Source organism: Pelophylax lessonae (genome assembly GCF_965119305.1).
Source record: "Pelophylax lessonae genome assembly, chromosome: 8".
In the NCBI taxonomy this organism is placed as follows: domain Eukaryota; kingdom Metazoa; phylum Chordata; class Amphibia; order Anura; family Ranidae; genus Pelophylax; species Pelophylax lessonae.
Window position 1 is genome coordinate 219885882 of NC_138775.1, and position 121896 is coordinate 220007777.

The 121896-nt window shown below is 45.7% G+C and overlaps 1 protein-coding gene across 1 annotated transcript; it reads right to left on the reverse strand.

Moving 5' to 3' along the window:
* Positions 1-15289: 15289 nt before the first annotated feature.
* Positions 15290-120321, reverse strand: LOC309562232 (uncharacterized protein; the record flags this gene model as incomplete). The annotated part of the gene is made up of 5 exons (XM_082266355.1): positions 15290-16181; positions 17836-18322; positions 106617-107405; positions 109331-109366; positions 119877-120321. The coding sequence occupies 5 exons, from the start codon at positions 120319-120321 to the stop codon at positions 15314-15316; spliced, it is 2625 nt and encodes an 874-aa protein (XP_082122481.1). The 3' UTR covers positions 15290-15313.
* Between the last annotated feature and the right edge of the window lie 1575 nt (positions 120322-121896).

Below are 121896 nucleotides of genomic sequence, written 5' to 3' on the forward strand. Positions count from 1 at the left end.
TAAACAAGGAATTCCGTTTACCACGGAAAGACTTATGCTTGTGAGACTGGGGTAAGAGAGTACTCTTGCCCCCCCGTAACTCCTTTAATCAGAGTATCCAAAGCCTCGCCAAAAAGGCGAGATCCCGTGTAGGGAAAATCCGCCAGCGTCTTGCGAGAAGATTGGTCGACAGACCAGCTTTTCAGCCATATCAGACGACGGTTCAGTATCGCCACGCTGGACAGGCGCGCAGCCAAGGGAGCTAAATTCAAGTCCGCATCACACAAGTACATGACACCTTGATGGATTTGATCCACCATAGCCAACGTGGTAGGCGGAGCCGAATCAGCCACCAGGGTGCGCCTGAGCACCTTCGTCCAATCTGCAACAGCCTGGGCCGCCATAATGGAGGCAAAAATCGGCTTCAGCATAGAACCAGCAACCATATAGGCATGACGGGCAAGAGACTCCAGCCCCCTGTCCGTGGGGTCCCGGAAAACCAGGGTATCCTCAGAAGGAACCGCAGTAGCCTTGTTCAAAATGGCCACCGCGTGATCCACCTGAGGCGCCACACACCAACGCTCGTCGGTGGAGGGCGCAAACGGATAAAGCAGTTTAAACTTATTCGGCACCGTAAAGGGCTTCTTTAAATTGCGCCACTGCTCATTAACAGTATGATGAAATTCTGCAGGGCAGGGAAAAACCTGCGCTGATTTGAGGGTTCTTTGCGTTCCAAAGGAGGACACCCTAGCAGGAGGAGTAGGCTCATCCTCCAGGTGCAGTGTCTCCTTGATAGAGGTAATCAGCTCATCCATGAGTGCAAGCTCTTCAGGCGAGCCAGGGGGAGAAACATCAACCCCCTCCACCTCCGCCTCCCCCTCAGACCCCATAAGGTCCAGAGATGAGCGAGACCCTGAGAAGGGCACGCCAGCCACAGCAGCCACATCGCCCTCTGAATCAGAGGAAATGGATAACCTGGCCCTTTTTGCGGATCGATCAGCCATCAGCATCTGCACCTGAGAAACCAAGGATGCCACTACAGTGGCCAGATCAGCCCCCTTGGGGGGTGCAGCAGCCCCCTGGGCCCCCACCAGGGCGGGGGGAAACTTGCTATCCTGAGAATCCATGCCCACAGCAATGAAAGGAAAAAAGGTACTGTCCCTTTAACACCACGGCGAGCTCAGCCCACCGCACACTACTGCATGCACCGATCCCGCAGGGATAGAGGACACTGAGCAAGGAATGACAGGACAAAGAAGGAAAAAACCTGGAGAGAGCACAAACAGGCTGCTGCCACCGATCGCTGTCCCAGAGAAAGAGGAAGTGATGCAATACCGGCTGACTGATATAGCCTATGAGGCTCCGCAAACATGGCCGCTCGGCTGAGGGGAGAAGGCTACAAGAAAATGGCGCCGACATGTGCTCGGACGAGTGCGGCCCGCCAAAATGGCGGCGATTGTCGCCAAACACAGCGCTGTACAGGGACAGGGCCGATCACAGCATTTTTGCAAAAAAATGGCGGACCGCAGCAGCGGTCGCCGCTCAATCATGTCTGCACCCGAATCTGCCCATATAAAACTCACAGCAGAGCGGGAGGGCCCCCCCCTTGCAGCCCACAAAAAGGCATGCTAACCCATACAGGGATCTGACAGGGAGCACTTTACACAGACATGGGGGTACACACAGCCACAGACTGACACCCACACAGATGGTCCCCACACAGAAGTGCTTACCGTACCGGATGGCGTGGGGAGCAGTCTCCAGCGACAAACCGCCATCATGGTGACAGGGAGTGCCGCAGCCAGGACGCCTGTGTACTGCAGCACGAAACCGCATAATGGCGTCCAGTGAGGTAGCATCCCTGCAGCGAACAGGGATGGGTTGTTCAATGTGCCAGGGCAAACCTAAGCTGAACGCTCGATGGCAGGCTGGGGATCCATCTGGCACTCAGCCCTGAGATCCAGGGCGGCCAGTCCGAGACCCAGCTCCGCATGAATATCTTCATCCGAAGAACCCTAAACTAAAGCTGACAAAATAACAGCTAGTGAAAGAAAAGAAAAATACTTTGAAATAAACACAAAAAAAGGGTAGAAGGCTGAGACTGAGCCCCAGCACAGGAAAGCCTGCTACTCCTAAGCTAGGCAAGATCAAACTGAGTTGGGAATGCTGGTGCAGGGAGGTATTGACTGAGGGGACAGCCCCTAGGGGTGTGTCTATGCTAAAAACTTTTGTTATTAACAATTCTTGTTGCCTAGCTACTCCTGCGGAGCAAAGGTCAATACCCATTGGTGAAGACTTGTGAGTGTGCTGCGACTGTCGGAAGATGTAAGAGAAAGGCCTGGTTTATTTCTTTTATGTACATAATATAACTGGATACTAACATTTATAGGTAAAGTTGATCCAGAGAATATCTGATTGCCTCCCGGGAGATCAGTAAGGAATTTTTTCCCCTGCTGGAGCAAATTGGATCATGCTTTGCTAGGGTTCTATATATATATATATATATATATATATATATATATATATATATATATATATATTGTACAGGACGCCAAGGTTGGGTCCTGGACAGTCACTATATGCCTCCTGTATTTGGGTTATGGTCCCTTTAAGGGAAGTTTGTAAATGTTCAGGGGGTCACCCAGGACGGGTGAGAAATTCCTGGGGATAGTAAAAATCAGGAGGACTGACTCGTAGTTCTCTCTGTATTGTACAGAGAGAGATTTGGGACCCGGAATTTGGGGGGCTCTGTAGTGATATTCGGGTGGGAAAGATCCCCCACCCCTGACTAAAAGGGATTCCAGCGCACACAGGGTTAAGACCCAGGAGAAGCAGATCTTAAGAGACAGGAAGCAGCAATAGGTGAGTGGTGAGGAGGAGTAGTTGGTGGTTGCACCTGTTTGGGGAGAGCTGTAAGGGCTCTTTCACACGGGCGTTCCTTTTTTTTTGCCCGATCAGGTCCTTTTTTTTTTTTTTGTAACGGACACGGATGACACTTGTGTCATCCGGTCCGTATGTCCGTTTTTCATCCCATCCGTTTGCGGATGAAAAACTGACTTAATGCATGTCTATGTAAATACGGATGTCTGCGGATGACACCACTGACATCCGTTTTTGCCTCCGTTCCGTTTTTTGAAAGGAAGAAAAAATAGGGTTCTCCTCCGTTCAAAAAAACTGAACTGAACTGAACTGATGAAAAACGGATGTCAGCGGATGATCATCCACTGACATCCGTATTTACATAGAGATACATTATGTCAGTTTTTCATCCGCAAACGGATGGGATGAAAAACGGACATACGGAACGCCCGTGTGAAAGAGCCCTTAAGCCCCGTACACACACGCAGATCGTCGTCATACAAATGTTCGTCTTTTCTCCCCGGGATGTCGGTGTCTGTTGAAAAGTGCAAAGACAGCACAAGGACAGCACAAGAATTTTGTCCGCAGACTTCAGCTGACTGCAGAAGTGATGTCATGTAATGGTTAACTTTCCCTGTGTTTTTTATTTTCTGAGCATGCCCAGTCTTGCAAATCTGCGGTCTGTCGGCTGATTTCTGTACTGACAGGCGAACAATCGTCCGTTCTGGTGTCTGCAGACAAAAATTTTCATGTTTGCAAGAAAGACTCTTGTCCGCGGATTGTGTGCAGACATCTGTCGGAGGCACCATACTAACACGCATACAATCGGCAGATCTTTCGTCCGCCGACGTTTGTATGAAGACGATCTGCGTGTGTGTACGGGGCTTTAGTGTGCTGGAGTCTGCCAAAAGCTGCTGAGAGGTCTGTTAAGGACTGTTACAAACCTTGGGGTGAAGACCCATCTACAAAACCGTATGAGCCTTTTTCCTTACTTTGTTCCTTGGTGCTGAAGAAAAGTGGACTTTATTTTGTGTTTGATTTGTGCGCTGCTGGAAGCCATGTTTGAGTTTTGCTGAAATAAAGCCTTTTTGTTTATATTTTAAACGGTTGTGCACTCAATCCGGTGGCGCTAGAACCCCCAAATATTACAATATATATATATATATACATATATATATATACATACATACATAGCGCCAGAGGCGTAACTACAACCTTCAGGGCCCCGGTGCAAGAAACCATGAAGGGCCCCCCCCCCCCCGACCTCTGGTCCCAGGCCTTTACCTCAGGGCCCTTTACTCCCGTCGTGGGGCACTTCATTACAGCACTACAACGACCCCCTTCCTGCCATCTTGCCTCCCCTCACGTTTGTAGAATGCCAGGGTCCAGTCGCAAAAGCAACCTTTGTGGCCCTGGTAGTTTCGCCCCCACTGTGTATCACCTGTATTTAGATACTGCTATAAATGTTATAGATTTTACTGACATATAAGATCTGCACTCCCAGCTTCCAAAAGGCTTTTAAACATGATGGTACTGATTGGCTCAGTTCAGTGTGCGGACCCTGAGCTGATCACCAATGACAGGAGAACCAGCATACCCATTGCCAACCTCAGGAATATGAGCTGCAGTGGTGCAGGAGGAGAGCTCTGACAGCAAGTTGCTCATGCTGGGGACACTGATGGATGAACAGACTGACAGCACTGGGCTAGCAGCAGTTGGGAGCGGTGGAACCAAGCCAGGCGGTGGATATCAGTACCAGCAGGGCTGGCGCAGGGATTTTTGTCTACACAGGTAAAGGTGCATTTTGGTGCCCCCCCCCCCCCCCCACCACCCTTCTCCTCTCCACAATGCACCCCCCCCCCCACTTTCTACAGTCACGCTGGGACCTCAGCAAAAATCCTCTCCCCATTTCTGGCACAGATCTTCTCCCCCAGGTCCTCCCTTCCAGCAAAAAAACCCTCCCCCATAAGTACTTTCCCCAGTTCTGTCACAAACCCCACTATCCTAATCTCCTCTCCTAGTACAAACACCCCCCCCCCCCCCCCAAAAAAAAAAAAAAAAATCCTTTCCCCTTCTAATACAGATCCATACTTCCCAACTGTCCTGGTTTGGTGGGACCCTCCTGAGATACAAATGAAATCCTGTGTATCCAGACTAAGGGTCTGTTCATACCAGAATGCCATGAGGGAAACCCACATCTTGTGTGTGTTTCCCACACTGTATTCAGAATGCAGTGCTGTAATGATCCGCCGGGGGTGTGTCAACTTAATGACTCCCCAAATGTCGGTCGCAAATGCAGTGTTTGCCTGCACCAGATTGTATGATCAGAAGTATCATGCGATCCAGTTGCAGTGCATTTTGTAAAGTAGAGCATGCACAGCTCTTAATGAAGATGGGCACAATTTCAGCCCATTCAAATGCAAGGGCTGAAATTGCACAGCACTGGGAAGGCATGTGAATCACTCAGCAACACAGTGCGTTCCTTTGTGATTTGTGGTGTGAGCCAGCCTTGAGTCCTGGAGCCCAGTGCTGAAAAAAGTTCCAGCTCTCGGCTCCACTAACTTGCCTGACAGGGGGGTACTAGTGTGGGCACCTGGGGCTATCGCCCTGAATCTCTAGCGAGGTGCCTGGGATCTCAGACACCATGATTGTCTCCTCAATAGCAGCCAGCATCTCAGCATCTCTTTGAAGAGGGACAAGTTGTCAAAAAAGGAATGCTCACAGTGTTTTTTTTGGGGGGGGGGGGGGTGCTGTATGTGCTAGGGGGCACTTTGAAGGGGAGAGAACTGGTGCTGAATGGGAGGGGGGGGGTCGAATTTTATATTTAACCCCCCTTCTTGCACAAATCCTCTCCCCCAGCACATACAGCATCCTCTTATCCCCCCCAAATCACTGTGAGCATTCTTCTTTGACTTGTCGGCCTTCCCCTGCAAGTGTCATGTTGTACATTTCAGATTCAAAACAAACCTCAGATCAGCACGTCCTGTTGATGCTGTCCATTCTCTTCCCCCTCCTGTCTGTCTATAGGAAGACATCCGAGCCGAGGAGGGGGAGGAGCTTCAGTCCGTGTGTGCAGTGTGAGGCAGGAGGGGGAGAAAGGGAGAGGTGCAGCTGCCCTACAAAGTAATCGCAGTGTTTGGGACCTGAAACCCCCCGCACAAGCTGTGAGCAAGTCACTGTAGCCAAGTGAGTACCAGCAGTGTTGGAGCTCACCCTCCTTGCAGCTGCTACATCGGACGCTGGACAGGAAGTCTTTCCTGCTGTCTCCGGGTCCCCTTACAGTGGTGGAAGACCAGGGCCCAGTCGCAAGTGCGACTGCTGCGACCCTGGTAGTTCCGCCACTGCACAGCCCTCAAAATTTCCACTCGCCTGCTCGCATTTGGCGAGTGGAATTTATTTGAGGGCGACTGTTTCAGCTTGGCTCAGGTGGTGGCGGATCCGCTCAGCTTGGCTAGAGTGGGGGGTGGGTCTGCTCGGCTTTAGACAAGCCGCACGAGCCGCCTCCCCAGTCATCTCTATGGAGCACTCTGTGAGCCGCGCTGCACGCTGGGAAGTGTAGTTTCCACCACAGCTGGTGGCGGATCCGCTCGGCTTGGCTAGAGTGGGGGGCGGGTCTGCTCGGTCTAAGACAAGCTGCATCAGTCATCTCTATGGAGCGCTCTGTGAGCCGCGCTGCACGCTGGGAAGTGTAGTTTCCAGCACAGCCCCATGGATTCTCTTCTCACCGACATTCCAGACTTGAGGCAGCAGAGAAGATGTGCGTCCTAGGGCAGCAAGGAGGAGGAAGAAGAGTCAGCAGCGAGAGAGACTTCGGGTAACAGCCTACATGCAATGCAACATGTATAGAATTAGAAAACAACAATGTGTGCAGCGCTAAAACCCCTCATACAGACAAAAAGGATTTTCTTTTTTTCGGAAAATGCAAAATGTCCCAATAGTTATGCGCAAATTTTGACTATAGCACACATGTGGATCTAAATTTTATTGTAAACAAATAAAGTGACCGTGCATGTGTGACAATAGCGGAAAAAAACATGAAATACTGTATGTAAACATAAAAAAAGTTATAAGTATGGCTCTTTTGGAACCTGGCACTGGGATGTTTTAAGCCATTTGTGGAGTATACGTTGGCACCCCTCAACCCGCATATTTACTTAACAAGGCAGTAATGATATGTACAGTGCCTATAGTAGCCAATGGTATTATATCCTTATTTTATTTATCACAGTCAATTCAATGAAATATACTTTATATTATTAATGTTAAAGTTGTTGTTAAGATTTATTTTTGTAACCTAATTCTGCATACAACATTTAGCAGTGTCACTTATGGGTGGAACAATAGGCGGGGCAGGGTACGGTTGTAAGGTTGGGTGGGGCAACTGGTGACGAGTAACTCTTTAAGGCCTGGCTAGTAGCTTAGGACTTGAAATTTTGAGCCCTGTGTATATATATATATATATATATATATATATATTTATACAAAAAGTTTTGGATGATGTGCAGCGGGGTACCATGGCCAACCGTTATCATATATATATATATAACGGAATTTTTGTAAAATCTTACCTGTAAAATTCCTTTCTCTGAGTCCTCCGACAGTCGCCGCCTCTTCATATTCGTCACATATGGGGTATTAGACTTTGCTCCGAAGGAGTAGCTAGGCAACAGAATATGTTAACAATAAAGCTTTAACATATCCCACCCTCAAGGGGTGGTCCCCTCAGTCAATACCCTCCTACTTCCTGCAACCATATCTCAGTTTTAGTGGAATAGCAGTAGAGTATACATTCAAACCCCAAAAGAGGGGCGGGGGCGGCGACTGTCGGAGGACTCAGAGAAAGGAATTTTACAGGTAAGATTTTACAAAAATTCCGTTTTCTCTTACGTCCTCCGACAGTCGCCGCCTCTTCATATTCGTCACATATGGGGACGTCCCAAAGCAGTGCAAACATGAGGGGTGGGAAACGCATCCGCGCCGAAAGGCAACGCAGTCTCCACATCAAAGAAAGGAACCTTACCAAAGGAAGGAAACCAGCTGGGCAACAGCAAAAATAAGTGCTCAACAGGAGCAACAACCCAGGAAAAGACAAAAAACCAGGGGATACAAAACTTATCCCAACAGCCAGGAGTCCCCAACAAGGGACCCTAGGGAACAGCCGCACTAAGAACCTTGCGGCCAAAGGAAGCATCCGCCGATGCCTGAACATCTACTTTGTAGAATTTTGTGAAAGTGTGTACGGTCGACCAAGTCGCCGCCTTACACACCTGGGCTACAGAAGCCCCATGACGACAGGCCCAAGACGTACTCAGAGATCTAGTAGAGTGCGCCTTCACAGGCACAGGGGGAACCTTCCCCTGCAAGGCATAGGCCTGTTCAATGGTCTGCCTGATCCATTTGGCAATGGTAGAGGCGGAAGCCGCCATGCCCTTCCGAGGACCCTCTGGAAGAACAAACAAGGAGTCCGTTTTTCGAAAAGACTCAGTCGATTTAAGGTAAACCCTAATCGCCCGAACAACATCCAGAGAATGTAGTCTCACCTCCTTTGGATGTTTAGGCTTCGTGCACAACGAAGGCAAAACAATATCCTCGTTAAGATGGAATTCCGAAACTCGTTTCGGCAGAAAAGAAGGATTAGGTCGCAAGACCACCTTATCCAAATGAACAACCAGGTACGGAGACTTGCAGGACAAAGCCGCCAGTTCCGACACTCTGCGAGCCGAAGTGATCGCCACCAAAAAGGCGACCTTTTTGGACAACATAGACAACGATATCTCCCTGATCTGTTCAAAAGGAGCACGTTGTAACACAGACAGGACTAGATTCAAGTCCCAAGGGGGCAAAGGATCCCTCCTAGGAGGAACCAGATGCCGCACACCCTGAATAAAAGTGCCAACCAAGGAGTTGGAAGCCACGGGACGTTGAAACAGAACGGCCAGCGCAGACACCTGACCCTTTATCGTAGCCAGCGCCAAACGCTGATCGACACCCGTCTGAAGGAAAGACAGCACACGGGAAACCGAGTACGTGCGGGGTGAAAACCCCCTGGACTCACACCAGGCAAAATAGGCCTTCCAAGTACGGTAATAAACCTTTCCCGAGGAAGACTTCCTCGCGTTGATCAAGGTATGAACAACCTCTGGAGAGAGACCCTTCTCCTTCAGGACCTCGGTCTCAACAGCCAGGCCGTCAAAGCCAGCGACTGTAAAGCAGGATGGTAAATCGGTCCTTGAGACAGTAGATCGTCCCGAAGAGGCAGACGCCAGGGGGCGTCGACCGCCAGATTCACGAGGTCTGCGTACCAGGACCGGCGAGGCCAGTCCGGTGCCACAAGAATCACCGTGCTGCGTTCCGAGTGTAACCTGCGAAGGAACCGGGACAGCAACTGAATCGGTGGAAACGCGTACATCAGCCTGTACTGATGCCACGGGGCCACTAACGCGTCCGACGCGTCTGCCCGAGGGTCGCGCGTCCTTGCCACGAACCTCTTCACCTTGTAGTTGAGGCGAGACGCGAACAGGTCCACATCTGGAAGACCCCACTTCGCGCACAACATCTGGAAGACAGCCGGGTGGAGAGACCATTCCCCCTGATCCAGGGTCTGGCGACTCAGATAGTCCGCCTGCCAGTTCTCCACTCCCGGAATGTGAACCGCCGTTATCGCCGGGACATGAGTCTCGGCCCAAGACAGAATGTCGGCCACTTCTCGAGCCGCTCGGGCACTCCTGGTGCCCCCTTGGTGGTTGATGTAGGCCACCGCCGTGGCATTGTCCGTCTGCACCCGAACCGGGCAGCCCTGCAGCCGGTCCGTCCAGCGATGAAGACAGAGCCTTATCGCACGCAATTCCAGAATGTTGATCGGGAGGGAAGACTCCCCCTCCGACCAGGTCCCCTGGGCGGACAGAACGCCCAGAACACCACCCCAGCCCGACAGGCTGGCATCCGTGGTGATTATCGTCCACGAGATCGGACGAAACGACTTGCCCCCGGACACCAACGGGGACTGGAGCCACCACAGAAGGTTTTCCCTGGTGCGATGACTCAACGAGATCTGAAGATCCAGAGATTGAGGTCGCCCGTCCCACTTGGACAAGATCTCCGCCTGGAGACCCCGCGTGTGAAACTGCGCGAAAGGAATCGCCTCGAAAGCCGAGACCATCAATCCCAGACATCTCATACACGTCCGCAGAGACGAGTTCGGAACGTCCCTGAGGGACCTGACTTCCTCCTGAAGAGTCCCGAGTTTGTCCTCCGGCAGGAAGACCTTCGCCTGCACCGAGTCCAGTATCATTCCCAGATAGGGAAGACGAACCGACGGACTCAGTGTCGACTTTGGAACATTTATCGTCCAACCGAACTCCTGCAGAGTTTGCATCGTGACAGACAGGTCCTTCTCCAGACCCTGACTGGTCGCAGACCGAATCAGAATGTCGTCCAGATACCCCAGGACAGAAATGCCCTGGGCTCTCAATAATGCCAGAACCGGTGCAAGCACCTTGGTGAAGACCCGCGGAGCCGAGGCGAGCCCAAAGGGCAACGCCACGAACTGGTAATGATCCTCCGCAATGGCAAATCGAAGGTATCTCTGATGACCCTCGAATATGGGGATGTGAAGATACGCATCCTTCAAATCGATGGAGGCCATGAATTCCCCCGGAACCAGGGCAGCCACCACCGAGCGCAGGGATTCCATGCGGAACTTGCGAACCCGCACAGAGCGGTTCAGAGCTTTCAAGTCCAGAATAGGACGAACCTTGCCCTCCTTTCTGGGCACGGTGAACAGATTGGAATAAAACCCCCGAAATCTGTCCCGATGAGGCACAGGAACCACCACTCCCTGAGCCCTCAGGTCCCGCACCGCCAGGTGCAGATCCCGCAGGCGCTCTGGAGACAGTTGTAGATTTGAGGGAAAAAATCTGCTCTCTGGCCGAGAGAGAAACTCGATCTTGTAACCAGATCGAACGATTTCCAGAACCCATCTGTCCCGCACACGGGCCAACCAGGGCTGAAGAAAACCGAGCAAGCGTCCCCCCACCCCAAAACTGGGTGAGGGCGCCCCTTCAGGCCGAACTGTTATGGGCCGCAGGTCCGGATTGGCCGGACTTCTGTTTCCCAGACCAGGGTTTCTTCTGAGAGCCCTGGCCCTTGAACGGTTTGCCCTTGTAGTGCGGCCGAAAGGCACGAAAGGACCCCTGAGGGGGCCGAAAATGAGCATGCTTCTTCCCAGAAGCCCCCTTAGCCTTGGGGAAATGGGGCAAGAGAGTGCTCTTACCCCCGGTAATCCCCTTAATCAACACATCCAGGGACTCCCCAAAAAGGCGAGACCCATCATAAGGCAGATTGGCTAAGGTTTTACGTGAAGATTGGTCCACCGACCAACATTTCAACCAAACCAGGCGGCGAGACAACACCGCCACGCTGTGCACACGCGCGGCCAACGGAATCAGGTCCAGGTCCGCATCACACAGATACATGACACCCTGGTGGATCTGATCCACCATATCCAGGGTCGCCGCCGAGGCCGAATCGGCCACTAGGACGCGCCTAAGCATCTGCGTCCAACTTGCGATCGCCTGGGCCGCCATGAGAGAAGCAAACAGAGCCTTAAGCATAGAACCCGTAACAGAATAAGTATGACGGGCAAGAGACTCCAGTCTCCTATCCGTGGCATCACGGAAAACAGGGGATCCCTCTGCAGGGATCGCAGTGGCTTTGTTCAAAACCGCAATAGCATGATCCACTGGCGGAGGCACACACCACCGTTCATCAGTGGCAGGCGAGAAAGGATAACGCAGCTTAAATTTACTTGGTACCGCAAAAGGCTTGCGCAAATCGCGCCATTGGTCTTTAACAGCGCGCTGAAAATCAGCATTGCAGGGAAAAACCTGCGGCGTCCTGCGTTTTCTCTGCGTCCCATAAGCCGCCAAGGCAGCTGGGGGACACACCTCGTCCTGCAAACGTAGCGTCTGCTTAATGGAAGCAATCAACTCATCCATGATTGCAAGCTCTTCAGGCGAGCCAGGGGGAGAATTATCAACCCCCTCAACTTCAGCCTCCACCTCAGACCCCACTAGATCAAGAGAGGAGCGGGACCCCGATAGGGGGGTCCCCGCCAGAACAGCCCCATCACCTTCACCCTCAGAATCAGAGGACAGAGCAACTCTGGGCCGTTTAGTAGATTGAGCAGCCACCAGCATTTGCACCTGTGCAGCAAGGCCAGCCACAATCGTGGCCAAATCCCCCCCTGGGGGGGAAACAGCGGTCCCCTGGCTTTCCACCAATACTGTGGGAAACTTGCCCTCCTGAGAATCCATTGCCCCTGTATGCCAGACAACCAAGGGTTAACTGCCCCCTTACAGCAAGCGCGGCAAGCGCAGCCCACCGCACCACACTCAGGCACAATGAGACCCCCACAGGGAATATACAGACTGAATACAGGCAATGGAACACAGGAATAGAAGGATAAAACCTGAGGAGACTCCGCTGCTGCTGCTGCCTCGATCGGTGCTTCCAGGAGAGAGGAAGTGATGCTGCCAGGGCGCTCTATGTAAGCCTATGGAGGCTACAAGAAAATGGCCGCTGTGCATGTAAACCATGCGGCCGGAGCGGGCGCCGGTAAAATGGCGCCGTTTGGCGCCGAAATCGCCGCTCCACAGTGCATAAAATCACACACAATATTATCCCATTATATGGATACATGTTAGATCGCCGCAGCGATCGCTGTATATGCCCCAACATGCCATTAAAAACATGCCCCACAGCACACAGCTCCTCACACTGCCCAGCCTGACATACTCAGTGTCATACAGCTCCCCCCCCCCTTGCAGCCCACAGCATGCAGCCGAGATATAGGGAGACAAGCAGTGTGATTAAAGGCAGGTTACACAGTCCCAGACTGAGACCCCCCCCAGACAGACAGGTCCCCACATAGATACACTTACCTCACATGGCGTGGGGAACCCGCACAGGCGAACAAGCCGCTGCACATGAGGCAGGGAGAGTCGCAATCCAAGACGCACACAATGGCGGTTCAGAAACCGCACAGCGTCCGGTGAGGTAGCCACCTCACCAATCATCCCTGCACCGAACAGGGATGGGTCGTTCACCGTGCCAGGAGCGTTACCTGGCTGAACGCTCGATGGCAGACTGGGAAGCCACTGACCCACGACCTGCGACCAGGGGGATCAGCCCGAGACCCAGTCCGCATGATCCTCTTCGTCCGAAGAACTAACTAATGCTGACAAAAATAACAGCTAAGTAAAGGTAGAGAGAAAACTCAAACAAAATATCAAAAAGAAGAAAGAGTCTGGGACAAAAAGTCCCAGCACAGAGAGAGCCAGCCACTCCTGACAAGCTAGACATTAAAACTGGGATATGGTTGCAGGAAGTAGGAGGGTATTGACTGAGGGGACCACCCCTTGAGGGTGGGATATGTTAAAGCTTTATTGTTAACATATTCTGTTGCCTAGCTACTCCTTCGGAGCAAAGTCTAATACCCCATATGTGACGAATATGAAGAGGCGGCGACTGTCGGAGGACGTAAGAGAAATATATATTTATTTATTTATCTCTTTTATAGGTTATACTAGATGGACTTGTGTCTTTTTTTTTCAACCCAACTAACTATGTAACTAAGTGATCAGATTGAAATAGTGTTCAAATTTAAAATGCTTAACCACTTAAGCCCCGGAAGATTTTACCCCCTTCCTGACCAGGGGGTATTTTGCGATTCGGCACTGCGTGACTTTAATGGACAATTGCGCAGTCGTGCGACGCTGTACCTAAACGAATTTGACGTCCTTTTTTTCCCCACAAACAGAGCTTTCTTTTGGTAATTGATCACCTGTGCGATTTTTTAATCATGCGCTATAAACAAAAAAAGAGCGTCAATTTTGCAAAAATAACAATATTTTTCACATTTTTTTATATGAAATTCCCCCCAAAAAAAAATGTAAAAATCAAAATTTTTTTACATTTTCGGCCAATTTGTTTTATGCTACATATGTTTGGTAAAAAAAAAAAAAAATTACAAAAAGCGTATTTTGATTGGTTTGCGCAAAAGTTATCGCGTTTACTAACAAAAGGGAAAGATGTCATTTTTTTTTTTTTTAACGCGTAATGGCGGCGATCCGCGATTTTTTTTTGCGGGACTGCGACATTGGGGCGGACAGATCGGACCCTTGACTGACATTTTTGACACTTTTGGGGTTACCAATGACATTACTACAGTAATCAGTGCTATACATATGCACTGTTACTGTAAAATGACACTGGTAGTGAAGGGGTTAACTTTTTTTGAGAGGGAGGGGTGGTGTGTGTCCGTAGGGGCGTGATTCTAACTGTGATTGGCTGTGGCTTGAGGTGTAGGAACAATGATCAACAGTCCTACATAGTAGAACCGTATGATCACTGTTCCTACACAGGGGAGAATGACAGGCGGCTTGTTTACATCAGCCGCCTGCCTTTCTCCCGCTGTCACGGACGATCGTGAGTGAGCGGAGGACATCGGGTCCGCCGCGCACACGCACGTGGGGGGGGGGGGGTCCGTGACCGCGCAGGAGCGCACCTGCTCCCCAGAGCCTCACAGGGTAGTGACGTACCGGTGCGTCACTTTGCCTGTGAGGGGCTGACCACCGCAGTATATGTACTTGCGGCGGTCGGCAAGTGGTTAAGATACAAACTGTTTACAACAATGTCATTTATTTTGTAGCTTTTGGTCTGTCTCCTATATTATTAGGGATCTTCTTAAGTCTCGGTTCACACCTGTGCGATGCGGGAAGGCTGCGAATTCGCAGCCTGTTCCTGCATCGCATCCGCACATCTGGCAGTTCACACTGCCATATGCGATACGCAGGGGGTGTCAATTAAATGTTAACAAAACCCCCAGTTTGATCGCATATCGCAGTGCGATCTGACAGTTCACACAGGATCGGATCGCACAAGTGTGAATCACTGTGCGATCTGATCCTGATGCGGCTGAAAAAAAAGGGTCATGTGCGAGTTCGGTGTGGATACAGTGCGAATTCAGCCATACAAAGTGTATGGCTGAATTCGCATCCGCACATCCGATCGCATGTAATGAAGGAGCAGTGCACTCCGAAAGTAAGTAAAATTGACAGAATTATTTTTTCAAAAAAATATATTATATAAATGTTCTGGGCAATAAATGAAGTAGAAACTATAAAACTTTAATAGTGCGTGATTTGAATGCCACATTTACAGTACATCCTAATTCCACTTTTATTAGGAGTTGAACTGGTCAATTCAAAGCTAATTTTTTGGTTTGAAAAGGATAGGTTTCAGCAGATGGGCTTTCATTTTAGGTGACAGTCTTTTAAAAAAATTAAGGCACAATTTTATTAAAAAGAATATCCCATTTTATGAGAATAAGGCAAGTTAAATCAGTAATAGGCTTGCAGATCGGATTGGTGCAACATTGCATATGGTCTTCAGCAGTCTTTTATCCTAATCTCATTCATTCATGATCAAAAGGGCAGTTGCCAGCTTCTATTGTTTTTACTGGAAGTACAGGAAGAACAAGGTGAGATATACGGCTCCACACCCCACTCAGCTTATCACCATCCATCTCCTGATGTGATCTCATGGTGCCAGGGCGAATGAACTGCTGCCATAGGAAGTCCCGGACTTTTTCTTCCAACTCCGGAAGAGCAATGTTTGGCTCAAGTGATGAATCCTTCAGTAATACAGTAAACACAAGTGCCACGTTCTTGTATGCAGCATTTTCGTGATCACAGTACTTGAAAAGGATGAGCAAGGAGCCAGGAGGCAAGGTTTCTAAATTATTTAGTACTGCTGCACGATGTTTAGATTCAAATCCTGAGCTTAGTTGTTCATCTATATGGAGTTTGGCGGTACTGTCATCATATTGGGCTTGAGATGGACCATGGATCACCAACCAACTGGAATTGAGAGTAACAGCATAGGTTTGTGCTAGACCACTACCTAAACATAATAAAGTGCGCTTGGCATCTTGGGCTGCAGTAAGGATGATCATAGCAGGTTCCTCAGGATGAGATTTGTTGAGATGATTTGTCAGCAATTTTCCACTTCTTAACCACAAGTTGCGATTCTGTTCAGGAAAATTATTTTTGAGACTTTCAAACTTATCCTGAAAAATTTGAAGTGCTGGTCTGGAGTCTAAAGTCTGTGTTCCGTTGAATGGATTGGTACACACATAAAAAACAATAGCAATAAGAACGAAAACAACTGCACCACCTGCAATAGAAATAAAGACACCATGACACCAGTGCTGCTGATCATCAGACTTCTTCAGTGAAATGTGGGCAACAAATTTTGGACAACACAATTCCCAATAATAAAGGCTGGATGGAGAGAATTATATTTTAAAACGTGCAGACTAGTGTCCCAGTTCATTACAAAGTAATGAAATAGGAGTGGTCATCTTTCGAAACTGAACATTTTACATAGAAAGACAAGAGTAAATGTCTTAAACATAAAACCTACAGCTGTCACATAATGCCAGAAAAGTTGTATTTAATGTCCATTATGTAGAGCAGAGTTAGGCCCCTTTAACAGGGGCAGACCTGACTGCGGATGTAAACAGACTTTTGTCCATTTACACCCGGCTACCTCCAACCTGGCAAAAACAAACGGAAGGGGAATCTGTTCCCCCATCTGTCTGCCGGATCTAATGGTAGTCTGTTGTAAACAGACAGCCGGTCCATTTACATCCAACTGTTGATAGAAGAGAGGGGGCTGTGTAATGGCATGAACATGTCACCTGCCTGCTTAGCGGGGCATACTAGCACATTATGCCTTTGCCTTGCAGGTAAGTAAAAAAAAGTGCAGCGGTTTACAACCGCTTTAACAAGCCACAGGCTGGTGACTCAGCAGTGACAACGCTGATAGCTATTTCCCTGCAACATTACTTGATCCCACTGTAGTGGAAGCAGCACAGCCTACATGAGAGTTGCAGCTCTGCTCTGAATTTAAAAGTAGTGCAGCACTGTTGCTACACCATCTAAGGAAGGTGCATTAGGTGGACCTTAATGGCAGCTTCAACAGGTATTTGAGGGACTTTTTTTTTTTAGTGGAATTAAGGTAGAACTTCAAAGTGAAAATTCACTTATAATTAAGTTTTTTCTATTTTTGAGTCTATAGGTATACTTTGATATCATTTTACTGTATCATTAGCAACTATTACTAGTAACATAGCTGAATTTAAAATATAAACTGAACCATCTCAGTGGCGTACCTAGTGCATTTGGCACCCAGGGCAGATCCTATATCTGGCAGCCCCCCCAAACTTTAAAATGTAAAAAACACCCACCAAAATTTGGACTGGAGAACATTAGGGGGGACTGGAGGGGTCCGGAAACCATTGTAGGGGGTTGGAGAGCGTGGGGGTGGAGAGCACGGAGTGGAGGGGGGCAGAGAGCACTGGGGGAGCCAAGGATCGCTGGGGAACAAGAGAGCACGGGGGGGGTGGACAGGAGATCACTGGGGGGACTGAAAAGCACTGGGGGGCTGAAGAGCACTGGGAGGGCGAGAGAGGGGGGCTGGACAGGGGGGACTGAAGAGCCCTGGGGGGGCTGGAGAGCACTGGGAGGCCTGGACAGCACTGGGGGGGGGCAGCAAAAGAAAAAAGAAGTTGGATAGCGGTGGGGCAGCTGCATATAGAGGAATTGATCTTTCCATATTCCTCCTGCAACCGCCGAATGCCTGCAGGAGGGAGAGGAGGAGAATCAGGCATTCGGCGGCTGCAGGGGGAATATGGAAAGATCAGTTCCTCTATATGCAGCCGCCCCACCGCTCCTCCTATCCAGTCAGTCACACACATGAGGCTGCTCAATCCTCGGGCACTCACCTTCTTCCCGCCCCCGCCAGCAGCGCAGCACAGACCAAGGACGGAGGGAGCAGCTGCCTTCACATAAGGAGATGAGCGGCACAAGTAGCGGCCTGACACCCCCCCCCCGCACCCCCCCGTTGGTACACCACTGCATCATATACTTTTACCTCGTGTCCACAGCTTCTCCACCAACACCGACAACGCACTCCTCTCCACCCCCCCTGGCAAGGCACCCTCCTCCGGAGGCGCACTCGTCTCCGCCTCCTTCTCCAGAGGCGCACTCGTCTCCGCCTCCTTCTCCAGAGGCGCACTCGTCTCCGCCTCCTTCTCCAGAGGCGCACTCGTCTCCGCCTCCTTCTCCAGAGGCGCACTCGTCTCCGCCTCCTTCTCCAGAGGCGCACTCGTCTCCGCCTCCTTCTCCAGAGGCGCACTCGTCTCCGCCTCCTTCTCCAGAGGCGCACTCGTCTCCGCCTCCTTCTCCAGAGGCGCACTCGTCTCCGCCTCCTTCTCCAGAGGCGCACTCGTCTCCGCCTCCTTCTCCAGAGGCGCACTCGTCTCCGCCTCCTTCTCCAGAGGCGCACTCGTCTCCGCCTCCTTCTCCAGAGGCGCACTCGTCTCCGCCTCCTTCTCCAGAGGCGCACTCGTCTCCGCCTCCTTCTCCAGAGGCGCACTCGTCAGGTCAGACATACTGAAAGGTTAATGTATCACAGCTGAGAATCCTATGTGGTTTTGTTTCTTAACTGAGTTAGTAGCTTCACTAGATGTTTGATTCGATCTTAGTGATTATTCCTAATGTTACCCGCATTTAAAGTTATATTTTTTTCAAAAATGTTTGATTATATTACTGAAAGGCACTTCATGGAGGTTGTGTTTATTCTACAAGTTCCAAGAACAACCTAAAGGTTTAGGTTCTGTATGGTTTCTCCGAACTGGGTGACCTTTGCAGGTAAAATCTCTCGTACACCGATGTATATCTGTTAGGGAAAACAATGAGAACTTCATTTGAGGCAATGTAGTGCTAAGAATTAATGATGTGCAATAACTGCATATTGTACACTGACTACCATGAGATTACAACTGTTTGCAACTCTCTGACACAATGAGGTTGATTTACTGAAACTGGAGAGTGCAAAATCTGGTGCAGCCCAGCACAGAAACCAATCAGCTTCCAAGTTTTCTTCTGACGTTAGAAGCTGCTTGGTTACCATGTACAGCTGCACCAGATTTTGCACTCTCCAATTTTAGTAAATCAACCCCAATGTTTTTTTTGTTTTTTTTTTTAAGAATTTTAAGTTAAATTCTAAAATAAACAAAATGTAAAATCAAAGTGATAAATGACTAATAGCTGAATAAAATGTAAGGCTATCCAACTATTTGAGATGATTGTTGCCTGAAGCATGATAATCTAATGCCTAAAGGGCCAGAAAGACACCCCCCAGCTGTACACTCTTAAGCTGGGTACACAAAGGCCAAATGTCGGGGAAAAAAAGCAGCCAACCGACTCCCGATAAGCGCTTTTAACCAATGGCAGGAAGCACTGAAAGGAATGTTCTGGTGGGGAAACTGTCCTCCTGTCAGAACACAATAGCTCAGTGGGGGAGATCGCTGCACTAACTTTGCATAGTTAGTATAGAGGCTCAGACCGGAGCGGACAGTTTTTGTTCGTCCAACCTGCTGGGTTGAAGGGAAGAAACACAAATAGTGTATACCAGGCTTAGCTGGTTTAGCAGGAACCTGACAATTTTTAATCTCTGTGTGGCCCTCCCTGTTCAACAGAAATCAGTCATTAAACTGGCCTCTAAATTCATCAAAATACGGCGCTAAATCTTAAAATAATAGAATTTTTGTAAGAACTTACCGTAAAATTATTTTCTCTGAGTCCTCTGACAGTCGCAGCCCTTCCATATGTTCTTCACTATTGGGTAATGGCACCCTCTGCAGGAGCAGGCTAGGTAGTGAAAACTTGATATAAAAGAGTTAAACAAAGATACACCTATAGGGGGCTGTCCCTCTCGACATTACCCTCAGCCATTCAGTGCTGCTAATCTGTTTCATAGCAAGCAGTACAGGAAGACAACCAACCCCAAAATAGAGGGACGGGGACTGCGAATGTCAGAGGACTCAGAGAAAAGAATTTTACAGTATGATCTTACAAAAATTCTATTTTCTCTTATGTCCTCTGACAGTCGCAGCCCTTCTGTATGCTCTTCACTATTGAGATGTCCCAAAGCAGTGCAGGTGCGAGGGGTGGGAAAAAACGCAACCAACAGCACGGTAACGTGTCAACAAGGCCAGAGAAAACTGAGCCAACAGGGAAACAGAAGCTCAACAGGAGCCAACCCAGAACAAATTTCACCCCAGGAAGAGACAAAAAAAACAATTCCCTTCAACAAACTGCCGCGCTCAAAAAACGTTGCGGCCAAAAGGAAGCATCCGAGGATGCCATTACATCAGGCTTGTAGAATTTTGTGAAAATGTGCACAGACAACCAGGTCGCCGCTTTGCACACCTGAGCCACAGAAGCCTGATGGCTAAAAGCCCAAGAGGCACTCATAGCTCTAGTAGAATGTGCCCTCAAAAGGGAAAGGAGGCACCTGACCCTTTAGTGAATAGGCCTGATACATTTGGAAATGGTTGCAGTGGACGCAGCCAAACCCTTCTGAGGTCCATGGGGGAAGGACAAAACAGGGAATCAGACTTCCTAAAAGACTCCGTGGCAGACAGGTAAACCCTGATCGCCCCAACCACATCCAAAGAATGCCAGGCAAATTCCTTGGAATGCTCGGGCTTCGCATAATGCGAAGGCAACGCAACAATTTTGTTGAGGTGGAAATCCGACACCACCGTAGGAAGAAAAGACTGATTAGGTCGCAGGATCACTTTATCCCTATGAACATCCAGATAAGGCAAACAGCAAGACAGAGCCGCCATTTTAGACACTCTGCGAGCAGAGGTGACAGCCACCAGAAAGGCCACTTTCTGGGACAATACAGGCAGAGCTATTTCTCTGATGTTCTCAAAGGAAGTCGGTTGCAAAAGGGACAAGACCACATTCAGGTCCCACAGAGGCAACGGAGCCCTCCGCGGGGGAGCCAGATGACGCACCCCTTGAATAAAGGTGAGAATCAGGGAATTTGTCGCCAAGGGACGCTGGAAGAAAATGGCTAAGTCTGACAACTGACCTTTGATTGTGCCCAGCACCAAACGCAGTTCCACACCTTCATGCAGGAAGGCCAAAAACCCTCGCCACCAAAAAGGAGCGAGGATGAAACCCTTGCAACTCACACCAGGCAACATACGCCTTCCAGGCACGATGGTAAATCTTCTTGGATGTAGCCTTCCGAGCCCTCAGCAAGGTAAGAATGACAGCATCAGAGTGACCTCTGTCTCTCAACACCTGGCTTTCAACAGCCACACCGATAAAGCCAGAGACCATAAAGCAGGATGGAAGTTCGACCCTTGAGACAGCAGGTCTTCTCTCAGAGGCAGTCGCCAGGGAGGCTCGGCGACCATCTGTACGAGGTCCGCGTACCAAGACCGACGAGGCCAGTCTGGAGCTACCAGAATTACCTGCACCCGTTCCAACACCAACCTGCGGAGGAACCTGGACAACAGGTGAATCGGAGGGAAGGCATAAATCAGCCAATACCGGTGACAGGGCAACACCAACGCGTCCGTGGCATCTGCCAGAGGATCTTGGGCCCTGGCCGCGAACCTTCCCACCTTCTTGTCGAGACGGGATGCGAACAGATCAATGTCCGGAGTCCCCCACCGGGCACACAGGAGGCGAAACACCTCCGGATGCAGGGACCATTCCCCCTGATCCAAGGACTGATGACTAAAGATAGTCCGCTTGCCAGTTCTCCACTCCAGGAATGTGAACAGCAGAGATAGATGTAACGTGCGCCTCGGCCCAAGACAGGATCTCGGCCACTTCCTTGGCCGCCCAGGCACTCTTGATGCCCCCTTGGTGAATGATGTAAGCCACAGCCGTGGCATTGTCCGTTTGAACACGAACCGGGCGAACTTGCAACCGAGTCGTCCAATGGGGAAGGCAGCGTTTGATCTCCCTGAACTCCAGGACACTTATTGCTAAGGAGGATTCCTCCGCCGACCACATACCTTGTGCACACAGAGTGTTCAGCACTCCACCCAAGCCCATCAGGCTGGCATCTGTGGTGATCACCATCCACAACAGAGGCAGAAAGGTTCAGAGCTGGTGACAGGAGCCACCACGAAGGCTCCGACCTCAGGAGACGGCGTAAACATATCCTCCTGTCCAGAGACTGAGGATCCTTGTTCAACTTGGCCGGAATCTCTGCTTGCGAGAAAACGGAATTGCTTCAAAAGCCAAAACCTTCAGCCCCAGGGACCTCACGCAGGCACAGAGGGAGGAGGAGAGATTGTTGTTCCTGAGGGACCTGATCTTGCCCTGTAAAGCCTGAAGTTTGACCTCCGGGAGAAACACTTTTGCCTGAATAGAGTCCAAGACCATGCCCAGCCAACTCAGGGAGACTGACGGGATCAGAGCTGACTTCTGGAAATTGATGGTCCACCCGAACTCCTGGAGCGTCTGAACCGTGTCAGATCACTCGCCAGAGTGGCACACAAGCTCGCCCTCAACAGGAGGTCATCCAGATAACCCGAGGACCGCAATCCCCACAATCCCCCTCTTGCGCGGCAGAGCCAGCACCTGGGCCAAAACCAATGGGAGCCGAAGCTAGACCAAAGGGTAATGTCACAAACTGAAAGTGGGCCTCCGCCACACCGAAGAGGAGATACAGCTGCGACTCAAAGACGCTACCACCGACCGGATGGATTCCATCAGGAAATTCTGCACCCGCACAAGGCGGTTCAGAGACTTGAGGTCCAGAATCGGACGCACTGTGCCCTCTTTTCTGGGCACCTTGAACAGATTGGAATAGAGCCCGCAAAACCTGTCCCGCTGAGGAACCGGTATAACAACTCCTTGAGCAAGAAGATCTTGCACAGCCCCCTTGAGATCTCATAAACGATCAGGAGACAGACGGAGATTTGATGGAAAGAACCTGTCTGTGGGGCGAATTGAAATTCGATCTTCTACCCTGAACGAATCAGTTTGCGAACCCACCTGTCCCAAATTTGGGACAACCAGGGTTCCCGAAAGCAACGCAGATGTCCACTCACCCCTGAAAATGGGTGAGGGCGTCCCTTCAGGGGGAGGAAGACTGGGCCGCAGCAACGGACTGTCTAGCCTTAGGCTTACCAGACCCGGGCGTCTTGTTTCCGCCGGAGGCCTTGAAGGTTGTACCTTTGGCCTGCACCCCTGAGGCACGAAAAGGCCCCCAATGAGCCATGAAGGAGGGACCCCGCCGCGCACGGGGTGATTTACCCTTTGCGGCTTGGGGCAGGAAGGTACTTATACGCCCTGTGAGACCCTTGACAATCTCATCCAAGGGGTCCCAAAGAAGTCATTCCCCCAAGGGACATCAGACACAGTCTTTATGGAAGCATGGTCAGCTGACCAGCTCTTCAACCAAAACCATGCGGCAGAGTGCGACCCCTACCACTGATAACCTTGCGACCAGAGGAGCCTCGTCCAGGGCCCCATCACACAGCAACACCATGACTTGGGCCATTTGGTCCACCAGGGCCATAAGAGTCCGAGGGACCGACTCCGCCACCAAGTTGCGTTTAAGCACCTTGACCCACTCCGTAACAGTCTGTGAAACCAGCACAGAAGCGAACACAGGCTTGAGGAGGGAGCCCCGCCACCAAATAAATATGGCGGGAAAGAGACTCCACACGCCTATCCATAGGGTCTTTAAACACCGGGGAGCCCACCACGGGCACCACCGGGGAGCCCACCACGGGCACCACTGTGGATTTATTCAACCTGGAAACAGTGGTCCACCCTAGGTGACACCGCTCAGCGATTGTTAACGGGCGCAAAAGGATAGCGGCGTTGAAAAACGCTTAGGCACCGACAGCGTGTGCTTAACGCAGCTCCACTGTTCGTTCTCAATGTTGTGAAACCCCTTGGGACAGGGGAAAACCTGACCCGACTTCTGGGCTGTGCGGGACCCGAAGGAAACCCGCTGACCTGACTGGGTGGGCTCATCATCAATATTCACAGTTTCCCTGAAGGAGCGAATAAGTGGTGCAACTAAAAGCGCGTTTCCACGCTGCGGCGGAGGACGACTCCTCCACTCCCCCTTCTAAGTGCGCGGACTGGAACCCCTCAGGGGGGCACTGTCCGTGGCAACCAGCTCGGGCTCTGAATCAGACGACTGAGAGGGCATCGGCTGGTACTGAACAGTACACTGTGACATCATTTGGGACGCCAAAGTAGCATTGGCTGCAGGTAAAGGTGCTGAGGACAAGTGCTCCACATGTTCTGGAAGCGCAAAACAGATCAACGAGGAAATAGTTAACCTCGGACTCCATTTTGGCAGTACTACAAAAAAACGGGACACTGGCCCTTTAAATTGGCGAGTTCGCGATCCTGCACCGCCGGCGGAGTTCCCTTTATATTGTTAGATTACCTGAGGGAGCAGTGTTTTTTAGGAAAAAAACACCCAAAAAGCATTAAAAAACCCCTGATTGATAGAGACATATGAAAACAAAACCGCCCACCCCTGCAGCAACGGAAAATGGATGGAGGAAGTGACATCATCCACTAGAGGCCTAAAAGCGTCCTAAGCCTCACAAAAATGGATGCCTAATAGAAGTCAATGGGGAAAAGTCACAGGGAAAATGTCCGCCGCCCTTACAGAGCGACTGCCCACATCCAAGATGGCACCGGTTAGCAATAAATGGCTGCTGCCCTTACTGCGAGTCAGCCCAGCATGCACTCACCCAAAATGGCGGCCGAAAAACCGGCGGTGAATAGTTAGGAACCCAGGACCCTGGCCACCGCGGGAATCCACATGGAAGCCCCCCACCCACGCAGCGTTTGCCGCGAAAGCGCCTCCAGAGAGAACAGGGAGGCAGGGACCGTCCAGGGAGGACACCACAGAGACCGCATGCTCTGACATCCCCAAAAGGAGTGGGCCCACATAACCCCCCAAGATGACTGTTCCAGGGACACGGAGGGGGTAGCATCACTCACCGCACCATGGGCCGCGGGCTCCGCTCCGATACGGGTCACCTCCCAACCTGAGTGGGGGTGTTGTCAGCCCAAATGGGGACAATGCAACACAGGGCGTTCCAGGCTTGATGCTTCCCGGCGAAGAAAATCTCTCCGCCGGCTCGTCCCCATCCGTCGGGGCACAGTCGTGGCGAGGCCTGGGTGGACCACAACCTGCGCACGCTCGTAGACCCGGCTGGGACACCATAAGGATAGATTATCAAGTGCGAGGCCCAGCCCGGCTGTTGCTTGTAGTTCTCCAGTAGGATCCCCCTGACTAGCTACCGTAGCGATAGTGAGTGAGAAAATAAAAAGAAAACCTTTTCCAAAGAAAAATAAAAAACAAACAAGGAGTCCCAGCAGGGAACCTAGTCCTATTCCTAAGCTAGGCAGCAAGAAACTGATTAGCAGCACTGAATGGCTAAGGGTAATGTCGAGAGGGACAGCCCCCTAAAGGTGTGTCTTTAACTCTTTTTTATCAAGTTTTCAATACCTAGCCTGCTCCTGCAGTGGGCGCCATTACCCAATAGTGAAGAACATATGGAAGGCTGCGACTGTCAGAGGACGTAAGAGAAAATTAAATATATGTGAGTAATCCACTAATAAATGTGAAAAACAATATACAAATATACAGACAACTTTTTCAATGCCTGTGTTAAAAAAAAGAATTGAGCAATTGTGAAATAAAACTTGTTAAAAAGTCTCAAAAGAATGTGAGAAAACCATATGAGGTCAAAATAAAATCAGTTCACAGTCCATATGATCCCACAAGTGTCCCCACATTTCAACTTGAGCCACTTACCAGATGCTGTGCACCATCGGGATACAAATGGTCAAGTACACTTATTAATATCCTTTGATCATGATTCTTCGAATTTATACCACGTTCCCAGCAGAATTTCTCCACTGACCTTCTGGAACATTGTCACAAGTCATCAGCTCTGACGTCAGTGCCGATGACGTGTGACAATGTGCTGAAAGCAGATCTATAAAATCAGCGGAGAAATCCCGGGTTATTTTTTGCACATCCTTCTACACAGGAAGTTGGAATGTGGGGACACTTGTGGAATCATATGGACTGTGAAAGGATTTCATTTAGACCTCATGATTTTCTCACATTCTTTTGGGAATTTTTAACAAGTTTTATTTTACAACTGCTCACTTCTTTTATTATTATTAACACAGGCATTGAAAGCTCTTTTAATATGTATCTATTGTTTTCACATTTATTAGTGGATTACTTACATAAATTGATTTTAAGATTTCAAGACGTTTTTTGATGAATTTGTATGTTTTGCTATTGGTGTCATGATAGCACAAGTGGCAGCTTCATCTCACAGGTTTAAAGAGAAAGTAAACTCAGCTATAAAAATCTAACTTTTACAATGTATTAAAAAGGACATGCAATATAAATACATTACACATAAAATATTTACATCATAACCATCTAAAAATACCTTTATTTCAAAGTTAAACCTTTTTCTTCTTCCTGGTCTAGGCTGCGCCATGTCATCTCCTGGTTTATGCTCCCCCTGTGGCCGTCATTTCCGCCCTTACTGCATTCCTTTGCAAACTCTGTGTAATACTGTATTGTGAGGCTGCCGTTTTTTTCACTCACTCACTCCCCCTCCCCTTGTGTTCTCTCACTTGTTCACTCCCCCTCCCCTGTCAGATAAGGAAGCAGAAAGCAGAAAGGCACACAGCTAATCGCGAGACTTAACTATGCCGTTTTGAGACATACAGGGAGGGCCAGGCGTGCCGTGGATTGAAAAACACACTGGGCATGCGCCAAAGACATCATCACATATTACAGGAAGGATTACAGGAAGATTATAGAAGTAAGACATTTTATAATGGCACCTATTGATTGCTTTCTTTAGGCAGATTATAATGAGCTGAAGTGAAAATGGGGAGTTTACAACCTCTTTAAATACTTCAGCACAGAGTTTCTATGCAATTTATTTTGATTTAGACTGAACTCCGTCGAACTGGAAAACTTTTGTTGATCAACGTCTGCAGCCACTGATCAGTGTATTCTGATAGCAGTGGGAGCCAAAGGACTAAATGTGAATGTTCACCAGAACCAAGCAAGCATTTTTACTGTGACTGACAGTATGATAGAGTTTTCCAGACAGTGGTCAGATTACGTCTGTATAAAAAACCTCCCCCAAATGAAAAATGCATTAAAGAGTATTTAAGGTCAAAATGTAAAATCATATTAATTTCCACATTGTATTGCATTTATTTTTAGCCTATCCTATTCAGCACTTGACCTCTGGAAGGTTTGGCCCACTTCCTGACCAGGCCAATTTTTTGCTATTCAGCATTGTGCTACTATAGAAAGTTGCAAACTGCCCCATGCAGATAAAGTGCGCTGGATCTCGCATCGGATACAAGATCCAGCTCTTCTAGGCAGGGGGTGTGCGCCTGCAGGCCCAGCTGTGCTGTGATGCATTACAGCACAAGCCAATCAGCGGGTACTGGCCAACGATTTATGATTGTAAACACCACAGAGCTCTGTCATAACAGTGACGATGTGCCGGTTTTTGTTTCCATGCAGGGAATAAAAACTGGCACAACCAACAGCACACAGTAAACCACTTTACACATTGTTAGGCACACAGCTAATTTTTGATTGCCCCTAGATGTTAACCCCTTCCCAGCCAGTTTCATTATTAGTACAGTGTATATTATTAGCACTGATCATATCTCTCTCTCTCTCTCTCATATTTTTGTACATTTTTTTGATATCTTTTCATGTGACAACACTGAAGAAATTACACTTTGCTACAATGTAAAGTAGTGAGTGTACAGCTTGTATAACAGTGTAGTTTTGCTGTACCCTCAAAATACCCCAACACACAGCCATTAATGTCTAAACTGCTGGCAACAAAAGTGAGTACACTCCTAATTGGAAATGTCCAAATTGTCAATATTTTGTGTGACCACCATTATTTTCAGATCCTCAGAGAGTTCTTTGCCATGAGGTGCCATGTTGAACTTCCAGTGACCAGTATGAGAGAGTGATAACACCAAATTTAACACCCCAGCTCCCCATTCACACCTGAAACATTGTAACGCTAATGAGTCACATGACACCGGGGAGGGAGAATGGCTAATTGGGTCCAATTTGGACATTTTCACTTAGGGGTGTACTCACTTTTGTTGCCAGCGGTTTAGACAATAATGGCTGTGTGTTGAGTTATTTTGAGGGGACCGCAAATTTACACTGTTATACAAGCTGTACACTCACTACTTTACATTGTAGCAAAGTGTCATTTCTTCAGTGTTGTCACATAAATAGATACAATAAACTACAAAAATGTGAGAGGTGTACTCACTTTTGTGAGATACTGTGTGTGTATAATGTAGAATACATATTATATATATATATATATATATATATATATATATATATATATATATATATATATATATATATAGCATAGTTTGTAGGACGCTATAACTTTCAAGCAAACCAATCATTATACACTTATTGGGATTTTTGTTTTACCAAAGACAAATAGCAGAATACATTTCTGCCAAAATGTATGAAGAAATCTGATTTTTTTTTTTTTTTTACTGGATATGTTTGATAGCAGAAAAACTGTTTTGTTTTTTTCTGTTTTTAAAAATTTAGGTCTTTTTTTGTTTTTATATTACAAAAAATAAAAAACCCAGTGATTATCAAATACCACCAAAAAAAAAGCTCTATTTCTGTGGATAAAAGCTTAAGTGGTCTACTGGCAATTGCGTAGTCATGCAACACTGTACTCAGATGAAATTTATAAAATTTTTTTCACATAAATAGAGATTTCTTTTGATTACACACTGGATTTTTTATTTTTTGCTATATAAATGAAAAAAAAAAAAAAGACCGAAAGAAGTTTGAAAAACAAACATTCTAATGTAGTAATCTCATTTCCGGAGGCCCTTAAAATGCCAGGACAGTACAAATAACCCCCAAATTACCCCTATTTGGAAAGCAGACAGTCTGAAGTATTTAGTAAGAGGCATATTGAGTTTTTTGAAGTTGTAGTTTTGTCACAATTTTTTGGAAAATTAAGAAATGAAAAAAAATTTGTATTTTAAATTTTCACTTTTTCTTTTTTTTTTAGTTTACATACGGTCACCAGAGCAGTAGTGTCATCGCATAACTGATGTGGCAGTGATCGGAATACGGACTGGTGACAGCAAATAAAAAAAAAATGGATTTTTGTAAAATCTTACCGTAAAATCCTTTTCTCTGTCGCTCATTGACAGACGTAGTCCTCGTTGATTAATAACAACTCGGGTTATACTGCCCTCTACAGGAGTAGGACTAGACAGGAAAGAAAACGTTCTGGCCACACCCTAGGGGCAGTCCCAGAGGGTATATCCTCTCACTTCCTGCTACAGCAAATCAGTTATGTCACAAAGCAGTGTTTAGAGAATTTAACCCAACCCAACTCAAAACAGAGGGGCGGGTACTACGTCTGTCTGTGATTTTACGGTAAGATTTTACAAAAATCCATTTTTCTCTGTCGCTCATTGACAGATGTAGTCCTCAATACCACAAATGAGGGTTGGGATGACAGAAATCAAAATCCAGAAGGCCCAACCGGAGCCAACCAGAAGCATCAAGGACTCATTGAGCAAAAAGATGAGACCTAAGTGAAACACCCAACAAACCCTTGAGGTAGACCAACAGTCTCCTCAGATTGCGGCCTGCAGAACCTTGTGGCCAAAAGAGGCATCTGACGATGCCATCACATCAACTTTATAAAATGTTGTAAAGGTATAAACCGACGATCAAGTCTTCGCCTTGAAAACCTGGATTGCTGACGCCTGATGTACCACCGTCTGACTGATCCATCTAGATATGGTCGCGGCAGACACAGGCAACCCCCTTCAAGGGCTATCCGTGATCACAAAAAGTGAGTCCGTCTTACGAAAACAAGTTCGTAGTAGTCAAGTGTATCCTTCTGAACCCCATCCAAGGAGTGTAATGCAAACTCCCAAGGATGGCTGGGCTTAGGACACGGGGAAGGTAACACAATATTTTTATTTAGATGAAAACTCTGAAAACCACTTAGGAAGGAAGGATGGATTTGGAAGAAGAACCACCTTATCCCTATGAACCACCAGATATGGGGAACGTCAAGATAATGCGGCCAGTTCTGACACCCTGTGTGCAGAAGTAATGGCCACCAAGAAGGACACCTTCTGGGAAAATGTAAGCAAGGGAATCTCCCTAATATCTTCAAGAGATGTTTCTGAAGAACTGACCACACTAAATTAAGATCCCAGGCGGTAAGGGTGCGCGCACTGGCGGAGCCAGATGTTGCACCCCCTGGATGAAATTCCGCACCAAGGAATGATTAGCCAAAGGTTTCTGAAAGCAGATTGCTAACGCTGAAACCTGACCCTTGATAGTGCTCAAGGACTGTTTCTGCTCAACCCCTTGTTGCAGACAGACCAAGATTTGGGTCACCGAATAGGTATGTGGGGGAAATCCAAAAGATTCACACCACGCAATATAAGACTTCCATGTGCTGGAAGTCGCTTTCCTTGCTTTAACTAGAGGTAGGAATAACTGAAGCTGACACTCCCTTGTCCTTCAGTACCTGGGTCTCAATGGCCAGGCCATTAAGCCAGCGATTGTAAAGCAAGATGGAAGATCGGTCCCTGAGACCGCAAATCCTCCCTGAGAGGAAGCCTCCAAGAAGCGTCCGCGACTAGCCTCACCAAGTCGGCGTACCAGGCTCGACGAGGCCAGTCCGGAATTTCCAGAATAACTGGAATTCCCTCCACCTCTATCCTGCGAAGAAGTTCCCGCAGTAACTTGAGAGGATGGAAGGCATACAGTATCTGATACTGCCCCCACGGGGCGATCAGCGTCTCTGCTGCGTCCGCTAGAGGATCGCGGGTGCGAGCTACAAACCTCCGCACAATCCTGTTGAGCCAAGGTGCCAACAGATCCACATCCGGGGTGCCCCAATGAAGGGACAGCTAGTGAAAAACCTCTGGATGAAGAGGCCATACCCCTTGATCCAGAATCTGACGGCTGAAATAATCTGCCTGCCGATTTCCCACCCCCGGAGTGAACACTGCGGGGAGATCCGGAACAAACCGTTCCATCCAACGAAAGCTGCTAATCGTTTCGATGGCCACCAGGACACTCTAAGTGCCCCTTTCTTGACATAAGTCACGACCGTGGCATTGTGCGATTGGATCCGAATCGGGCTGCTCTAGAGCTGCTCGGTCCAGTAAATCAGACAAAATCTGATCGCTCTCAGTTCCGATACCCTATTGGTAACCTGGATACTATCGGAAGGAATGACTTCCCCTGGTTGAGCATCGGAGGCTCCCTGGTCCGCTCGCTCAACCGGATCCGATTGTCCAGGAAATCGGAATTCTGATTCCATAAGAAAAGAATCTCCTTCAGGAGAATTCGGGTATGAGACTGGGTATACGGTACTGCCTCTAAGAAGGCCACCATCTGTCCCAGCCCATTGACGGACAGCAACATCCGAATCGTTGACTGAACCTTCTGGAGTTTCTCCGCAAGGAGAAACTCTCTTGCCCAGGATGTATCCAACCTTAGGCCCAGATAGTTCAGTCTCCTGGTGGGAACCAGGGATGATCTTTGGGAAAGCGAAGAAAAACGCTGATGTCCTGCGATGATGGGGATATAAAGATAGGCATCCTAAATCTCTATGGACGCCAGGAATCCCCCTGATGCAGGGAGGCCACCACTGTTCGGATGGACTCTATTTTTCCCCTAGTCCAGAAATTGGACGCACCTTGCCCTCTTTCCTGGGCATTGTGAACAGGTTCGAATAGAACCCCTGAAACCGTTAAATGTTAGAAGGGAAGAATCGCACCGGTGGAAGTGATCGAAACTCGATCCTGTATCCTGACCGTATGACCTCGCGAACCCCCTTAGTCTGGGGTTCTGGCAAGCCATGGATCCGGAAACCGGTGAAGACCTCCCCCCACCCCAGAGATGGGTAGGGGCGCATCAGGCTGTATTTTTCAGGCTTGGCTGAGCCGGACTTTTTGTTTAGCCGACCAGCTCCCTTTGAAACCCCTCTAAAGGGGCTTTGGAGGGTTTCGCCTTATCGCCCACCCTCGCGGAACGAACAACTCCTTATGAGCAGAAAGGGAAGGTACTCGTTGGTTACGAGGTCCTCTTTAACCTAACAGTCTGTGGCAAGACAGCAGGTGGTACCGTCTATCCTTTAAAGAGGGATTCCTCAAACGGATAGCGCCTAGCCATGCGTTAGGAAATAACAGGGGTTCGTTTCAAAACGACCCCATTTGGGTAAAGGAAAATCCTTCGCCCTTTTGTTAGGCTAACAAGTACCAAAAAGGAATTTCAGTCTCAGCTACCTCTGCCGGTGTAACCTCAAGACTAAAGGTTTCCCGGACGGACACAACTAGTGAATCCACCATTCTTGTGCTATGGCGGAGGCAGAAACGTTCTCCTCACTGCTGCGGAGATATTACCTGAGACAACAGCCCCATAAGAGGGACCTGCAGCTGCATTGACCAGCTCCGAATCCGTATCTGAAGTATCAGATAAACAATAGGGGTAGGCGGGGGTTGCTTCTTGACCCCCGTCCCTGACAGGCCACCTCCACCCGGGATACCAAAGACTCCAAAACTGCCGATAATGCATTAAAAACAAGTGGGGTACTGGAGGGTCCTGCGGCCACCTTGAGGGGATACCTATGCGGCAGGGTCAATGATTATACAAGACACTTGCCAGCGACAAAAAATGACAAAGTAAAATTTTTTTTTTTTTTTTTTTGTGTCCCCCAGTCGCAACAGCGCCCCTCAGTGTTACCTGCCTTTTTGGACCCCACAGAGAGAGAGAGAGAGAGACCCCAAGGCTCATCCCTGATGCACAGAAGTTTTCATCAGCTTGCTCAGTGCTGTCCTGTTACAGACAGGAAGTCTTTGGCCCTATTTCCTGGGTAAAGGAGGCGGCTCCGCCCCTTAACACGCCTACCGGCGCCTCCCCCTGGCTCCACGAGGTGTTTGGTCACCTCAAACATGGCCGCCCCCATGCTGGAGACACGAGGCTACGCCAATATGGCGGCCTCGTGTGATCTGCAAGAAAATGGCGGCGGCCTGTTAGGATAGCGGCGGCTTAGCAGCGGCCTGCGGGATGCTGTATTCGGCCTAGCGGCCTGCGGGAGTGCATCGGCCCCCCAAACTTCACCCTGGATGGTGATCAGCCTGGCCGGCGGTACCGGACTCTGGCGGGCCGCATGCGGTCCGTGCCTGCCCTTGCTGGAGGAATGCGATCTGGACTGCAGTTATACATGCATAGACATCGCCCTGTGAACACCTCTGACAGGTAGGATACCTTATGCTACCACAGTAATATTCTAGTACTGCCACTGACTTCAGTCATCTTTACAGTTTTGAAATGACATTAGATTGTCAACTCCCAAACCAAGCCTCCTGGTTTCTTGTTCACAAAAATCACACTCAAATAGGGGGATCTGTGACATGTTATAGGATAGAGGGGAGACCCATCCTTACCATTTCAGAGAGGGGCCCGCGTTCACCACAAAACCCGTCAGGGGGAAAAGGGGGAACATACTACTCACCATACCGGAACCAGGCGGGCGCCAACTCCTGACAGTACCCCTCTCCACCGGGGTGGGAGGGCTGTCGACCAATACGGACGCCGTGACTCGTGGTCATTGGCGTTTAAGCGAGACGTTTAACTCGCAGGGTCAGTCCCCGTCCAGTGGGACTATGTCGCGGCCGACCCAGCGCGGAGCTATGGCCTGCACGCGCTGGTAGGCTGAACTGGGGTGACCACTGGATCTCAACATCCAGCCCGTCGCCCAGTTCCAGCTTTCTTGCTTGAAGATCTCACAGGAACACTGGAGAAAAAAGCTGTCTAAAAAATATTTCTAAGAAAAAAATCCTGCCAGGACCGAAGATCCTAGCAAGGTATCTAGGTCCTTCCTCCTAACTAGACAGAAAAAAACTGATTTGCTGTAGCAGGAAGTGAGAGGATATACCCTCTGGGACTGCCCCTAGGGTGTGGCCAGAACGTTTTCTTTCCTGTCTAGTCCTACTCCTGTAGAGGGCAGTATAACCCGAGTTGTTATTAATCAACGAGGACTACGTCTGTCAATGAGCGACAGAGAAAAATGTATTAACAATTGTTTAAACATTTTGTTTTTTTAGTGACACTGTACTACTCTGGGGGGTGATCAGGGATTTTTTTCTCTTTTAAAAAGTTGCCACTTTAGCTTAGTACATGTGTCATGCACATTTATTTTTCTGTGGTAAAAAGAGCTGCGCTCTCACACAAACATAAATTGTGATAAATTAAACTAAATTGAACATCATAAATGTTCTAGTCGTTTTGCTGAAGACGCAGACGATCATTAACATGAGCTCAAGGTTTCCAGCTAATCACCCACTCACCGCCACCGTGGCACTGCCGCGGGCACTGCCCCTGTCACCAGAGAACAGACCACACGTGAAGAAAGAACACCATCTGAGGGAGGATCACGTTTCTCTTGAGCCCAGTGGATGGTCATGACCACCAGCTCTGCCTGCTTTGGGTGGGAATGTCCCATTTGATGTGAACTGCTATCTGTTTGCCCCTTCTAAGGATAAAGGCCCTGGCTGGGTATTACTCAGAAGCAATTTGAATTTTATAAGCTGGCATTGTAAGTGGTGGAGGTTACACTTTGTGTTGCGGTGTGAGATATGAGATATCATCACGAGGAGGATCATCTTGAAGTGATACACACCCCTTCCATTTCCTGCTTGCATGGGTGGGGTGACATCTATCCATGATATTTATTAAGGACATCACCCTTTTCAATTGTTTCCATCATTGGGACTTACCTTTGTTACGTCTTTTTTCCATATTGGTGTACACAATTTAGGTTTGAGTTTATTGCCTCCTTATTCACTAATTTGTGCTCACATACCAAGGACTGTTTTTTTTACTACTAAGCATTTATGATGTTCAGTTTAATTTAGTTTATCACAATTTATGTTTGTGTGAGAGTGCAGCTCTTTTTATAACCGATTTCCTTACTGTGTATGTCTCACAGCAGAGTTGCTGCTTAAAGAGATTTTTGGAGTTTATTTTGCAGTTTTTTTTCCTTTTTAGACTTTATTTTTCTATAGGTAAATCCAGAGCATACAATGGATTTCAGATCTCTGGAAAGGATGAGGGGAGAGGAAGGTTGGATAAATGCGAGGATCTCCCATCATCCATTCACAGACTATAGGTTTTTGACTATATCCAGAGGCAGGCAGGCAGGACGTAGCATACTTTACATTAGTAGGAAGTTATGTGATTGGTGCCGAATGCCGCCTCCCCCAACTGGAAACAGGGGTCCATCAACAAAGGTGAACGCACATCCTAAAAAATTGGAAGGAGGAAGATTTCATTACGGTTGGAAACTACATGGTGGTGTGAACATTTAAGATGTTACACAAGCTATTGTGATTAAAGATGGACTGGTTGCATTTTTTGGTGCACTAATATGATTATATTTACAGCATTATATTTACTGTGTGATTTGGCTGACTCTCCTCCCGATTCTTCCCTGTGATCCCCATGCAGTGATGGGCACTGATAAGGCTGCACTGTTGGCCACTGATGGGGCTACACTAATGAGGCAGAACTGATGGGCACTAATAGGCTGCATTTATGAGCACTGATGGGGCTGCACTGATGGGCACGGATATGCTTTATGTTAATATTGGTAAAGTTGTTGTTGTTAATATTTATTTTTTTAACTTAATTCTGCATAAAACATTTAACAGGGTTATTTCATGAGATAATTTATAAGGCCGTGTTTAGGGGTAGAATTTGGGGGCAGGCGAGGTAGGAGTTGGTGAGCAACTGGTGGCGAGTAAAGCCCCGTACACACGTACCAATTGTCGGCCGCAAATATTCGGCCGCCGAACGATCGGGCGATTGTTCGCCAGTCAGTACAGAATTCAGCCGACAATCAGCAGATTTGCAAGACTGGGCATGCTCAGAGAAAAAAAACAAGACAAGGAAAGTTAACCATCACATGACATCACTTCTGCAGTCGGCTGTTGTTGGCAGACAAAATTCGTGTGCAGTCTTTTGCACTTTTCAGCGGACAGGACAGCCCTGGACAAAAGACGGCCGATCGTTCGGCCGACGATCGGTACGTGTGTACAGGGCTTTACTCTTAAGGCCTGGCTAGTAGCTCAGGACTTGATATTTTGAGCCCTGATATTTATATATGTGAAAGTATATCAGTGTTTTTTCTTTTTTAACTATAAAAAAGGATTGATATTTTGTTTATATTGTATAGGTTAGATGGATATATAGGGCTGGGTAGGGCTGGGCGATATGGCTGAAAACTGTATCACGATATCAGTGTTTCATATCGGTCGATATCGATATATATTGATATTTTTTATTACCCATTTAAAATAAGGACCCTAGGGTGAGAATGCAGGGTGACTGGCATGGTGCAGGAGAATGCAGGGTGACTGGCATGGTGCAGGAGAATGCAGGGTGACTGGCATGGTGCAGGAGAATGCAGGGTGACTGGCATGGTGCAGGAGAATGCAGGGTGACTGGCATGGTGCAGGAGAATGCAGGGTGACTGGCATGGTGCAGGAGAATGCAGGGTGACTGGCATGGTGCAGGAGAATGCAGGGTGGCGGGCATGGTGCAGGAGAATGCAGGGTGACTGGCATGGTGCAGGAGAATGCAGGGTGACTGGCATGGTGCAGGAGAATGCAGGGTGACTGGCATGGTGCAGGAGAATGCAGGGTGACTGGCATGGTGCAGGAGAATGCAGGGTGACTGGCATGGTGCAGGAGAATGCAGGGTGACTGGCATGGTGCAGGAGAATGCAGGGTGACTGGCATGGTGCAGGAGAATGCAGGGTGACTGGCATGGTACAAGAGGATCCGGGGTTGTGGGCATACTACAGGAGATGCAGTGCTGTAGGCATGGTACAGGTAGACCATGCCCGCAGCACTGCATCCCTTGTAGTATGCCCGCAGCCCTGCATAACGGCAGGTAGTGAAGCTGTTTCACTTACCTGTTCCAGAGGCGCCTTCGTTTTAAAAATGGCGCTGCCCGGCGCCGATACGTCATCGCGCACGCGCCATCACCGCTCGTGTCATTTCGGCTATTCCCGGCCTCTCCCGAGCGGCGGCGGCGCGTGCGCAATGACGTGTTGGCGCCGGGCGGCGCCATTTTTAAAAGTTTAAACCCGTCGGAGCGGACTTTGATTTATCGTGCAAGTTTCCTTATTGCTATCGAGGACGGGACTATCGCGATACCTATCGGTATCGTTTTATCGCCCAGCCCTAGGGCTGGGTGCTTTTTTTTTTTTATATCTACCATGCCAAAAGTGGGGATTGTTTTGATTAATTATATAAATAAGAAGAACGATTGTGTATTTGGGTGTGCACTGATAACAGTACATATAGAGAGACTTAGAGCGCTGCACTATATATTGCTTGAGTTTTATTTCTTGGGTGTGTGAATCACATTTGTTGCAGCTGGCTCCTGTGTGAGGAAGGGGTCTGTAATAGCTGTGCAAACTGTTTTTTTTCTTTTCATCATACACAGTGCTAAGGACACTTTTGCCACCCCTAGGAGATGGGACAGGGTGACTGAGCACAAGCAGGGAGATGGGCAAGTCTCATTCTTTATATCAGAAAACAACAAGTATTTTTTTTTTCTCCCCCACCAGCCTAATAGGGTGGCAAAAGAACCGGGAGAAGGCAAGTATAGTTTGCTTGTGGGGAAGCCATTAACTTGGACCTGGTTGCTTTGCCCTACATGGATAAAGCAGATGTTCACCTTAAAAAAAGCATGTAAAATCAGTAAACCACACAAATTTTTCAGCAAACCAAAATATGATTGGTTGCTGTAGGTTACTGCACCTTACAATTCAGATTTGCTCTTTTGAACTAAAACAAGTAAAGCCAATCTAATCTAAACTAGAACAGACATCACATTGCACTGTGCAGCTATGTGCTCTGGATGTCAGTGATGACCAGACTTTGCTCCCCTTATCTCCAACAGGTAGCACAGTCTGAGGGTCATAGTCTTTTAAAGGCTAAAGGACGTACGCACGATACGAAAATCTGAAGGGAAATTTCGTCCGACGAGCGATCTGCCGATTTTCGGATCGTTAGTATGGTGCTTTCGACAGACGATTACGAATTTTTGAACGACAAAAACTGGATGTGCAGGCTATAAAATGTTTATGGTACATCAACACAACGTCCAATTTTCATTTAATTAGTACAGTTTTCGTCCGAAAAAAATCGTAAGAGCAAGACTAGGCATGCTCAGAAACAAAAGAACACATACAAAACAATTCAACACATGACATCACTTCTGACGTAGAATTCTGTCGTACGGGAAAATTCGTATGAAAATAACCTCTTCACTTTTGACATGAGACTAGCATGCCACAAAAAAACAGACGACAGATCGTTCGATAATCTGATTGTGTGTAAGGGGCTCCAGCTGTGTGTCCATATCTCTGAACAGGCTGTCTGTTATAGAGCCCTGCACGGGACTGTTTTATTAAACCCGCACCCGCCCACACCCGCTGAATGCATGACCAGGATCGCCCGCACCCGCAATGTTTGCGTTCCACTCCCGCCCGCATCTGCAATGTTTGCGTTCCACTCCCGCCCGCATCTGCAATGTTTGTGTTCCACTCCCGCCCGCATCTGCAATGTTTGTGTTCCACTCCCGCCCGCATCTGCAATGTTTGTGTTCCACTCCTGCGGTTTTGCCCTATACTCGCTGTATAAGACTACCCCCTCTTCTGAGGCAACACCATTTCATAACATTAGTGGAGCCATCACGTCCCTATTAAATATTTTAGCCCGCTGGATGTGCCCTAATATTTATTGTAGCTTCTGCTACATACAGAACTTCTCTATTATTAATAGTGTAGCCCGCTGCATGTGTATACAGTAAGCTTTGGCTACTTACAGAACGTCCCTGTGCTGTAATACTCTCTGTACCACGCTGAGCCATTCACAGCAAGCTTTGTATTCTATTATTGCATACAAAGCCTGCTCGGATTGGCAAAGGTTGTATAAGCCCGCCTCTCTGTCTCAGCCAATCCGAGCAGGCTTTGTATGCATTAATAAAATACACCGCTTGCCATGATTGGCTCAGCACAGTACATAGAGTATTACAGCACAGGGACATACTGTAAGTTGCCAAAAGGTACCATATACACATCCAGCAGGCTAATATTTTTAATAGGGATGTTCCGTAACTAGCTGAAGCTACAGTACCTGGCATATAAGACGACCCCCGATTTTTGGGGTATCTTTTTTATTATACGCCGGAAAATACGTTACACCAAATTGCACCGTTCCGCGCGGGTACCCGCAAAATTTTTAGACCTCCCACTCCCGCCGTAGAGGTAAAACCGCCCTCTCCCGCAAGATTTGCATTGGGTCCCGCGGGAGCCCAAACCCAATGCAGCCCTCTAATCTGTTACAAAGCTAGAGGAAGCCTGAATGAATTACAAGCGTTCTGATCAGCGTGCTTGCAATTCAATTAATAAAAGTCCGACTGCTGCGGTGACAGACAGGACTTGTAGTTTTTTTATTCACAGATCTCTGTGATTAAATGTCATGGCTGTGTGGGTGAACCCCTGCCGCTGCCAGGGCGGGGTATTCTTAACCACTTCCCACCCAGACTATTGTCAAATGACAGCTGGATGGGACCTTTGAAGTTCCAAGTAAACGTCACGCGATGTCCTCCCGGAACAGGCCGCACTGCGGCATGATCCATCACCGGCTGTGTCCTCCGGACTGCTCTGGTGACCATATGTTAAAAAAAAAAAAATAAAATTGTGGAAAAAAAAAAAAAAGGACAAAACCATTACATTTAATTTAATTTTTCAAAAAAAAAAAAAAAAAAATACAACTTCAAAAAAATGAATATGCCTCTTACTAAATACCTAGGACTACTTTGACAGCAGAAGGGGTCATTTGGGGGTATTTGTACTGTCCTGGTGTTTTCGGGCCTAAAGAAATTAGAAAGGGTGTCTGTACATCAGGATTGATCAATTTACATATATATTTATACCATAGTTTGTGGACTCCAACTTTCCTACAGACTAATAAGGCTCCATGTACACGGGACGCTGGAAATGGTCGTTTAGGAGCAGTTGGGCGTTTTTTTCAGAAGCCCCTGAACCCATCTACATTTTATCTTATCTGTCCATGTACACAGGGTCGTTTACAGTCATTTGCAGGCAGTTGCGTTCAGGGACTGTTTTTAGTACGCAATTATTTGCGTTCGAACGTGTGTTTCCCGGCGTTTCAAACGCACAAACGCGTCCGAACGCGATGACCCGCGTTTAGCGTTCGCGTTTTTCCATTTTAAAGGGGAATCATTTTTTTGACCTCTAGGAACGGTTCTAAGCGCAAAAGCCCGCTAAACGCGGGTACAAACGCGACCGAACGGACGTTTCAAACGCCCTAAAAATTCCAGCATTCAAAGGGACTTTTAACAACGTCCCGTGTACATGGAGCCTAAATAATAAACACTGATTTGGGTTTTCTTTTCAACAAAGAAATGTAGAATACAGTTTGTCCTAAATTTATGAGGAAAGAGGATTTTGAAAATTTGATAACAGAAATAAAGAAAAACAAGAAAAACACTTTTTTTTCCAAAATGTTCAGTCATTTTTAGCATATTTAGCAAAAAATAAAAAACCTGGTGATGATTAAATACCACCAAAAGAAAGCTCTATTTCTATGAAAAAAATAATTTCATATGGGTACAGCGTTGCATGACCGCGCAATTGTCATTCAAAGTGCGACAGCACTGAAAGATGAAAATTGCCCAGGACAGGAAAGGGGTGAGGTGATGTCCTCCCTATCACATCTGAGCAGCCCAGGTGACTATAGAGACTCACACATGTGGGTGTATACACAGTGGTAAATGACAGCACACTCCCTCCCTCCTCTTACATGCCCACTAACCAGCTAAACACAGTGGGAGCGTGGTATTCCATGTAGATTAATGGAGGCTTCACCTCCCTCCTATTCTAAGGCACAGGCTGAAGGGGCGTGACACAGCCTGTGACTGGCAGAAATCTGCCCACCCAGTGTTAATGCCAAAAAATTGGATTTTTGTCTTATTGTAAAATCCCCTTTCTCTGATGTTCATTGATGTACACAGCTCCAGAATCTTCCTAAACATTGGGTTATGTTGCCCCCTACAGGAGTAGGACACTAGGCAGGAAAAAACATTACCACGCCTATGGGGCAGTCCCAGGGGATATACTCCCCCCTCCCTGCTATAGGCACTCCGTTTTGTTTCAAGCAGTGTCAGAAGAAATATAACCTAACTCAATAAAGGGGTGGGTGCTGTGTCCGTCAATGAACATCAGAGAAAAGGATTTTATAGTAAAGACAAAAATCCAATTTTCTCTTTCCTTCATTGACCGATACAGCTCCAGAATCTTCATGACCATTGGGACATCCCAAAGCAGTGTCAAACATGAGGGGTTGAAAAAAAACACAGCAGAAAAAAATTCCCAAAGGCTAACTGTAGCCAACCAGGTAACATGGAGCTCACCTGAAAATCATACACCCTCAAAGAGGGCTAGTCCTCTCAAACAGCAGCCTGCAAAACCTTGCAGCCAAAAGCAGCATCTGCAGATGGCAGCACATCTACTTTGTAAAATTTGGGGAAATTGTGCATAAGCGACCAAGTGCCTGCCTAGCAACACTGCATCACTGATGCCTAATGGCCGAAAGCCCAGGAGGTACTAAGCGCTCATGTAGAATGCGCTTTAACAGGGAAAGGAGGAACCTGACTCTTGAATGAATAGGCCTTCACCACGGTCTGTCTGATCCATCTGGAAATGGTCATGGCAGACACGGCCAACCCCTTACAAGGTCCATCAGTAAGGACAAAGAGGGAGTCTGATTTCCTAAAAGACTTGGTTGCCGCCAGGTACACCCTGATCGCCCAAACCACATCCAGAGAATGCAAGGAAATCTCCTTAGGCTTAGGACAAAGGAAAGACAAACACAATGTCTTCATTCAGATGTAAACCAGAGACAACCTTAGGAAGGAACGACTGACAATGGCGAAGCACCACTTTATCTCTATGAACCACCAAGTAAGGCGAACGACAAGACAAAGCAGCCCGCTCCAGCACCCTGCATGCAGAAGTAATAGCCACCAAGAAGGCTACCTTCTGAGACAATGTAAACCGAGGAATCTCACAAATATTTTTGAAAGGCAGTTCCTGAAGAACCAATAGTACCAAGTTGAGATCCCACGGGGGCAACGAGGACCGCACTGGAGGAGCCAAGTGGTGAACCCCCTGAAAAAAGGTGCGAACCAAAGAATGTGTAGCCAAAGGACGTTGAAAGAAAAATCGCCAAGGCTAAAACCTGGCCCTTGATGGTACCCAAGGCCAGGGCGCTGTTTAACACCACTTTGGAGGAACGCCGAAATTTGAGCCAACGGAAAGGAACAGGGAGAAACCCCCAGAGACTCACACCAAGCAATGTACAACTTCCAGACGCAATGGTAAATCTTCCTAGGAGGTAGATTTTCTAGCTTTTAACAGCGTGGGGTTCACTGAGTCAGACAACCCCCTACCCTTCAGTATGGCTTGGCTGTTGAAAGCCTGGTACTGAAGGATAGGGGGTTGTCCGACTCCGTGATCCCCATGCCGTTAAAAGCTAGAAAATCTACCTCTAGGAAGAAGATTTACCATTGCGTCTGGAAGTCGTACATTGCTTGTTGTGAGTCTAAAGCCAGTGACTGTAAAGCAGGATGGAAGATCGGCCCTTGAGCCAATAGGCCTTCTCTGAGAGGGAGTCTCCCAGGGACATTGGCGACCAGCCGTACTACATCCACGTACCAAGACCGACGAGGCCAGTCTGGGGCCACTAGGATGACCAGAATTCCTTCTGCCTCGATCCTTCGCAGAAGCCTCAGCAGAAATTTCAGAGGGGGAAAAGGTATATATCAGACGATACTAGCCCCAAGGAGCCACCAGTGTGTCTGTAGCAGAGCATCCCAAAACCTCGCCACAAATTTCTGCACCTTCCTGTTGAGACGAGAGGCCAACAGGTCCACCTTGGGAGTTTCCCCTGGAGACACAGCTGATGAAACACCTCTGGATGAAGCGACCATTTCCCCTTGTCCAATGTCTGTCGACTGATGTAATCCGCTTGCCAATTTTCCATCCCTGGAATATGCACAGCAGAGAGGGCTGGAGCAAAACGTTCCACCCACCTTAGAATGCTGGCTACTTCCCGAGCCGCTAAGACATTTTTTGTGCCCCCTTGGTAATTGACATATGCCACAGCCGTGGCATTATCCGATTGAACCTGTACCAGGCACTCCTGAAGATGAACTGTCCAATGGGCCAGACAAAGTCTGATCGCCTTAAGTTCCAGTATATTGATCGGTAGTCTGGACTCCTCCAGGGTCCAAACCCCCTGAGCACAATCCGTGCCCAAGACACCTCTCCACCCGGACAGGCTGGCATCCATGGTGACCACCGTCCAGTACAGAGTAAAGAAGGATTTTCCCTGTTGAAGCGCAGGAGAGCGAAGCCGCCAAATCAGGGACCCTCTCGAACCCCAGCTCAAGAGAATCCGATTGTCTAGAGACTGAAATTCTTGTCCCACTTGACAAGAATCTCTCTTTGCAGAGGTCTCGCAGGGAATTGTGCAAACGGAACCGCTTCAAAAAAGGTAAACACCATCAGACCCAGCACCCACATGCAAGTTCTGAGAGATGACTGACTGCTGGACAACAGAAGTCGAATTGCATCCTGCAGCTTCTGGAGCTTGTCCAGCGGAAGAAACAGCCTGGCTGAGGCCTAGCTCAGGGTCAGACCCAGATAGTTCAACCTGGTGGACAGGACCAGAGAAGACTTCTGGAAATTCAATGTCCAACCAAACTCCTGCAGAGTCCGCACAGTGATTTCCAGGCTGTCCTTTAGAGCAGTTGGAGACTCTGCTCACAGAAGATGATCGTCCAGGTACCCCAGTACCGCAATCCCCCTCTGTCGCAACAATACTAACACTGGGGCCAACACTTTCATGAATGCTCGAGGAGCTGAGGCGAGACCAAAAGGGTAATGCCACAAACTGATAATGCTACTCGCCCACGGCAAAGCGGAGGAAGCGCTGATGCCCGACATATATTGGGATATGGCGTTAAGTGTCCTTGATATCGATAGAGGCCAGAAGATCCCCTTGATGAAGGGATGCACCTATTGTACGAATAGGCTCCATCCGGAACTTCTGACACATCCGCAGCTGCATCCTCCATTTTAAAGTTTCCCGCAACGATACAATCAATGCATGCGCGGCTGTAGTAGAAGAGGAATCATTCTCACTATCAGAGCACTCAGGGTGCGTGGACACAGACCCGGTAGGGCAACTCACGGCCATGGTGGACAGATCAGACTCAGGATCCGAGGAGACAGGTGAAGGCGGTGGACGCTTTTTGCTGGTCCGTTTATGCAGGACCATATCAACCTTAGACCCTTGGGATTCCAGGGCCGCCGCAATTGCAGACAGGGTGGACTGGGACCCAGAAGGGCGCGCCACCTCTGAGAGGGGATCAGGTGGTAAAATGTGCTCCAAGGATTACATGGTTAACCAGGGAAACCACACAGGCAAAAAATGAGAAAACACTGATTAAGTAACCCCCCGCCACCGCGCTAGTGGCACCACAGCTCCCAGCACAACCAGCCGCTAAGATAGCAGAGAGAGGGAGAGCCGCAAAGCACCCACAGGAACTCACCACCCCCAGTCAGGCAAAGAGCAGAGCACTAGATGCTGCACACCATGAGGTGATCAGAGAGAAAGAAAAAGTCCAGAAGTCAGCACTAGAGGTCCACTGCCGCAATCACCGCCCATAAAGCTCCAAAAACATGGCCGCCGCTCTATTTAATAGGAAACCACAAGAAAATGGCGCCAGACTACACAAACACGGTCGCTGATATACACAGCCAGTCATCAACAACAAAATGGCGGCTCCACGTGACGCTCCCACGCAGCTCCCTGGACCCACAGGGGACATTTTGACAGAAAAGGGGGTCCCTGGCAGAAGCGCCTACAGCTAACGGCATTCCGCCCCCCCTCCCCTGACCCCCATCGCCCTCTTGACACCTCCAAAATAAACCTGAACAGGTATGGCCGGCCCCTGGAGGGGGGGGGGAAGGAGGGGGAGCTAGGTGTGGGTAGATTGGAGGTGGTCCACAGGGCACCCGGACATATGGGGGGGGGGCGCTGTGTGGGAAGGAGGGGAACCTAGGGGTCCGACCGTCCCAGAGAGGGGCCCACGTCCACCCCAAAAGGCCATCAGGGAATGGGAGGGACACTACTTACCATACCATGGAACTGGGTGGGCATCGCTCCAGGGAGACCACCGCAGGCCAGGAGACACGCTGCGATTCAGGCCGGGACCAGGTCGTATGCGCCCTTGTATGCGTCCAGTGGGGCTATGTCGTGGCTGACCTAGCACGGAGCCGAGACCTGCACGTGCTCACTGGCCAGACTGGGGAGACCATAAGGATCTAGAATATCCATTTTGTCGCCCAGTCCAGCAGTTGATTGTAGTTCTCACAGGAACAGAAAATAATAAAAGAGTAAAAAAAGTTCAGTTGAAAAAAATGCTAGAACCAGAGATCCCAGCAAGGAATTAGGTCCTTACTCCTGACTAGGCAGAAAAAAAAACTGAGTGCCTAATGTCCTACTCCTGTAGGGGGCAGCATAACCCAATGGTCAAGAAGATTCTGGAGCGGTGTCCCTCAATGAACGAAAAAGAAACTATTACAGATTCGATTTCAAATATTTATTCTTATGACAATTTAAAACAGTTTATTGATAGAATTTATTTTTACTCTGTATGCCACAGGCTGTTTTTTATTTTGAACATGTGACCAGCAGCAGAGGGCTAGAAGCTCCTCCTGCTTGTTTCCTTGCAGACAGGCTATGAAAGATCTGGGTCATGTGACAGCTGTATATCAATTAGGACAGAGTCTGACAAATTTACTTTAAATCTAGGAGCCAGCTGAAAAGGTTTGGAGACAGGTTTTTTTTTTTCCCCCTTTTCCTTTGAGATGCATGTCCAAGAGTCTTTTAAAAGTAGCCATACTCCCCGCAGCTACCACCAATTGTGGAAGAGAGTTCATCATTCTCACCGGCCTTACAGTGAAGAGCCTCTTACGCCTCTCCTCTAATCTCATTGTGTGGCCACGTGTCTTCTTGCACTCCTTGGGACTAAACTGTTTTCTACCTATGGTAGGATCGCCATTGAGGTATTTGTAAATCGCTATCATGTCCCCTCTCAGGCTTCTCCTCTCCAAAGAGAATAAATTAAGCGCTTGTAATCGCTTCTCATAATTAAGGTCCTCCAATCCCCTTATTCGTTTAGTAAAAAGCAGGGTTGGGACTTTAAATGAGTGACATGATGCGGCTTGCAGGAAACAATATTTATTGAAGGATACATATCAATGACAATGATAACATGTTGAATATGTTATAACACAGATCAAGTAAATGGCTAATGTGTAGCCCATTTCCAGTATAACCAAAATAACCACATAGCAATTGACCAGGGAGAATACAATATAGTAGTAATAACATCAGTGAACTGTGTGGTTCAACAGTATACTGGTAATTATTAAAAACATAACATCTTTGGACTTGACGCCTTTCGTGGACTAGACATTGTCCACTTCTTCAGAAGTCAATGTATGATCTATAAAAAATATGTATGTATGAGAAAAAGGCTAATGAGGATAATTGGGGACTGGAAAGGGGGGGGGGGGGGAGGAGGAGGGAAAAGAGGTAATGACCTCAAATACCTAGAACTTACATTGTAGAATGGGTGGTCGCTGGCATGGAGAGCAAGGCATGGTCTCGGGTGTCTCCCACGGGAGCTGAGGGCACCCAGAGCCGGCAAACATGGCTGAACACGCCACACATATGGAAAATGTGGGCTGGAGTACATGGAGTGAAGGATAGTACACATGGCAGCAGGGCAGAAATTGTCTCTAGAGATAAAAAAAGTGTTGTAGGATTACAAAAAATTATATATATAAAAAATATACCAAGAGTAAAAGTATCGTGCTGCTGCCCAAGTGAAAATATGAAAAAAGACTGGTCCTTGATGAGTGTAGCACCAGGTGAGGTAAGTAAAGATGAAATCAGGTGCAGAATGGGAATTGAGGGACAAAGAGCCCAGAAATGAAAAGTGATAGACAGAAGGATAAAAAGTAGTAAGACCCAATGATGAATTCACATTCTGCACCTGATTTCATCTTTTTATGTAATCCCACAACACTTTTTTATCGTTAGAGACAATTTCTGCCCTGCTGCCATGTGTACTATCCTTCACTCCATGTACTCCAGCCCACATTTTCCATATGTGTGGCGTGTTCAGCCATGTTTGCTGACTCTGGGTGCCCTCAGCTCCCGTGGGAGACACCCGAGACCATGCCTTGCTCTCCATGCCAGCGACCACCCATTCTACAATGTAAGTTCTAGGTATTTGAGGTCATTACCTCTTTTCCCTCCTCTCCCCCCCTTTCCAGTCCCCAATTATCCTCATTAGCCTTTTTCTAATACATACATATTTTTTATAGATCATACATCGACTTCTGAAGAAGTGGACAATGTCTAGTCCACGAAACGCGTCAAGTCCAAAGATGTTACGTTTTTAATAATTACCAGTATACTGTTGAACCACACAGTTCACTTATGTTATTACTACTATATTGTATTCTCCCTGGTCAATTGCTATGTGGTTATTTTGGTTATACTGGAAATGGGCTACACATTAGCCATTTACTTGATCTGTGTTATAACATATTCAACATGTTATCATTGTCATTGATATGTATCCTTCAATAAATATTGTTTCCTGCAAGCCGCATCATGTCACTCATTTAAAGCCCCAACCCTGCTTTTTGCTTTCAATTTTCATTTTACACAGGGCTCGACAATCCCCGGGCGCCAGGTCACATTTGCGACTAGAATTAGCGACCTGGCGCCTGGGGTGCCCTGCAGAAGGTGTCCAGTGATTTTTGCACGGACTTCCGCGCCATCCGAAAATTGAGGCCCCGGCTTTTCGGCCTACTTGAGATTAGAGAGGCTTCCAATGGGGAACTGGCACCCTCTTGTGGTGGCCGGGAGTAATGACTGTTGTAATGACTGTTTCCACTGCCTGTTTGTTCTTAATGCAATTACCATCTCCCTGTCCAGTTAGTTACCTTTGACAGGTAGTGTGGTTATTATTAATTTAATTTATTTTTTAAATGTAAAAAAAAAAAAAATATATATTTTTTTATTTTTAATTATTAAAAAAATAAAAAAATTCATTTTTTCCCCTATAAAAAAAAAAATTATATATATATATATATATATATATATATATATATATATATATATATATATATATATATATATATAAATAAAATCTTTTTTTTTTATCCTCATCGCCATGCCACAGCCGAAGGCCCCTTTCACACGGGCTGTCTGATCAGGTCAGCCTGTCAGTTTTTCAGGCAGACCTGATCGGACCCTTCATTCTCCTCTATTGAGCAGTAATCTACCGCCATCTGATCCGGTCCGCCAAAAGCAGACGGATGGTGGTTCTACTTTCTATCCAGTTAGTATAAGTTAGTACCAATTTAGTATACGTTTTATTAAATAAAGCTTGGTTGTTAGTTTAAAAAAAAAAAAACTGGCTCCTAACTTTTTTAGCTGGCTCCTAGATTTCAGGAAAATTTGTCAAGCCCTGATTTTACATGAATTAGGGATGGAGACGCACGACAATCCCATCGTGCGCCTCATCTAAAGTCCCAAACCTTCCCCCCTTTTTGCGACTTGATATTAGGGATGGAGTGACATGATTTAGGCAAACAGGCTTATTTTGGTTATACTGGAAATGGGCTACACATTAGCCATTTACTTGATTGTTATAACATATTCAACATGTTATCATTGTCATTGATATGTATCCTTCAATAAATATTGTTTCCTGCAAGCCGCATCATGTCACTCATTTAAAGTCCCAACCCTGCTTTTTCCTTTCAATTTTTATTTTACATGAATTAGGGATGGAGACGCACAACAATCCCATCGTGCGCCTCATCTAAAGTCCCAAACCTTCCCCCCTTTTTTCGACTTATTAGTTTAGTTGCCCTTCTTTGGACTTTCCAGTTCCAGCACATCCTTTCTGAGGATTGGCGACCAGAACTGGACAGAATACTCCAGGTGTGGCCGGACCAGGGTTTTATAAAGTGGCAGGATTATAGCTTTATCTCAGGAGTATATCCCCTTCCTTATGCATGCTAATATTCTGCCGGCTTTGACAGCTGCAGCCTGACATTGCATGCTATTACTTAAGCCCCGTACACACGATCAGAAGCCCCGTACACACGATCAGATTATCGAACGATCTGTCGTCCGTTTTTTGTGGCATGCTAGTCTGATGTGGAAAGTGAAGAGGTTATTTTCATACGAATTTTCTCATACGACAGTATGATGGTGTTCACCATCACTGGAATTTAAGGACAGATGGGTGAGGGGTTGAATTGCTTCATTTTTGTCAGCAAGGTCAATTGTTCCCTTTGCCATGAGGTTTCTGAGCAGGAAGCCCACTCCTAATATGGTCATCCCAGGAAGTTCTGAGGAGCCGGACTGTCTGGGGGTGGCTCCCCATTCAACTATGGTCAGGTGGGCTAATGCTAATGACCGCACCTGTTGTCTGCTAAGGGAGGTATTGACACAGAGTAATGTGTATTCAGGGCTCATTAGACAACCATTGTTCTGTGTCTGACTATTGTGTACATTGATTGCCCCCAGGGGCTTCTGTCTCCTTGCATTGGTCAAAGTTATCTGACCAATCACTACTGACTCATTTTCAAGCCCTCATTTGCATTGGTCAAAGCTATCTGACCAATCCCTGTTGACTCATTTCAAGCCCTCATTTGCATGGATATTCCACTTTCTGTATAAAGTGTGCTGTGTTCTTCCAATAAATGGTCTTCCTGTTTGAACTTACATACAGCTTGCCTGGTGTTTTGTTCTAGTGGATTCCGAACGGCACATAGCTGTAGTTCAGATCCCGGATCCTTGGTTGACCGAACCATCAGACATTGCGATCGGCAAGCTGACTTACTAGAAACAAAGGAGTGTCGGGAGAGCGGACAGAGCGAGCAAGGGTCTCGTCACAGACAGAATTCTACTTCAGAAGTGATGTCATGTGCTGGATTGTTTTGTATGTGTTCTTTCGTCTCTGAGCCTAGTCTTGCTCTTAAGATTTTTTTCCATCTAAATCGGACGTTGTTTTGACGGACGACAAAAATTTTATAGCCTGCACATCAGGATTTTGTCGGCCGAAAAGTCGGAGTCGGCTGTCGAAAGCACCATACTAACAATCCGAAAATCAGCAGATCGGTCGTCAGATGAAATTTCCCTTCAGATTTTCTTATCGTGTGTACGGGCCTTTAGTCTATCTTCCACTAGAACCCCCAAATCCTTCTCCATTCTGGATTCCCCCAGAGGTCCCCCCCCCCCGAGCATAACTTGCATTTATGTTTTTTGCCCCCAAGTGTAATACCTTACACTTCTCTACATTAAATCTCATTTGCCACATAGTTGCCCACTCTGTTATTTTGTTCAGGTCATTCTGTAAGATTTCTATATCTTGATGAGAAGTTATTGCCCTGCATATCTTTGTGTCATCCGCGAAAACTGAGATTAAGCTACTGATTCCGTCCTCTGTTATTGATGAATACATTACACAAAATTGGTCCCAGGACTGAGCCATGGGGGACCCCACTTACCACTCCAGACCAGTCTGAGTACGCATTATTTATCTCCACCCTTTGGACATGCCCATGTAACCAGTTTTCTATCCAAGGGTCCGTACTGCAGCATTTGCGGTGATATATTGCCTCCTCACTGCCTGTCAATAGTCTCTGAAAAGAAATCTGTGTGTGGATTGCTTTTCAGAAGAGCAGCAGTCTTTTTTTAATCAGAGACTCAGAGCAGCAAAGGGGCATTAGTGCAATTTTTAGGGGAGAGGTGGTGTTTAAACTCACTCACCAATTTTCCAGCCCCTAGTGAGCATGCATGTCTCCAATTTGTCACCGGTCCTGCACACCTTAACATACACACAGAAAGTGCGTGCGTGCGTGTGTGTGCATCAGTGGGTGGAGTATAGATGGGGCTTATGGAGCAAGCTCAGCAGAGATTGGATAGAACATAAAGAAGCAGGATAAAATCATTGGCCTCTTCAGAAAACTGCACTGTTCACTCCGAATAGAGACGTGTAGTTAAATGGACAAAAAATAAAAAATAAAAAAATATCCGTCAGTCTTAAATATAGTAAGCAGTAGGGAAGCACCGAAATGAAAATTCTGGGGCGAAACAGAAACCGAAAATTCAGGATGCCCTTGGCCGAAAACCTAAACTGAAAATTACTTTTCTCCCAAATGTTTTTATCAAGCAGACGTGTGTCTGTGCATACTGATAAGGTGTTTTGCCAGCAGTGGGTTTGAAGTTTTTATGAAGACTTTGTTATTAGGTACATTTTGTAGGACGGTGGCTGTTTGAATTTGGTTTTAGATGCCAAATGCATATCCCTGTATGAGGGAGAGAGGAGAGACCTGTAGCCCTATCCTCCCTATTAAAGCAGAATGCGGTCAGTTTTCCCCACATTAAAGTGAAGTGATGATAGATGTAGACCCCTCCTCACCCAGAACACAGCTCCTCTCTGTACACTTAGCCTGTGGAGAGGAGTGTCAGTATTATCTATAAATACACTCTGTGGGATGGAGGAGACACTGTACACGGCACGTAAAGGGCGTGGCCCACCACCCAATTCCACCCTCCCAGACCGTACTGTCCTGTCACTGACACAGGAGACCGCACTGTCCCTCTCTTCTCTGCAGATCAATATCTGATCTCGTCATGGAATATCTGTGCAGAGTATTGATGGGAGGGGGAGGGGAAACAGATCTGTGTGTAAAAGCCGTGCCCAGTGCTGGCATATATATCCAGTGACCGTGCTCCCCGTATACACACTGACTTTCATATGGTGGTCACCGCTTCTCTCACCTCTACATTCTGATCTGTATGTACTGCATGTCCTGACTTCCTCCCCTGTATATGAAGGGAGGAGGTGGGTGGAGCCATTCTGGAATAGGTGCGGCGGAGGATGACGAGGAAGATCCTCCTCCGCTGTGCATGCTGGGTTCTCTCCCTTTGGGACGTCACTAGTTGCTAGATGCCAGTCGGCTGGCCATCCTAGCAACCAGTGTAGCTCAGACAAAAGCGGCCGACGCCCGGCGGAGGAACAAAGCGGAGCGGTCAGCGGAGATAACTGCCTCACAGGAAAGTGAAGGGCACACTTCATTAAAGCTATTAGTGGCCATTCATTTTCTGCATCTTTGACCGCTTTTCAGCCGAAATGGGATAGGCCCATTTTCGGCCGGAAATTTTGGTTGCCAAAATTTCGGTGCATCACTAGTCAGCAGGATGGACAATAAAATCCAGACTGACCTATAATCAGAAATTACACTTTTCTTCATGCCAGAAGGCAGCATTAGTGTTTTTTATTTATTTTTTTAATTAAAATAATTACAGTGCCATAATCCACAAATTCCACATACCGAAATAGAAGGGACAATGTAAACTATTCAGTGTGTGTTTGGTATCACTTTAACTCTGCAATCTGTAAAGAGATGATTGGAGATCACTATCTGCTCAACAGGTTCCTCTCTGCTCAAAAGGGTTAGTTCAACTTTTCGGAAACAATGAAACCCCACACTCCCCCCCCCCCCTCCCCACTCTCTCCAGTCTGCGCTGTACTTGCGTCCGTGGGTGATAAGCTGTTGGTGCCCACGCAGCCAATGTAGTGGTCTGGGGATCTGAAATGCATGCTTTCTTCCCCTTCTTTCTGCAGGGCTTCCGAGACAGAGCAGAGCAGTTCGGATTGGTCATGTGCCAGAAGCACATAGTCCCAGAAGCCCTACCAAAAGAAGGGGAAGAGGAGCGGGAAGTTCAAATTCCTGGACTGCTACACTGGTTGCATAGGCACTTACAGCTCATCACCAACAGAAGTAAGTACAGCAGGGACGGTGGGAGCAGAGCGAGGGTTTAGAGCAGCCTTTCTCAACCTTTTCAGCATAGACGAACCCTTGAAATAAATTTATGGTCTCGGGGAACCCCTGTAAAATATTAAAAATCTACAACTCATGACACATTAGTATGACAGTCAGTGGGAAGAATGCTCCTTACTCTTGTCATCACTAGGAAGCATTACCCCCTTACAGATAGCTAAAAAGAACAATGGTGTCATTGGGGACTTATAGGAGAGGCAGAAATTGTCCATTGCTCATGGAACCCCTAGCAACCTCAGGAGGAACCCTGTTGGAGAAACCCTGGTATAGAGTGTTAGTTCAGCTTTTCATCTTTTCTGAAGAGGTGAACTTATACTTTAACGCAGCAAGAAGAACTCAGAGATTGGACAGGAAACAATCAAGTAGCTGACAGGTTACATGATTGGCCTATCCTCCTGGAATAAAGGAGTTGGAAAGTCAGAGTTTTTTTTTATCTTAATGCATTAAGATAAAAAGTCTTCTGTGTACAGAAGCCACCCTCACCGCCCCCCCCCCCAATACTTACCTGAGCCCTATCTCTGTCCAGCAAAAACCATGAGTCCCTCAGCCGTCTGGGACTCTGCCTCCTGATTGGCTGAGACACAGCCGTGGCGCCATTGGCTCCCGCGGCTGTCAAAGTCAGTTAGCCAATCAGGAGAGAGAGGAAGCAGGGCCAAATTGTCTGAATGGACACATGGAGCTGCAGCTCGCCTCTGATGCTCCCACAGCAGGGGAGGGAAGGGAGGGAGAGGCTAGGAGCTGCAAAGAGGGACCAGAGAAGAGGAGGATCCGGGCTGCTCTGTGCAAACTGCACAGAGGAAGTATAACATGTTTTTTTTTTTTTTTTTTAAACAAAGACTTTACAATCACTTTAAGGTTTCTATTTTTACTCTACACTTATTAACTGCTATTGCACACTTCCCAATCCAGTGGAGTAATGCACAATCGAAAAGTACATCACTGTGTTTTATAAATGTGTACAATCTGACTGCGTCTCTGCAGGAAAAGGTCACCAATATTAGTAGGTAGCTAGTTCCATATCACTAAGTAGCATATGACTATTATATCAGGAAAGGGGGTTAAAGTTTATAGGTTGCTGTCAAACTGGTACGATGAGCCACACTATGTGAATCATCATACTGCTGGCCCTTTGACCTTTTTAAAACATACACAGGCAGCCCAGCAAAGTCCCATGTGTGGCCTGTTCTGAAAGATTGGGACATTATGCACCTAAATTAAGTTTAGGGGAGAATTGCAGACAAAAAGGAAAACACAAATCCTGCCTGGGAAATGATATAGCTCATGGTGTCAGCACATCAAAACAGGTGTAAACCCGTCCCATATACAATGCTGTGATGAAGTCCCGGTTTACATTTGTGCGATGCGGGAACGCTGCGAATATACAGCGTGTTCCCGCATCGCATCCGCACCCCTGGCAGTTCACACTGCCATATGCGATACGCTGGGGGTGTCAATTACAAGTTAAGGACACCCCCAGATCAGATCGCATATCGCAGTGCGATCTGAATGTTTGCACAGAATCGGACCGCATTAGTGTGAACCACCATGCGATCCGATTCTGCTGCGGACCAAAAAAAGGGTCCTGTGCGTGTTTCAGTGCGATTGCGGTACGAATTCAGCCATACAAACTGCATGGCTGAATTTGCACCGCACAGAGATCGCATGTAATTTTAGGAGCAGTGCGCTCCGAATTACATGCAATCTCTGATCGCACAAATGTGAACTGGCACTAAAGCAGTATTAAACTCAAAAGCAAACAACATTTTGCAGATTACCAATTCTTAAATGTGATGGGTGCAATCGTTTTTTTTCTTTGTTTTTCATCTGGTGATCCAGCCAGTATGTGTTATTTTTTCAACAGAACAAGCACTCCAGCAGAATGTATCAGTTACAGATATGAGACAAACCATTTACCACTAACAAAGGTGCTTACATTGATCATTTTTAGTTAAGGAAAACCTTTATTAGGAAAGGAAAAACACTGTTTGCTGTAACTGCTTATAAAAAGTGTTAGCTGGAGTTTGGTTTCAATTTGTTATTGTATTTAAATCTGCTATTACATTTTACACTTCCCTAGCCCCCGACTGACAATGCTGTTGTCCAAAAGGTGCCCCCTGTGCTCCATTATCCAGAATGGAGGAACTCGAATACAGGAAGATTGTTACTGGTCAGATCATTAGGTGAAAACAGAGGAGGGAAAAGCCCAGGAGATGAAAACTGATTGAGCCACAACACCTAATGGTTGGTAAGCTGCAATATATTACATTCTGATTTTTGGGTTTAGCCCTCATTCACAGTGAATGCGGCTCTGAAGTTGTGAAATCGCACAATTTCAAAGCCGCATGTCAGTGCAACTTCAGGTGCAACATGGAAGACATCTGTGCACAGACAGGTGGAGACATCTTCATGCACAGATGTCCATCTAAGTTTCACACAAAATCGCCAAAAGTATTGCAGAACTACTTTTTCTAATCTATGGGGCACAGCAAAGTCTCTATCGTTGTGCTGCCACTAAAAGAGACATGCCCTGCATCAAGTTGGCAGAAAGCTCCACTGTGGACATCCACAGTTCTGGTTTAAAGCGGTATTTAGCCAATGTGAACAAGGGCTAAATACCGCTTTAAACCAGAACTGTGGATGTCCACAGTGGAGCTTTCTGCCAACGTGATGCAGGGCATGTCTCTTTAAGTGGCAGCACAACGATAGCCAATGGGAAGATCAGGAGTTCAAAAGATTTAGTCCTTTACATCCAATAACACTGATGCATTGTAAAACGCATGTTATGGAAGAGAAGGATTTTAGTTACACTTTAACATCATAGGCTCATGAGGCCATACATTGTAAATTGCAAGACACATCTGTATACTTCTACTATTCTGTATAATAGTCTGCTCCAGTCCGGTCACATAATCCCACAGCTCTGGTTCCACTACGATAGGGAGCACTAAACAACGGCTGGGAACTGACAGGCTACCAAAGTCCAGTCATTGTCGGAACTCCCTTCACTCCCCTGCAGCCAGTCACTGGCACAGGGAAGCCAGAACAGCAGGGTCACATGACCAGACTTGGCTGAAAAAAATGCAAGTATACATATGAAGTGGGCAGGGGACATTTTTTAGAGTAGTTATGGTGAGGCAGAAATTCCACTTTAATCTTAAATCTACCTCTGCCATGTATTCTGAACACAGATCTTTACTTCCATGTATGCGATTTGTTCACTTGCTTGATTTCTTTTAACATTATCCTATGTTGTATACGCCATCAATATAGGTACTGAAAGAGGTTGTAAACCCATACAACTTTTTTTTTTTGCAACCTGTAAGAGAAACACATAATGAGCTAGTATGCATCGCATACTAGCTCATTATGAAATACTTACCTTAGAACGAGCCCCCGACATGCCGCCCACTCACCTGTATGACGGGCGACATGTCCAGTCGCCCGTCTTCCAGGATCACGGCATCCGACCATCTGATTGGCCGGAGCCGCGGTGACGTTACTCCCGCGCACGCGAGCCGACAGTCACGGCACGGGGCTCTGAAGAAACGGCACGAGCGGCCGTTCCTTCAGAGCGCATGCACCAGTGACGTCACTGGCTGCATGTAAGGTAAATATCTCCTAAACGGTACATGTTTAGGAGATATTTACAGTACCTATAGGTAAGCCTTATCATAGGCTTACCTATAGGTAGGTACAACTTGCAGAGGAGGGTTTACTTCCTCTTGAAGCTATGGGGAACTTGCACTCAGGATCACTATGAATATACTAGATTTTCAATAACAAGAATTTTATGTTATTACCACAGTCTGATTTACCTTAGCGCCTCAGAACCACTTTCTGTTTTAAGCATGCATATGATAGGTCTGCCTAACACACCAAAAAAGGGCATGCATAATTATATCTAAGGCAGTGCATGACGACTCAAAGTATTGCATTACCATGGTAAGTATTAACTCACAGTATTGCATTACCATGGTAAGTATTAACTCACAGTATTGCATTACCATGGTAAGTATTAACTCACAGTATTGCATTACCATGGTCAGTATTAATTCCCAGTATTGGATTACCATGTATTAGATCAGGGCTGTCAAACTCAACCTTATTGTGGGCAACATCAGCATTATGGTTGCCCTCAAAGAACCGGTTGTATCTGTAAGTGTAGATCTACTCTACTTTATCATATTAAATGATTGCCTCTGCACTTGACTACTGGTTTTAGTGATAACTTAAGCTGCAACGGGCAGATACAGACGAGCACGGAGCCCACTCACACTTCTGTAGCAGATGATTTAAGTCTGAAAAGAAGGGTCGTACACCGCTGGTATAAGCCACAAGAATGTGTATTGGAGCCGGCTCAGACACAATATGGTTCTGCCATAGGGTTCTGTCTAAGCAGTCTCCAAAAAAAAGTTTCTTGTGGATGATACCAGAGGTGTGCAACCCTCCCTTCAACTGTCATAGAATTGGAATATTCTCTTCATAATTATGCCCAGATGACCCCACTCCCCCCCCCCCCAATCAGATGTCAAGAGTCCTCCACCATCCCTTACATCACAGTGTACCCCCCCCCCCCCCCCTTGTGCTGCTGCCAGGAACAAAAACAAAATTAATGTCCTTTTTTCTCCCCACAAATAGAGCTTTCTCTTGGTGGTATTTGATTACCTCTGCGGTTTTTATTTTTTGCGCTAAACAAAAAAAGACAGACATTTTTGAAAAAAAAAATATTACATAAATATATATATATATATATATATATATTTTTTTTTTTTTTTTTTTTTACTTTCTTTCTGCTATAAAACATATCCAATAAAAAAAAAAAAAATCTAATTTATTCATCAATTTAGGCCAATATGTATTCTGCTACATATTTTTGGTAAAAGAAAATCCCACTAAGCATATATTGATTGGTTTGCGCAAAAGTAGGAATGCACTGAAATAAAAATTCTGGGCCGAAACAGAAACCGAAAATTCAGGATGCCCTTGGCCGAAAACCGAAAGTGAAAATGACTTTATTCCCCGAAATGATTTTAAAATACTAGTAGGCGAGGTTAATTACCAATGGAATTTGTATTATGCAGCATGAGGGGGTTAATGTATTGCCACTGCTGGTCACTGATGCATTAGTGACCGACCAGTGGCAGTTAATTAACCCCTTTGTGCTGCATTAGTGGCACCAGTATCAGTGTTAATTAACACTGGTTGCACTGACACTGGTGCCACTAATGCAGCACAAAGGGGTTAATTAACTGCCACCGGTCTCCCCCTCTCTCTCCCGATTGGCTTACTAAGTTTGTGTGACAGCCGGGGGAGACAATGACGCCACGGCTGTGTCTCAGCCAATCAGGAGGCCAAGGGACACTGCTGGACAGAGATCGGGTTCAGGTATTAGGGGTGCTGGGGAGGCTGCTACACACACAAGGTTTTTTTATCCTAACGCATGAAGATAAAAAAGCTTCTGACTTTAGAACTCACTCAAACTCAAAAAAAAAAAAACTTCCCCCTGCAAGTCAATGGCATAATGTGCAAGTGTGCATCACATACTAGCACATTATGACAGACTTATCTTATAATGAAGCCCTCTAGCAGTATGCTGTCACTGCTGCTTCCACCTTCACCCTTGCATCTTGAATCTGGGTTTGCAGGCTGGGGCCGCTTGAATGACTGAGCCGCAATGTCATCACTCTCACGCATACGCAGGAGAGCCGCGATCATGGCACTGTGCTATGAATGGATGCAGAGCGCATGCACCGGTGAGGTCACCAGCTGCAGAAATAATGAATTTGGGTCTTTTTACACGGCGCACCGTCCGTTCTACTCAACAGGGGATCGATCCGCCGATCCCCACTGAGCAGGCGGAAGACAGCTCCATCTCCACTCTGTGTGTGGAGACGGAGCTGTCAGATTCCCGCTGTCCTCTATGGGGAGATCAGATAAGAACGGACCGTCTATCCGTTCTCATCCGATCCCATCCGTCCGGATTTCACGGACAGGATCGGATAGCAGCGTAGATGTCTCCACTTACACCCGCTGCCCCATAGGAATGCACGGAGCATCCGATCAGGTCCGCCTGAAAAACTGACAGGCGGATCGGATCGCCCGTGTGAAAGGGGCCTATCTCCTAAATGCTGCATGTTAGGAGAGATTCCTTGTACCTACAGGTAAAGCCTCATTATATGCAAGATCACGTCATCAGCGTTTATTCCTGCTTTCAGAGGTTACATGCATTGGATGCACCACCCTGGTGGGACGGCCCTTAGTACATAATGTGAGCCTGTACTCACCCCCAAATTCACAATCATGTGTGAGGGGAAATGTTACATATAAAATCAGGATCCTTGCTGGAACATGACAGTGACCCCTCCTTATGTACTAAGCTCAGGGACCAGGCTCCTCCATTAGTAAACATTTCCCCTTTCTTGTCTCCTTCAACAGCTTTAGAAAAGGACAGAAGTTGATAAACGAAACTGAAAGCTCCTTCTCCTATCACCCCCAACTAGAACTCACCCTGTGCCTGGCCTCAGGACAATTCTCCCTCTATGTCTGTCACCACTGCAATAATAATAATAACCTCCAATATCTCCACCACCAAGACAGAACATGAAGCTGGGAAACTCACCTCAGCTGTTAGAGAAGAAAGCTCTGCTCCTCCAACTGTCACAGCTCAGCTCATTCAGATTTCTCCTTTCACTGTGCAACACAATAATCCTCCCCCCGGAAATCTGACCCAATACGGAACGTTCTGCAGAGAATGCAGGGCGGCGGCTCCAGCAGGAAGAACACTGCCCCCTGCAGGTGACTATTCTGAGCCTCTCTACAGCGTCACTCCAACCATTGAGAACACTTTGCATTTGATTCATATTTAATCGCTTGCCTACAAGGCACTTTCACCCCCTTCTTGCCCGGGTCAATTTTGCTGTCGCACTTTGAATGACAATTGCGCGGTTATGCAACACTGTACCCAAATTACATTTTTATAATTTTTTTCACACAAATAGAGCTTTCTTTTGGTGGTATTTAATCACTACTTGGTTCTTCATTTTTTGCTAAACAAACAAAAAAAACGTCACGTCAGGTCAGTGAAACATGATGCGAACGTGACTATGTGAACAACACTGGGCACTACAATGCACACAATTTTGACTGGTGTTTAACCGCTTGCCGACCGCCGCACGACTATTTTCTGCGGCGGTCAGCCTCTCACAGGCAGAGTGACATAGTACTACGTCGCTAGCCTGTGAGGGTCTAGGGAGCGACCCCCACGGACCCCCCCCCCCCCCCCGCGTGTGTGACCGGCGGACGATCGGTGGACGTCACTCGAGAGCGTCGGTGGAGAGGGAGAAAGGCAGGCGGCTAATGTAAACAAGCCGCCTGTCATTCTCCCCGATGTATGAATGATGATCATACGGTTCTACTATGTAGAACCGTTGATCACTGTTCATACATCTCAAGCCACAGCCAATCACAGTTAGAATCACGCCCCTAGGGACACACATAGCCCCTCCCTCTCAAAAAAAGTTAACCCCTTCACTGCCAGTGTAATTTTACAGTAACAGTGCATATGTATAGCACTGATTACTGTAGAAATGTCACTGGTAACCCCAACCCAAAAGTGTCAAAAATGTCAGTCAAGGGTCCGATCTGTCCGCCGCAATGTTGCAGTACCGCAAAAAAAAAAAAAAAAAAATCGCAGATCGCCGCCATTACGCGTTAAATAAAAAACAACAAAAATGACAAAAATCTTTCCCTTTGTTAGTAAACGCGATAGCTTTTGCGCAAACCAATCAAAATATGCTTTTTGCGATTTTATTTACCAAACATATGTAGCATAAAACAAATTGGCCTAAAATGTTAAAAAAATTTTGATTTTTACATTTTTTTGGGGGGGAATTTCATATAAAAAAAATGTGAAAAATATTGTTATTTTTGCAAAATTGACGCTCTTTTTTTGTTTATAGTGCGTGATCAAAAAATCGCACAGGTGATCAAATACCACCAAAAGAAAGCTCTGTTTGTGGGAAAAAAAGGACATCAAATTTGTTTGGGTACAGCGTCGCACGACCGCGCAATTGTCCAAACCAACGGACAAGTAGAGCGGGTCAATCAAATCTTGGGCGACTACCTTCGCCACTTCGTTTCCTCCCATCAAGACGATTGGGTCGACCTCCTCCCGTGGGCGGAGTTCTCCTATAACCACAAAGACTCTTCCGCCACCAACAAGTCTCCCTTCTTCGTGGTTTACGGTCGTCATCCTCTGCCTCCTCTGCCGTTATCCTCCTCCTCCGGTGTACCTGCAGTGGATGACCTGGTGCAAGACTTTTCTGCCATCTGGCGTGAGACGCGCCTTTCCCTCTTACAGGCCTCATCCCGCATGAAAATCCAAGCGGACAAGAAACGTCGATCTCCTCCTGTCCTGGTTCCTGGGGACAGAGTTTGGCTCTCCTCCAAGTACGTCCGCTTCAGGGTTCCTAGTTACAAGCTTGGTCCTCGTTATTTGGGACCCTACAAGGTCAAGAAGAGGATCAATCCTGTGTGTTACCAACTCCATCTCCCTCCCTCCCTTAAAATTCCCAACTGTTTTCATGTCTCCCTCCTCAAGCCTGCGGTCTTTAATTGCTTTTCCCCCAAGAATCTTCCTCCCACGCCTGTATCCGGTACCTCGGATGTCTTCTCCGTTCAGGAGATATTGGCCTCTAAATTGGTCAGGGGGAGAAGATATTTTTTGGTGGACTGGGAGGGCTGCGGTCCTGAAGAGAGATCCTGGGAGCCAGAGGAGAATATCTTGGACGGTAACCTCATCCTCAGGTTTCTGGGTACCAAAAAGAGGGGGAGACCAAAGGGGGGGGGGTACTGTAACGCTGAGCGCTCCGGTCCCTGCTTCTGGACCGGAGCGCTCGCAGCGTTCGTTCCAGATCCACTCACCTGTGCCCGCTCTGGCTCCCTCCTCCGCTCCCCGCTCACATGGTTCCCGGAGCGTGCGCCCCTGCACCATAGGGCGCTCACGCGCAGGTCGTTTGAAATTTAAGGGGCCTGTGCACCAGTAATTGGTGCCTGGTCCAAACCTCCCTTCCTGTTTCCTGTGACCTGTTTCCTGTTTCCTGTTTCCTGTGACCTGTGACCCGTTTCCTGTGACCCGTTTCCTGTGACCTGTTTCCTGTGACATGTTTCCTGTTTCCTATATAAGTGACCTGCCCCTTCCAGCCATTGCCGGATCTTTGTTGCCTTGTTGCCTTAGTGAAAGCGTTATTTGTGTAATCCTTTGCCTTTTGCCGAACCCTTTGCTAACGACTATCGCCTCTGAACCTGTGCTGCCTGCCCTGACCTTTGCTACGTCTGACTACGCCTCTGCCTGTCCCTTTTGTACTACGCCTATATCAGCAGTCGGTGAGGTTGAGCCGCTACCACAGGACACGACCTGGTAGTTACCGCCGCAGCAAGCCCATCCCGCCTTGCGGCGGGCTCTGGTGAAAACCAGTAACTACTTAGAACCGATCCTCCGGTACGGTCCACGCCAATCCCTCACTGACACAGCGGATCCACTCCCTGCATCGCTCCTGCTACCAGTCCGGACCCTGACAATGCCCCTCCCGCCTCCGCGGAGGAACTTAGATTCAGTCCCAGTCACCTCCTGAGTGAGGCCTGACTCCCATGCAACATATAGCTGCTTGGGCCGGTCCTCAATCTTTTCTGCCTGGAGCAGCAGATAACCACACTGCCCACACTGGGCCCACGCTTGCACTCTTAACGTGACAGTGGCACACTGAGGACATACCGCTCCTAGGAATTCCTGGCCGCCTCCCGTGCACAGCGTGAGTCCGCCGTCCAGCACCATCCGGATACTGGTGTCCCAGACTAGGGACGGATCAGGCTGGTGGATCTGCTCCCGGTTCTGCCTGACAGAGTCTTCACCCATGGGGCAGTGATAGCGGGTACACTCTGCGGCTCTCTCACAAACGCCATGCTCCTCTCTCCTACACGTGTCTCCCGCACAGCCACACCTGAAGGAGGGGATATTAATAGGGTCCCCCTGGTCACGCCTCATTGGCTGGATGTTCCCGACGTCTCCACCCTTTTTCCATATTGGGCGATGACTCCTCCTGCTAGGCAGGTCTGCATGCGGCGCGCTTTCCCACACGGTGCTGTAACTCTTCTACTTTAGCCCACAGGGAAATAGCTGCTAAGCGGATCATGTCACTTGCCAGACATGCATCCTCTCTTCTCAATTGCTCTAGGGCCACAACTCCCCCTTCCTTCGCTGAAGCCAGCTGTCCCTCGTTGCTTGGCAAGAGTAATATCCCGCTGTCGGTCGCATGGTTGATAGTTCTCTTCCTAGCCATACACGTGCAATTTTCATCTTCCATACTGTCTCCGAGGCTAGCCCCACTGCCCCTCTCGGCATGGCCGACTTCGATCCTCACAGTATCGGTGCAATTACTATACAGAATAAATGTCCAGCTGTCGAATGCACGGTCAACATCATTCCACATAGTATGCACATACACCCGGCCCCTGGAACCTCTCTTCCCGTGCCCTCGGACTCCATCTTCACCGTCCCCACTGGGACCACCGGCGCCCTCTTCTCCGTCCCCACTGGGACCCCTGACGCCATCTTCACCGTCCCCACTGGGACCTCTTCCTGTTAAGCAGCTGCAGCATTAATGCACTTTTACACTTTTTCCCCCTGCTCTCCATGTTCTGACAGCCATATCATTTCATAGTTCATATCAAAGGTTCTCATCAGATTAAAAGCTTTACTGGAGCATTTGCGTTGCCACAAGCAACCTTCCATATGTACTTCTAGCTTCATCCCACTCTTCCTGCCTCCCGCAGATCCGGCCTCACACTTGATACTTGAACAATCGTTCTGGGCACACAAATGGACTTTTCCGACTTTTTCTTCTGCCGTTGCCAAGGGCAACCGGCCCAGTAACCAATGGCAAAATCCCGGACGAGCCCCCAAATGTAGCAGAATTTCCAGGCATTAGGCCTGATGTGGGTCTGCCATTGTTACCGGTAACACTTCCAACACATTTAAGTTGAAAACCCAAGTGTGAGAGCTGAGACAATGACCATTCCGGCATCTTTGATTTGTTTTTTTTATTTTGTGATGGGGATAGGAGAAGGGAATGAGTGGGATACTCCTCTGGCTCAACTAGGTTTAACTGGGACACTTTGTGGAAAAATGCCCTTTAGCGCTGTCCTGACACCATCTGAATGCCGACCAACGCTTCCTGGCGCTTAAATATACTGTTTTGCTGAACTGTGCTGAAACTTCGACTTTAACTCCTTGGTTAACTCAGAAGATCCAGGACTGTAGTAGCTCTTGACTCTTGGCATTCTGTCTAGCTCAAAAATCCTACGAATGGCTTCCTCCACCACTCCACTGACTGAGGTAGCTCCTTGTTGCTGCTTGTGCTGCTGCAACCCTTAACACTGTACACTTGACTCTTCAGGGCCCAACCCCTGGCGCCCCCTCTACACTTTCAGGGTCCTCTCACTAGGCATCCCCTTGACACTAGCTGGCTCCTGGATCCATGAGACCTTCACCGAAGTGGTCCACTCTACACTAGGCAGACCCTCAGGGGCAATTCACAGTACTCACGAACTTGGCATGCTTTCCTGGAACTGAACCCCTCTATCTCCACTGGTCTTTGGCACACCGGATCCTCTCTGCAGCTCAGCTCTCTCTCTCTTGACTCTCAGGCAGCCACTCGAGACACCGGATCCTTCTGACAGGAGGAGAGACAGCCGTACCCTTCCTCCTGGGACTCAGCTTCATGCTGCGTCATGCATTCCCCTCAGACTTATACCCCCTCCCAGAATCCTGTGCGGCAGAGTCTGCCTTTCTGGGGTAGATACAGGCCTGAATGTGCCACTGATTGGGTTTCCTCCACTGCCCAATGAGAACCCTTCTCATGGAGTCAATGGGGAGACTCCCCAGCCTCAATAGCAACACCTGGGAGACTTGACAGCCCAGCTGAAAATCATGGCCCTGCTGTTAGGCAGTCAAGGCCCACTATACTTTGCCTAGCACCTGCCTTGTAGGGTGCTACATCAGGAATTGCTTAGCTATGAAAAATATGTTATATAGTAAGCAATTGCTGTAACAATAGCACTGACTATAGGACCCTGGGGAAAAATGAATAGAGAAATGCTGCATGCATTCCACATTGTGCCAAACTTTAAAGTGGTTGTAAAGGCACAAGGTTTTTTTTACCATTGGCTCCCGCTGCTGTCCATTACAGCCAGTGAGCCAATCAGGAGACAGAGAGGGTGGGGTCTGAAAGGTAATATCCCTTGGTAGGTATACTTCTGCTGGCCAGCCTTCCTTCAACCTGTAAGGAATTTACGAGCACTCAAAAATAAGACCTCAAGACAGGTATGGTCTTTTAGTCTGTATTCGCCTGGATTCAGGTCAGGACAACTTATTTACAGTTCATAAAGGGGATGTGACATTAATTTCCCAGACCAACTAAAAATATACATATAATAATTAAGCGCAATGGACATAACCTATACACAGGGCTTTTTTCAGCTGGAACTTGGTGGAGCTAAGTTCCACCACCTTTGGCTCAAGCTCTCGGCTCCCCGCTCACCACTATCACTTGTAAACACAAAAGCCTGGTCTCTGTGTTTACAAGTGACAGCTTGTCTCCCAACAGCTCCCATAGATCTGATCTCCTGAGCAGATCCTACTGAGTGCAGAAAGAGGACAAGGGAGATGCAGGTGCCCGGGGTGCAGTGTGGTCATGGGCGGGAGGAGAGCATTGCATGGTAAACTGACCCTCTGATCTCCTTTTTTCCCTGGTGCCATTATGCAGACACCCCCGCTGGGGATGATCCCCCTGCAAATGAGAGAGGTGGAGCCACCTACAGTGTGTGTGTCATAGGTGTGCACAGCCTATTGCATTAGGGTGTGCACCCCAAAGTTTCAATACACATGCATGTGTATTCCTACATCTATATAGCCCCAGTACATTACTCTCCCTGCTGGCACAGTGAAATAGAAGTGCATGGGCACTTCTTCTATGGCAGAGCAAGTCAGAGGGAGATCTTTCCCATCTCCTCACTGGCAAACAGAGCGATAATGCTAATGTGCCCTAGGTGATTAAGGTGTGCCCAGGCACACCTGGCACACCCTGTGTGCACGCCTATGGTGTGTGTGTGTGGGGGGGGGGGGATACTAGAGCTGGCTGGGTGCTTTAGCTTTATAGGGCAACAATAGTAGGACATGTGCAAGATGGTGGAGTTTTTAAGGAGGGGGGGGGAGAAGATGGAGCAGTGGGGGGGGGGGGGGGGAATTGTGTGTTGAGGTTGGCGCTAAAGAGGGGTGAAATTGAGATGTGGATGGGGAATGCAGAGGTAAGCGCTGTGGAAGGAGGCTGAACTCTGCACTGTGTGTGTAACAACCCTGAACTCTGCACTCATGGTTGAGTTCCTACACCTATTCTCTGAGAAAAAAAAAAGCCCTGCATATACATAGTAGAAAACAGCTGTATACATAACAGGAAAGCAAACTCAGGAAATAGCAAAATACTGTGCGACCAAAAAATATTCTCACAACTCAGAAACAATGGGAGGACATTTACACCCTCAATAGCAAACAATGTCTAAGTTACAAAGAGAGAGATTTTCAGTAAAATTAAAAAGTTAAAGCATAACTCCAATCATTCAATTAAGTATGACTATATAACATTTAAATAACACATAATTCCAACAGAGCCGTGCCACGGCTGAAAGTGTGAATGGACTGCTTGCTATGGAGGCAGCCTGCAGGAGGGAGTGGCCAGGAGCAGTGGGCGGGGGACCCGAGGAGGATCTGGGCTGCTCTGTGCAAAATCATTGCACAGAGCAGGTAAGTATGTGTGTTTTTTAAATAAAAAAAAATAAACCTTTAAGATCGCTTTAATTAAATGAAATTAATTTCTTTCACTATATATACAGTGGGTAAAATAAGTATTGAACATACCACAATTTTTTTACGTATATTGATCCTAAAGGTGCTATTGCTTTCAAATTTTCACCACATGTCAGTAAGAATCCATGCAATCCATACATACAAAGAGTGCAGAAATTAAGTTATGTGTAATAAAATGGAATGACACAGAAAAAGTATTAAACAAGCGAACTGAAATGTAACACTTTGTATGACATCCTTTGTTGGTAATGACAGCTTCAAGACTCCTCCTGTATGGAGAAACTAGTCGCACGCATTACTCCGGTGTGATTTTGGCCCATTCTTCCACACAAACAGTCTTCAAATCTTTAAGGTTCCATGGGCCTCTTCTATGAACTCTGGGCTTTAGTTCTTTCCATAGATTTTCTGTTGGATTCAAGTCAGGTGATTGGCTGGGCTATTCTAGCAGCTTTATTTTCTTTCTTTGAAACCAATTGAGAGTTTCCTTGGTTTTGTACTTGAGATCATGGTCTTGCTGAAATGTCCACCCTCGTTTCATCTTCATCATCCTGGTAGTTGGCATAGGAAAAGTGTTCTGCATAGATCACAGAAAAAAGTTGGTTATACAGTATGGAGGGTGGATAATACACAAGGTCAGGGCCGCTGATAGAAATCATGGGGCCCCGTACAGCCTACCTGATGGGGCCCCTTAAGCCCCACCCCTGGCCCCTCCCTAGACCCCACCTCTGGCCCCTCCCTAGACCCCGCCTTGAAACAAAGTGCAGTTTTGTCTTCAAGTGATATTTATCTTCCTCCAGCCAGTTATAGGTTTGATTATCCAAAAGGAATACTGATTTCAGCTTCTGGGTTTAGTGTTAAGTGCCGGTTTACATAAATGCAATGCGGGAACCCTGTGAATCCACTGCGGGTTCCCGCATCGCATTTAAATCGCAAGCAGTTCACACTACCATATGCAAATCGTTGGGGGTGTCAATACAAAGTTAACACCCCCAGATCAGTTCGCATATCGCAGTGCAAACTGTCAGTTCGGACATGAATCACATAGGTGTGAACCACCATGCGATCCAATTCTGCTGCGGACCAAAAATGGGTCCTGTGTGAAATGTGTCCGAATGCAATGCGACTTCAGCCATACAATCTGTATGGTTGAATTTGCATCGCAGAGACATGGCATATACAGGTCCCTCTCAAAAAATTAGCATATTGTGATAAAGTTCATTATTTTCTGTAATGTACTGATAAACATTAGACTTTCATTCATTTTAGATTCATTACACACAACTGAAGTAGTGCAAGCCTTTTATTGTTTTAATATTGATGATTTTGGCATACAGCTCATGAAAAACCAAAATTCCTATCTCAAAAAATTAGCATATCATGAAAAGGTTCTCTAAACGAGCTATTAACCTAATCAGCTGAATCAACGAATTAACTCTAAACACCTGCAAAAGATTCCTGAGGCTTTTAAAAACTCCCAGCCTGGTTCATTACTCAAAACCGCAATCATGGGTAAGACTGCCGACCTGACTGCTGTCCAGAAGGCTATCATTGACACCCTCAAGCAAGAGGGTAAGACACAGAAAGAAATTTCTGAATAAGCTGTTCCCAGAGTGCTGTATCAAGGCACCTCATTGGGAAGTCTGTGGGAAGGAAAAAGTGTGGCAGAAAACGCTGCACAACGAGAAGAGGTGACCGGACCCTGAGGAAGATTGTGGAGAAGGACCGATTCCAGACCTTGGGGGACCTGCGGAGGCAGTGGACTGAGTCTGGAGTAGAAACATCTAGAGCCACCGTGTACAGGCGTGTGCAGGAAATGGGCTACAGGTGCCGCATTCCCCAGGTCAAGCCACTTTTGAACCAGAAACAGCGGCAGAAGCGCCTGACCTGGGCTACAGAGAAGCAGCACTGGACTGTTGCTCAGTGGTCCAAAGTACTTTTTTCGGATGAAAGCAAATTTTGCATGTCATTCGGAAATCAAGGTGCCAGAGTCTGGAGGAAGACTGGGGAGAGGGAAATGCCAAAATGCCTGAAGTCCAGTGTCAAGTACCCACAGTCAGTGATGGTCTGGGGTCAGGGCCAGATTAATGTAGGGGCTATTGGAGCTGCAGCTCCAGGCCCCTACCTTTATATAGGCCCCGGGTTGGCCATATTCACTGTTACTGCTCTTCTGTCACTTGTAAACACAGAAGTCTGGCTTCTATGCTCGCTTCCCCAGGCAGCTCCCTCAGAACCTCCCCACACAGCACGAAGGCCGGACAAGGAGGGACAGTTGCCGATGCATGGATGTGTTTATGGGCTTCAGAGACAGCATCCCATGTGGAATTAGGCATGCATGGCTGCACCCTTCCTCCTCTGGGTGCATGCCAAGGCACGACCCTTAAGGCCCTTCAAAATCCTCAGCACCAAGCCCATGATGCTCTTAATCTGGCCCTGCCTGGGGTGCCATGTCAGCTGCTGGTGTTGGTCCACTGTGTTTTATCAAGGGCAGGGTCAATGCAGCTAGCTATCAGGAGATTTTGGAGCACTTCATGCTTCCATCTGCTAAAAAGCTTTATGGAGATGAAGATTTAATTTTTCAGCATGACCTGGCACCTGCTCACAGTGCCAAAACCACTGGTAAATGGTTTACTGACCATGGTATTACTGTGCTCAATTGGCCTGCCAACTCTCCTGACCTGAACCCCATAGAGAATCTGTGGGATGTTGTGAAGAGAAAGTTGAGAGACGCAAGACCCAACACTCTGGATGAGCTTTTATTGGTCGGATGAAATATGCTAATTTTTTGAGATAGGAATTTTGTTTTTTCATGCCAAAATCATCAATATTAAAACAATAAAAGGCTTGCACTACTTCAGTTGTGTGTAATGAATCTAAAATATATGAAAGTCTAATGTTTATCAGTACATTACAGAAAATAATCAACTTTATCACAATATGCTAATTTTTTGAGAGGGACCTGTGTATATATATATAGATATATATATATATTCTATCTCTCTCTGCTGTATCTCTATCATTTCAGTCTCTCTCCCTCTCTATCTATCTTTATTTTGTATTATATAATCTTTATCTCTCTGTCTCTTTCTTTATCTTTCTCTCTTCTTCTCTTTCTTTCTCTCTCTCTTTCTGCCTACCTCTCTGCTTCTTTCTCCATTTCTCTTTTTCTCTCTCCCTCTCCATCTTTATCTTATATTATATAATATTTATCTATCTGTCTGCCTCTCCATCTGTAATTCTCTCTATATCTCGTTTTCTCCATCTCTTTCAGTCTCTTTCCCCTTTCATCACTCTTTCTCTATTTTTCTCCCCCTCTCTTTCTCTGTCAGTCTCTCTCTCCATCTCTTTCTCTGTCTCTCTCCCATCTATATATCTCTCTCTTCTCCTCTCAGTCTCTCTCTCCATCTCTGTCTCTCCATCTCTCTCCCATCTATATATCTCTCTATTCTCCTCTCAGTCTCTCTCTCTTTCTCTGTCTCTCCATCTCTCTCCCATCTACATATCTCTCTATTCTCCTCTCAGTCTCTCTCTCTCTCTACCATCTATATATCTCTCTCTCCCCCCTCTCTCTCTCTCTCTCCCCATCTCTCTCTCTCTCTTTCTCTGTCTCTCCATCTCTCTCCCATCTATATATCTCTCTATTCTCCTCTCAGTCTCTCTCTCTTTCTCTGTCTCCACATCTCTCTCCCTCTCCCCCCCCCCCTCTCTCCCCATCTCTCTCTCTCTTTCTATGTCTCTCCATCACTCTCCCATCTATATCTCTCTCTCTTCTCCTCTGAGTCTGTCTCTCCCCATCTCCCTCTCTCTGTCTGGGATCAGAGTTTTTAGATAAAGTGAAAGCAGAGATTTTTAGGGCAGTGTCACAATGCTTCCCACCTCTGGCAGAGAGAATCCTCTGTTCATTACGTATTGAACTCCTGTAACTTTCCCTTGTAATAGAAGTGACAGGATGCCTTCAATGACACACACTGCTATGGTTATTGATCATTTTATTTCCAACCTGAAAAAAAAAGCTTTTCTGTTCTCAGATAGCTTGATTAACCACTTGCCTACTGTGCACTTAAACCCCCTTCCCATCCAGACCAATTTTTAGCTTTCAGTGCTCTCACACTTTGAATGACAATTGCGCGGTCATGCAACACTGAACCCATATAAATTTTTCGTCCTTTTTTTCATAGAAATAGAGCTTTCTTTTGATGGTATTTATTCACCGCTGGGCTTTTTATTTTGTGCGCTATAAATGAAAAAAGACCGCAAATTTAAAAAAAAAAACGTTTTTTTTTTTAGTTTGTTATAAAATTTTGCAAATTAGTAATTTTTCTTCATAAATTTTGGCCAAAATTTATACTTCTACATATCTTTGGTAAAAATAACCCAAATAAGTGTATATTATTTGGTCTGCGTGAAAGTTAGAGAGTCTACAAGTTATGGTGCTAATCATTGAAAATTGATCACACCTAATGTACTGACAGCCTATCTCATTTCTTGAGACCCTAACAAGCCAGGAAAGTACAAATGACCCCCAAATGACCCCTTTTTGGAAAGTAGACATTCCAAGGTATTTAATAAGAGGCATGGTGAGTTTTTTGAAGTTGTCATTTTTTCCCACAATTCTTTGCAAAATAAATTTTTTTTTTTTTTTTTTTTACAAAATTGTCATATTCAACAGGTTATTTCTCTCACATGGCATATGCATACTTACAACTACACCCCAAAACACATTCTGCTACTCCTCCTGAGTATGGCGATACCACATGTGTGAGACTTTTTTACAGCCAGGCCACATACAGAGGTCCAACATTGAAGTAGCACCTCCAGGCGTTCTCGGAGCATAAAATACACTTTTCATTTCTCAACCACCTATTACACTTTTGAAGGCCCTGGAGCACCAGCACAATGAAAAAGCCCACTAAATGACCCCATTTTGGAAAGCAAACACCCCAACGTATAATCTATGAGGCATAATGAGTCTTTTGAACATGTCATTTTTTTCCAGAATCTTTCGGAAAATGTGGAAAAAAAATGAAAACGCATTTTTTTTATACAAAGTTGTCAATTTATAAAGATATTTCCAACACATAGCATGTACATAGCAAAAATGACCCCCCAAAATACATTCTGCTACTCCTCCCGAGTATGGCGATACCACATGTGTGAGACTTTTTTACAGCCAGGCCACATACAGAGGTCCAACATTGAAGTAGCACCTCCAGGCGTTCTCGGAGCATAAAATACACTTTTCATTTCTCAACCACCTATTACACTTTTGAAGGCCCTGGAGCACCAGCACAATGGAAAAGCCCACATGTGTGAGACTTTTACGCAGTCAGGTCACATACAGAGGCCCAACATGCAAAGACACATAGCATGCACATACCATGAATTACCATGAATTACACCCCAAAATACATTCTGCTGAGCAAAAGGGTAAACAAAAGCTTACCTGTAGTTTTAGAAGCGCAGTTGTCCACAGGAGTTGAGTCCAGGCAGCAGGCAGGGACTTGGTCAGCAACAGTGCATGCAATTCTCCAGGCAAGGATACCAGTCCAGTGTCAGTGCATGCGGCAGGCAGAGGCATGATGGTAGTAAGTCCTCTAGTAGGGCCTCTGTCGGGATAGAATGGGGACAGGGGTAGAGGCTTCTCCCACCCAAATCGCTTTGAAGCCTCCGGGATCCAGACCCTAAAAATTGTTTTCTTCATCCAGAAAAACAATTCTGGTCCCCTCACATATGCGAGACCCCTGTGGTATGAATCCCACTACTTCAAGAGGCAGGCAAAAATCGTGGTCAAACAGTCCAGGGTCAGTTCCAGAGCAGGCAGAGGTAGGTACAAAATCAGCAGGCAAAGGCGTGGTCAAATAACAGTCCAGGGTCAGTTCCAGATCAGGCAGAGGTATGAACAGAATCAGCAGGCAGAAGCATGGTCAAAAAACAGGCCAGGGTCAGTTCCGGAGCAGGCAGACATAGGTACAAAATCAGCAGGCAAAGGAGTCGTTGAATAACAGGTCAGGGTCATTTCAGGAGCATACAGTGGCATAAGGGGTGAAGGCGGAGGACTACGTTTACCATACTAATAATTTAGACAAGTATGGTAACGGCGGAAACAGTCTTCTACACAGAGGCCTGGTTGGGAAGGACACTGGGGACAATAATAACGGGTGTCTTTTCTAATTCCTGCCTTGGTACACACCCTACATTTTTTCTGCCGTCTTTTGTCTGTTTGTGTGGGAGGGACTTTACTGGGAAAATGGCGTTCGGAAAGTCTACTGATTACGTCAGATCGAATGTTTTCTGGTGGGCCGTTTGGAAATATAAGGGTTGTGAATATTTCCTCCAGGTAATAAAGGAAGGGTTGGGGGCTTTCGGTGGACTTGCGGCATAATATATATGAATTGTATGTGGCCAAATGAAAAATATAAATTGCTACTTTTTTGTACCAATGATATGTACGTCTTGTGGGTAGATAGGGTTCCATCATTTGGTCGTTGAAATCCACTCCCCTTATGAATAAGTTGTACTCATGTACACACGTTGGCTTTCGGATTGGGCCATTCCTTCTTTGGGATTCCACATAGTTGTCATTGTGGATTGAAGACAACATGTACACGTCTCTTCTGTCCCTCCACTTCACAGCCAGAACTTCCTCATTTCTCAGACTCGCCGTCTCCCCTCTTCTCAGCTTGGTGTTAACGAGCTTTTGAGGGAAGCCTTTCCGTTTTTTTCGGACCGTGCCACATGCAGGAGTCTTCTTTCTGTGAAGGTTTCGGAACAGGGGCAAACTGGTGTAGAAGTTATCTACATAAAGGTGGTAGCCTTTTTCCAGAAGAGGGTAAATGAGGTCCCAAACTACTTTCCCGCTTTATCCCAAGTAGTCCGGACATTCAGGGGGATGCAGCTGGGTGTCCTTCCCTTCGTACACCCTGAAGGCATATGTGTACCCTGTGGCTCGGTCACATAGTTTGTACAGCTTCACCCCATAGCGGGCCCGTTTGCTGGGAATAAATTGTTTGATGCCCAGCCTGCCGGTAAATTTAACCAGGGACTCATCCACACATACATGTTGGTCTGGGGTAAATAATTGAGGGAATATTTCTGAAAAATAATTTAGAAGTGGCCGAATTTTGAATAGCTTGTCAAATGCTGGGGAATTTCGGGGAGGGCACTGGGTATTGTCATTAAAATGGAGGAACCTCATGATCATCAAATACCTGGCCCTGGGCATTACTGCAGAGTAGATGGGTATATGGTAGATAGGTTTGGTTGACCAATATGCTTGCAATTCATTTTTTTTATTGAGTCCCATGTTGAAGGTGAGGCCTAAAAAGATCTTGAACTCCTCCACCGTTAGGTCTCTCCACTCAAAGGGACGGGAATAAAATGACGTGGGGTTGCTCCGAATGAATTGTTGTGCATACAGGTTGCACTGGGCCACAATGGACGTCAGCAGGTCCTCCGTAAAAATTAAACGGAAGTAGTCTATTGGGGCAAAGTTCTCCATGTTGACCTGGACTCCTGGCTGGGCAGTGAAAGGGGGGGTGATGGCTTCTCCTGAGTTGGGAGGAAGCCACAGGGGGTTCTGAAGGGCATAGGGAAGGCTGGCATTGGTCCTAACCCTTTGGGGGCGAGGTGACACCCCACTTGAGCTTGGCCTTTCTTGCCGAGGCACTGTGGTGCTGGTGGATGGCACTGCGGAACTGGTGGATGGCACTGCCTCCTCCTCACCAGAACACCTTCGTTTGGCAGGCGCGCAGTATTCTTCCTCGTCGGAGTCGGTCTGCGTCCCGCTGCTAATGACCGGCTCGTAATTTACTTCGGAGTCAGACTCTGACTCCGAAGAAGATTCCGAAGCAGAAAGCTCCCTATTGATATCCATGTCCACACTGAGGATATTGAAGGCCTCCTCGGCTGAAAAAATTTTTTTTGCCATAGTTGGTGACACTGATGGGCACGGTGAGACTGATGGGCACACTGATGGGCTCTGTGGGCACACTGATGAGCACACTTATGAGCGCACTGATGGGCACACTGATGAGCGCTGTGGGCACACTGAGCACTGGGCACACTGATGAGCACTGGGCGGGCACTGATGAGCACTGGGCGGGCACTGATGGGCACACTGGTGGGCACTGGGCACACTGGTGGGCACACTGATATACATTGGGCACACTGGTGGGCACTGGGCACACTGATGATCACTGGGCACACTGATGGGCACTGGTGGGCCCTGTTGATCACTGTTGGGCACTGTGGGCAACTCACGATCTCTCCTCTCCTCACACTGCTGTCTGTGTGTGAGGAGGGAGAGCTGGCAATGAGAGATGATCTCATATGTTTACATGTGAGATCATCTCCCATTGGATGCCTCGATCGAGTGACGAATGGCCGCTGTGATTGGCCATTCGTCACGATCTGTGATTGGCTGTGTCCAAGGGACACGGCCAACACAGCTTTTGCCCAATGCGCGCTCGCGGGAGCGCGCGGGGGGCGTGTTACTGGGAGGCCGTTTAAAGACGGCCTCCCGAAAATTCAAGTCCGCGCTGCAGCCGTATATAGGCTATAGCGTGGACGGCAGCAGGTTAAAAAGCACAATTTTCAAAGCATAACTTTTTTTTTCTATTTACTATAGAAATCTTTAGGCTGACTTGGGAAATAATACCAGTGAGGCAAGCATATTTAGCTACATCAAGACAATCCTGCAAACGTTTACAAAGTCATACACAAAGAAACAATCTGGATTTTCTGGGCTTTCCTTGAATTTTTAGCCCTGCCTTATGCCCCGAACACACGTGCAGATTATCTGAAGACTTTTGTCTTCAGATTTACCTTTTCTATGTAGTGCAAGGGCCTGCCTGATTGCATACAAATTGAAAGTGTTTAGGTTTGACCTCATATTATATGGTTTTGGTAAGTCTACAGACAAAAGTCTTCAGATAATCTGCACGTGTGTACGGGGCATGACTTTGTGTGAAATAAATGTGTCTTCAGTGTTCAGACACACCTGAATGTTCTGCTGTGTTAGGCACTGGGACTGTCTGGCCTCTTCTTCTCCTCACTAACTTACCTCTTCTGCTCAGTTCCTTACTGCAGTGCTGTTGCCTGCTTCCTGGAGAGAAATGTCAGCTGCCTGTGGCTGAGTTGCTTCCTCTCTGCCTCCTCACAGACACAGCTTCCAGGCCGAGTGGGGAGCAGAGCTGAGCGCCATAAGCAGGGGAAGAGAGATCACTCCGCCAGGGCAGGGGAAGGCAATAAGCAGGCTGCAGGCAGGAATCCTATGCAGAGCGGGTACTGAATTGACATGCGCCCGAAACAGAAGTAGTCCCTCCCACACCTACCAGCACATTAATTGCAGAGGGGCCAAGAAAAAGGAAAAATGCTAGTTAAGTAAGTAGGAGAGGGGATGCTGTTAATTCAAAAAGGCTTTTTTTTTTTTTTTATTCCGCACTGTGTTTTTGATTTTAGATTGCCCAGGCCCCCCTGCAGAGCTGAGGACTCCGGGCCCCGTATCACAGGGCCGGTTGTACTGGCTTATCAGCGGCCCTGCACAAGGTAACACATAAATGATGTGATAATAGGTCAATTTATTATTATTGTGTGAAATACACACTATGCAGTACAGGTTATGATGATTCAACGATAAACAGAAAACAAGACAGACAAACATGTAACAAAAATGCAAAAACTGGCCGGTGCACAAAATGTAGTCACTTATCAGGATGAAAAATTGGGGCTACATCTCCCTAGTATGTCTCGAGACGATTGCAGTGATTGTCCTGAGCTTAATTGGTTATACTCTACCTGACTGGAAAAAACGGGAATGTTTACCTCATATGGATATTTTACGGGTATGCTGTTTTCCCCTATAGATTCTATCTCTGATGTCATGCACTTTCTGGGATTGCTGTTTACTGATACCGTTGACTATATCTTGAAGTATTTTTTCCTACTTGTTTTGTTCTTTTGTATGACTTATATAAATAAAGAATTTGAAAAAAGAAAAATTGGGGCTATGGGAAGTTCACATGGAGTTTCTCAGAGTTTTTAGCTTGTTCCTCTCACATAAATATGTGTGTCCTGGTAAGTTCCTTGTGGAAGCTCAGGTGCGTTAGGGGGAGCGGTGTCGCTCAATGTATGGTGCAGAGGTACTGATCCGGTAAGGTAGGGGTTAACTGGAGAGGAGCTGGATCCGGATGGGGGATATGCTGGAGGGATGGTTAATCCTATTGCATATTCCTCTGCATTGCAAACCAGGGCTGAGCTGAATTAGCGCTTGAAGTGTCCTGGTATGTGGGGAATGCCTAGAGGGAGTATGCGTGGATCGCGGTGACTGGTAGATGGCAGCAGATTTTTATCAAGAATGTCTTGGTTCATTTTTCCATTCATCCTTCCTTCGAGGACATGAGGTTTGCAGTACCGTATGTAGAAAAATAGCCCAGCACCACGATGTTCCCACCTCCAAACATTACTGTTGGCATGAGGGTGTTTTTGGGTTGATGCTCAGGGCCATTTGACCTCCAAAAATGGTGTGAATTATGACATCCAAAGAGTTCAATTTTGGTCTCATCTGACCACACTATATTCTCCCAGTATTTCACAGGCTTGCCTAAATGTTGTGTTGCGAACTTTAAAGGAGCTTCAACATGCTTTTTACTTCAGCAATAGAGTCTTGTGTGGTGACCGTGCATACAAGCCATGGCGGTTGAATGCATTACTTATTGTTTTCTTTGAAACAATTGTAATTGCTAATTCAAGGTTTTTCTGAAGCTATCCACAAGTGGTTCTTGGCTCTTGGACAACTTTTCTGATAATTCTTTTCACTCCTCTGTCAGAAATCTTGCGAGGAGCACCGGACCGTGGCCGGTATATGGTGAAATGATGTTCTTTCCACTTCCAGATTATGGCCTCAATAGTGCTCACTGGAACATTCAGAGGTTTAGAAATCCTTCTGTAACCAATGCCATCAGGATGTTTTGCAGCAATAAGGTTGCAAAGGTCTTGAGAGAGCTCTTTGCTTTTACCCATCATGAGATGTTTCTTTTGTGACATCTTGGTAATGAGACACCTTTTATAGGCCATAAGTTGAGACTGAACTAGCTGATATTAATTTGCACTGACAAGGGGGAAGGATTGCTTTATAATTACTTAAAGATTTCAGCTGGTGTCCTGGCTTTCAATGCCTTTTTGCACCTCCCTTTCTTCATGTGTTGAATACTTTATCCCTGTGCCATTCCATTTTATTACACATAACTTAATTTCTGAACTTATTTGTTTTGGTTTCTTTGTTTGCATGTGTTACTGACATGTGGGGAAACATTTGTGGCAACAGCATATTTAAAAATTGTGACATGTTTAATACTTATTTTACCTGCTGTATATGCATTTCTTTACAAATAATAAAGACAGTATGGTAACACATTGTATGAGCCTGCCTTAAAGAAGAACCTAATTAAAATTGTTGGGGACAACTGGCAACCAGTTTATGTTTACCAGTCAGGGCATGTTTCATGCAGCATTATGTACAATTCAGTGATCACTGATCAGGAGAATATCAAATACAGCAACATATGTACAACGTAGACGTCAGGAGTATATAATGGACTGCCTTTTACATTCCCATCAGTGGGATTATTATTCCTCTTAGGGCCTGTTCAAACCTGAACGTTTTTCAGCTTGAAAAATGCTCAGCTCTAAAACTCCAAAACGCACAACATGCAAAATTCTGTTAATTTCCCTGGCCCCTGTTCACGTATGAGCATTCTGTCACCTGAAGCAAAACGCCTGAAGCTCAAAAAAGGACACAAGCTTCTTTTTGGCTCCGTTCACATCTATGCATCCCGGCCACGGGCGGAGTCGCCGCTATTTTGCCCCCAATCCCAAATTCAAACTTCTTTTGGGCAACAGGCGTGCCGCGATTCTGTTTGCATGATTTTACCGCAATTGGTTGGGACAACTGCAGGAAAATCCCGCCATGATCGGGGGGGCCATTGGAAGCAACGGAGATTGCAAGCACGTCCTATGATTTGCAGCGATTCGGGATCGCAGGCAGAATTGCGGCAATTCTACCCATTATCCGGGATGCCTAGATGTGAACAGAGCCTTATTTTTTCAGGTGTGAATCTACCAAAAGGTACAGTATTCAGATCCCAGTGACACCATTATAGTGCTCCACTTTTTGCTATAAAAGAATATCTCAGCCAGAGCAGCAGGAGCAATAACAAAAAATCCACTTTGCGAAAGGAAGTCTTTTGAGTACGGAGGTTGTTGCATAACAGGAAGCTCAGATTGACTCTTTAGTAAGGAACGAATCCCTTCAGAATCAGAATACAATGTGGCTTCAGTTTAGGGCAGTCAACCCAGAGCCTTGTCCTGGTGCTGCTGTAATCTTTTACCTAGGGCTCACTATAATTCCTCCTCCTCTAATGCTGGAAACACTGAAAAAACATCAACCCCTTGGGAACGCTGAACAAGGCCCAGCCTGGCCGATGCAGATTACAACCCCACAATAGGAATCACAATCCTCACTGGTACCTGTCCCATCACTTTGCTTGCACTACAATTTACATATCACTGCACATGCTTGAGAGAGAGCAAGAATTCTAGGACAACAATTCGCAAGTAACGCACACTGATTACTTGTAGGGATTTTTTAAAGTGTTGCCTTCAGAAAATATAGGAAACGGAGGTTCATTGTTTTGCAGGAGCACAGAAATGTAAAGTGGTTGTAATCTCTTACATATACACACATATATATATAGATATATATATATAGATATATATATACACATACACCCAGTGAAGTGACTTTGCTCCAGTGATGCACAGATGAAACAAATCCTCCTACATAAGTTGTGCCTGTTTACCTGCAGTCTTCTCTTCCCTACATCACATCAAAGTCCAGAATTTATAAAGCTTGTTTGAGCTTTCAGAAAGTAGGGGGAAGGGAGCTGAAATTACACACTGCAGAGCACACTGAGGACAGCTCAATCCAAATGGATTGGAGGGAAGGGAAGGGAAGGGATGGGACGGGATGGGACGGGATGGGACTTCCCCCCCCCCTTCACACAGCAACAGAGCTGAGGCTGTCAATTACAGGCTGTATGCTGAAGGTCCCCTGTCACCTGGGAAAACAGGCAGCAAAGGACACTTAGTGCTCTGGACTGAGGCAAGTACACGCTATAGAAGTATAGTCTTTGTTTATATTTCACATCTGAGGTTTACAACCACTTTACAGCTTGACATTCTGGGTATCTATTCACTCAGCACAACACAGTCTTCTATATTTTACCAAAAATTTGGTAATATATTGCTTTTGTGTGCCAAAAATTGGTTTAGAGTATTTTTTTTTTTTACTGAAGCTGTGCTTGATAAGCGTTATACAAATACTGTATTGCATAAGAATTTGGAACAAAATAAACCGCATAGAAAAAGTTTCTCTACTGACCCCTAAATCTTAGGGAGGATCAGCAATTCCCTGATTTTATTATTATGCAATTCATCCTAGACCTGTAATGTTGTGGTCTACCCAATATTCATATAATAAATGGACAGAGATTGAAAAGCTATGGTTAGCTCCAATTCACTGTAACTCTAATATGAGGACCTTCAGCTACATTGTGAGGTCTAGATCCTCTTTATACAATGAGATTTACCCAAGGAATTTCAGGAACACTTACAGTGCCTTGCGAAAGTATTCGGCACCCTTAAACTTTGCGACTTTTTGCCACATTTCAGGCTTCAAACATAAATATATAAAACTGTAATTTTTTGTGAAGCATCAACAACAGAAGAGACAAGGACTCACTGCTCAAGGTGGTGTAATCACCTGTTTTTTAATTGATGATTGGATTTTTGTGTGTGTATATATTGAGATGTTATATCCATTTTTCTTTGTAATGATTAAGCACACAGTCATTGTGTGAAACGCGTCTACCTTGTCACGATTGTCATATTTGGATGTCCAGTCAATAAATCTGGATTTTGACTCAACCTGGAGTGCTGCCAATTCCTTTTCTTTTATCAAGAATCAACAACAAGTGGGACACAATCATGAAGTGGAACAAAATTTATTGGATATTTCAAACTTTGTTAACAAATAAAAAACTGAAAAATTGGGCGTGCAAAATTATTCAGCCCCTTTACTTTCAGTGCAGCAAACTCTCTCCAGAAGTTCAGTGAGGATCTCTGAATGATCCAATGTTGACCTAAATGACTAATGATGATAAATAGAATCCACCTGTGTGTAATCAAGTCTCCGTATAAATGCACCTGCACTGTGATAGACTCAGAGCTCCGTTTAAAGCGCAGAGAGCATCATGAAGAACAAGGAACACACCAGGCAGGTCCGAGATACTGTTGTGGAGAAGTTTAAAGCCGGATTTGGATACAAAAAGATTTCCCAAGCTTTAAACATCCCAAGGAGCACTGTGCAAGCGATAATATTGAAATGGAAGGAGTATCAGACCACTGCAAATCTACGAAGACCTGGCTGTCCCTCTAAAATTTCAGCTGACTGATCAGAGATGCAGCCAAGAGGCCCATGATCACTATGGATGAACTGCAGAGCTCTACAGCTGAGGTGGGAGACTCTGTCCATAGGACAACAACCAGTCGTATACTGCACAAATCTGGCCTTTATGGAAGAGTGGCAAGAAGAAAGCCATTTCTTAAAGATATCCATAAAAAGTGTCATTTAAAGTTTGGCACAAGCCACCTGGGAGACACACCAAACATGTGGAAGAAGGTGCTCTGGTCAGATGAAACCAAAATCGAACTTTTTGGCAACAATGCAAAACGTTATGTTTGGCGTAAAAGCAACACAGCTCATCACCCTGAACACACCATCCCCTCTGTCAAACATGGTGGTGGCAGCATCATGGTTTGGGCCTGCTTTTCTTCAGCAGGGACAGGGAAGATGGTTAAAATTGATGGGAAAATGGATGGAGCCAAATACAGGACCATTCTGGAAGAAAACCTGATGGAGTCTGCAAAAGACCTGAGACTAGGACGGAGATTTGTCTTCCAATAAGACAATGATCCAAAACATAAAGCAAAATCTACAATGGAATGGTTCACAAATAAACATATCCAGGTGTTAGAATGGCCAAGTCAAAGTCCAGACCTGAATCCAATCGAGAATCTGAGCTTAAGCTGTTTTGCAAGTAGGAATGGACAAAAATTTCAGTCTCTCGATGTGCAAAACTGATAGAGACATACCCCAAGCGACTTACAGCTGTAATCGCGGCAAAAGGTGGCGCTACAAAGTATTAACTTAAGGGGGCTGAATAATTTTGCACGCCCAGTTTTTCAGTTTATTTGTTAAAAAAGTTTAAAATATCCAATAAATTTCGTTCCACTTCATGATTGTGTCCCACTTGTTGATTCTTCACAAAAAAATTAGTTTTATATCTTTATGTTTGAAGCCTGAAATGTGGCAAAAGGTTGAAAAGTTCAAGGGGGCCGAATACTTTCGCAATGCATTGTAGAAGTCTATATTTCACCTGGCATCTTCATTGGCCTCCGTTCTCTGCACTCCAGCCCTACCTACTAGCCTTACACAGCGCATGGTGCTACTGTGGAAACTTTACATAGGTTGTAAGGTTGAACAAATACACTGGTCCATTCAGTTCAACCTCTGTGGCAGTGTGGGTGTGTGTCTTTCACCTTTGCAAGATACAAGGTGTGTCTAGAAGGTTATGAGAATATTAAAAAATTCCTTTATTGAAACATTTTACAATTGAACATAGTCTCCTTCAACGTGTGCACCTTGTGAGTGTACACAACTCTCCCAGCATTTTTTCCGTTCTTTACAGCATCCCTGGAAGTCTTCAAGTGGGTTGGCGTTCAGAGCCTGTATAATGGCTATTTGGACGTTATCCACACTACCAAAATGGTGTTCAAATCCTGAGCCACAATTTAATGAACAATTGACTTGATAATTCCCATCTCCTCTGCAATCATTCTGATAGTGAGCCGTTTTGCTACTTTAACAGCTTAACGACTGTCCTATAGAAATTTTACTGCTACAGGGTGGCCACTGTGTGCAGAATCACATATACATACACATAAACCACACTTCTGGGTAGTGGGCACAAATGGGTACCACCAGTGGCAGCTCGCTCCCGCTGTGATTATGCACAGCAGGAGCTGATCAGTGGGTTCCGTGCACTCAATGTTCGCCAGCTGTCGCTGATCATTTGGTGCAGATGCAGAGCGGCAGTACTTGGGTCCACAGCTTCTGGTAAGCACAAAGTCACCATCCATGGTGGTGGGATAGTCACACTGGTAGCTATTGGCATTTCTTCATTCCAAGCACTCTTGTGAATTTGGATGTTATATGGACACTTCCCTGGTGGCATTATGTGGACTGCCTCTTCTATGAGCTTTACAGTTCACACCTATTTGATATGATGGCTCCTTAGTGCTATATGTTCATATATATGATCAATTTATATATATTTTTTAGCGCTGCACTTATGTATTTTTGCAGATTGTCGTTCTGTCAGTAGAAAAGGCATTGATTCTGTGTCTCTGCAAAGGAGGGACATGGATCCATGCCTTAACCTAGTAAAAGCACCTCCCACACAGTACACAAACACTGGCTAGGCACACAGTTAACCCTTTGACCAATTACAATTGTGAAGGCTGCAGACAAAGTAAGTTGCTCCTACATGCCCTATGAACAAATAAATATAAAATGGTATATATCTATATATATATATATATATATATATAAATAAAACAACATACAATAACCCAATAGTGTATATGCATACACAATACAAAATTTGAAAACTTGCTCTAGTGTCCAATCCTTCCCTGACAAACATACAGTACAATCAATTCCACCAGTGTCTATATGTGGATCACTTCTATTCCATGATATTAGAGTGCACAAAATCCACCTTTAAGTGTTTTCAAAATCCAATCACATATCCAGGGACTTCCACCAATGTTCTTACCTTCGGCCTTTTACCTGTCAATGTTCAGGTCAAATATCACTTTCCCCTTCTAGGGGTCAATCCCAGGCTTTATTACAATAGTGCTCCTCTCCACTTTCCCTCCTATGGTGCTTCTTTCAATCAACCAAATAAGGTGGTTTATGGCCCTTTAAAAATTCAGGTGTCCTGCTCCTGCAGCTCTGCAAACCAATTCACAGAACACAAAAGGGCCCTCATGGTGTAGTACGTGATATACCAAATTAATATAGACATGCACTTTAAAATTACAAACAGCGGAGCCTATTTATTTGAAAGACAAGATTTCTGGAACTGTAATCTGGAATCAAACTACAATCTTCAAGCTCAGGAAACAGGTAAATTCTTCAGTTTCACTGATGTCCCTCGGTTGGTGACATTTCACCCAACCAATGAGGTGATAATGGCTTCAGCAGACAGGAAGTGAGGCGAGAAGCTTTACATAATATGTTGAAGCTCTGTCAGTATCCTAACATAAGGCAAAGTGCGTATAATCAGATGAAATTCTATTGTTTCAAACAATCGGACAATTTTCTGATAGTTTGTGGATGACGAATGGATAATCGGTTTCAAATCATCAGCCCCAAAAATTTGATTAAAAATTTTGAAGTATTTTTATTGAATGAACAACATTTTTAAGGTCAGTAGCTTTCTCGCATGGGAAAAAATCGTTAGATTTTTCATGCGCAGGTGCAAGAAAACTTTAACCTGGAAGTAAACAAATTTGTGATAACGTAACATACAGACACAACAGTCTTTCTTCTACACAAGCTAAAATACACATTCCGCTAGCAGGACACAGTACATTTGATCTGTCCACAACGAATGTACAGTACATCAAGCCGGCATACACGGAAGGGACGTCGAGAGGTCAATTTTATTTAGTCATTTCTCTTCTAATGTGACCAAATTGAATGACGAACTGGTTAATTTATGTCCATTGAACATTTATCTTTCGAAATTCGGTCTCTACACCGTGGTAGTATCTTTAGCCTTTTCGAAAATTAATTTGTTTTTTTCCAATTCCCATCGTCCGATTTTTAACAGGACTTACACCAGTAAAGCTGGCCATACACTATACGAAAAATCTGACAATAGGGATTTGGAAAAACAAATGAATTGTCGGAAAGGCTAAAGATACTAACATTTGTGAATTTATTATTTTTTGTGAGTCACTGTATATAAAAATTTAGTCATAGTACTTTTGATTTTTGGACATGATTTAGTTGTTTGGGTAGCGCTACACTATTGTATTCATTACATAATTCGCTCTTTAATCTGCTTTTTCTTCTTCTTGTCCCTGCAACACACTTCTACAAAGTCAAACTATTGTACTTGCACTGCTGCAAAAATTTGAGTATATCTGTCTGGAGTTCAGCTTTAAAATATTACCCCTAGCAATCTACTGAGAATGTTTTACATTTTCTTTCACAGACCTTGTTCCTCTGTTCAGTTGGGAGAAGAAAATTTGGTCATGATGTCAGACTGCCTGCAACTGCAGGCTGCACCAAAGAGAAGCAGCGAACCTGTCATGCAGATGAGAGGAAGCCTGCAGGAACAAGGAATAAACAAGCATCTAACCTTGGCAGTACACTACTGCAAGGGTAATGTTTTTCCTGGTGCCTCCATGGCAGCATACAGATGATAGAGTTCCACCTCGACTCCTCCCTCAGGATCGGTGAATAGCATAAAAGACAACCCCTCCCCCAACATTTATTTTGACTGGTGAAGTAGCAGCAGCATGTCCCTTCCTCTGCCATATGGCAGCTTCTGCCAGGTTCAGGGTCTCCCAAGCAGTCCCTGTTCTTGGGCCTCTAACAGGACAGGGAGCCCCTTCTGTGGATCTTTTGGGGTATGCAGAGTTTCCTTATAGGATCACAGTCTACCAGTTTACTTATGAATGTTGGTGAATACACAGCAGGATAAGTCTTTATCCCTCTTCCTTATTTTCCAGAAGCAGGTCTTTAGGATACTTGGCCCCTTTAGGATACATTTTTGGCCAAATTATGGTACACTCATGAGATGCGGCAGCCATTTTTCTTGAGTCCTGCTGGCTGCATATGCGTGGCCCCGATGTGCAATGCTCATTTTTTTACATGCGCATGTTTATGTGCAATTCCGGGCCTTTTTTTTCTGGGCGCTTTAGGGGCGATTTTTAGTGCCTCTCTGGCTTCCTAGTCCTGGGCTACGCCTGGCTGTCGTGTGTGCGCAGCAACGAGGATTCCTTTACTATATGGGGCTCTGGCGCGTGTGGGTTTATGGGCTCACTGGGCGGCGCATGCGCAATCTGGTCTGGAGCCTTGGAGGCCATCTTTGTGCAGGGAAAAATTGTATTCCCTGCAGTTTTTGTGCCGGTAGAGAGGAGGACATTATTTGCATTCTTGCTTACCCCTCTGGTTTAAAATCTAGCGCTGCGGGGCTGGCTATTGCTGCCAGCCCTGGTCAGCCTTGCATTGCCAGTCACCTGTTAGTCCTTTCACAGGAAGGCGCTATACTCCCTCTCTTTCTTACAGCTAATCCTCCTGTTCGATCAGCCATTCACCTCACAGTCAAGATCCTCAAGTTACCATTAGGTATGGGACCTTCTTTGCATACGTTTTTAAAAGAGTGGGCTGGATAAGTGGTAACAACATTTTTCTTGTTCCAGCCCTGTTCGCTCAAAATGACCCAGAAAATCCTCCAGCCATCATAACAACCCCCATGATTACAGTACAGAGCATAGGACCTATTCCTCATGGCATAGATCTTCGGAGAGATCTAGGTCTCATAGAGGTAACCTTCTCCCTCTCCTCCAGCTCATTCAGCAGGAAAAAGATGCTGGGCATGCGGTGCTACTCCTCTTCCGGACAAGCTGGTGTGTAAGGACTGCTTCAGAGATTATGCAGCCGACTGTGAACTCAAAAGTCAACAGGTTGCAGATTTACTTAAGACGACCATGAAGGATTCCTTTTCTAAATTAGCAGCAATGCTTACCACTAAGCCCGCAGCACAAGGAACTCCGGTGCTAGATATGGATCCTGATGTTCCAGGACCTTCTACAGCCTCTCCTCAGCGTGAGCTCCGTGAGGAGAGGCGGCTGGTGTATCGCATGGGGCCGGGTCCCCCTTTCTTGGCAACGAAATTTCTTTCTTGTATCTGCCTAAAGTAAGGTATGCACTGGACAGACTGATTCCTCTGCAACAATTGGATACATTCCACATATATGGGACTGCCAATATTTGCTTTGGCGGCTAATAGGGGACAAATCCGTGGAGCCATATGCGATATGTCTGCAAACTAATAGGATACCCCATTTGATCAAGGGGTTAAGTATGATAACAGTGCTTGTTCTGTAGACAATTTTCCAGGAATCGCCTGAGGAAGCGACCGTGCAAAACGCATCGCGATTCCACGTTTACCACAAGAGAACCCCATATGTGTATGATCTTATATCATGATTTGGTATATACCTCATATTAGTTGCCCTAGCAAGTAGAGGCATTTGATGATCCAGTGGTTAACCAATTTTGTCTTATGACTTATATGCATGTACACATGTTTTATTGAATACTTTTGTATAAATGTAATAAATTATATAAAATTATTTTTTTTTAACAAAAACGACTGTTGCATTTTGTTCCCATCAAGATCAGCACCTACTTATAGCCTATAAAGTCCCAACTTACTCGAGAGGTTGAGAAATCCCATTTGTGGGATTTTCTCACTCCCCTCTTCTCTTCTTTTTACTGCCAGAATTGGACGAAGTCTTTAGACTCAATGCTAGTGGTGGATGCAGCAGTTGTTCACCTAGCTAAGAACAAAATGCTTCCCATGGAAAACTCTGCTTCCTTCAAAGACCCTCTTGCTGGGCACATAGACTTAGATCTTAAAAGGAGTTAATTGGCCTTTGGAGCAGCTTATAAACCCGCCATAGCCCTTACCTCTGTCTAATGCCATTAGATCCTGAGCAGAGAATATAAAAACAGCTCTACCCCAGAATGTTTTCAAAAGAGGACATAATTAAAGCTCTTGATGGATTAAAATTGTCAGCAGACTTTGCCGGAGAAGCAGCAATTGACACAATCCTATCAGCCAGATCGATGCTGCATTCAATTATGGCTAAATGGGCCTTATGGATGAGGAAGCGACGAGCAAAACGCGTCGCCTTATGGATGAAGCCCTGGGCAGTTGAATCAGCATCTAAGCAAAATTGGTGTAAGATTCCATTCGATGGAAAAACGGAATTTTTGTAAAATCTTACCTGTAAAATTCCTTTCTCTGAGTCCTCCGACAGTCGCCGCCTCTTCATATTCGTCACATATGGGGTATTAGACTTTGCTCCGAAGGAGTAGCTAGGCAACAGAATATGTTAACAATAAAGCTTTTAACATATCCCACCCTCAAGGGGTGGTCCCCTCAGTCAATACCCTCCTACTTCCTGCAACCATATCTCAGTTTTAGTGGAATAGCAGTAGAGTATACAACCAAACCCCAAAAGAGGGGCGGGGGCGGCGACTGTCGGAGGACTCAGAGAAAGGAATTTTACAGGTAAGATTTTACAAAAATTCCGTTTTCTCTTACGTCCTCCGACAGTCGCCGCCTCTTCATATTCGTCACATATGGGGACGTCCCAAAGCAGTGCAAACATGAGGGGTGGGAAACGCATCCGCGCCGAAAAGGCAACGCAGTCTCCGCATCAAAGAAAGGAACCTTACCAAAGGAAGGAAACCAGCTGGGCAACAGCAAAAAACAAGTGCTCAACAGGAGCAACAACCCAGGAAAAGACAAAAAACCAGGGGATACAAAAAACTATCCCAACAGCCAGGAGTCCCCAACAAGGGACCCTATGGAACAGCCGCACTAAGAACCTTGCGGCCAAAGGAAGCATCCGCCGATGCCTGAACATCTACTTTGTAGAATTTTGTGAAAGTGTGCACGGTCGACCAGGTCGCCGCCTTACACACCTGGGCTACAGAAGCCCCATGACGACAGGCCCAAGACGTGCTCAAAGATCTAGTAGAGTGCGCCTTCACAGGGACAGGAGGAGCCTTACCCTGCAAAGCATAGGCCTGTTCAATGGTCTGCCTGATCCATTTGGCGATGGTAGAGGCCGAAGCCGCCATGCCCTTCCGAGGACCCTCTGGAAGAACAAACAAGGAGTCAGTCTTACGAAAAGACTCAGTCGATTTAAGGTAAACCCTTATCGCCCGAACAACATCCAGAGAATGCAGTCTCACCTCCTTTGGATGTTTGGGCTTCGCGCACAGCGAAGGTAAGACAATATCCTCATTAAGATGGAATTCCGAAACTCGTTTCGGAAGAAAAGAAGGATTAGGTCGCAAGACCACCTTATCCAAATGAATAACCAGGTACGGAGACTTGCAGGACAAAGCTGCCAGCTCCGACACTGTGCGAGCCGAAGTGATCGCCACCAAAAAGGCGACCTTTTTGGACAACATAGACAACGAGATCTCCCTGATCTGTTCAAAAGGAGCACGTTGTAACACAGATAGAACGAGATTCAAGTCCCAAGGGGGCAAAGGATCCCTCGTAGGAGGAACCAGATGCCGCACACCCTGAATAAAAGTGCCAACCAAGGAGTTGGAAGCCACGGGACGTTGAAACAGAACGGCCAGCGCAGACACCTGACCCTTTATCGTAGCCAGCGCCAAACGCTGATCAACACCCGTCTGAAGAAAAGACAGCACACGGGAAACCGAGTACGTGCGGGGTGAAAACCCCCTGGACTCACACCAGGCAAAATAGGCCTTCCAAGTACGGTAATAAACCTTCCCCGAGGAAGACTTCCTAGCGTTGATCAAAGTATGAATGACCTCTGGAGAGAGACCCTTCTCCTTCAGGACCTCTGTCTCAACAGCCAGGCCGTCAAAGCCAGCGACTGTAAAGCAGGATGGTAAATCGGTCCCTGAGACAGTAGATCGTCTCGAAGAGGTAGACGCCAAGGGGCGTCGACCGCCAGATTCACGAGGTCTGCGTACCAGGACCGGCGAGGCCAGTCCGGTGCCACAAGAATCACCGTGCTGCGTTCCGAGAGTAACCTGCGAAGGAACCTGGACAGCAACTGAATCGGTGGGAACGCGTACATCAGCCTGTACTGATGCCACGGGGCCACTAACGCGTCTGACGCGTCTGCCCGAGGGTCGCGCGTCCTTGCCACGAACCTTCTCACCTTGTTGTTGAGACGAGACGCAAACAGGTCCACATCTGGAAGACCCCACTTCGCGCACAACATCTGGAAGACAGCCGGGTGAAGAGACCATTCCCCCTGATCCAGGGTCTGGCGACTCAGATAGTCCGCCTGCCAGTTCTCCACCCCCGGAATGTGAACTGCCGTTATCGCCGGGACATGAGTCTCGGCCCAAGACAGAATGTCGGCCACTTCTCGAGCCGCCCGGGCACTCCTGGTGCCCCCTTGGTGGTTGATGTAGGCCACCGCCGTGGCATTGTCCGTCTGCACCCGAACCGGGCAGCCCTGCAGCCGGTCCGTCCAGCGATGAAGACAGAGATTTATCGCACGTAATTCCAGAATGTTGATCGGAAGGGAAGACTCCCCCTCCGACCAAGTTCCCTGGGCAGACAGAACGCCCAGAACACCACCCCAGCCCGACAGGCTGGCATCCGTGGTGATCACCGTCCACGAGATAGGACGAAACGACTTGCCCCCGGACACCATCGGGGACTGGAGCCACCACAGGTTTCTTCTGGTGCGATGACTCAACGAGATCTGAAGATCCAGAGATTGAGGTCGCCCATCCCACTTGGACAGGACCTCCGCTTGGAGACCCCGCGTGTGAAACTGGGCGAAGGGAATCGCCTCGAAGGCCGAGACCAGCAATCCCAGACCTCTCATGCACGTCCTTAAAGACGAGTGCGGAACGTCCCTGAGGGACCTGACTTCCTCCTGAAGAGTTCTGAGTTTGTCTTCCGGCAGGAAGACCTTCGCTTGTACCGAGTCCAGAATCATTCCCAGGTAGGGAAGACGAACCGACGGACTCAGCGTCGACTTTGGAAAATTTATCGTCCAACCAAACTCCTGTAGAGTTTGCATCGTGACAGACAGGTCCTCCTCCAGACCCTGGCTGGTCGCAGACCGAACCAGGATGTCGTCTAGATACCCCAGGACAGAAATGCCCTGGGCCCTCAACAATGCCAGAACCGGTGCAAGCACCTTGGTGAAGACCCGCGGAGCCGAGGCGAGACCAAAAGGTAACGCCACGAACTGGTAGTGATCCTCCGCAATGGCGAATCGAAGGTACCTCTGGTGACCTTCGAAAATGGGGATGTGAAGGTACGCATCCTTCAAATCGATGGAGGCCATGAATTCCCCCGGAACCAGGGCAGCCACCACCGACCGCAGGGATTCCATGCGGAACTTGCGAACCCGCACAGAGCGGTTCAGAGCCTTCAAGTCCAGAATTGGACGAACCTTGCCCTCCTTCCTGGGCACGGTGAACAGATTGGAATAAAACCCCCGAAATCTGTCCCGATGAGGCACCGGAACCACCACTCCCTGAGCCCTCAGGTCCCGCACCGCCAGGTGCAGGTCCCGCAAACGCTCTGGAGACAGTTGAAGATTTGAGGGAAAAAATCTGCTCTCCGGCCGAGAGAGAAACTCGATCTTGTAACCAGATCGAACGATTTCCTGAACCCATCTGTCCCGCACACGGGCCAACCAGGGCTGAAGAAAACCGAGCAAGCGTCCCCCCACCCCAAAACTGGGTGAGGGCGCCCCTTCAGGCCGCACTGTTATGGGCTGCAGATCCGGATTGGCCGGACTTCTGTTTACCAGACCAGGGCTTCTTCTGAGAGCCTTGACCTTTGAACGGCTTGCCCTTGTAGTGCGGCCGAAAGGCACGAAAGGACCCCTGAGGGGGCCGAAAATTAGCATGCTTCTTCCCAGAAGCCCCCTTAGCTTTGGGGAAATGGGGCAAGAGAGTGCTCTTACCCCCGGTGATCCCCTTAATCAACACATCCAGGGACTCCCCAAAAAGGCGAGACCCATCATAAGGTAGATTGGCTAAGGTCTTACGTGAAGACTGGTCCACCGACCAACATTTCAACCAAATCAGGCGGCGAGACAACACCGCCACACTGTGCACGCGTGCAGCCAACGGAACAAGGTCCAGGTCCGCATCACACAGATACATGACACCCTGGTGGATTTGATCCACCATATCCAGGGTCGCCGGAGAGGCCGAATCGGCCACTAGGACGCGCCTAAGCATCTGCGTCCAACTTGCGATCGCCTGGGCCGCCATGAGAGAAGCAAACAGAGCCTTAAGCATGGAACCCGTAACAGAATAAGTATGACAGGTAAGAGACTCCAGTCTCCTATCCGTGGCGTCACGGAACACCGGGGAATCCTCTGCAGGAATCGCAGTGGCTTTGTTTAAAACCGCAATTGCGTGATCCACTGGGGGTGGCACACACCACCTTTCATCAGTGGAAGGTGAAAAAGGATAACGCAGCTTGAATCTACTTGGTACAGCAAAAGGTTTGCGTAGATTGCGCCATTGTTCCTTAACAGCGCGCTGAAAATCATCATTGCAGGGAAAAACCTGCGGCGTCCTGCGTTTTCTCTGCGTCCCATAAGCCGCCAAGGCGGCTGGGGGACACACCTCATCCTGCAAACGCAGCGTTTGCTTTATGGAAGCAATCAACTCATCCATGATTGCAAGCTCTTCAGGCGAGCCAGGGGGAGAATTATCAACCCCCTCAACATCAGCCTCCACCTCAGACCCTATTAGATCAAGAGAGGAGCGGGACCCCGATAAGGAGGCCCCTGCCATAAGAGACCTATCACCCTCACCCTCAGAATCAGAGGAAAGAGCAACTCTGGGCCTTTTAGTAGATTGAGCAGCCACCAGCATCTGCACCTGAGCAGCAAGGCCAGCCACAATAGTGGCCAAATCCCCCCCTGGGGGGGAGACAGCGGTCCCCTGGCTTTCCACCAAGGCTGTAGGAAATTTACCCTCCTGAGAGTCCATTGCCCCTGTAATGCCAGACAACAAAGGGTTAACTGCCCCTTTTAAGCAAGCGCGGCAAGCGCAGCCCACCGCACCACACTCAGCACAATAAGACCCCCACAGGGAATATGCAAACTGAACACAGGCAATGGATAGCAAGAACAGAAGGGCAAAACCTGAGGAGACCCTCGCCGCTGCTGCTGCCTCGATCGGTGTTCCAGGAAAGAGGAAGTGATGCTGCCAGGGCGCTCTATGTAAGCCTATGGAGGCTACAAGAAAATGGCCGCCATGCATGTAAAACATGTGGCCGGAGCGGGAGCAGGCAAAATGGCGTCGTTTGGCGCCGAAACCGCCGCTCCACAGTGCAGTAAAACACACACATTACATTCCAGTATCAGAATACATGTCAGATCGCCGCAGCGATCGCTGTACAGTGCCCAAACATGCCAAAAAACATGCCCCACAGCACACAGCTTCACACACTGATCAGCCTGACACAGACAGTGTCACACAGCTCCCCCCCCCCCCCCTTGCAGCCCACAGCATGCAGCCGAGAGATAGGGAGACAAGCAGTGTGATTAAAGGCAGGTTACACAGTCCCAGACTGACACCCCCCAGACAGACAGGTCCCCACATAAATACACTTACCTCACATGATGTGGGGAACCCGCACAGGCGAACAAGCCGCTGCACATGAGGCAGGGGGAGTCGCATACAAGACGCACAGAATGGGGGTTAAGAAACCGCACAGCGTCCAGTGAGGTAGCCACCTCACCAATCATCCCTGCACCGAACAGGGATGGGTCGTTCACTGTGCCAGGAGCGTTACCTGGCTGAACGCTCGATGGCAGACTGGGAAGCCACTGACCCACGACCTGCGACCAGGGGGATCAGCCCGAGACCCAGTCTGCATGATCCTCTTCGTCCGAAGAACTAACTAATGCTGACAAAAATAACAGCTAAGTAAAGGTAGAGAGAAAACTCAAACAAAATTTTAAAAAGAAGAAAGAGTCTGGGGCAGAAAGCCCCAGCACAGAAAAAGCCAGCCACTCCTGACAAGCTAGACATTAAAACTGAGATATGGTTGCAGGAAGTAGGAGGGTATTGACTGAGGGGACCACCCCTTGAGGGTGGGATATGTTAAAAGCTTTATTGTTAACATATTCTGTTGCCTAGCTACTCCTTCGGAGCAAAGTCTAATACCCCATATGTGACGAATATGAAGAGGCGGCGACTGTCGGAGGACGTAAGAGAAAGCCCTATTTGCTGAGACACTTGAAAGGCTATTTCCAGAGTAACAGGAGGTAAATCTGTCTTACTTCCCCAGGACAGAAGGATGCAAAGACGACAAGTTTACTTATCAAGGTTCCGACATTCAAGATCTAGAGACTTCAGGCAGTCCCTGCAGAGCAGAGATCCCAAGAAGACCTGGAAGGGCACCCAGTCATCTTTCTTAGGCACCAGGAGAAATAAGATTCTGTCTGCCCCTCAAGGAGGGAACAACGTTCTTTTGATGGGAGGTTGGCCCAGACACTCCAAGTGGGAGCCAGGCTCAAACATTTTGAGCCAGTCTGGGCAATGCGATGTTGGGACCCCTGGGTCCTATCCACAATCCATCACAGGCATTTCTGGACTTTCTCTCATCAGCCTCCTCAAAGATACTTTAAGAAAACAGAGATTCCAGCCTCCCCACTTAAAGCAAGGGCATTGATGCAATTCATAACATCATTCTAGCTCCAGGGGGCAGCCATTCCAGTTCTCTTCGCAGGACAATAAACAGGTTTCTATTGCTCCCTGTTCCTGGTGCCGGTGGGTGATGGCCTGTGATATATCTAAAAAAGCAAAATTTGTACATTCACCTAGAGAGATTTAGATGGAATCCTTGCAGATGATTACTTAAGCAGTACAGCCAGGGGACTGGTTACTTTCAATAGACCTTCAGGATGCATACCTCCATGTCCCTATCCACCCCTCTTTTCAGAAGTACTTGAGATTTGCAATGAGTCAACTCCACTTACAATTTCAGTGCTTGCCATTTGGCCTATGCACCTCTTCTTGTTCACAAAGGTATTAATCTCAATTGTAAAAAAAAAAAATGCATTTGTTTTAGCCATTACATCAGGCAGAAGGATTTCTGAGCTTCATGTCTTAGGAATTGGGGATGATCACATCCCTTTTTTTTCCCCAGACAGAGTAGAACTTCATCCTCTTCAAGGATACACTCCTAAAATTACTACACCAAGTCATCTGAGGGAACCCTGGGCATTGCCAGTTTTAGATTCTCAATCTGATTCCTGTCACAACTTCGACATATCCAGAAAACTTAAAGAGGAAGTAAACCCTCCTCTGCAAGTTGTACCTATAGGTAAGCCTATGATAAGGCTATAGGTAGTATAGGTACTGTAAATATCTCCTAAACATGTATCAATAAATGCCATCCAAATGCAGCCACAGACTTAGTGTATGGTAGAAAAAATCTATTGAAAATTCCCTGCTGCACTAGAACATATTATATAACATATACAAGGAACAGCAGGGAATTTCGATAGATTTTTTTCTACCATACACTAAGTCTGTGGCTGCATTTGGATGGCATTTATTGATCGCACAAGGCAATAGGGTCTGATGTTTGTTCTATGTCATGCAACTCTGCATGGCTGGCTCTTCCATGGTCATATTGTCATGTATTGTGGGAATCATCTCTCTCTCTCTCTCTCTCGCTTTTATTGTCATTAGTAATATACTTCTTTACATTTATACTGTTCTTGACCCACCCACAAAGAGTGGAGCTTTGGGACTTGATCGTGTGACCTTCTGGAATATACAAAAGCCCTACCACTCATTCCCCCAACTAGCTCTGATGAAGGGGGAACACCCTGAAACGCGTAAGCATTTTTTTTGAGGTCTACATCCTTCCACGGCCTGTGGCAGGTGAGGATGCCCAGTGGAGACCCCTGGTGGTCCCTCATTGCTTATTGCCCGTGTTTCATAATCGTTTTGTGAGTATAATGTGTATACATGTCTATTGCAATAAATTGTTTTAAAGATAATGCGCTAGGCTGGTGCGCCCTCTGTCCATTTCTCTTTTCCAGTATACATTCTCATAGGTAAGATGATATCAAGTCTTCTCGACAGCATGAAAATTAAAACTAGTTTCACTAATAGCAAATGTAAGTCCCAGTGATAGCAGGAAGAAGGTGAACATTACCAAATCATTTAACCACTTTACGTCTGCTCACATTGCTGCTACTGCAGCAATGTGGCTCGTTATCGTCCAGCGACGTAGACCTACGCCGCTGGACTCCTCCCCTTGTGGGCGGCGCCGCCGGTTCAGTCACTGCGGGAGTCGGGTCAGGGGAGGAGCAGTGGCGATCGGCGCTGCTCTTCCCCGATCGTCATGGGAATCGAGTGTGGAGTTCCGCCCGCTTGTGTAAACAAAGCGGGCGGATCTCCTAAGTGACAGGCAGTGACAGATTGCAGGGTTCAGCATAGCTGAACATGCGATCTGTCCCTGTGTCACTCAGTCACCTCCCCCCACACGTCAGTAAGCACCAGGCATACATTAACCCTTCCCTCTCCAATAAAATTAACCCCTTCCTTGCCAGTGTCATTTTTACAGTAACAGTGCATATTTATAGCACTGATTACTGTAGTAATGTCACTGGTACCCCCAAAAGTGTAAAAAATGTCAGTCAAGGGCCCGATCTGTCCGCCGCAATGTCGCAGTCCCGCAAAAAAAAAAAAAAAAAAGACAGAAATCTTTCCCTTAGTTAGTAAACGCAATAACTTTTGCGCAAACCAATCAAAATACACTTTTTTTTTTTTTTTTTACCAAAAATAAGTGTATTTTGATTGGTTTGCGCAAAAGTTATTGCGTTTACTAACTAAGGGAAAGATTTCTGTCATTTTTTTTTTTTTTTTTTTTTTTACCAAAATTATCGCAATATGTAGCAGAAAACAAATTGGCCAAAAGTTTTGATTTTTACATTTTTTTGGGGGGAATTTCATATAAAAAACCGTGAAAAATGTTTCAAAATTTACGCTCTTTTGTTTATAGCGCAAAAAGGTGATCAAATACCACCAAAAGAAAGCTCTGTTTGTGGGAAAAAAAGGATGTAAATTTCGTTTGGGTACAGCGTCGCACGACCGCGCAATTGTCAGTTAAAGTCGCACAGTGCCGAATCGCAAAAAGTGGCCTGGACGTAAGACAGCAAAATCCTCCGGTGGTAAAGTGGTTAAACTTCATCAGTCCATAAAAGTAATTTAAAGTTTTGGTTTCAAATAATTTCCATGCTGTTAAATTGGAAAGCTCGCTCATTTAGAAACTTGGTTTGAGAGGATTATGCATTATGATGCAAGCAGTTTAATGTAACCCTGCCATCTCATGAACATTGTTTGAGCTAACAATACTGCACTCATGCATGACCAGGTCGCCTCACAGGTCGCCCTAGTGTGAACCGGGGCTTAAAGATCACACTGTATATGGGGCCTCATCCAATGCATGACAACTCTCAAAAACAGGTGGTCCTTTAAGCACAATACAAGACTTAAACAAAATATTTTTATTGTTTTCCATGAAAAAAATCCACCACATTCATTAACAATGAAATCTTAAAAATTATTCTTAGAAAACTAGTAAAATATTTTCATCTAAAAATGTAATTTAAAGAGCTAATTTTTTAACACACAATGCCGTATAAATCAAAATATATATAGTATACACAATCAGTGCATTAAAAAATAAGTTGTATATTACTATAACTGCATAAACAATCATTTTTTTGTGTGATGTACAAATATTTGTTGAACAGAAAGTGTTATATACAACATATCTACCTTATGTCTGTGTATTTGCAGTCAGGAAGCTTTACACCTGCCATTTTAAATAAGACATCACTGCTCAGGAGGAGTCACACCATCTTTCATCAGTGTGCAATTCAGATAGTCATGGACAAAAGTGTGGGAGCCAAGCTGCCCACTATACAAAAAGGTTGCCTGGACAAGACCTTTAAAGATGAACTCCCGATTAAGTGAAACTCCTCTACTGCAGTAGGGCTGCCCCCACACTGGAAAAGCACTTTTACTTAGATGATCCTCTGCACAGCGAGAAGTGAAGGCCACTTCTCAATTATGATCTGGTAGTCAGATGCCCTCTGATGTTGTTAAGATCGATACAGGGGCCACAGCCCTGCACTGGACGCGAGAACACCCAGGTATAGTCCACTGTCCAATCATAGGGGAGTGCCATCTGCCAGGGGAGCAGAGGATCGAGTAAGTGAAACTGACAAACCAGCAATTAATCCTTGTAGTGCAGAGCAGCCCCCCTGCAAGGAAGTATTTTTACTTTTCCTGGAGTTGGGCTTTAATTCTAAAATAATTCTTCATTGACATTCAAGCAGTAGAAGGAAGGCTGGACATAAAGCAAAAATATTCACTGAAGTCTGTAAAGTTTTAGGAAACTGTGACCTCAAAGCTTAGGTAAGCCAAATCTTATCTAGTGGCCACTTGGTGAAAAGATGTAACCAAAAGTTGGCCGTAGATGGAGTGATTTTCTTTCCTGCAACCAAAATCCCTTGATTCCGCCATCAACACAGTAAGGGTTGATGGTAGAATCCCTCCTACAGAACCATTGTGTTTTTCCAGCTGGGAGGCGCAGGGAGCCGTCCCCGCTGGGAGAACACAGTAATTATTGCTAACCGCTACAGCTGCTGGCAATATTTGCATGAAAAATCTTACAGGCAGGTTGTACCCAAGGTAGTCAACTAACTTGGGTAACATCAGCCTGTCCATACATGGATTAAATTAAGCCAGGCCATAGATGGTACAAATCTCAGCCGGTTCAGCAGATTCAAACAAACAGTCTATGATCTGGCTTAAGTGATAGACATATCTGAACAGAAATAAAGTAAATTGATGAGGCCGCTAAGAGTACGACAGAGGTGAGAGGCTGGTGGGCAATTCAATTCATCAACATCTACAAAATACTGAAGTATATGGGTAAACTGACCCTTTAGCACAAACATTTTGGATATGCTAAAAAAAACAAAAGCTGTAGAAAATATCGGACAACAAAAGGCTTTCAAATAAATCGGTTTCTATCAAGATTTGCTCCTTCAGCTCTACTCAGGCAACCAAGGAGCCCATGCAAATGCAGACTTTATCAGAGCCAGTATATGTGCATAGTCATAGGCACCCCCACATGGTAAAGTACGAAGGGTTAGACCACCATCAGTTTTTTTTTTTGCTGACCGTGTCCTGGTTAGGAAGGAGAACTCTCACCATTTGTCCTGATCACCAATGTCACCAGGAATGAAAATGAAGGCAAATTCAATTTTGAGTTGCCACCAGAACAGGAATGAGATCTTGTTTCAGAGAACTGTCTAAGAGGGGATTTCCCTTACAGTAAAAAGAGAGTCTCTCACTTCTAGTTGAGTCTACAACCCCCCCCCCCCCCTCCCATCCATAATGAAAAGAAAAAAAAAATATTTGGCTTTAGATCCAGTTTAAGGGCACGTTCACGCTACTGTAGTGCAGTATTCTGGCACTGCTGCTTAACCGCATGTTTGGAGATGGTTAGCTGCGCTTTCCGATAGAGTTGTGTTCTGCAGGTTTGTGTACTTTCTGGAAGCGCATCAAAACTCCTGCATGCTGTGTCTTTGGTGCACATTAAACACAAGGGTCACCCTTTAACTGTACGGGAAAGTGCAGCTAACCCGCTCCAAACATGCAGATAAGCTATGCTGCACCTGCAGTGTGGGAAAAGCTCACCGCAGCATTTTAAAAGCAGGCCCAGCGGATGGGACACTCAGGCATGCTAGGAAATTATTCCAGAGCAGCCTACACAACAGCAGAATAGGTTGTTTATGCTGTTAGCTAACAGCATTTCGTTTTTCACAGGTTCAGCTTAAAAGGTCAGTCCACCCACTGATATCTGAAGTAGAATTCTATCCGAACACTATGTTAAAAATTAGGGATGCACCGAATAATCGGCGGCCGAACATTATTCGGCCGAAAATAGAAAAAATAGCACTTTCGGTGTTCGGCCGAATAAGTCAAAAGGCCGAATAATTTTGTGCCGAATAATAGGGCTGAACGATAGTCGATATGATATTGACTATCGTTCTGTGGCCGTAGGCGATATTCATATCGCCGAGGTCACGATATTTACAGGGGGAAGGGACTCGGAGGAGGACAGGAGGACTCACAGACTTCCGTGTTAGGCAGGGGAAGCCGGGACACTTCAGCGGTGAGCATACATACATTACTCACTCGTGCACTGCAGCCGCCCCACACATTCAGTGAGTCTTACTCTCCTCCCTAGTTTTTTCAATGGCACATTCAGGAAGCCAATCACGCCGTGATTAGCTGCACAGCAAACCAATCACGCGTGCCTGCACACCTGATTGGTTCCGCTGTGCCGCTACTCACAGCGTGATTGGCTTCCTGAATGTGCCATTGAAAAAACTAGGGAGGAGAGTAAGACTCACTGAATGTGTGGGGCGGGCTGCAGTGCACGAGTGAGTAATGTATGTATGCGGCTGTGCTCCTTTCCAGGCTCCTACTAGTCCACCTCCAGCCTCCTACTACCACCACTATGAGAGACTGTCTGTCACTGTATAATCTGATCGAGTCCACACTGACACTGACTGACTGTCACTGAGTAATTGATGTTACCACATTAACCCTGACCTGCCCAGTGCCCTGTATCTGCAATTAAAATTTACAAGGCTGCCTGCATGCTTCCTGATTTCCATTCCCAGCATCCTTCCCAATCCCTACAGTGTCACTAACATTAACCCTATGGTACAAGGCTGCAGTGTGCACTGAATCCCATTCCCTACAGTAACATTTAGGGAGAGAGAGAGACATGAGAGGACGAGAGAGAGAGAGAGAGAGAGACATGAGAGGACAAGAGAGAGGGAGAGTGAGAGGACAAGAGAGAGAGAGAGAGAGAGAGACACGAGAGGACAAGAGAGAGGACAAAAAATTGGCAAAATAAATGGAAAAAATGCAAAACACCGCGTTCGGTATTCGGCCAAACATTTTATTATTATTCGGCTTCGGCCAAGAATTTCATTTCGGTGCATCCCTATTAAAAATGTTTCCTCATCCTCCTACTAGATATGCTGCCTATGGTGTGTGTACTTACCCATTTTTAGCATGTTCTGGTCTAGTCGGCTAATCCACAGCTTCAGATACCATGTGTCAGTCAGTGGCTGCTGCAGAAAGGATGAAGGAGTGCAGACAATGACTCCTATAACCGACATCATGGTTCTTGTAATTCCCAGTCAATGTCCAATGCTCCCTACTCACTACCACAGAGGATCACACATCGCTGGACCGGAGCAAACTTAAAACAGGTAAATATACTCAGGAGAAGGGAGGACATTTTACTACGTTGTACTGTTCTCAGCTGCACTGGAGGTTATAGTCAGATTATGCTATCTGACAGGAGAACCTAGATCACAGGACTTGGTGAACAGAATTAAAATTATTTGGAAGGTAAAACAGTTAACATCAATTTATTTTAACGTTGCATGCAACGGTTGGCTCAGCTGTACGTCACATAAATTGACTCTATAGTTTGGAGACTCTGGTAGCAAGATCCATGTTGCCAGGTCTTACCTCGTTCATTGTACTAAAGAGAGGAAACACAAACTCCAATGTGGGTAGAGCATAGAACAATGTCAGGGAATTCTTACAGCTGAATATAGCATATAATCAACCCACTAATCTTCACTTATAAGTGAAATTTTATTTTTGCATTGGCTCTAAAATTGCCATATTCTTGCAAAATAGGCCATTTTCACTTAATAAAATGGAGAATGAGACATGGAACAAGATTCGGGAGTATTCTGGCAATGCTATAAAGCTGCAGAACACACTATCCTAAAGGTTGCTAAGCTGTACTAGAGCATGAAAAATATTAACATTTATATTTACATGTTCGCCTTAATTTTTAAAATGTATACGGCTTTTATTAAAGTATATGTAAACCCAAAATATTCAGAGCATCATGTCACGCTATATACAGTTAGCTTAAGAAAATATTTTTTTTGTGAAGTTATTGTAGATTTTTTTTTTCCCCGATGATCCTGCCAGTAACAGAATGTCCAGTTTCTGGCGGACAACGCTAAACCACTAGCTCATAAATAGCAGCAGCATTGTCAGTCGGCAAGGTGAACTTCTTCAGTTGGCCATTGGGTACATATTAGGTCTATCAGATAAGCAGCCCAAGAGCCAACCACAGGAACTCAAACGGGTTGACAATGTAGATGCTAACTGGCATGCAGTTTATAGCGGAAAAGCACCATTAGTAAGTGTGGTAATTAGCAGGATCTTCAGGTATGAAAAAAATTTGTTTAACAAAAAACAGTATACAGAAGCATGTCAAGCATACGGAAAATGTGATTTAAAAAGGAGTAAGTTCACCTTTGGGAGCATGTTTCACCCGATTATAGGGCGGAGCATGTAACATGCTCCCAGTGCCGCAGCCGCCGCCCGCTGCCCCCCCTCCCTGTGGAACCAGTATGGGGAGAAGTTCTCCATACCAGCTGCCACTGAAAACAGCATGGCCAATCGAGGCTCCGCCCATGCAGCCGCATCATTCATACACACAGCTCTGTCTCTCTAAATGAACTAATAGAAGGTATGGAGTTCATTGGGTCTTCCTTTCAGGGAGTATTGGCTTATCCATACGGGATGTATGGGTAAGCTGATACTCTGACAGTGTGCAGGAGACCTGCATGGCATCAGCAATCTGCTGATCGCTGGTGCAATGCTTTCCAGGCTCCTAATACAAAAAATAACAACTGCATATTTTTTTACCTGCCAAAAAATAAATAAAAAATAATGTGCATTGATAATTTTTTTTTTTTTTTAAAAAAAAAGTAAATTTATCCTTGAAGGACCCATTTACACCGCATTGCGGAAATGCATCTGTTACTGTGCAAATTAACAAAATGCACAGTAACTCAAGTAACATGCATCACTTTGACATTCAAATTGAAAAACACAGAAGGCAAAGCACCTGCATTGTCGTATCGCACATCAATGCACTCTGGTAGATAAAAGGGTCATGTACTTTTAAAAACATTAAGATGAGTGAGCAGTCCATTCATTTTGATTAGCGTATTAATGTACCAAAAGGAAGAAAATGGGCCCTTAGGTTTTGCATACACTTTAAAGCTGAACTCCAGGCTGGAGAAAAAGTTACCCTTGCAGTGGTGGTCCCCTCCACTCATTTTGTCTAGGAGGTTGAATAAGGTAAGATACTTACCTTATTCCTCTGCTCTCTTTGTAAGAGCTGCCCCCTGAAGCCATTCATTTTCTCTGCCCACTGACTTGCAGATCTCTGATGTAATTGCATACATCACATACAGCAGTTCTGCATTGTACCTGAGGATGCTAAGGGCCTGGTCACATCCTAGAAGCAGAGGAGAGTGCTGGTTGCTTGAGCAATGAGGAATAAGGGAAGTATTGTGCTTATTCTCATCACCTTAGATAAAATGAACAGGCACTGCAAGATATTTTTTCCCCAGCGTGTCATTTAGCTTTGAGCTCTGGGAAAAGAATAAAAAACAAACCAGTGTATTCAAACCAACAATACAAATGAAGCATTTAAAAAAAAGATTATATATATATATATATATATATATATATATATATATATATATATATATATATATATATATATATATATATATATACATATATATATATATATATATATATATATATACATATACACACACAAACAAAAAAAAGTATAGCCAATTGTTCAGAAAGGTCACATGCGGGATTCACCCTTTTATTTGTAACATTTGAAACAGTTTGTTTCAAACTGGATGTGGTGCAAGCTCGAAAAAATAGGGCCATTTTATAAGTCAGAAGTTCTGGAGATGCACTACACATTGCAAGGTTACTTTCCCCATTTTAATCTATAAAATGCAGACTGAGGTGTGAAGCCTGTAGTATGTCACAGAGTTTCTAAGCCTAACGCAGCAGAGAATTCTATGATTGGCGGAGAGGCAGGTCACATGACTGACAGGTCACATGTCTGAGCTCTGCTCTTGGGATTTTTTGTTTTGTTTTTACTCTCAAGCATTTAATAGTGCTTTGCTAGGCTTTGAGGACCCAAAGCCAGAGAAATGCAAAGTACATGTTTTAGAGCAAGTTGCTCTGCATACGTGCTATTTGTTTTATTTACTAAAGCGCATAAGACTTTACCACTGCTTTTTAATTGGAACACAATGGGATTGATTTACTAAAACTGGAGAATGCTAAATCTGCTGCTGCAGCTCTAGATAGAAACCAATCAGCTTCCAGGTTTCTTTGTCAAAGTTTAACCACGCACAGCTGCTATTTTGCACTCTCCAGTTTTAGTAAATCAACCCCAATGTTGATCTGGGCAGATACAGACCATATGGTCGGGACCTTTCCCGAGCCTGGACCGTCCGAGTGACATCAGCCAACAGCAGGCATTAGCTTGCTGTTGGCTGAAAGCAGGTCACAGGAGTGCAGAACTAACTGAACTCCTGTAATCCATAGAAGTATGGCCAAAAAAAGCTTTGGCTATATACTTCTCCTTTAAGAAAATGTACTAAGGTAAAAAAAGTCAGTTACCTTTATCTAAATAAGCCAGTTGCATTATTACCTTTATAAACCAATGGCTTTGATCCTTTTAAAGTCACTTACTTAAAGCAAGCAAACACTGAAGCCACACCTTCGGATCTGCCTATGTTTTATGGGTCAGTAAAAGTACTGAAGCCATAGGATGAGCGATAGCCAATCAAGCACGTGTTTTAATAGGAAAAAGAAAAAAAAGTCAAATTTAATCCTATATATATTTCTCAGTATGTGTTTAAGTCAAGTGAAACAGAAAAATATATAAACTATTGATACAATTCTTCCTTCAGGCAGTATGAATAAGGTCCAGCGTAAGAAACCTTTTATGGAAGCTGCGATTATCTGACTCCTGTGACACTTTAGTTTTAAGGCAGTGAAAATGAAGTTCTGTAGTTGCAAAGCAAGTGATGTCAATGCCCTGGAACAAGTATGCTTCCATCTGAGGCATTCACACAGGTGATTTGTTTTGTTACAAGTTTCCTTTAAAGCCTAAGTTTACCTCCAAAAAAAAAAAAAAAATACAAAAAAAGGACAAATGGACACAACTTACCCTCAGTATCATGTGTCCCTTTTGTTTCTGTCTCCTAGTGAAGTAGAAATTATCTTTCCTTCAACGCCCCCCACCCCCGCAATTTTCCAATGCAGTGGGGGGTCAATAGAACTAAGGAGCTGTCACAGGCTATCGTCAAGAGTGCCCGACTATACCCGCCCTTTCTGTTCACCTCCGCCATTCATAGTAGCGGTTATTACAGCTTCTATAAATGTGACCTATAGATGGAGAAGCGAACCTCCCTTTTTTTTTTAAAAAACGAGCGTTGAGTTAAGTCACAGTGCTATGCTAAAGAATGGCCTCACAGTGAAAATAATTATACACATAGGTCCTGGCATTCAGACACACATGGGAATAACATCAAAAAGAAAAAAGCTGTACATAGATGTGTAGGGTAGTGGCACTGCTCAGCTTGGCTTTATTTTGGGATTCTGCAGAAAACAGGGAGCCAGTGCACCAAAAGCTGACCATACATAAGTGCTTTTGATCATCTCTTCTCACTTTCAAATGACCTTTTCCAGCATATAGCCGCATTATTTATTGGTTGCTAAAAGTATGTAGTAGAAAGTGACATGGGAACACCACTTTCATGCAAACTACATTGTTTTCTAAAATTAAACAATTTATGTTATGTGGCCATTTTATATACAAACATGCTTAATGGAGTTTTTCCAGAAATACCTGTGGCTAATTTATTATGCCATTTTGTGTTGTACCAGTTCACCTTGTGTTGATGGGATGTCATAGCGGACTCCCCTTCCAAAAATTCTAGCTGCCATACTCATCCGCCAGCCTCATTACTTCTGGGTCACTGACAGGGAACGAGATTTAGACAAGAAATTCTAACTTTGCTAGCTGAATGCCTATTCAAGGCCTGGGACTAGAGCAACAGTAGCTTTTTTTCTCATTGCAGAAGCTCAAATTATAACAAATTAAAATAATATATATTTACCAACTCAGAATTTTGCGGAATTATACTTCCAGTCACAAGTATAGTTTTTGTTTGTTTAGTTTTTTTACATTTATGCTCAATTCATTTCTATAGCAGAAGTCCTCATTTTTTAATAGACAATGCCACTTTCCTGTTCAGAGTTCACATTTTTATATGAGGTATTTGGAGTGGAAGCTGCAGCAATTGAACTTCAGAGGAAATCACTGGCTGGATGTGGATATACACAAAGTTTTAGCGTCATTACAACTGGTGGGCCATCCCTTTTACCACAACGGTCATCCAGGACATGTTTATTTTGTTTTTAGTCACAGCTGAGGACCATTAATGTTGAGGAGAAGTGAGCTAAAAGACTGAGAAATTCATATTTTACTCCAGTCTTGATGTCCCAGGTTATCAACAATGGTATCTGAACACAATGGACTAAGGCTAAAAGTGTATGACAAATGAACTTCTTTATCTGTAACAATCAAATGCTCTATTTTAGACTTCTGGTGGGGTATTGGAGAAGGAATTAAAGAATTATTTTTTTATGGGGAACTAAATTTCCTTCAAACACTTCTGTACACAGAGCTCTGTATGAGTGCACATATAGCAATGACCCTTGCAACACGCAGTGATCCATTGCCGGTTTTGCTTAAAAGAATTTCTAACTTCATGGACCGGCTTTGGATTCATCACATTCTTTCGGAATCTGTTTTCCAGGGAACACAGGCAACACAACATGCGAGATGCGACTCCACAGTCCCCCCAGCTTGTCTCCATCCATCTCGTTATGGGACGTCTTGGACTTGGCTTGATTAACAAATGTTTCCTTTAAGAAGTCATAGACTGTCTCCTCCAGCTCATTAAGCCCAATGGCTGGTTGCAAAGTAAGGTCCTTCAAAAGCACCGTTAGCACCAGTGCAACATTCTTAAAAGCCGCATTCTCGTGGTCACAATATTTGTAGAGAATGATCAACGACCCAGGAGGCAGCAATTCTAAATTATGCAGCACTGCCGCTTTGCTGTTACCTTGGAATTCTGCATTTAGCCTATGATCAATATGCATCTTAACATCTTCACTGTCTTTAGAAGGCATATCGGTCCCAGAGAGGACTGTGTAGCTACTGTTAAGGGTAGAAGCATAGGTTTTTGCCAGATGGTTGCCTACACAATATAACATCTGTTTTGCATCCTGGGCAGCGGTTAATAAAATGATGGCAGGTTCCTTGTTTTCATTCCCATGACGGAGTTGCAATTCTAGAATCCTTTGGCTTCTGTGCCAAAGGTCTGATGACTGACCAGAAAAAAGAATTTGAAGCTTTCGAAACTTATCCTGGAAGGATTCCATGATTTGCAGTTTTTCTGCTTTTGCATTGTGTGTGGAAGGATTCTTCAGGACTAGTATCCAAATTCCAAGAACAATACAAATTCCAAGAATAGCAATCAAAGACAAAATCCAGAGGTTACCTGGAGGAGAAACACAGTTGTATTTGAATGAGGTCTCACAACAAAGACAGTTTCACTTGTACTGTGATGAGAAAGATATCACCAGTGTCAAGAGGTAGTCTTCTGATTTAATTGCAAAATTACTTTATTAGGTAAAACCACCTTGCTGGTCCTTTTGCACAAGAAACCCACATAATTATATACAGTTATAAACATCTATTTTTAGGTTTCTAGCTTTATAACTACCGTGTTAGCCAATTTCACTAAACTGAGCTGTTCTTTTTTATTTTAGTAACTGCTGTGCTCAATAACTAAAAGAGCACCCTTTGTCTTACAGCAGCCCAGAAGGGAAACAAACAGTCACCTTCTTCCCATTGACAACTTTCTGGCAGGGGGCAGCAGATGTCCTTAAGAATTTGACAGTATTTTGCCCCATCCATTTTCCTTCTATCCTGACAAGTGCTCCAGTCCCTGCAGAAACACCCCCATACCAGATATTACCACCTCCATGCTTTACTGTAGGAATGGTAATATTTGGATGGTGAGCTGTATTGGATTTCCGACCAGACATATAGTTTGGTGTGGAGGCTAACTAATTACATTTTAGTCTCATCTGATTAGAACATCTTTTTCCATGTGGCCTCAGAATCGTCAAGGTGCGTTTAAAGGTGTTTTTTTTTTTCTGACATGTAGGTGTTATCTCTTTCACTTAGATATAATAAGTTGAACTAGTAAATACAGTTGGATAACTGGATAAAACAAAAAAACTGTGTCTTCATTTCAGCAAAACGGGATTTAAAAAAAGGGGGGGGGGGGTTCTTTTCTATACCCAGTGTATGACTGTCTTACAGCATTCCAGGATGGAATGTGTCCTAGAGCTTTTCATTGCTGTCTTACAATAGTCCTGAAGGAAATCTAGTGTGGTCTGCAAAGGTTTTTTTTTTCCCCCCCAATAACTGTCCTACAGTAGCCCTGAACCGATTTTATCTACTGGAAAGTATGAGAATGATGATCAAATATTCACATGTCACATACACTTTTACTTGTTAAATGGTACAGATGATGCAAAAACTGTCTAGACGTTACTGATAAAGTGCATGCGGTATGTGTCTGCAAATACCTGTATGTTCTCCAATTAATTTCTCTGCATGCTATATTGCTACGCACCACCTATAGGCATCTTTTCAAGCCTTTTATCACCAAGACCCACTGCTGTCAAAAATACAATGTCCTGGCAGGGGGGGCTAGATTGCTCCATTCACTTTGTTTGTGTATATGGAGGAACCTGATAGTTTTGTACATTCAACCTGTTGGCTAAATGAAAAAAAAAAAAAAAGAAAAAAAAGAAGAAGAAGTGTATAGCTAGCTCTAGACGCTGCCATTCAAACTGTAAAGCTGTACTACCATCATTCAACTGTCAAATGGCAGAATCTTTGTATGGAGCTACAGCAGTATGCAGTGTCCTCAGAATAAAACAGAACTGAAAATTGAAAAGGAAAAACCACTACCCAGTTACCACATAAAAATGGTTGGAAGGAAGTACATGCATCTGTAGGCAAAACAAGGTTTTAAAGCAATGTTAGTTTTTAGAGAGTTTGGTGGATAGGTCAGGTTCAATTTATTAAACATACATTAGTGCTCTTTATCACTCTCACACACTTTCCATGCTAGAAATCTCAATCTTTCCATTATCATCACAGATGCGTTTTATTAAAAGGATAAAAACAACCCTTAATTTTGCCACATGGTGTTTATGTCCACAATTAACTATGAGTTTGTGGCAGCTGGAAGAAGGAACGGAAATGGTTTTGTAATACGCAAGCCTAAAAATGCAAACCCCAAATAAAACAGTGAAGTAAACCTACTGCTTACTTGTTAACTGTTAAATACAATTTTTGTACTAAGCAAATATATTAGAGCGTAATAAAATTATTAATGAGATTTACCTCTTACTGGTTGAGGTTTGGGTTGGTTTTCTGCACCTGTGGGATCAAAAAATTATGAGTAGGAGAAAGAAATTGTCTCATTTATCAGCTAATATATGAAAGTTCATGGACATGTTGTGCTTTTCAGTATGTTTTTTTTAGGGCTAAAACTATTAAAAAAAATGTAAAAAAGAAAATGCATGCAGTACGTCTCGGTAATATAAGGGTGAAAATAAAAAGGGTCATTGTTCGGGTTTAAAAAAAAAACGCTAAGAAATGTTGGGGTCCACCAAGGAGGTAACCCTAAAGCCCTTTGAAAACCATGGTCATGATCCACACTCCTTGGTTTTGATTTTCTTGCTGTACTTACTACTTCTGTTGTACTTACCGTTGCTCATCACCCAAATCATGCTTACATGTACAAATGGGAATCAGACTCCAATATTATCCTGGAGCCAGAAGAATGGCAGCAAATCATGTTCCCAGAATGTTCTAGCGCCTAAAACGAACTACAAATTATATCACTGGTACCTAGTTCCAACCCGAATTGCAAACTATGCTCCGGGACATTTGGGGTCCTGTTTCTGTGGTTGTTTCTGAGCCAGGAAATTATATGGACTTAGGGTGGACTTGTATTTGCAGCATAACTATAACGTGGAAACTAACCACTCTACCTTCCCTAGTGTTGTGTTGGCTGCAGTTTACTCATGGCCAGGTGTACCAGGTGTTCCTCACATTAGACTTCCATTAGCATCTAATTGCGTGCAGTGGACTTGCCAAATACCCGAGCTTTTTTTTTCTCATACACCGCCCCCCCCCCCCCCCAACTTCCATTTCTGTTGGACAGTCTGGTATGTTAAAGGAAGTTGAAAAACAACCAACTTACTGATGGATCACCAATTATGGGTGACTCAGAAAACCAAAGACTGACTTATCATATAGGACATTTTTAATTTCGACCACAACGTCACTTTAAACAAAGTTTAAAAACTACAGACCTACAGGCTGGATAACCAGGTAATAAACTATGTTGTTGGGAATATAGGTACTCAGAAAAATGAAGACTGCTGGATTAATGCTAATGGCAGACTGTCACATCATTTTTTATTTTGGCCATAGTGGCACTTTAAAGAATAGGTTACCCCCAACATTTCATATTCCTAATATGTATCTATTGTAACATGCATGAAACTGGTATGAAAAAGTATCCTTTCCTCGTATCTCTTCCTTTGTGTGAAATCCCTGGTCTTCCCGCCAGTCCCTCTGCTTTCCTAGTTTAAACTAACCACGCTAAGCATAGGAGCACAGCATGGTCAGTTTTCTGGCTGTGCTGAGAACTCAGCCTGCTTTTCTTCAATGATTAAACTTGTTCTGACTGGCCCCCTCCTCTGGCACATCCATTCACTGGGAAGATCATTGTGCTACTGTTTCTCCTCAATCTATAAAATAAGGTCTGCAGGCATCGACCACAAGGTTTGCTATTGGATACAGAACTGGCTAAAAGGGCGTGTCCAAAGGGTGGTAATAAATAGCGCATACTCAGACTGGTCTGGGGGTGGCAAGTGGGGTCCCCAAGGCTCAGTCCTGGGATCAACCTTGTTCAATTTATTCATAAATAGCATTGAGGACGGGATCAGTAGTTCTATATCAGTTTTTGCAGATGACAGAAAATTGGGCAGGGCAATAACTACACAGCATGACGCAGATATCTTACAGAATGACCTGAACAAAATAACAGAGTGGGCAACGACATGGCAAATGAGGTTTAATGTGGAGAAGTGTAAGGTATTGCACTTGGGGGACTAAAACATAAAAGCACAATACACTTTAGGGGGTGAAACTTTGGGGGAATCAAAAATGGAGAAAGATCGGAGAGTCTTGGTAGAGGATAGACTAGGCAATAGCATGCAATGTCAAGCAGCAGCTGCCAAAGCCGGCAGAATATTAGCATGCATAAAGAAGGGGATGTATTCCAGAGATAAAACTATATTCCTATCACTTTATAAAACTCTGGTCCGACCGCATCTGGAGTATTCTGTCCAGTTCTGGTCGCCAGTCTTCAGAAGGGATGTGTTGGAGCTGGAGAGAGTCCAGAGAAGGGCAACTAAAATAATTAGGGGATTGGAGGATCTTAATTATGAAGAGCATCTACAATCGCTTAATTTATTCTCCCTGGAGAAGAGACACCTGAGAGGGGACATGATAGCCATTTACAAATACCTCAATGGTCATCTCAGCATAGAAAAAAAGCTATTCAGTCGCAAGGATTGCATGAGGACACGAGGACATACAATGCGATTAGAGGAGAAGCGGTTTAACCTCAGGCAACGCGGGGGGTTCTTTACTGTTAGGGCTACAATATTGTGGAATTCTCTACCACAAGAGGTAGTTTCTGCGGGAAGTATGGCTACTTTCAAAATACTCTTGGATGTACATCTCAAGGATCAGAACATTAAGGGGTATGAGAGATGATTAGGGTCACACACACCTACACAGGTTGAACTGGATGGACTATGGTCTTTATTCAACCTCAACTACTATGTAACTATGTAGCTCTCTGAGCGCCTTATGCAGCTAAGAACAGAGGGAATGTGATCACTTATAAAAATGAAAAAAAAAAAAAAAAAAGGAATTTTTAATGTTTTTATAAGTATACACAAATGTTTTGCCTTTCCATTCCATTTTAAACTTAATGGTTGTTATACAAGGCGAGGGGTTGCATATACTTTAAGGCCCCTTTCACACTTGTGTGACCGAAAAGTGGCACAATTTTGCGCGATTTTGACTGGACTTGAAGCAATGCCTGTGCAATTTTGAGGTCTATGGACCTGAAAACGCATCAAAGTCAGACCAAAGTACTGCAGGGACTACTCTGAAGATGTTGCGACTTAGAAGTTGCACAGATATGAATGGTATTCATTGGAAATCATGGAGTACGACTTGTCATTAGACTTTGCAGTCCCAAGTCACAGGACAAGTTGCACGAGTGTGAAAGGGGCCTAAGTTGCACTGCCAATATTCAACTGTCAAATCCAAGGATCTTTGAATATAGATAGAGCAGGATGCAGGATCCTCCTCAGGCTCTAAAGGAAAAATGATTGATAAACACTCCTCTCTAGTTACCTTGTACAAAAAATTATTGGAAGACAGTACAGATCTGTAGGGGAAAGGTCTATGCATATGGTGGGAATAAGTTGCGCTATATGTGATCAGAACATTAAATCAAAATGTAAATAAATTGTCCATAGAGTCCATTGAAAGACTAGATGAATAAACATGACTGTAGATATCCGTGTGGATGTAAGGCTTACCAGAAATCAATAAAAAGTATGCCAGATGATAACATAAAACTCCAGTGGAAATCCAGGAACAGCTGTCCAAAAGGGATGCACAAGATCTCGAAAGGCCACCGCAATGGAGTTTAAATATGGAAAAAAATAGAAAAAACACCATAGCGTAAAACAAAAACAACTAGTAAAAACAAACTAGTGCACTAACAATGTGAGACTATCACCAACCAAAAATTGAATAGTGATAGAGTGCTGAATAAATTCTCATTAGCAAAATAGATGTGAATTGATAAAATCTGTGATAATCCACATAAAATTCCAAGTGATATAGTGAATAGTATAGGAGACCTCCACCATCAGAAGGGATTAAATACTCCTTACCAGATATAAAAAAATGACAGGCTGATCTGTGAACATGCAAGGAACAGGACACCTCCACCGATTATATATATATATATATATATATACATATATATACTGCTTACCAGAAAAGGTAATATGGAGACTCAATCTGAAATCCAAAAGAGATCCTGATAAGCGCTAAACCCGTGACACCACCGCCTGTATTAAATCTCATTACCAGATGACAATGGATTCAGGTGAGTAATCTATTAGTAGATGGTTTGGTTGAATGCAGAGGACCGGATCTCAGGTGCCAGCCAATGGGGACTCAGGGATGAGCAAGATGCAGGCAGAGATTCAACCATATAGAATAAAGAAAAGCGCCATAGCATAAAATCCCACAGATTTATTTGAATAAAAAAAGAAACACTTACAAATGTAGATAAAAAATGTCAGGGGAGAGATGTAAGCAGCCGCCGGCGGATGGCTCCGCTCGCCCGCACTTCCTAGACGCTTGTGAGAGTGACGTCAGCACGCCGTGAACCGACGCGTTTCGTCATAAATGACGTTTTCAAACGGTACGGGCGGCGTGCTGACGCCACCTATTTATATCCAAAAGGAGCCCTGAAGTGATAACCGGAACTCCCCGATCGGCCATATTTAAAAATGGGACATAGTAAACAGGAAGAGGAAATATTGCAACAGAGACTGGAACTACCCGATCGGCCATTGTTATATTGGGAAACGGAATGCAATAAGAACAAACTGAAACACAGAAGAACCAGTGACTCCTTTGACGCAGTAACTTGGCTCAGAATACCGAATAAAATTAATAACCAAGTCACATAAATCGATTAGGATTATGAATAAAACACTGTATAATTATTATGATTACAGGAATCACCAAAAACTTTAGGTGCCTCAAAAGGGTCCTATAATATAGATATAAAAATATTATATAAAAAATATTATATAAAACTGGCACCACACATTAAAAAGGAGCCACTGATATAAATAAATAAATAAAATATGTAAAATAAATATGGATATCATCAGAAGGTCCAGTGATCAGATCAGGGCAATATAACAGAGGAACAGCTTCAAATTGATATATATTATATAACAATGGAGATAAATACATAAGTAAATAAATATATGAATATACAGTAAAACCTTGGTTTGAGTAACTTGGTTTGAGAGCGCTTTGTCAGACAAGCAAAGTTTTTAAATAAATTTTGACTTGATATACAAGCAATGTCTTGATATACAAGTAGCGTCATGTCACAACTGGGTATAAAAGAGAAGAAAGGCGCCTCTAAGTGTAGCAATATTGTTACATTTAATGAAGGTTCAATATTTAGCAGCTCACATGGTTAATGATTAAAACAGGCACATCTAATGTGCCTGCATACTTAGGCACATCTAAGTATGCAGGCATCCGGGGTAAAGCTGTCCACATAGACCATCCTCCGCACTGCCATCTTCATCACACCCTTCCACGCTGCGATCCACGAGGGATTCAAAGTCTCGCTTTCAGATCACTCTACTGCAGGGTAGTCTTCCCAATCCCAATTGCAGACTGACTTCGGTGAGAGCCAGTGGTTCAGAAGATGGTCTATGTGGACAGCTTTACCCCGCATGCCTGCATACTTAGATGTGCCTCTTTAATCATCAAACCATGTGAGTTGCTAAATGTTGTACCTTCATTAAATGTCCCCATACTGCTACACTCTCGCCTCTCTTCTCTTTTATACAGGCATACCCCGTTTTAAGTACACTCACGAGTACGGACACAGCCTGGTCAGCTTGGCATGGCATTACTCCCAGTTTTTAACATTGGCGTCTATGGGAAATTGTGGTCAGCTTGACATGGCACTACTCCCAAACTGTAAGTGACAGGGATACCAAACTTAGGGAGCAATGTGAAGGGACCCAGGACTACAATATATCCTATTTGTGGCCAGCCAGCTTGCCTAGGAAATGAAAAAAAGGTATTGCTTCACTTTAAGTACATTTTCGTTTTACATACATGCTCTGGTCCCATTGTGTACTTAAAAGCGGGGTATGCCTGTACTCTGTAGCTCCTGCTGGATTTTGCTTCTAATCCCCTTGTGGAGGCTGCCATTTGTGGATGGACATTTTATGATGACACAACCTATCACATTGATATAATCTTTGTATATAGACTATAAACTGAAAGACTTATGAATAAATGGTTGTGGAACGTATCATCTGAGTTTCCATTATTTCTTATAGGAAAATTCGCTTTGATATAAGAGTGCTTTGGATTACAAGCATGTTTCCGGAATGAATTATGCTCGCAATCCAAGGTTTTACTGTATTGCTAAATACATGACAGTACACCCAAATACATCATAGCTGTTAATAAATATAGGTAAATCTATGCATTATAAATACATAAATAGATAGATGTATGAAAAAAATCCTAAATACATACATAACAGTACACCCAAACAGGAGGAAGTCATCTATATACCTTGCCCACAACAGCACCTGTGGTCTGTGATGGGCATAGATGACGTCCTCCTCCCACTGGGCCATAAACAGGTTAGCCAGGGAAATATGCTCCATCCCTGTTGTGGGCAAGGTATATAGATGACATCCTCCTCCTTTGGGATGGTCACCATCAGGATTTATTGTCCTTTATGGAGGGACTTAACTCCAACTCCATAGGCATACAGTTTAATTACGAGTGCAGCCAGTCCACTATCAACTTTCTTGATATTGTCATAACTATCAAAGACAATCAGTTTATAACATCTACTTATTGTAAATCAACGGATAGGAATTCCTAAATTCCCGTTGATAGCTGCCATTATGCCCCCTGGCTGCGTGCGGTACCAAAGGGACAATATTTGCGGATTAGGAGAAATTGTACAAGTTCTCAGGATTTCATGACTCAAGCTAAAATTTTAACTGATAGATTTCTGGATAAAGGGTATGATTATGAGTTTCTCCAACAGACGCTGATGGAAGTATGTCAACTAGATAGGGCCCAACTGTTGAGACCCCAAAGTTCAGATAACAGCGAACCCCCTTTCTCAGTTACACCCTTTGTCACTACCTTTTCTAGTCAGCATATGATCATTAAGAATTTGATTCGCCGTCACTGGCATATTCTTAATAATGATCCGGTTTTATGCAAATCCCTGCCTGATAGACCCAAGGTTGTTTTCAAAAGGGCTGCCTCTTTGAGGAATTGCCTAGCCCCTAATGTCTTGGAACCACCAAAGCCTAAGCCTTCCTTTTTGAATGAATTGACAGGCTTTTATAAATTTAACAGGTGTCAGATTTGCTCCCTTAACTCCATTAAACAACGCAATAGTAAGAATTTTTTTTTCTCATAGTACAGGTAAATCTTACGATATTGAACCTTTTATTTCATGTACTAGCACGGGGGTGGTGTATTTGCTCCAGTGTTTATGTGGCTATCAGTACATCGGAAGAACCAAGCGTCTCCTGAATGTTAGACGCAATGAACACGTAGCCAAAATTAGAAAGGGATTTCCTAAACACTCAGTCTCCAAGCATTATGCGTTAGTCCATAACAGGGACCCCAAGAACACTCTTCTTGGGAATAGATAAATTTACACCCCAATGGAGGGGTCAACCTTTTATTAGATGTAAGGGCTAAGTTGCGCTAATGGGTACTAAATCCACAGGTGAATGTAAGATGAAGCACACTAATGATAGTCCAACATTGGTGACAAGTCCGTATCCAAATGAAAGGCACAGTCCGAAATAAACGATTCCAGTGGCAGATGATTAAACCAACATTCAATTCTCCTTACCAGAATGCAGAATAGAGTTCGCCCAAAACTCAAGTCAGATCTGAACGCTCAGCCTTCGGTCGATGTGATCAATTAGTCCTCACATCCACAAATGGTGATCATATGCAAAGAAAAAATATACAGTCCATAGCGTAATACTGTTGAATACTATTTCATCACCCAGAGGAGTGCACACAGTCACCAGATGGCTGATAGTGGAAAGCACCAGTAACCTTAGGTCCCAAGTCCTCACCAGATAATAAATAAATAATTAGGGTGATAGCAGGAAGTGGAAGTAACACACAGAGACCTCTCCCGATACCACTGCCTCTTACCAGATTATGGATAAGTGAGAGCCACACAGTCTGAAATGGAAGTGACACACAGAGACCTCTCCCAATACCACTGCCTCTTACCAGATTATGGATAAGTGAGAGCCACACAGTCTGTCGTCCCGTCTCCGGTGCCAATAGCTCTAATGGTCCCTCCAAATAATGTCAGATTCTCCCAGAATGCGATGGGTTAAACCACTCTCCCCAGAAGCCAATCCTTAGAACAGGTGTCACCAGGAGAAATTCTAGGGCTGACTCGATCGTGTGTCATATGGCATAAAAAACACAAAGCACTACATAGTGCATTACCACAGACACTTTAATAGTAAAAAAGACAGCAACTTACAGAATAAAAGATAGTTTCAGCAAGGATATAGGCGAGCCGCCGGCCGGTCGGCTCCTCCGCCCGTCCTGATAGACACTCGTTTCCACAAGCAGGTGACGTCAGCACGCCGCGACCGACGCACGTTTCGTCAAATGTGACGTTTTCAAGGTACGGGCGGCGCGCTGACGCCACCGCTTATGTACAAAAAGCAAGTCCCCCATGTGACCCACCTAAGTAGCTCAAACCGCCATATTGGATCAGGGAAGAGACAAGAAAAAGAGGACAGCTGCCACGCCTATCACTGAAGAGGCTGCTGCCGTACAAACCATATCATATAAAATTAATTAAATAATACAAGAAAACATGGGTAACAGAAATTAACTCAAAAAGCAAAAGCTAAATAGAGTTTTATAATCAAATTGAATAAATAGCGCCATCTGCTGACAAGCATAGGCGATGTTTTAAAATCAATGTTCTAAGTCATGTGGAAACCAAAGGCTGCCACAGACCACCATAGGCATTTGACAGAAGCCAAATTTCATAATCACACGATCCAAAGTAAATTAAAATTTATAATTAAATAAATGTGGGTCCAATAGAACCACCTAATGGTAATTGCAGGTGTTCCCAAAACCAACTCGCACCAATAAGATGTAGACCTCTTCAGATAAATGGTTGAAACATAATCAGGTGCAAAAATGTACTAGCATCTAGTGTGATAAATTTCAATTGAGTTGAAGAATAAAAATTAAAAAATAAAAAAAAATAAAAAAAGGATGTCACTGCCCTAAAGAGGGGTAGGCCCAACATATCAAGTCCCTTGGTCGCTAAGCTGTATCAATAAAGGCGTTGACATCAATATCAACATTGAGCCCATAGGGCTTATATGTTCTGACCTTATGAATCCAGGACATCTCCATCCTGGAGATACTCCGTATAAGGGGCTCACCCCTCCACTTGGGGGTAAACTTATCGATCCCCAAAAATAATATATTCCTGGGGTCTTTGTTATGGGCTGTCAAGAAATGTTTAGAGACCAAGTGCCTATCGAAACCCTTACGAATGTTAGCAATATGCTCATTGAGCCGGACACTCAAAGGGCGCTTGGTCCGCCCTATATATTGTAACCCGCACGGACACTGGAGCAGATATACCACCCCAGTGGTCGTGCAAGAAACAAAAGGGCTTATTTTGAAAGTTTTACCATTGCTGGTAGAAACAAATTCTTTTGTGTTCTTTTTTCTGATACAATTCAATCGGCAAACCTGGCATCCATTACATTTGTAAAACCCCTTCAGTTGTTCTAAAAACGTAGGTTGTTTAACCGGAGGCTCAATAATGTTAGGAGCAACCAGATCACGAAGGTTGGGTGTCCCTTTGAAAATAACACGTGGTTTTTCCACCACAATATTTTTCAAAACGGGATCATTCTGCAGGATGTGCCAATGACGTTGAATGATTTTTTTAATACCCATGTGTTGGTTAGAGAAGGTTGTGATGAAAGATGGACAGGCATTAACATCAACAACTCCCTCCCGAACACTAGGCCTCAACAGATCTGATCTGTCCATCCTGCTGACCGTCTCCAAGGACTCAGAGTACCGTGGTCATAGCCCTTCTCCAGGAACCTCTCTGTGAGGACCTGTGCCTGAGACAGGAACTCACCATGTTCCGAACAATTGCGTCGTAGACGCATAAATTGCCCCTTAGGGACCGCCTTCAACCAGGACTCATGGTGACAACTGTCCACCGGGATGTACGAGTTCCTGTCGGTGGCTTTAAAATGCGTCTTTGTACTGAACCTGCCATTAAAAATCGAAATTGACAAATCCAAGAAGGTGATATTGTTCTGGCTTATCTCATAATTTAAATGAATACCTCTGGTGTTGTTATTTAAGGATTCAAGAAAATCAATCAAATCTGACTCTTGACCATCCCACAGGAGGAGGATGTCATCTATATATCTGGCCCACAGCACCAACTGTGGTCTGCTGTGGCCATAGATGACATCCTCCTCCCATTGGGCCATAAACAAATTGGCCAAGGACGGGGCATATTTGGCGCCCATTGCAACCCCAGTATCCTGTCGGTAGAACAATCCACCAAACCAAAAATAATTATGCTTAGTTGCAAACACTAACAGTTCCATAATAAATGAAATCTGTAGATTGGGTAGGCCCGATTCCCTATTCAGATACATGTTGACTGCATCCAGACCCAACTCATGGGGAATAATTGTATATAGTGACGACACATCTGCCGTCACCATCCACATGTCTTTAGTGGGAGTGAAGTTGGAAAGAGTATTGATAACCTGCCTAGTATCCCGAATATAGGAAGGCATCTTTTGTACTAGAGGTTGCAAGTAAAAGTCAATATATTTCCCCACCCGGGACGTCACAGAGTCGATGCCACTGACGATGGGACGTCCCGGGGGGGAAGTCAGACTTTTATGAATCTTAGGCAAGTAATATATGACAGGGGTACGCGGACATTTCGGCACAAGAAAAGATGACTCCTTCTTGTTAAGAATGTTGAGTTGACGTCCCCTGTCTACAATACTCGCCAGTTCTCGTTTATAGAGACCTTTAGGATCCTTTGATAGGACGGAATAGGTGGAGCCATCATCTAGGATACGATGCATCTCCTGCAAATAATCGCATCTATCCAGGACGACTATAGCTCCACCTTTATCCGCGGGTCTAATGACTAGTTCCCTATTCTTACATAAGGAATCAAGTCCCTCCTGCAGATCTTTGTTTAATTTACATTTGTGCACTTTCATAGACTCAAGGTCTCTAAGTACAATGTCCCTAAAGACCTTAATTGAAGGGGCCAAAGATCCCGGAGGGTTAAATAAAGAAGCGTTCGCCAACCCTGAGTGATGAAACTCTGGTGTTGAGCGATTTTCTTTAATGGGATTGCTAGCCATATAACGCTTAATATTAACCCTCCTAATAAATTTGTGCACATCCATGTAGGTTTCAAATTTATTGAGGGCCCTAGGGGGTGCAAATTTCAGACCCTTGTCTAGAATCCTTTTCTCGGGTTCAGACAAGACAGCCTTACTTAGATTGAAGATACCAACTCCTGCTACATCCTTACTTTTTTTGAGTTGGATCCTTCTCCCTCCTCTGGTTCCTCGTTTTGGTCTGCCTGTCTTTTGGTGCCTTGATTTACCCTGGGAAAACCCCATCCCGGGTAGCTTTGGCCTAATTGTTGCGTACCCGGGAGAGGAGCACCAGTATCCACAGCCTTACGAGGTTGGGATGCTTGAGAACTGGAAGATCCCTCATCCTCCGGGCATATATTATCCCTTAACGGGAAAAATTGGTTCCTAGTTGGTACATTATAATACTGACCACCCTGACGCTGGTCATTACCATAAAGGGCCTCTTCATATTCTCCACAGTCGTCACGGTCATAGTCTGGGTTTGCCCATGGCTGGTTATATCTGTAATTAGATGGTCCCTGCCTCCATTGGGGATTTTGGTCATACCCATAAGCAGCGTGTTGACCCTGGGGATGGGGCCTCCATTGAGGGCCGAAATTTCGGTAAGGTCCCTGTTTACCTCCCTCGAAACCTCGCCATTGGGGTCCCATCCATGGACCCCCTCTTGGTCCCATGTCATTGTTATTCCAATGGCCTGGCTGGTTAGCCGTATGCGAACCATTAGGCTTTTTAGGTTGCTTCATTTTGTTAGGTTGTTGTCCCCTAAAAGGTGACTTAAAGGACGGCTTCCGTTTATTTTTAGGGGTTTTAGTTCCATTCACAGCTCTCTGTGCAATATTATAGACCGGGACACCCGGTGGGGCCAATGCCCCTGGCTGGGTGACGTCCATAGACAGATCAACCTCCTCATCATTTGCCAAAAGTAGCTTTTTTTGCCACTCAAAAACAGTACCTTTTTGATAATCAAGAAAGTCACGATTGAATTTTTTTCTTTTCTTGATTTTTTGCTCCTTTTCTTCCTTTTCAAGGACCTTCAGAAGACTCATGGAAGCGGTCTTGTAGTCTTCACTATCCATGGATGGAGAGAGCTTGTCCTTGATGGACTTGACCTCCTCATCCAATCTAGATAGTTTCGCTTTCTTCCTTCCCATAAGGTATCTCAGAAAGGATAAGCCCGCTTCATTAAAATACTTGTACCATTCCTCCAATTCCAATTCCCCCGTCTGGGGGCCCACCTCCCAGCGGAGGCTCCTGGGGACCATACTGTTTTTCAAATACGTCTCAAGAAACGCGATGTCCCATTGTGTGTGAATTTCTGAGACCATCAAATTCTTGAGGCGCATGAAAAGACCTCCCAGGTCATCGTCCTTGGAGGAAAACACCTCGAACACACCCTCAGTGTTAACCACCTTGGCAGCCCGATAGGCAAAAATGTCTATAATGGACATATTTAAGTAATAAGCAGCAGTTAAGGGTAGTCAAAAATCAAATATAAAGGAAAGATATAACTGCGCTAAATACTAAAAAACACAGCAGCAACTTAAATTGTGACAA